General features: G+C 44.8%; 4 protein-coding genes and 2 long non-coding RNA genes across 11 annotated transcripts; 3 read left to right on the forward strand and 3 right to left on the reverse strand.

The window, feature by feature from the left end:
• Positions 1-4,874: 4,874 nt before the first annotated feature.
• On the forward strand, positions 4,875-16,850 carry gtpbp2b (GTP binding protein 2b). The gene is made up of 12 exons (XM_064318074.1): positions 4,875-5,316; positions 6,805-6,831; positions 7,196-7,380; positions 8,024-8,132; positions 8,537-8,734; positions 9,240-9,414; positions 11,509-11,728; positions 12,037-12,172; positions 12,751-12,809; positions 13,334-13,505; positions 13,904-14,068; positions 14,334-16,850. The coding sequence occupies exons 1-12, from the start codon at positions 5,215-5,217 to the stop codon at positions 14,496-14,498; spliced, it is 1,713 nt and encodes a 570-aa protein (XP_064174144.1). The 5' UTR covers positions 4,875-5,214; the 3' UTR covers positions 14,499-16,850.
• Positions 16,851-17,488: 638 nt separating this feature from the next.
• LOC135245149 (apoptosis-stimulating of p53 protein 2-like) lies at positions 17,489-48,909 on the reverse strand. Of its 5 annotated transcripts, none has more exons than XM_064318034.1 (19): positions 48,353-48,909; positions 37,572-37,719; positions 36,064-36,177; positions 34,538-34,614; positions 34,106-34,207; positions 32,613-32,796; positions 31,757-31,938; positions 31,122-31,286; positions 29,320-29,364; positions 28,089-28,308; positions 24,832-24,960; positions 24,429-24,559; positions 23,680-24,103; positions 21,896-22,698; positions 21,448-21,585; positions 21,023-21,156; positions 20,222-20,388; positions 19,658-19,857; positions 17,489-19,070 (listed from the first exon to the last, which is right to left on the reverse strand). In XM_064318034.1, the coding sequence occupies exons 1-19, from the start codon at positions 48,377-48,379 to the stop codon at positions 19,029-19,031; spliced, it is 3,432 nt and encodes a 1,143-aa protein (XP_064174104.1). In that variant the 5' UTR covers positions 48,380-48,909; the 3' UTR covers positions 17,489-19,028. The 5 variants fall into 5 exon arrangements, with proteins under 5 accessions (XP_064174104.1, XP_064174120.1, XP_064174113.1 ...); XM_064318050.1 differs by lacking the exon at positions 48,353-48,909 and adding an exon at positions 45,304-45,437; XM_064318043.1 differs by lacking the exon at positions 48,353-48,909 and adding an exon at positions 44,326-44,562 and having other exon boundaries at positions 23,707-24,103.
• Positions 44,565-76,305, forward strand: LOC135245198 (uncharacterized). Of its 2 annotated transcripts, XR_010327176.1 has the most exons (3): positions 44,565-45,052; positions 50,336-50,447; positions 73,803-76,305. It is a non-coding gene; the product is annotated as an uncharacterized LOC135245198 (long non-coding RNA). The 2 variants fall into 2 exon arrangements; XR_010327175.1 differs by lacking the exons at positions 44,565-45,052; positions 50,336-50,447 and adding an exon at positions 69,028-69,392.
• A 46-nt stretch (positions 76,306-76,351) lies between these two features.
• LOC135245209 (uncharacterized) lies at positions 76,352-87,835 on the forward strand. Its single transcript, XR_010327177.1, has 4 exons — positions 76,352-76,745; positions 76,976-77,199; positions 79,298-79,546; positions 87,634-87,835. It is a non-coding gene; the product is annotated as an uncharacterized LOC135245209 (long non-coding RNA).
• On the reverse strand, positions 82,225-99,297 carry si:ch73-173h19.3 (uncharacterized protein LOC563864 homolog). The gene is made up of 9 exons (XM_064318087.1): positions 99,062-99,297; positions 98,080-98,170; positions 96,809-96,854; positions 96,013-96,330; positions 87,105-87,224; positions 86,690-86,809; positions 85,426-85,549; positions 85,063-85,255; positions 82,225-84,914 (listed from the first exon to the last, which is right to left on the reverse strand). Exons 1-9 carry the CDS (start codon positions 99,085-99,087, stop codon positions 84,753-84,755), a joined length of 1,200 nt encoding a protein of 399 aa, XP_064174157.1. The 5' UTR covers positions 99,088-99,297; the 3' UTR covers positions 82,225-84,752.
• A 2,984-nt stretch (positions 99,298-102,281) lies between these two features.
• LOC135245222 (deubiquitinase DESI2-like) lies at positions 102,282-120,830 on the reverse strand. Its single transcript, XM_064318143.1, has 5 exons — positions 120,227-120,830; positions 108,144-108,216; positions 106,692-106,785; positions 105,583-105,724; positions 102,282-103,588 (listed from the first exon to the last, which is right to left on the reverse strand). Exons 1-5 carry the CDS (start codon positions 120,266-120,268, stop codon positions 103,322-103,324), a joined length of 618 nt encoding a protein of 205 aa, XP_064174213.1. The 5' UTR covers positions 120,269-120,830; the 3' UTR covers positions 102,282-103,321.
• Between the last annotated feature and the right edge of the window lie 722 nt (positions 120,831-121,552).

Genomic DNA, 121,552 nt, shown 5'->3' on the forward strand with positions numbered 1-121,552 from the left:
TGCAGCAAAATTGGAACACTGTCAGAGTGAAAATATGTCTTCACTGGCCTTAATCAGATCAACTGTCTCAACCTGGAATGACATGTCACAGCAGCCATATCTTAAATATTACAGGGTCTCGCCTGTTTAAATGCCTCCGCCCAGTTTATAGTCATGCAGAGCTGTATGGAGGAGGAGGAGCCTCAACTGAACCTATTTTCAGATCTGTCCACCCAGCATTCTTTGGAAGTGCTCTGCTGTAACCCCTCCCTCTCAGCCATAGCAGACGTGTGCAGGTGTCTAGGTGTGCCTATAACTCAATCATTTGGGAAAACCTGAACGACAACTGCAGGGTGAGCCGGGTTGCATCCTTACTCTCCAGTCCAGGCACTCAGCTTTATCCTGTACAATAAAATGTATTATACATCAAATAGAATTTATGTCAGTTGCCAAACTAATAAATAATAATTATATCATATCACATCACCTGTAAGTATGCCATATTCTGTACTGAGCACATACATGTTCTGTTAAAGAAAACCAAACAATAGTATTGAATGTCGTTCATGGAAATAAAACCAAACGGAGCAGAAGCACAGTCACTTCAAAAAGGTGTGGATTTTACACACTGTACATAGCACCACACTAACCACTGCACTTTGGCGGACTAAAGAGGACTGTAACACACTGGAGCAAGGTGCTAACTAACCACACGAGCGGCGTCTTAAAGGGTATGTTACACACGTATAGCAAATGCTAACCACTGCACTTTGGCGGACTAAAGAGGACTGTAACACACTGGAGCAAGGTGCTAACTCTTGCACACTTTTGCGGTCTAAAGGGTACTGGTACACACTAGAGCAAGGTGCTAACTCTTGCATACTTTGGCGGTCTTAAGGGTACTGTTACACACTAGAGCAAGGTGCTAACTCTTGCATACTTTGGCAGTCTAAAGGGTACTGTTACACACTATAGCAAGGTGCTAACTCTTGCACACTTTGGCGGTCTAAAGGGTACTGTTACACACTATAGCAAGGTGCTAACTCTTGCACACTTTGGCGGTATTAAGGGTACTGTTACACACTATAGCAAGGTGCTAACTCTTGCACACTTTGGCGGTCTAAAGGGGACTTAACACACTGTAGCACTGTGCTCTTGGACACTTTGGTGGACTAAAGGGGACTGTTTAAAAATGTGGCCTGTTTTATACGATGTATTCTGCTGACAGCTGTGTGCAATGATGACACGTTTCTGGAGCCCCGCCACTGGCACCCATGTGGGACTCCGGAGGCGTGACAACTCCGGCAAACTCTTTGCCCTCTGCGCCAGTGCCACTGTGACCCCGAAAGCACCCGGATGGGACACTACCAGCACAACTCGGTCACAACATGTACACAAACACGGGAGTGTGCTCTAAATACAGAGCCACACGCCCGCTCTGCCCTCTGTCTGCTCACACCCCGGCAAGGCGCGGCCGCCAAAGCTTGCACGTCCACCTGTCCCGGGCGCTGCGGTTTCCATAGCAATTTTGAAAGGAAATTCAAAAGGGCAAGGGCGTCACAAAGAAGTGAACCAAATTCTACTATAAATTAGACTCCCAGGTCAGGAAGAAAATAGTTGATCCTCAGGAATGTGTGCTCATTCAACAGATAAGACAGAATTCAGGCACTGTACAAAATGAACCAAAGTATGTTTATTAAAGCGTATACCCCTTCTCGTGTTGGGCAACGTTTGTAAACTAAGTTATGAAACTATCGAAATAAACTGAGCTTCAGACCTCCTCTGTATTCATGAGTTCAAGGGTAATACAAAGCCCTGCACAAGATTCAGCACTCAGTATTTGATATGTGATGAACAAGTAGATATTATATCTATAAGAAAAGTGCAGAATTTGGAGCAATTCATGACTGAAATACAGGACAGTGCTACACTCATGAGACACATGAGACACACCCTCTGGTGGCTGAAGATGACATTACAGGTCTTCACCGAACCAAAGAAGAGAGAACAGGAAATGCACATAGCACTCTGCGTGGTAAAACCCCTATAATAAATAGTACAGTCGGTTTATGTAATTTGCCACAAGTCTCATAAACAAGTAACTTCCATATTTTGCAGTTGTTAGGAGAATGACGTGTGTACAAAATTGTTATGTCACATTAAATTGCATTTTCATGTGGTTTTGTTTATCCCTAATGAGTAGGGGAGAAACATATTGATGTGAAAACTACATGATATGTGAATCAGAAATGTGAGAAGCATTAGATTCAATAAATAATTTCAATATGAAGCAGTCAATTCGATTAATGCAAGCTCACTACTTATAAATTACAAAACAGAAGACATTATACAAAACATTAAACAATTAATTTGCAAATACCAGAAAAGAGAGAGAGAGAGACGGATAAGCCAGACCATGTCAAAGTGTTACCCACTTCCAGTTTAAGCGCCACAGGATGAAAGGAAACTAGCCAAAAACACACAACCAAGGAACCACCAGCAAAATAAAAAGAGAAAAACTCCTATTCTCCAATGCTCCGAAACCAACTGCAACACAACACAGCTTTTTCCTGTGGCCATCTTAAATACCTTACCCAGCATGGCTTGAGGATGTTTGCCCTGATTGGGTGATGCCAAGGTGCAGGAGGGAAGGGAAAAGGGTCAGACTCATTTAAGAAAAGGACTGGCCTACCTAATAGCTGACCGTGAACCGTGAATGTTGTTGGATGCAGGCCAAAGCACTATGCTATTATTATCAAAAGATTCCTGAATGAATTATCTTTCTAACAAGGTCCTGTGTCTTCTTTTTTTCTCTTTTGAGACCCATAGATCACCCGCCTAGATTAGGGTGTCAGGAGATTTTTAATTGCCCCAAGCACATTTGCTGTGATACTTGTGGAGGGGGGTGGGGCACATTCTTAGAAACAATATGATTATTGTATACAACTCACTGTTTCCCTCTCTAAGGCCATAAACTAAACACTAGATATCTGACATTATGGAAACAGACATTTTGTGCGTCAACCCTCATTCTAATAAGAAACGTAAGTCTGGGCATTAATATTCAAGTAACATTCTAAACTGTTTAACTCTCCAGTGTTGCGTCTTCTCATCTGCAGTCGCAGTTCTGATCTTAAGTAAGCTGTGGATTTTCCCATGGTTCTGTAGTACCAGGGTCATTGTGATCTTGGGCTGGTCATGTACATAGAAAGATGCCCAGGAGTGGATGTTTGCATCACACTTAAAGCAGTGCTCTCAAAACAACAAAAAGACGCACTGGTCCCAGGCAGCAACATTTCTTCAGTGAAACTTCCACAGGATTGGCATTCCTTACATTTGCAGACTACGTCTGCAGCCACACAAGCCAAATGGAGAGAGAACCGAGGAAAAACACAGCAGAGAAGATCTGTTTGGAAAGAGCCGGTCTGTCACATACCAGTCAACGCTTTTCCACAAATGAACAGCACGATTGCTTTCCAGGAAACTGCATGAGACACCCATGTCGTGTTTATCAAGTCTGTCCTGTAACCACTGGAAAATTGTTCCACAAAAATAGGTGCAACAGATAAGTGAAGTTGTGTCTCACCATGTTTCTCAGAAAGCCAACTTGTTCTGGTCCATCAGGAACTGAAATACCTGGTTTGAACAAAGAAGGAAATCAAACCCCTGTGCTTTTCTTCCCTTCTCTTACAGGAACCCAGCATAAAATATTTTCACACAGATGACTTGTCGCAGTCAACATTTAAAATATTTCACACAGCCGTTGTGTTGTAATACCTGAGCATGATGCTAAGTCACTTGTGCACTCCAGTTTTTCCTTACAATCGTACATGCCTGGATTTCTGTGGGTGCTATTAACACCAGCCACTCCACATCCAACCAAACAATACCAAAAAAGATGTTATTACATAGGCCTATTTTCAATTGTCCGATATCTAGAACAAGCAGTCAATGAAATGAAAGTCAATGGAAACACACAAGCCTGATGTTCGTTCCTCTTCTCAGTTCCATTTAAATAAATAAAAACCCACACACTTTCTCACAAGTTTTTCTTTGTTCACTCATCGGGTATGAAATGGTTGACTTAAAACATCAGGAAGATAAATCCAAGGCTGTTCACTCTTCCTCAAATAGATTCTGTTGTTCATTGTTGACTGTGGTACAGTAAAAATACATTTTTTAAAATCTGCGTGGCAATTAGTTGACCCAAGTCTGTTTCTATAAAAACATGGAGAGAAGCAATGGATTGCGAGGCTTGTTTCCTACAATCTCATTGTTTCAAGCAAATTTTGCAACAATATTTGCAACAAAACTCTAATATAATAGCACAGGATCTGCAGGACTGTTTTCAGACTTTACCAGCATCTGACAAAAAGCTTATGAACCTGACCAGCAAGTCTAGGACAGGTATATCAGTATTGCCCCAGAGTAGTATAGGTGCAACACCTCCACTTTCCCAGTGACTATCTGAGGCACAGAAACAATGCCATACTCCTATATACCCAGACGGAGGGCCCAATGCAACATGTTTTCACGTAGTTTATTAATCGGCATTATATTTTTCATCCAAACTGTTTCTGATCATTTTATAACTAAATATTTCTAGCAAATGCTAAGTTGTGGTATTTTCACCTTTTCTTTTTTACGGTTTTCTCGTTTAGCCACAATAGGCAGACAGTTCTGCATAACTACATACAGTATAGCTATATCGGCTACGCAAAATACTGTAAATCCCAAAATGCGAGTCAATATTACAAACGCCGCATTGAAATGGACGTGTCGGTTCGTGTTGTTTTTGTTATTGCTTATAGCTCAAAGTTGTCTATGATTGGCCTGATTACATCACATGAGGCACATTCACCAATCATATGAATGTGCGCACTGGGATGAGAAAACCAATACTCAGCGGGAATGTTTTACTATGTTACAGTGTGTAATGTCTTCATTGAGTCAATAGCAGTATGCGGCGATGGATAATTTTACATCAACATCCCCTACAATTCGCCTTTATATTATTTTCACTGTGTCTAGTTTTTTACCGAATTAATCCTACCGTTTGAATGCATTGGTGAAGCCAGCTGGCTGGTAGTTGGGACATTCATTCTTTCAGTACTGGCACTGGGTTTGTTCTCTAAATGGATTCACGGGTACTGGAGTTTTTCAGTTAACGTTACCGGCTCCGGATTAAAATCAAAACCGCTTGGATTACAATCTGGTTCGGGCCACGGGTTCGAGATGAGGTCCAAAAAAACATGTTCGAAAAACAGCAAAAAGTCAAAAAATCGAGCGACCAGGAATACGAAATCCTGCAAAAACCCGCCGTATTTGCCTCCCGAGGTGAGATGAATGAAATCCCAAACCGCAGGGAGAAACGAAAAAATATTCACCTCGCTAGCTAAATCTACTTAGCTAGCTAGCAAGCTAACGGTAATTGGTTTCGTACGCTAGCCAACAATATTCGCACTGAGGTTTAATGACAGCTGTGTGATCACAGTCAAGGTTTACTACCAAACGTTAGCTTGTATTAGATGGGGAAGCGTCGCCGACACTAGCTGCTAGCTGTATTTAGCAGCGGACGTGTATTTTTCAATGCCATTGTAGCTGAAATTAGCTAGCTGTACTGCAAGCTAGTCAGCTCGCTGCGTAATCAAACGTTAGTATTCTGCTCACCCGCTACTTAACAGTCAGTACCGTCTACTGTCATTTGTATTTTTTGTAGATGGATAGCCAACTACAGCTAATATAATTCACTAATTAAGCAGCTAGCTGACGTTTGCAAGGTCAAGGCAGCTATCAGTGATTAGTAACATACAGCTATGCCAAGTAACGGTAGCCAGCTAATGTTAGCTAGCGAGATTTGGATTTGCATGGCAAATAAAACATTAGCTACATTGGCTGGACTAACTTCAAATGGGGACAGTTGGCTGCTTTGTTGAAAATATGATTTGAGCAATTTTCATCCATCAGAGGCAGTGGGTTACTGCAGTTAATTCTTTGCACCGGATCGTGTTGAAATAGCCTAATGTTTGTAAACACAAATGTCACTGAGACATGGGGGATAACCCATAGTCAGTGGCAATCAGACACTTCACTTGCCTTGGAATAACGACACATATTTTAGAAATATCTGTCCTGTAATGTCGCCAGTTGCGAGCTGTCCATGTACTGCAGTGCTGAATGTGTCACCAAATCACCGTTTTCTGTCCGTTGGAAATTTCCATTCATTCTTAGAATGTGCTAGAGTAAGAAATAATAGCCTTTTCAACGCATCTTTGTTGAGGTTTCTTTACATTTTTAACTGTTGTAAGCATGATCAGTTCGTGAAAAACACTTGCGAGTATCTCCGAGTTAACCTTAACACTAGTGTGTTTTATTTGCAATGAATAATTAAACTGAGCCGTCCAAATATGTAGAGTCGCTAGGCTGTACAATACAGGCCCACATTCGACCTCCACTGTGTCCCCATCACCGCACTGGTGCACTGATTTCTGATTGGCCCAGACACAAGATAATCCCTAATGTGACCAATATCAGTCATAATGGCATTCATGCTTTTAAATGACAGCTATAGGAATGGAATGTGCCTGTACTGAGTTATTGGATAAACTGATGTTACATGTCTTCAAATGAATGGTTTAAAAAAAATACCATACCGATGATCTTTATTTTTATTGCACCTATTATGCATTACAGCCTAAAGCAAGGATGTTCCCATCTGGAAAGATCTGAGTATGCCTGAATGAAAGTGTTTAATAATGTTTTCTGAGTACATCTGTCAATGGTGGTCTATTAAAGAGAAACATATTTTTTTGTCATATGTTTTAGGCTGAAGAAGGCAACATAGAATACAAGGTAAGAACTTCTGAATTTTACACGCTCACATTCTGTGTTTCACACACCCCCATGGCCCCCGCTTTGCCTCGTCCTTTCAGGTTACCTCAGAGCTGCAAGTTTTATAATTTTTTTAAGTGTTATAAGTGTGTCTGGTTTTAATTGGCTCTTGTGGATGGTCCTATTTTGTGCGTGCGGTACACAGTAACAGGAAGTGAGTATCCAGGACTAGGACTAGGGCGCAGTCAGTCAGGAAATTAATTTAAATGTATTAAGTGAATTAAGTGTCCATAATGGTCAGTGGTGATTGCTGTTCAGTGGGCCCTTGGTTGGCATGCAGTCTACCTTTGACCTCTGAACTCTGACCTCTGACCTGTCTCTGCAGCTGAAGCTGGTGAACCCCACCCAGTCCCGCTTCGAGCACCTGGTGACGCAGATGAAATGGAGGCTCCAGGAGGGTCGGGGCGAGGCGGTGTACCAGATCGGCGTCGAGGACAACGGGCTGCTGGTGGGCCTATCAGAGGAGGACATGAAGGCGTCACTCAAGACCCTACGCAGGATGGCAGAGAAGTACAACACTATGCTCCTGCTGTAGAACAGTGTGAACAGCTGTACCTCTACACTCCTGGTGGAGAACAGTGTGAACAGTTAATAATAAACAGTCAGACACTTAAGTTGGTAGGCAGGCTTAAACATCACCAAACTAGGCACTTTCTGTAGTTAAACGCCACACAAGTGTTGGAAAATTCAATTCACAAAAAGGAGAAATGGCAGTAAAGTACCCCAAGGATTTTTCAGTTTAGAACACAAGAACATAAGAACACATAATGAGGAGAATAGGCCACTCAGCCCATCTAGAACACAAGAACGTGAGAACATATAACGTAAAGAGCTGGCCAGTAATCTCATCTATAAAAAAACAATACATAATGAGGAGAACAGGCCATTCAGTGCATCGTGGCTTATCATTTACCTAAAGAGTACAGAGTACCCAGCATTGCATCACACCTGGACTTAAACACCCTGAGGGTCTCTGCCTCTACTGCATTACCTATTAATAATTAATGGTGAAATTAATTACAAGTCCATTGATTAAATTGACCACTAGCTCTGTATACATTGGCAGTGGTCAGACTCTCACAATCTCATCACACACACCAGCACCCAGCTCTCATGTCTGTTTGTCTGTCTGTCTGTCTGTCTGTCTGTCCAGGGTTGGTGCTGACATCACGATTATCAGAGAGAGGGAGGTGGACTACGACTCGGACACCCCCAGGAAAATCGCTGAGGTTTTAGTCCGGAAGGTTCCGGACGACCAGCAGGTCCGTGAGCTTGTACACACTCACATCCTAAAGAGAGGTCCAATGACATCTCCATTATGAACACTCCAACAGATTTTCCACACTCACCAGACACTCAACTCCAAATTCTCAACATTCAACATTCAATCACTTTACCTTTGAAGGACAACATTTCAGCAGCAGTGGAGATTTTGTTCTGTAACAGGAAAAGAACTGAAACTAGCTAATAAACTTATGAGTATGGAATTAACACATGAGTTCAGTATCTTGTGAGTCTATATAAACATAACATTGACTAATACTGCAGTATGAACTCCTGTTACCAACAGGTAGTAAAGAAGCAGAGTGGACAGAAAGAACACAGGAGCTGGTGAGTTCTATAGGATCTGTGGCTCTAATGGCCTCCTGTGTCTGTGTGCATGTAGTTCCTTGACCTGCGGGTGGCGGTGTTGGGTAATGTAGACTCGGGGAAGTCCACCCTGTTGGGCGTGCTGACTCAGGGAGAGCTGGATAACGGGCGTGGTCGAGCACGTCTCAACCTCTTCAGACACCTCCACGAGATCCAGACAGGCAGGACCTCCAGCATCAGCTTCGAGATCCTGGGCTTCAACAGTAAAGGCGAGGTGAGCCAATATCCATGTGCGTTCCACAAGGGTCTGTTAGGGGGATCCTTCAAAATATCCGCATCCTAGAAAAGTCGTGGAAAAATCATGGAAAACTCATGGAAAATTTTTTGGAAAAGTCATGAAAATATTATGAAAGTCATGGAAAGCAGTCAAATGTCCCACTGGGCAAGACAGGGGAAATATAAAAATAATTTAAAAAAGTAAAAATAAATAAATAAAAATTAATATTGACTACAGGCGAGTGAAGTCTGTGCCTTTGTTGACACAAAATATGTTACAAATTTATTTCCACCTTGAAAAAGTTAGGTCAAATTAGCACTGACTCTTATGTAATAAACCTTGAAAATGCTCCATTTAACCTTAAAATTTCATTGAAAATGCAATTCTGATTTGAGTGGTAATCCCATTTATGAGGTTACGGCAAGAAGAAACACAGAATAGTTTCATATAGTTTTTTTTTTTTTTTAAATCACTGACCCCTGACATCTGACCCCTGCTGCAGGTGGTGAATTACAGTGGGTCTCGCACTGCCGAGCAGATCTGTGAGAGCAGCTCCAAGATGATCACCTTCATCGACCTGGCCGGGCATCACAAGTACCTGAAGACCACCATCTTTGGCCTGACCAGCTACTGCCCCGACTTTGCCATGTTGGTGGTGGGGGCCAACACAGGCATCGGTGAGTCATGGACAGACCCTCCTCTGCTGTCTCTGGCCCACGTTTTAGCACAGAGGCTGGCTAACTGTGCCAAACGATTCCCAGAGGGCCAATGCGTATGCCAGGTTTTATATGTAAATGTGGACAATGCGCTGAGTTGCTTGATAGAAGTAAATTATGAACAAAACAGCTTTCGAGGTTAAAAGTTCACAGGTGACGTATCTTATCCTCTGTGCAATGTTAAAAAAACCCATGTTTTGCGTAGTAATTCTGTGTCTAGATTGTACTTCTCAAGGAAATTTATTTTTGAAAAAAAAGGCTTCAGCCATGGAATAAGACTTGTGGTCACTATTTTGAGACAAAAACAGTATGTTTCTGGATTTCATCATTTGTTTACATAAATGGATGATCACTGTCCTTCACATGAAGGCACTGAATGTTGTGGTAAAAAACCTGCACATGATTTTCGAGCTGAACGCACAAGTCGATGCTGCTAGGGTAGGAGAACGCAGTCGGCTTCCTGGCTCTGTTGCCTCGGCAACGTTACTACATCAGAGCATACAGAATGCACATTTTGCCATGTCACACTTGCAGTGTGGGCGGGCTCAGCGTGAATTGCGTCGCCTGTGACTCGATTGGAGTCTTTATTGGCTCCGTATCAGATCGTCTCACAAGACGATGCACGTCAATGTTTTCGATGGAGACACAAAGTGCAGTCGTGCAGCAAAGTAAAGGAAGAATAAACATTGCACCTGCCCAAGGTAAATACAGGTGTTAGTTACAACGTTCTGAGCCTGTTTATCAGGGTGTCACAACCTGATGGGCAAAGAGAAGCCCCGCCCACTGCAGGGATAAGGAGAGTCTCTTATTCGCTCCAAAGTCAGTACCCAAATCAGCTTCTTCCTTTCAACTTTAACCCTTTAGGTGGCGGCTGTACTGCAGATTACTGACTGTATCAAAGGAAATTAGTATTTTCACCAATATTCAGGAGAAAATTATTATTTTGTACAATTGTACGAAGTAATTTGTTTGTTGAAAATTCTCATAGATCTACTGGAATTTTTTCAAATTTTACCATGATTTAATGAGTTACAGTAAACTATTTTTGATATACATCCCAGGTCTGCTGTGAACCCAGTCATAGAACACATGCATAGGAACCGACCATATTTGCATGCAGTAGTTTAACCTTGTAGTGTACTCTACTTGACCAGCGGATAAACAGATTGGTGTCATCTAAAGTGATGTGTCTTGAGGCAGTTAAACTCCATTAAGCTCTGTGGAGTTGATTTACATGTAACTCCTGCGCTGTAAGAAGGCTTCTGGCTTTGTCTTTGCTCATAAATAATGTTTTTAATTATGGATGAATTTAGTGAGAGGGAGCCACAGGTGGATTGTGGCACGGGTGTAGAGGGGGGGGGCATTCTCGCGTTTCACTGCGATATCGGCTTACTGTCACGGCTCTGTGCGCGTCCCCCCACACAGTCAGTTAACGTAAATCTTCTGCATTACTGTCAGTCAGGTCTGATTGTTCCTTCCTGTAAAGCGTCTTAGTGACAGTCTTTCCGTGAAAGGCGCTATGAGAACTAAACAAAACAGAATCGGCATGGGTCACGGTCCGTCTCCTCACCTCCTAATTAGCAAGGGGGGGGGGGGGGTTCTGTTTGGTCTACATCATTTTTTTTTTTTTTTTAAGGTGGTGGGGACACATGAAGCTGACATTACATGCTCCATAGTTGCTGTGTGTGGATCTCTTCCTGCTGTAAATGGGTTAAAAATAAAAAAAATTTTTAAAAAAACCATCTGTCCAGTAATGGGGATATTTAAAATGGGAAAGCTTGAAAATGGGTGCAATGAGCATAGAGCTCATCATTAATGGCACTCAGCCACAAGAGAGCCATGAGACAGAGCAGCTCACAGCTTGCTTCTCGGTCAGGCTGTGGTTTAAGGACCCATTCCATAGTCGTGGCTGAAATGCTATGCAAGGGCAAACATGCACTGATTTGCTGTTTGAGCAAATTGCGTTTTTGATTTTGGTTTAATGGCTGTAAATATGGAGGGCAGCAGAAATGGGAAGGTTTATAAATGAGGCCTGTGTCGATTTCCCCCCCCCAGCGGGTACGACGCGGGAGCACCTGGGCCTGGCCATGGCCCTGAAGGTGCCCATCTTCATCGTGGTGACGAAGGTGGACCTGTGCTCGCGCGGGACGGTGGAGCGGACCGTGCGCCAGCTGGAGCGGGTCCTAAAACAGCCCGGCTGCAACAAGGTGCCCATGCTGGTCGCCAACGGCGACGACGCCGTCACCGCCGCCCAGCGATTCGCCCAGTCGCCCAGGTGAGAGTCCACCCAGGTACCCACAGCTCAGCCTGGCATCAGTGCCCAGGGGAACACCACAGGGGGGAAGTCACACATTAAATCCCCTAACTGGTATAAGGATGATATTATGATAAGTACTAATAGCACACCGGCTGTGCTGTCTACCATTCTCTTTGAAGGGGTGTATCTCTTAGAGATCCATGTGCAAGTAAACCGCAATGCGAAAGTGTTATACACTATATTGGGGTATCGCTGTGCTGCTGTGATTCATGGTTTGGGCAGGGTGCTCATGTTCTTTCCCTTACCCTCCCCCCTTGCCCCGGCAGTGTCACCCCCATCTTCACCCTGTCCAGCGTGTCGGGGGAGAGTCTGGACCTGCTCAAGGTCTTCTTCAACATCCTGCCCCCACTCAGCAACAGCAAGGAGCAGGAGGAGCTAATGCAGCAGCTGACCGAGTTCCAGGTACAGCATACTCACGTGCACACACACACACGCCCGCCCACACACTCACACACACACACACACACACACACACAGACAGCACACACACACACTCACACACGCCCACCCACACACTCACACACACACACACACACACACACGCCCGCCCACACACTCACACACAGACATGCACACACACACACACACACACGCCCGCCCACACACACACACACACACAGACATGCACACACACACACACACACACACCACCCGCCCGCCCACACACTCACACACAGACATGCACACACACACACACACACACACACACGCCCGCCCACACACTCGCACACAGACATGCACACACACACGCCCGCCCGCCCACACACTCACACACATACATGCACACACACACACACACACACACACGCGCCCGCCCACACACTCACACACAGACATGCACACACACACACACACACACACACGCCCGCCCACACACTCACACACAGACATGCACACACACACACACACACACACACACGTGCCCGCCCACACACACACACACACCATTCAGGTCACTGACTGTGCACTCCTTCCTGCAGGTGGATGAGATTTACACAGTGCCAGAGGTGGGGACGGTGGTGGGAGGAACCCTGTACAGGTATATACCTGAGCCCCACACACCCCTGAGCTCACACACACCTGATGACTCACTTACCCGTAGCCTTTAAGAGAGGAATGTTTCTGTATGAAAATCAGAATCAAGTCACAATGTTTTTTATCAGCTGTCTGTGTGCACTCTCCCCCTCAGCTGTGGGATCTGTCGGGAGGGGTAGATTTAGGGTTAGGGTGTTAGAGTTAGGGTAATGGGTTCGTATTAGGGGTGTATGAGTGTACTCTCTCTCTCCCCCGCAGTGGGATCTGCAGGGAGGGGGACAGGCTGGTTGGGTTAGGGTTAGGGTTCGTATTAGGGGTGTATGAGTGTACTCTCTCTCCCCCGCAGCGGGATCTGCAGGGAGGGGGACAGGCTGGTTGGGTTAGGGTTAGGGTTCGTATTAGGGGTGTATGAGTGTACTCTCTCTCCCCCGCAGCGGGATCTGCAGGGAGGGGGACAGGCTGGTTGGGTTAGGGTTAGGGTTAGGGTTCGTATTAGGGGTGTATGAGTGTACTCTCTCTCCCCCGCAGTGGGATCTGCAGGGAGGGGGACAGGCTGGTTGTGGGCCCCACAGATGAGGGCCAGTTCCTGGGGCTGAAGGTGAGCAGCATGCAGAGGAACCGCTCGGCCTGCAGGGTGCTGAGGGCCGGCCAGGCCGCCACGCTGGCGCTGGGGAACTTCGACCGCTCGCTGCTGCGCAAGGTCAGAGTCACACACGCGCGCGCGCGCACACACACACACACACACACATACACACACACCGCAGAGTCAGACACACACACACACACACTGCAGGGTCAGACACACACGCACATACCGCGGAGTCAGACACACACACACACACTGCAGGGTCAGACTTGCCTGTACCTCTAGCACTTATAACTCAACACAACACTGGAGATCCCCTGAGAAACAACAAAACATGTCACTGACCAAAATGTTCACATGAAAGATTTTATTCATTAAATCAGCTCCTACTCAGGGCCCTGTATGTTCAGGGCATTGCCTGTTGGGGGTGTGTTGAGTTCTAGGTTGGTGAGATATGTGCCCATTGTGCTGGTGTGTTCAGGGTGTGTTGAGTTGTGCGGTGCTGTGTTCAGGGCATGGTGATGGTGAGCCCGGAGATGAACCCCACCATCTGCTGGCTGTTCGAGGCCGAGATCGTGCTGCTCTTCCACGCCAGAACCTTCCGGAAGGGCTTCCAGGTGACGGTGCACGTGGGCAACGTCCGGCAGACGGCCATCGTGGAACGGCTGCACGGAAAGGTGAGTGGCACCTGCGTCTCACCTGGGAAAGGACGCAGTTTGGTGACAGGGCACCTTTAATACGCACACACAGCACACAACAGCAAAAAGCACATACACTGAGTTACGGGCCTCAAAAGCAGGCCTAAATCCTGGGAAAAATAACACATTTATCCTGAAATTGCCAAGAAACATTGGGGAGGATATGAAGCTGATTTTAGTGTGACCCTTTGGGCAGTTTTAAGCCATACCTCTTTCTGTGCCCCCCCCCCTCTCCGCCCCCCAGGAGGAGCTGCGCACGGGCGAGAAGGCGGTGGTGCGGTTCAGGTTCATCAAGCACCCCGAGTACCTGAAGGTGGGGGCCAAGCTGCTGTTCCGCGAGGGCGTGACCAAGGGCATCGGCCATGTCACTCACCTACAGCCCGCCTCCCTGCATCAGCACCGCCCCTGAAGGCTGGGGTGATGAGTGGGGGCAGGGGGGGGGTCGCCAGAGAAACGCCCAGAACCCGCCCCCACCCCAGCAGGGCATGAGGGGCAGCTTTCACCACCACTACCCCCCCCCCCCTCCTTTTTACGTCCATCTCAAAAAGCCTTTCTCTTCTAAAAACCTTTTTTCCTGTAACTTTATTTGCAGCGGTCCGTAGAAAACTATAGCCTTGTTTTAAGAAACAAACCTAAGTGTTAGGTAATTCCTTAATTCCCATTGGCCAAGGCTTCCAGTCTTACCTCACCATTTTAAAACGAGAATAGTAATAATCCTGCCATTTGTTCGTAATCTATTGGGAGGATACAGAATTAACCTGTATTCAATCAACATGTGTCCTTAACTTTGACTTGTACAAGTAAACGCTAGTATTACTCTGGTTAGCTAACTGGTTAGGAGCAGTGTTAACAATATGGTCTGATATCTATTGCTTTTTCAAACTGACTAGAATATAGTTGCTTTGCCCATGGTGCAACAGTACCCTCTACAGTTCAAGGTGTGTAACAGTTCCCGATTTTATAAACTAATAGCGCAAAATTCAGAGCCATTCTCATCTATAGAAATAATTGACGTTGTTATGATGCAAATGGGTGGGTGCCTCTTGTACACAAGTGCATGTTATCTTGCTTGCTGACAGTCCCCAAATGTGCATGTCTGTGATGTGTATTATAGCTGTCAGGCTCAGACACTGAGTACTGGGGCTATGGGACTGTCTGCACTTATAGCCTTCAAACACACCCCATCCCTGACAAACAACATTTACCCAAAATGATCATAATGTATCCATTTTAAACAGACAAGGAGGATAAATCACTAAACCATTACAAATAATACGTGTGTGTAACCCCTCAAAAAATACTGGATTTCTTAAAACTTGAAACAGTCGGCATGCATTAGAAAATTATCTGTAAAAAATGTAACTGGATGCAACAGCGCACATGAATAGATGCTTGGGGAGCAGGAACACTTTCTGCCCCAGGTAGGACACATCAGCAGGTTTTATAGCTTAATGGTTTTCTCCTGAGAGCAGAATCTCTCTCGGGCTTTCTCTGAAAACTTTCGAAGTGTTTTCTGCAGTAAAAGTACGGTGCAGCCCTGAGACAGGTACTGCATGCAGATTTAATTAACTCTCTCAAAGCAGCTCAGAGGCCAGTAAGCCTGTTATGAAATTCTGAAGGGATTTACTTATTTTTCCTGCTAGCTAGTTACAGCCCTGCATGGTCCAGACCACTTTCATACTACAAGATCGGCATACAGATTCTTTTGCTTTCAATTATCACATTTAAACAAGGATTCTGTTCTTTCTGTTTCTTACATAACGATTGTCAGTATAATCAATGCTCACTGAACTCATAATGCATCAAAGAAAATCAAAATATTTAATTTTTAAAAGTTATTTTTCCTAGTTCAGATCAATGCCTTTTTTTGATTAAATAACGGTCTGAAGTTTCCCATGGTCCCTGTCACTGTTGTAAAGTTGTAAAATCCTATAACCAATGCAACATTCTGACAGTTTTCAAGCTGTTATTGAAATCACTGGCAAGCAGGATTATGGCCCTGTCATCCAAACATGGCAGAGAACCCATAAACAGTATTAAATCTTGCCTTTTAAAATGCTTAAGTTTCTCAGAACATCTCAGATTATTTTATATTTACTATGCATTTAGCCTACCGTATAATGTTCCATTTTAATGAATACGATTCGCTCTCTAGTTCTGACAGCTTCCTGTTTCACTCTCGGCCTTCAGCAAGTCCATGAATTGTGGGATGGCTGTCGAGAACAGAGGCTAACGATCGACGCAAACTTTTGTACATTTGCGAACCTTCTCTGAAATGCGTAGGTTTTATGTCGTCTGTGGTCCCATCGGTTGTGCCTAGAAGTAGTCCCGTTTCCCTCCGGTAACTGCTATGATTGGTCCGGCAGCTTTGCAGCTGTCAGACAGGGCCTACACAGAGAGGAGGGGATGGAGGTACATCTCTCCTCATAGTGACTGCAAGATTTTAGAGCTTCTGTTATTTTTTAAATTGATTCAGTGCAAAAAAACCTTTGATGTTTAGGTGGTATATTGGGCCCCTTAATATTCTAGGCCAGTGTCTGTACCGGAAGCCAAATCTAGGTTAATCTAGTGCATGTTTAGCAGTGTCCCTCCCTGGGTAGGGGAGTGGCAAAAGATGATATTTAATTAGTTCTGTGTGCTCACTGTTTTTGTCTCCTGTATCTCCCTGTATGCGGCTCTTGTGCAATTATAGAAGAAAAGCAGTGAATGTATATGAACCAAAAGAGTTTTGTACAGAAGATTAATAAATATTTAACCGTGAGATCTGTTGTTCAAGTTGCATCTATCGGATACTATTTTGCGTATGCATTTCATTTACAGGAATGCATTAATGTCTGGTGTCTGTATTTCTGTTTCAGTACTGATACAGTTATAAGCATGCTCAAATCTCACATCCTGCAAAAATAACTGAAACTATTTTCTGCTAATACCACTTGCGATGCTAAAATACTTGGTCTCCACAGTGAAACTGCAATATTTAGCTTTTTGAGAGAACTTGCAGAAATATATGCACAAATGTAGTTTAAGTATGGTGTACATAAATTAACTGATTTACTACATATCGGCGTCGTCTTTTTGAATTGATTGATTTAACCGAAAAGGCAGACGACCAATAAGCTGAGCTGCTTTTTTAATATGGCGGAGGCTTCCAATCTTTTCCGAAAATATACAGAGAAAATGAAAAATAAACTGCCAAACATCACAACAAAAAAAAAAGCTAACAAATATATCAGCCACAACACATAAACCAGTTCCACCATGAAATCTGACTCCATGCAGGTAACCGTGGTAACCAAGACTGAAAGCCTGAAGAGGGGACTAGTAGACATTTGGCCGGATGCCCCGTCCCACAGCGCCACCAGCAGTAATGGAGGAGGAAGGAAAGACGTGCACGACCACAACGGTTTATTAAATATTTTATTGCAAATTCTTGAAATTCTACAAGTGACATTATACTTTTTTTATTATCAATTAAACAGACAAAAAATAGACTGACAAAAAAATAGGAAATTACAAATACGTTTGTGAAAAAGGTGACAGGTGCACATTTTTGAATCTGCCTCCAAATCCAACATTAGCTTAAAAGGTCCCCTTAACTCACTCTTAACTGGCCTGGGAAACAGAAACCACTCATAGGGGGCGACGAAGGCTAATCTGAAGTGGAACAGTACAACTTTAGTGAAGAGTGCAGATAAAACGAGGTGCCTGAGGTGTGAATTTCTCACACACGTTCAGGTCAGTGATAACGTCGCACAAATTTAGCGTTAATCTGTATCGTCCAACAGCGTGAGATTGAATGCCCTTGTGTTAGATCGTAGCTCGCGCTGAAAGCTCACCGCTACAGAAGCTCCGCTGAACGACCTTTACAGACAGGTATCACACTCCTAATAGGAGTCTACGACTCATTGTCTTCTCAGTGCGGCACGTTACTTCTTGAGGTTGATTCTCCGCACATTGGAAACATCTTGCGTGATTCCACAGAACTGTAGCCGAGCACGGAACAGCTGCGCTTAAGCTAACCAGCTGAAAAAAACAGACCACTTTTGGAGATCAAAAAATAAAATTACGATCAACTGGCCATTCGTGGTAGCCGAAGTGGCTCATTTGCTGGTAATATTCGCCCCTGTGTGCACATACAGAACAGATGAAGATAAGCATTGTAACAGTGGTTTTGATGCTTAGTGTCAAATGCTTTTTCAGTCGACATATAGCTTTAGGTTTACTTTTTTTACTCCATTAGGCACGTGGCATTCACACACACACACACGCACGTATACACACACACACACACACACACAGTGGAATAGCCCATTGAAATGAAATGTGACAATAACACACACGGATTTGAAGGAAAGCCCCACAGTGATTGTCCACTTAGGTGGGTTTGGTACCCAAAATGTATGAATTATTTGGGACACTGTAAAAAAGGTGATTGAAATGATTAACAGCTTTTTTACGTGTGCTCAAAAGCCTCACCGCTCACTTGTAAGTACAAAAAACAAACAACCTCAGTCACTTCTGCTCTTACGAGAACCCTAATGCAAATCTGCGCTAACAAAGAAGTCTGAGAAACATTCTATGCCAAAATACTGCTTTGTACGTTTTCCCCAGTAAAAACTGCGGTAAAGGGGAATGTAAATGTAAAATCTCTGTACAGAAAAAGCCACGTGATCAACAGCACCAGCCTTGGGAAGCAGACAGACGGCATTCCTTTACACTGGTGAGAAATGTATGCCCATCAGAAAAACCCCACCAAGCCCGCAGGGGGCAGGAGCGGGGGGGAGGGGGGAGGGATATCCTTCATGTGATTCTTAAAGAGTCCTTAAAATCTAATCCTTCTCTTTCTATTGTCGACTAAAAAAAAAAAAAAAGCCAAAAGTGGAATGGAATCGTCGACGTATAAAATTCCGAAGAGACAGAGAGACCAAATCCTCAGGATTTAAGCAAGACTCCTCTGCCTCTGTTTGATCCTTGGATACAGCTGAAAAGAAGAAGAAATATTTTTTAATTTCAAGTGGGCCAACTTGTCCGAGACGAACTGTGTAAAAAAAATGGCTGAAACACCTTGACGTTTCGGGCAGGATAGCCTTTTTCAGGATTCATTAAATAACAATAAAATGATTTGACTCCTATAAAAGGTAAACTCAACCAAAATATTGATTTGCGTTGCTGCATAGCTCACTCAAAACTGACCTGATTTGACACAGCCAAATCAGTCACATCTGAACAAAATTAGTTGGCTATGAAAGTTTCACTTTGCTTGAACGCACATTCAATACAGATTTGACCGCTGCTCTGACTGTACAGCAGTAGTTGTGGCCCAGGGCTGCCCAACCCTGTTCCTGGAGATCCCACTTTCCTGTAAGTTTTCACTTAAACCCTAATTTGGGACTTTGGGACTTGATTCTGCTAATTAGCAGCTCAATGAGATCTCTAGCTGTTGATTGAGGTATGCTTTGTTAGGGTTGGAGTGAAAACCTACAGGACAGTGGTTCTCCAGAAACAGGGTTGGGCAGTCCTGCTGTATCTGTTCCGTTATCTGGTTGGCATGGCGACCCCAGTACTCACCCCCAGCAGGTTTCGGGGGATGTAGCCTTCCTCCTCGCCCATGCGAGCCCACCACCACTCCACCTCGTCCTCATCCTCTCTCCGCACCACCGTCATGCAGTCGCCCTCCCTGAAGGCCAGCTCGTCCTCGCTCTCCCTGGGGTAGTTCCACAGGGCATAGACCACGCCCCTGTTCATGATTCCCATCTTCTCCTGGACGCCTGAACACCCAGACAAGACACATGTTCAGGCATGTTCAGTAGGGACTGTAGATAACAGTAACACCAACAACTAACAGTTTCCCCAGCACACAAACACAGGCACATTTAGTGTGGACTCCAGATAACACTGATCCTTCTAATTAGGGTAATAAATCTCCAATATAATATACAGGCTTCACCAATTCACCAGACCAGCCTCCGACTAAGCCATTGTAAAAATCCACCTGTCGTAATCCTTTACACTTGCTCTTTCGCTACAAATGAATGACACTTTTGGCCACTTTGATATACAAAGGTTGCTTCCTCTCCCAGGAGTGGGGGGCGTGGTCCAAGCAACCTTTGACCTTTGCCGTGTGACACTCACCGTACAGGAACTGGGAGCACTGGGCGTAGCCCTCCTCCATCTCCTCGCACTTGTCGGCGGCGGTCTGCATGTCGCTGTAGGTGGTGGCGAACACGGCCGCGCCCGACTCCACCAGGAACTTACACACCTGCACGTTATTACAGGAGGCTGCGCAGTGCAGGGGGGTCCTGGGAGGGGGGGGGGGGCATTTAGGATATCAGTCCTTCATACATACATAGATAAATACATACAGACAGACAGACATACACATACACACACACACACACACACAGAAACACATATACATACATACATACATACACACACACACAGAAACACATATACATATATACATACATACACACACACACAGAAACACATATACATATATACATACATACATACACACACTGTAGAACCGCAGAGATATGAACACTTTCGGAATGGAGGTTGTTCAGAATGTCGACACTTTAACACGCACATTGATTCAGAATCTGAATCCTTCATTCTGTGAAATTGCACATTTGCTGCAGCCTTATTATTTAAAACAGGCTCCTCTCATTCCGCAGCTGTACACCTACGTATAAATTAACCAGCAATGACAGCAGCTGTAATCTGGATCTCATTCCTTCATGAGCAATTACAGCATTTATCCCAAAAAAAAGTTATTAAAAAAACTAGATCAAGAATGAGATCATGATGCACAGAAACAAGATGGCGGAAAGGTCATTTTGATGGTGAAGGTGGTGTAAAGGTCATTTTGACGGTGAAGACGGTGGGTCATTTTGGGGAATGTTGGCATGACGGGTTCCAGGAGCTCACCAGCCGTCGCTGTCAGCAGCATTGACGTTGACGCCGAACTGCACCAGGAACTTGACGATCTCGGTGTGCCCGGCGCAGACGGCGTTGTGCAGCGCGGTGATGCCCTCGTCGTTAGGGAGACTGGGGTCTTCCACCTGGGGCCGGGAACGAGATCCAGGTGAAATGGTGAACGGCAGTGTGCACTGTGTGCATAACAGTGTGTAGTGTGTGCATAGGGGTGTGTGCATAATGGTGTGAAGCATGTACGCAGTTGTGTGTAGAGTGTGCAGAAGGGTGTGTAGCAAGTGCATTAGCCGTGAATAGTGTAGGCACTGCAGTACATAGCATGTGCACAGTGGTGCGTATTGTGTGCATGGCAGTGCGTAGCGTGCGCACAGCGGTGCGTAGGCAGTGCGTAGTCTGAGCGTAGCAGGCAGGACGCTCACCTCGTAGATGATCCTCTGCACGAGGTCGTACTCCCCCTCCAGGGAGGAGTCCAGCAGCAGGGCCAGGGGGTTGAACTTCACCCGCATGCCGTGGTCGATGCGCTCCGAGCCCAGCTTGCGCAGGTTGGTCCTCTTACCCTGGGTCGGGAGGGGGTCAAAGGTCAGCAATGTGGGTGTTTGAGGTTGGAATGTTAAGTGTTGAGGAGTGGTGATAGTTTGTTGAAAGGAAGTTTTGGAGGTAAGGTATGGTTTAGTGTTTGGAAAAGGAAGAGATTTTGGGAAGTGGTGGTGGTTTGTTGAAAAGGAAAGTTTTGGGATGGTATAGTTTGTTGAAAAGGAAAGTTTTGGGATGGTATAGTTTGTTGAAAAGGAAAGTTTTGGGATGGTATAGTTTGTTGAAAAGGAAAGTTTTGGGATGGTGTGGTTTGTTGCGTGTGGGGGTACGTACCGGGGGGAGGGTGACCTGTCCCGTGACTTCGGGGACCTGCATGCTGGACGTGTCCCCCCCCAGGCCCTCCTGCTCTCCTGCGATGGGGTACGGGGGTGGCGGGTAGGGGGGGTACTCCTCCACAAAAGCCTCCTGGGGGGCGGGGAGCCCCGACTCCTCCTGCTGCTCCTCCTCCCACCTCTCCTCCTCTTTCTCAGTCAGAGGGACGCTGGGCGGGGCCTCCGGCATAGGGGCGGGGCGAGAGGGCGTGGCCATCGGGACGATGTCACCGCCTCCAGCCTCAAAAGAGGCGGGCAGATCGGGGGCGCCCGCGGGGGGGGACTCGGATCTGTCGGCCGGGCAGGGGGCGGGGGCGGGGCCCGGTTCGGCGGCCTGCGGGGCCCCGCCCTCCTGCGGCTCCGCCCCCCTGGGGGTAGGCTGGAAGAAGGGAGCGGCGACCGTGGTCTCCATGGCGGCCAGCGTGGTCTTCTGGTAGAGCAGCTTCTGGATGTTGGGCCCCGCGGGGCCCTCGGGCTCGGTGATGGAGCTGCGCTTCTTCAGGGGCCGCGGCGCGTGGTACAGCTTCTTCCGCAGCGCCTCCAGGTCCACGTCGCTCTGGTGCCGGTACGGGTTCGAGATGAAGGGCAGCAGCTTGGTGGGGCTCAGCGGCCGCGGGATACGCTCCGTCTCCTGGCCCTCGCCGGGGGGGGCGCTGCTGCCCCCGTGGTCCACCTCCGTTTCGGGGCCCCCTGGACGCTCCAGGTAGGGGTTGTCGGGGTGTGGGGGTTGCTGGGGTCCCCCTGGGATCACTGGCTTCCCGTACACTGTAGAGGGACAAGAGCATTAGAATGAGAAGACAAAAAATTTACCCCAAAAATTCTGTAAATAATTTTGGGATTACATTTCAGTAAATCATTTTGGGCTTACAGTTCAGTAAATCATTTTGGTTAGTCACATGTTTAGTTTTTAATTCTCAGAGATCTGTCCGCATGATTTCTGGTTTTTTTTAACCTTATAAAAAGTATTTCAAAAACATGTTTGCTCCCAGGTCTGGCCTCCTATTTCTATTCAAAGCCCACTGAAGCGAGACTTTGACCGTTTGAGGCTGACAGTGATAAAAGACCAAAGTTAGAAATCTTTAATCAAAGGGGACACCTGATTGGCCAATTATGGAGTAGGCGCTTTAAGGGAATCCGAATGAAGAGCAGGTATTACAGGGAAACTGAGGAAATGGAACATAACCCTGCTTTAAATATGACAGCGCTACACAAGGCTTTAATCTGCGGTGCAGCAGCCTTGGCAGAGATAATGACCAGGTTTCATAATGAGCCTCTTTCCAGGCTGTTCAGATTCAGGGCCCTGATTTAAGCTAATTATAAAGCCGGTGCGACAGCATCAAGAATATCTGAATAAGAATAGTGTGCGACTCTGAAGGTTTCTTTAATGTTCGTTGCTCTGCACCGGTAAGTGAAGAGAGAAAAAAAATCACATGCAAGTCCAGTGCCATTTTCCTGCCACAATTTACTTAACCGTTATTTAACCTCACATATCCACTGAAATAAAAATAGCTTTTAACAAGATATCTCTTAGCCATGGGAAGGGTACAGGGTGGTATGGCTGCTTAGCTTCAGCAATTAGCCATAAGAAGGGTACAGGGTGGTATGCCTGCTTAGCTTCAGCAGTTAGCCATGAAAAGGATACACTGTGGTGTGACTGCTTAGCTTCAGTAGTCAGTCGTGTTGTTAGCACTGAATAAGTGATTTTAATTTAATTTGGTTAAAAGATAGATAAATGGGTAAACTCACGGCGGGGCTGCGTGCGGGTGAGCGTACCCGGCAGCGCTGGTGGGAAGCTCTTGGTGGGCGCGGCCTGCTGGGTGTACATGGAGTAGATGGAGCTGGCGGCCACCGTCTGGGGCTTGTGGAGCGCCGGGTCCTTGGCAGCGGGGAGCTCCGGGGTGAAAGGTCGCACCTTGGCCGCGGGCGGGGCCTCCTGCTTGGCCGGCAGCGGCAGGGTGTGACTGTGGGAGGCGGGCCCGGGGGTGGGGCCCCGGTGGTGGACCGGTGGCGGGTGCTGATTGGCTGGCCGGGCCTTGCCCGGGAAGGTGCCGGTGTTGAGGGCGGGTTTGCCGTAGGTGTACTGCCCCGGCAGTCCAGCAGGGGGCAGGGTTACCTGTTTGGGTTTGCTCGGCACCGGCGGCGGAACCTTGACCGGGCCCTTCCCAGAAATCTGTTCAGGAGGAGAAAAAAGAGGGATTCCTTAAACCAGACGGAAATTAAAAGTGAACCCTTTCAGAAACACATTCATTCGGCAACCTCTTGGGTTACAGACCAGAGTCTGGGGTACAAATCAACTTCAGTTCAGGAAATTTAATTTAAATAAATAAATGAATGTATGAATGAAAAGTGCCTAAGATATCCTCTAATTAGGATTTGTCACGTGCTACACCTGTCAGACTGAGTACCATGGTAACAAGCAGGATCGTAAGTAAAGGGTTGGTAGTAAAGGTGTGCTGTAGCTGTGGTTTTGGATCAGTAGTGAAGGTGCACTGTACCTGGGCTTCTCTAAGCAGGTCCTCGCTGCTCTGGTTCTTGCGCAAGGAGGCTGTAGAGGGTTCGGAGGCGTCCAGCATGGACGAGGGGCGCGCCTTCTTGTCTCTGTCCCTCTTCAGGACGTCCGCGTCGTCTGCAGCTGCGAGAGAAACAGGATGGTCACAAACCAGCATCGTTCACTCAAAAAGAATACAGCTAAAAAACAGCTCAGCATTCCCGGAATGCTAACACAATGTTAGCACAGTGTAGACGCAACATCAACGCAACACCAAAACGGAAGGTTGTCAAATGTAATTGCTCAGGACTTCACACTGCTTGTCTGCCATTCGACAGTCGCCATTCTCTGTGGTGAGGCTGAGAAGGTTCCGAACTGACAAGGCAGGCCTCGGAGTGGGCGGGGCTTACCCAGCTCAGCGTGGGAGTGGCTGCCCATGCGGGGGAGGGTGGAGGAGTAGCCGTGGCTGATGCCGGACTCTGTGCTGGAGCTGCTCCATTCCGAGAACTTGGACACCTTGGCCATCTGCTGCCCCGCCCCTGTGGTTTAAAACAACCAATCGTTAATGCCTGCCAATAAACTCCACCAGCCTATCATGATACAGAAGCCTCGTTCCTCAAGACACTGCAAATCACACAGACAGGACGTCTCCTAAAGAGCTGAAATAAGAATGAAATCCATTTTTATTTAAAGTGAACTTGCTGTCCAAAGTACTTGTTAATAGCCTGGGTATATAACACTCTTGTCAGCATACAGCACCATCTTATGGAAGCAGAACATACTGCAACTGAATAAAAAATATTATAAAAATCAGAAAAGATGTTGCATATATTTACATTTCACTGACAAAGGTCATATACAGACACGTTTGAACCTTTCTGCCTCATCTTAACTAAGCTCTACCATAAAACAAAAAAATGAATTTAGGTTAACCTCCCTACCACAGAAACGAGCTACACAGGCAGTGCCAGAGGTCTCCCCAGTGCACCAGACAGCACGCTCGGTCACACCCACACAAACACACGGCAAACCAGAGGCCGGTACCTCTCCTCTTAGCCCGTAGCTCTTTCAGTGGGTTTAGCAAGAACATGGCTTCTAAAAACGAGGGAAGGGAAGGGGGGAGGGGGGAGGTTTTAATATTCGGTTGGTGAAGCAGAAAATGAAATATGGAAGTGAGCATGCACGGTGCAGTGTGTCCTAAAAGCCATTATATAGCCCCAGGAAACAGAGCTCGCTGGGGATGCACTGAAATCTCTTCAAAGTTATGAAGCACAGCAGCTCAAAAAAACGGGTTGGAGCCCCCTCCGCAAACTCACTATGCCGTAGCTACAGACCCCAACTCCACATTATTACCTGCGCTGGAAATATGATGCTTTTTCACATTAAAAACACTGCAGTGAAATGAAATCAATGACAAACACATGCAAATGTTTTTTCATGTTTTTAGAAAACATCAACAAAAGAAAAATCAAATGTCCACATATATGGGGTCAACTCAATTTAAATCTTGTCAAATAAAGAAATTAATAAAAACTCAATTGATTAATTGTTAAAATAGCCATCATCTTCTAGAAGGATCGAAATAATTAACTGAGGTTCCATTAATTTCCTAAATTGGCTGAATTTCAGTGGAACTGACTGAACTCCGGGCTCAGCAGCAAGCGCCCCATCATTGGTTAATATCAGCAAGAGGAAACCTGGAAGCCCCGCCCATTTTCGGGAGTTCATGACCTCTTTCTCTCTGATCACTAGAACTGGACACACCTGTTCCAGCCTCCACCCTTTCCCCATCACCCTGAAACACACCTAGACAGATGGGCTGAGAATCAAGAAATCTGTTTTTTTAACTTCTCCCGGTAGAATCACACGTTTTGCATGCGTTCATTCATTTTTAATCATAATCATCACTTTCCTGTCCTTAGGGAGAGCTATTTATAAAGAAATCTTGTTGAGTCATCACTTTAAAAAAACTAAAAAAAAATTTGCCTGGTTTAAATCAGATGTTTTGAGTGAGTCTCGAACTTTTCCAGGTCCACTCATTTTTAACGTATGGCTCAGCATTTTCCAGAAAATGCAACATACACATAACCTTTACTCCAAAATAAAGTTTTCAGTTTTATTATTATTTATTTAAAGACCAAGGCCAAAGGCACTGTATTATTAGCCTGCGGAGGCCTAGTTCTTGACATCAAACCTGAGAAGATTCAGAAAGAGTTTATGTAACATTTAAAATTCGGCATCAACGTTTCCCTGCACAGTGGATTACAAGGGCAGCTAGCTGTTCAGCCGAATGTAATTAATCAGTTAGATAATATCTCCAGAGCCTCTTAATAACATATCATGGCAACTGGACAGTCTGGTTCAATGGAGAACTACAGCCAGTTAGTATACATGCACAACAAGCTAAGTCTCCTACCCACACAAGCATAGTCTCACTGCCGGAATTCAATAGGTGGCGTATGCAAGAACAGGGAGACAACCTGCCACAGGTGGGCGCTCTATCACTGCATCACTGCAAGCACTGCACCACTGCATCACTGCAAACCCCCACCCCCAGGCAGTAGAATACCTTCTGAGCTGAGAGTGACATCATTGCTGGGCTCTACCCTGGACATAGGAACTGACCCAGAGCACTGTACTCCTGCTAGAGGACCACACAAACACACACACACACACACACACACATACACGCACACACCCACACACATACGCACACACACGCACACGCCCACACACATACGCACACACACGCACACGCCACAACACACAGCGCGCAGACGAGCAGCTAGCAGAACACAGGGAGAACTGAGCACTGCAGTACGGAACGGTCCGCTGTGGATTTAGGCCAGGTAAACACAACCCTCACTGTCTGAGCGGTACTGAGCACACCAGCACACCGAGGGAGGGAGGGAATGAAAGAGCGAGGGAAAGAGAGACAGAGAGGAGGGAGGGTAACAGAGGGAGAGGCACTGAGAGGTGGAGAGAGAATGACAGAGTTGGAAAGAATGGGGAGAGAGAGGGAGAGAGGAAATGAAAGAGTGAGGGAAAGAGAGACACAGAGAGGAGGGAGGGTAACAGAGGGAGAGGCACTGAGAGGTGGAGAGAGAATGACAGAGTTGGAAAGAATGGGGAGAGAGAGGAGGAGAGAGAGGGAGAGAGGAAATGAAAGAGTGAGGGAAAGAGACACGGAAGAGGGGGTAACAGAGGGAGAGGCACTGAGAGGTGGAGAGAGAATGACAGAGTTGGAAAGAATGGGAGAGAGGGGAGAGAGGGAGAGAGGAAATGAAAGAGTGAGGGAAAGAGACACGGAAGAGGGAGGGTAACAGAGGGAGAGGCACTGAGAGGTGGAGAGAGAATGACAGAGTTGGAAAGTTTGGGGAGAGAGGGAATGAAAGAGCGAGGGAAAGAGAGATACCGAGAGGAAGAAGGGTAACAGAGAGGCAGAGAGAGAATGACAGAGTTGAAAAGAGTGGGGAGAGAAAGGGGGAGAGGGAACGAAAGAGCACGGGAAAGAGACACAGAGGAGGGAGGGTAACAGAAAGGTAGAGAGAGAATGACAGAGTTTGAAAGAGTGGGGAGAGAGAGAGGGGAGAGAGGGAGCGAGGCAGAGAAAGAGCGAGGGAGAGAAAGAGAGAGGGATAGAGGTGTATACAGGTGCGAGCGGTACCTGAGGGCAGTTTCCCCGCGGGCCCCGCCCCGCTCCTGGCCTGGGCTTTGAGGGGGCCGTCCTGGGGGGGCAGGGTTGCCGTGCCGTCGGGGTAGGCGGGCTTAACCAGCAGCTCGTGCCGGGCCGGCCCCCGGGGCATGGTGGAGGACGGGATATAGGGCCCCACAGCCGCCACTCGAGAGGCCCCTCCCTGCTGGGGGGCGTGTCCATCTGAGGGGACCTGAGGGGGGCAGGACATGAAAGACCCGTCACATCACTGTTTAAATGTCTGGGGAGGGGGAGTGGGGGGGGTTGGCAGATCAACCCAGCAGAACCCACTCCTGGTGATTTATGTGCCTACAGTTTCCCAAACTCTCAGCTTGGGACCCGCTTAATGAGCCACCTGCTCTTAAAATACATCCTAAAAATATCTTCGATTGTCAAACGCGAACGATCGCACGCGCTCTATAATCACTGCCATGCTCAGCCCTGACTGGGGTGAATAACACAGCGTAATGTATCATTACAAGTGTATAATGTACCGCAAGTCACCTTATCAGAACAATCCAAGGGCATAGGAGCGAGTTCGACACTAAGGGGGCGGGGGGGGCACAATGTGCTAGGGGGGTGCAGGGGGTGTAAGGAGTGCCCCATCCACCCCCACACTGACACCCCCCCCCCGGGATGAAATTATCTGAGAAGCAGTTTTCAAGGCCCACGGCAAAGTAACCATATTACTGAGGGAAACAATTTTGGGAAGAACACATCCCCCCCTCCTATGCCCTTGCATCTGTCACCAGGGAGTCCGGACAGTTTTGGACCCACTGAGAAAGAGCAGGTTTATGGCACGCTTCTGACAGAAATCTCATAGGTCCTCAACCACAACATCAGAGTGCCTGAAGTTATAGATAAGATCACTAAGACGTGATTTCATAAATTCTCTCCAGTGCAATTATAAATCCTTCCTAACAATCTAAGCACAGAATGAGACCTTAAATTATTAAATAAGAGTGAAATTGCGCTAACAAGTACAGGAAAACATCACAATCCATTTCATGCACTAAATATAAAACTAAGGTGCCAACCAAAGGCTATTGTGTGAATGGGATTCAATGTGATTAACTCCAGTTGCCACTTCTAATCAAAGGTTAAATATTTCAGGTGGACTGGACTGTGTGAAATGCAGTTATGTTCAGGAAATGAAGCACATAGGACACCTGCCCAAGTACAGCCAGGTGATCAGTTCTTTTACCTGTTGAGTGCCCTTTGAAGACTTTTCTTTAACAGGGAAGCCGTTCTTTAGAAAACAAAAACACAAATTTAAAATCAGCCTGACGTTTAGAAGCCCCCCTCCCCTCCCCCCAAATAAAACGGCCTTCAAAACAACTTTTCAAGCACAGATAAATGATAAGCCAATCAGGCGATTTTAAAACCCCTAACCCTAGAGTGTAGAAAACCATTGGAGAATCCTCAGAGGATTCCAGAACTGGAACTACAAAAATGCCAAATCCCCAGAATATGCTCTTGTACTCAATGCTTGTATGTGGGACAGTAACATTTGTTTTTAACTGGGAACTGGTGGTATGCATGTGTGTGTGTGTGTGTGTGTGCATGTATATAAAATACATGTTTGTATTTATGTACATTCCCTCAGAAAACAGACTTACAGGTGGTGTTTTCAGTATTACAGTATAGTATTTTTCAATATTTTTAAACTTGTACTAATGCTGTGCTCATATTCAAGCCACAGTAATGAGCAGCAGTTAGAGAACTGGATTGGATGAAAGTTCAAAAACTGAATATACTGAGTATATACTGTACACTGTAACATGACATGCAGACAGGATACTCAAACACACTTCAATGAAAATGTCCAGCTACATAAACAGAAGTAGAAAAAAACAAGCTCTACATAACAGTCGGAGCACAACAAATCCTGTCAAAGCAAATCAATAACAGCTATGGACAACAACAAAAAAAAGAAAAGAAAAAATATATATAGATTATCCATAACTTCATGCACTCTTGATTTTTATTTAATCACCTACATTTTTGCCTTAATGCCCCAATTTCAAATGTCTCCATTCATCATCACAGCAGATATACTAAAACAAATATTGAATGGAAGTGAAAAACATTTGGAAGAAACCGCCATTTTTGTTTCAGAAAAACCAGAGGTTTAAAACCAAACACTGAGCTGCTACATGCCATTTTTTTTTGTTGATTCAACAGGCTGGCTTTGTGGGTGCCATATTTTTTCACTCCAGTCGTTCCACCTCAGATTAAAGGTTACCATGGCAACTGATCAAGATAGGCCAGGCAGGACACCCAACTGGGAAAAAACTACACCGTTCGATTGGGAGATAGCGGGAAGATTACGATCCGCCAAACAACATTCCTGTGGGTCTACCTTTCCACTCATCCACAAAGCCAGGGGTGTACTCAGCAGACAAAAATGTTTTAGAAGTAGAAATCCAAAACAGACATCCAATAAAAGTAAAGTGGAAACCCACATGCTGCCGTTTCCTACCATCTTAGGTTGGTATCTGCAGAGAAAGCCCACTTCTATCTCAGTTTATTTGATTTTCATTCAGGTATTGAGCTAAACCAGACCATTACCCAAACACCTCTTATCAGTTGGAGTCCACCACCAAATCGCAATTCAGTCACAACTAGAGGGATATCAGGTAACAGATGTGCTTTAAAAGGCTGGCGAATTTGACTTGATTCCAGTGCCTTTCCAAACCATGGCCAGACCAGGACCATGTGTCCAGCCCTGGAGGGCCGCAGTGTTTGCAGGTTTAACTCCAGTCCTGTAGGTATAACAGTCCTGGCCTGCTGGTTTTCATTGTCACTCAGCACCTGCTTTGATTAATTAAAGCAGCTGAGTTAACTGAAGTCACCTGGATCCTTGGATGTGAACTAGTTGCTGATTTCAAGGTGACAAGCAAGTACCAGTAGACCCTGTGGCCCCTCAGGACAAGGGTTTGCCACCCCTGACTTATATAATCTGTGGCACTGCCGAGCAGGCCCAGCAGGGGGAGCTGTACTTACAGGCACGTTCTCTTTCTGCTGCAGAGCGGCCTTCTTCTTCCACAGGCGGTCTCGCAGCTCGCTCACCCGCCGGTCCATTGACGCCACCTCCAAGTTCCGCTTGTTCAGGTTCTCCCTCTGCTGCTGGAGCTTAGAATTCTGCTCCTGATTTAGCTTATTCCTCAGCTGAGCGAGAGCGAGAGAGAGAGAGAGAGAGAGAGAGAGACCCTGTTATTGGGGTGCACATGATTCTCATGGCTACTTCAATAACATGACACCGAATGTCTGCCCTTTAGCTGTTGGCACGTTATATTAGCACATTATTCATTAACTTCCATTGACCATGGAAGTTTCACTGGGTTTCGGAGACTGAACTAGTTGTTGATTTTAAGGTGAAAAGAAAGACAGCCACACAATGAACAGCACTGCGGTGCACCATTGTGGAGAAGTGCACTGACAATCCCCGGAAGATAATATTTGTGGGGTTCCCCAAGGATCAGTTTAGGGCCTATACTGTTCTCTATTTACATGTCACCTCTCGGACAAGCCGATTATCCATGCAAGAACAACACTACATAGATAATAATAATAATAATACTTGTTTTGTTGTTTTTATTATTATATTGTTCAGGGAGCAGATCATTTTCCCAAGCTACCTGCAGCTCCTTGTAGAGCCGGTCGAGCTCAGCCGCAGAGCTCTGGTTGTCGTGAAAGGAGTCCATCTTGCCGTTCTTCAGCATCTCCAGCTGTCGGCTCAGATCCTCCACCTTGGAAACGGCCAAGACCAGCTCCCTCTGCTTCTGCTGGAACAGGCTGTTCATCTGCTCAATCTCCTCCACTGTGGGGAGAGAGAGAGAGGGCCTCAGCACTGACAGCCATTCAAAGCAGCAGGTTTGCATAGAGCTGTGGGAGGAGGAGACACTGAGTTAAAGGAAGGAGCTTGAGGGGCATGCTAAGGGATTCGGCTCCTGTGCGTTAGGCACTGCCCCGAAGTTACATGTTAGCGGCAACAGCCAAAACTGGATTAAATCAAATTTGAGAAATCACTCCCCTTAAGAGTCCCCTTAAGAGCCCCAGTGAATGAGTCAATGTGACTTTGTGTGTGTGTGTGTATGTGTTGCACTACTGTGATAGAGCCAATTCAGTTTTCTCAAAGAACAGCTTCATTGGTGGCTCAGTGTGACTGCCAGCAAACAGAATGTTTCTGGAACATCGGTAGTGGCGACAGCGTACAAGTCCCCCCAGCTAACTTCGCTTTCTCAAAAAAGTTTCTGGAAATGTCACCTGCAAAGTTGCGAGTCTCAGCTAAATCCACTGCCTCAAAAACATTTCTGGAAACATTTTTGGAGATTTTCTTCCCAGCTACAAACGTTTCTTAAAAAAAACGTTTCCCGTAAATCAACAACTGTGAGACTCCCGAGCTGAACCCGCTTCTGCAAAGCGTTATGACCCCCCAGATAACTCCGCATCTTCCAAACGCTTCTGGAAGCGCCGTCGGCGCAGCCCGCTGACCTAGCTTCCCGTTGCTGAGGCGCTTCTGCTCCACCTGGCCCCTGAGGGCCCGCACTTTCTTCAGCTTGGCCTCCTGGCTCTCGGCGTTCTCCCGCAGCCTCTGCAGCTTCTCCTGCTCCGAGGGCCGCTGGTCCTGCTGCTGCAGCCGCTGATCCTGCTGCTTCAGGTACCGCAGACGCTGCTCCTGAACGGAGGGAAGGGGAGGGGGGAGATCAAAAAAAAAGGGAGCGAGGAAGAAGAACAGGAGGAGACAGAGAACACCTGTCGTTACATCATACCCTTCATCTCAGTGCCAGAGAGACATGCAGAATGCCTGCTTCCAGTGGAAATAAGCCATCGCTAAAAATGGAATTTTCTAGAGCAGCAAAAATAACTGCTGCCGCTCCCGTCAAGCAGAAGAGGGAACACCTGCTGTTGAGACCACTTTCAAACCTGGGCCAGGCCTGGGCTAGACCCGGGCTAGACCAGGGTAAAGTACATATCTGGATAACAAATTGTTATCCACATAGACTGGGGACTTCCCAACAAACGTTTTACGAACCAGAGCCTACAATCACATTAATTACTATTATTGGTGAAAACAGATGCTAATTTTAAAAGTAATCTGTTATTAGGGTCTCTAATAGGGCTGTCAAGGTATTTTTTTCAAAAAATATCTGACTGAGGTTTGGTTTGTTCAACCGTGGTTGCACCAAAATCTGTGCCTCCCAAAACCGAACTATCTAGAGCATCAACATTTTTTCAACATTGTGGTTTGGTCACATGGGGATTGGAAACTACTTTATTAGTCACTAATCTAATTTGCACAAAAGCAGACAGACAAAATAGAACAGGAAATGCATCCATGCCAGGGCATAACACTTGCAGTGTTGTCAAAACATGTTCCTGTTCTGACCTAATGTTTAAAGAACAATGTGTGCTAGCTTGATTTATTGTGCCTTCAGTTTGTTGACAACACATTATGAAATATCCGCTCCGCGCAGTCATTTTTATTACACTGTATAACATGGAGTGCTACACACAACGCTACCATTAAAAGTCCATTAACTAAGCGCAAAAAAAGAAATTCACTATAAATAAATTTCACTCAAATAATCCATTGCATTACAATCACTTAGCAAACGCTCTTATGCAGAAAATTCCTTTGAGCATTTATCCTCCATCGATATGCTGGGTTAGATAAGGCTTAAAGCCCGTCTTATCCCTGGAAGAGTCACACTGGCTCTGTTTCACAGAGCTGACTATGGATCGGATCAACAGAACTCTGAATTCCAGGGAGACTGGCCTCTATATAACGCTCGTTTAGTGGATAATTCGCTAGAGGGAAAAAAGAGACGAGTGCTATCCTCCAAAAATCGTTAAGTTCCCAGCCGCTGTGTGAGAAACCGCTGCATCGCCACTCCTATGAAGCCTCTGTGATGCGTTTAAGAGAGGGCGGAGTTTCACTGAGCCAGAATAATAATCGGTCGGAACAAAAATCCCCCTGGCTCTACCTTAGAGGCCAGGAGCTGTTGCTGGGCGTCGATCTGCTGCTGTTGCCGTGACGCCATCTCCTGCAGTTCAGCCAGGGTCATGTCCATGCGGGGCGGAACCACCTGGAAAGGACAACAACGTCGGACGCTCAACATCTCCGCATCCTCTCCGTCTCCGTGTCAGTGTCACGAGATACAGCCACACAGCCAGATCTGGCCCCGCCCCCACGCCCCTCCCACAAACCCGCCGCTGAGTCATCGCCTGCGTCCACGTCCCACGTGAGCGCCTGACACAGGGCAAACACTGTCAGTGCAAACAAATGGCGATGGGATGTCCCCGCTGGATCTCCGGATGGCTTGCGTTCAACCACAAGCACAGCTGATCAAGTCTCTGCACCCAGTGGTTCAATTTTAAAGGTTAATGTGGGGTTGGGGTTAAGGTGTGGTACTCACCCCGTTCTCTACGTGTCGGTCTGTGGACCCCTTTACCCCATTTCTTTTGGCCAGGTGTTCTGGACCTCTGGACACACCTGTGAGAAACAATCAGTGCATTACTTTAGGAAACATCAGTAAAACACGCACACACACACACACATACAGCGCAAAAACACAAATACACACACACGCAAATACAGTCGCACACACACACTGTTGCCGAAAAACAGCATCCATCATGGAGGAATGGCACCACTGGACAGCCAATGGCAATGAGTTTGGGCTTAAAATGCAAAACATAGTACCCGCAGGAGAGAAGCCTGTCCAAAATGGCTGCCCTGCCATTAAAGGACCTTTCGGCTCATTTTCAGACCACAGTTAATTACCGCTGAGACCAGCCGCCATTAACCACAGCTTCAGCCACTTAAACATGCACCTGACCCAGGACCCCAGCAGTGCACTCTCCCTGGTCACGTTTTTGGGATTTACGGGGAAGAGGGAAAGTCTTGTGACTGCTCGGGAGGGTCAGGGTATTTGGGTTGTTACGCAAGGCCCACCAGAGCCAGGCCAGAAGCGCTCGGCCTTCGTCCGACAAGCTCACTCCCCCACACGGCCAAATGTATCGGTTATGCAACTCTTTCCAGGCAACTTTTGAGGACGCCTAATACGGGTTTCCAGATTAACCAGTCAAAAGGGAAAAACGTAGGCCCCAAATCCCTGCATAACTGCTCTTAGAGGGGCAAGAACAGAGGCTTAGGAGCTATAAAAGAGGCACTTCAGCACCGAAAATGGAACAAAAATAATAACAAACAAGAGTGTGGCCCAGCCTAGCACCGACTGGAACTGGAGCTCAAGCCGAAAATAAGGAGGCCTTTGTGCGGCCCCCCAGCGCACGGACTGCGGCCGCTCTCTCCGAGCTGTTGCGTAACCATGGCGCTCCTCTGGCGAGCTCGTTTCCATGCCAAGTAATTAAATCCATACTTGAGTTCATCAAAGCCCTGGAACGTGGAGCTGAAAGGAGAAAACACCGCAGCAGTTCTCCCTTCTTTTTTGTACTGCGGATTTGATTCAAATAAGCAAGGCAACATGTGCATCGCATTTTCATAAATTACAATCGACTCGTATTCCGCTTACAAGACAAAACTCCCAATTTTCCCTTGCTATGACGACCTGGACTTTTATCTCTAAATCTGCTTCCATTCTCTCACATGGAGAATATGCAAGAGCAGCATGTCTGTTTCTGTGGTATCCATTAAAATGGTAACGAATCGGAGCCAAAATAAGTCTCCCCCGCACCCATATCAAGGCTGCGCTGCACTGTGCTGACGCAGGGAGGAGCGTAACGTCAGCTACAGTGCCAGGCACAGTGTAGGAGCGCAGCTGGCATAGGGCTGGGGGAAGGTTAACGCAGGGTTGACACAGAGTCAGCACAGGGTGGTAAATTCCAGGTGTCAGTGTTTCACCAATTCATAACCCAGCGACGCGATTCGTCGATGTTACTCAGTCCCAGCCCCTGACGAGGAGGGGCCAGAGAGAAGGCTCACCTGATTCGCGGCTGGGCGCCCGCTCGTGGCGCAGGAAGAAGCGCACTTCCGTCCTCTGCTGGCCCCAGCGCTGCAGCACGTCCAGCATCCGCTCGGCCTCGCTCACCACGCGCTCTGCAGGGGGCACCAGAGAGGTGTTAGCATCTGATAGCATTACACACAGTCTTAACACAGCCACACACTATACACTACATTAGCATATGTTACACCAGTAAATGCTCCATTAACATATCATACACCATTACACACTACATAGCATAGCATACACCATTACACACTACATAGCATATCATACACCATTACACACTACATAGCATATCATACACTATTACAAAATTCATTAGCATATTTGGCACCATTAAATACTGCATTAGCATATTTTACACCATTACTGCACAGCTTAGCATCTTGCACTCTTAGCAAGCACATCGCACAACATTATACTTCTGCTTGGTGTTTCATAGAATCTTAAACTCTGCATTTGCAAATTAATTTGTGCACACGTTACACAACATTGCATGAAAAAGCCCTGAGGACATTACACAGGTTTGGAATTTAAAAGGTAACACAAATAAAAGTGTTTCATAAGGTAATAAATGTGATAATAATATTTTATGGCATGCCATTGTGGCCAGGCTGACTGACTGACAAACCTGACACACAGCTCACACCTGTTCCCTCCTGATTCATGAGCTCCCACTATGGTCTTTACTAAACTGAATCTCACAGACAGGGAAGTGAAGCTGGATGGTCCTGGCTGTGCTGACTCCCTGTCCTTAGCAGTGAGGCACATTATTTCCAGAGGATGAAACCTCCATTCTCCATTCTGTAATGCCACTGGCCCGGGGGCTGGGAAGGGGGGGTGTTGTTTGGCAGCCCGACTAATGCTGGCTTTGCTGTTGTTGTCTGGGTAACCATGGCAACTCTCACCCCTCCTCCCCCGCCTGTGGTGAAACTACAGGTACTTGAGATGAGAGGAGAGAACACTTCCTGGCTGTGGGGCTTTGTGAAAAATGGTAACACGATCTCTTCTGAGTGCGTGCGTGTGGACCAGTTCCAGCAGTGAAAGTGATTTTTTTTTTTCTCTGATCGTTTGACTGATCGTTTTAACAATAATAAAACTTCCCTTCTCTATTCATACAGATTTGTCTCACATTCATTTTTTTTAAGCCCAGCATACACACTTTATCAAAAGCCCTATCAAACTGGCAGGGAGGTAATTCCATGCCAATAGAGTTCATTCACGAAACAAACTGCAATTCAATTTATGACTTTAAAAATAGCCATAATGCTCCATGATGATTGTCCGATTCATGGAATTAATTCAATTTCCTAAACTGACTGAACTGCAATGGAATTAAACCCCAGCCCTGCAAGCTGCTTTGTGATGTCGTCACACATTGTGATGTCACTCAGTCATGTTGCTCAGTTGGGATTCAGGATTCATTCATCAGGCTGAACCTAGACTGATCGACCTGATCCGATTGATTGATGATGTCTGGACCCACCTGACCCCCGCCACAACTCGGCCAGGTAACAGTCCACCTCTCCCGGCTCCTTGCACAGCTCCACCACATCTCGACAGAGGGTTTCCGGGGTAATGGGGACCTCGGTAAAATGCTGGTCATTGTTACTGAGGTACACGGTCAGGAACATCTGCAGAAACACAAGGCAAGAAAAACACACACGCAGACACACACAATCATCAGTATAATGCCTATTGCATGTTCAGGTCTATCAGATTTACCAGGAAACACGCTTCTAATTTAATGACATTCAGAGCTAACGCTCAGTCAACATTCTGCCGATGCTCAGCAAATGTTCCTAGCCCTCTTCCCACATGCAGATGTGCTAACTCTCACGCAGCGGACTCTCTGAAGACCAAACTGCACCCCCACCGACGCTCACGGCAAACACACGGTCTCCTAAAGCCACCAAAAGCAGATGGTCTCTGGTGCCTCCGTGTCTATTTTTTGGGAAATGACAATTTTAGCAGCAGTTGAAGGACCTCACTTATCCCCGTCCCACAGGAGCATATGAATGTGACCGAGCATCTCCATTTTTAGGAGAGCAGGACACTGGGGGGGTCCCGACCCATCGGTGCTCCGTCCTCTGAGCACCCCTCTACCAAACCGGGGGTGCAGAGGTTGTGCACCGGGGGGGGATGCGGGGGAGGGGGGGACGGATCGCAGCCTGAATGTCTGCTTACTGCCAGGAGAACAGATGGGCCTGCATGCAGCGGACTGATCTACTCACTGTGTGTGTGTGTGTGTGTGACAGAGAAAGAGAGAGAGTGCATGTGTATGCATGTGCGTGCGTTTGTGTGTGTGTGTGTGCGTGTGCATACATGCATGCTTGTGAATGTTTGTGTGTGTGTGTGTGTGAGAAAGAGAGATGTGTACGCAAGTGTGTGCGTGTGTGTGTATGCTTGTGTGTGTGTGTTTCTGTGAATATGAAAGAACCTCTCTTACTCTAAAACAGGCTTAAGATATTGCTGTGAAAAGCACAAATATCAGTTTAAAAACACACACATCTGACAGTGAACTGAACCGCATTTCAAACACGCTTCCTAACTCCTTTCCAAAACACATAATCTTTCAGCTGCTCTTAGTAAAGAAAACAATATTATTGGAAAGGCTCAAGTCATTTCGTTAAGTAAATACTGCAAAGAAACAAATCCAGCTAAAACTAAAGGAAAAAGCCCAAGGAGGTAGGCTAATCCCTCTGCTAAAGCTGCAACGTTCACACAGCTAACCCACGTCCGAACGCTCTTCAGCTCCTGAGATCCGCGACAAGTTTTATTAATGAGCCTGCCAAAAGTTTGGGGGGAGGACTCGGGTCACAGCCAGCAGACAACTTTTTCTCATTTTTATTCTTCTGACGTCTCTCTAATAAAGAGATTTTGTTCCTGCTCCCATTCTGTCACGCGTTGCAGTAAAAAAAAAAAAAAGCTCCAGTCGAGGAGAACAGTCGCGGCGTTTCAGGAGCGTAGTTCCTACAGTCCTGTAACTCCTAAAAACTTACAGACCGAGCTGAACGGCAGATGCTCGCGGTGTTTCCATAACCCCGACAAACTGAACGGCTTTTGCCCGCCAGTCAGGTTCCGCGACCTCATGTCACACAAATGGTCGCTGTGAACAGCTGGGTGGCTGCCATGCTCCGTGGAGACAGGACATGGAAGCGCTCGCGTCTGGTTCACACCTACAGAAACTGCCCCCAGGGAAGCCTTACCCAGAGGATAGGCTCTTTTGAATAAGGAAATCAGCGGGTATGAATAAACCCGGACCCACCCACTATCTCTGAAAGGAGAGCGACGCTCTCTCTCTCTGTACTGGGTCCGCCATTTCTCGGTCACCGAAGCCAACGGGATTACAGAGTCTGTCGCGCATTACGTAACGATGATAATGTAATCTTTTCAAAATGACCACGCTCACACAGCACCCAGCCTCGGAGGTTCATTTGAATAGATTTATCTGAAAAGGGAAAACGGTGGAAAACAGTCTGTGTTCAAAAATGGAGAAAGAAATTTGCTGGTGAGACTGGCACGGCAAAGCCCTTAGCATATTCAGGAGTGTTATAAGCTAGTCATACTTATTTCGCATACAAATAAGCCTGTAGTTTGTTAGATATCATCTTTAATTTTGACATGCTGGCATATCTAATTAGCTACCTGACTGTGTGTGTACTAACTGAGCTGAACTGTCAAAGGCTAGGCTAACCCCCACCTTGCACACTTCAGGCCTTCCGTCTTGAACACATTCATGATCCTTTCAGCCTCACTTGCAGTTCTGCATTTTTAATAAGATCATCAGTGATCATCAGTGCCCTGTGCACCCAATTAAGAGCCACCAGCCTGAAGGAGCGAGTGTAGATTAAGGGGCTAAGACTCAGCTGCTTGTGCAATCAATGCATGCGCTTATCTTTGATGTCTAGCAGGAGAAGCCACACAATCAAACCCCAAAGAGTCATCCTGAGAAGATCATGAATTATTCAAACCCGACCACACGTCAGACCTGTCTACATGCACACACATCTCCAACAACATTCCTGAACACTGCGCTGTGACACATCGCAAAGTGACATCACATTGTATGGTGATGTCACAATCCAGTTTCCAGTCAGGGCTCAGTTCAATTTCAGGCCAGCCAAAACATTCGCACAGAACATCATCAATGGGCTGAAATGTTCACTTCCTGAAGTGATTGACTTAAAATAGAATTGACCCCCCCCCCCTCCCATTTTGCTGAAACCACAATCTGTTGTGACATCACAATTGGCCTAGGCTGCATTTGGTTCTGGAAGACCTTAATTGTGCTTGGGCAGTGTTCCTCCAAGGTTCACTCAGACACATGAAGGTATCAGCAGCACAAAATACAAAAGACTGCTCAGGTGCGGTCCTGTCAGTTTTGAGCTGTCTTCGCTCTGGTGTGGCCCTAAGAGTTTTTGGGCTCTAGTTGCTCTGGTTATGGTCCTGGGGGTGTTCTGGCACTTGACCACTGTTCTGGCGTGGTCCTGTGACTTTTTCGACGCTCGTTGCTCTGGTGTGACCCTTTGTGCTCTTTGTGACTGTTTGGGCGATTCGTGAGGTGGGCCATATGGCCGTGCTGCACGCCTCCAGGTCAACCGTGACCCCGAGTGACCTGGACGGCCCACGTGATGCTCTGATTGGATCAGCAGTGCCTGACCCACCATGCCTCCCCCCACCCCACCCCCCACCAATTCCACAGGAGCCGGAGGTGACAGCTGCTCTCTATCTTCACTGTAGTCAGGCGAGGACTATACCCTCATTCACCCTTACAAAAGTACACACATATAGGTTCACGGCAATAAACTTTCCATTTAGCAGCCACTCTTATACAGAGCTACTTAAAACATAGCAGAAACATGAGTGCATTCACCTAATAAGTGATAGCACCAAACCTGGCTAACAACACAGAGACCAGCGAGAGCAAATGCAACATCACTAAAGCACTAGCGCAAGTTAACTACACTAAACAAGGACCGAGCACAAACTCCAAATACAGAGCACACCTGTGCAACAAGCCCAAAGAAGAAAAACATATCAGCTAAACCCATAATAAATACCCTAACCTGAAGTGCACACATCAAGTTCTAGGCAAAGAGCAGAGGCAACACCAAGTCATTCAGTGACACAATAGTACAAGAGTCACCCAACAGCAGGACTCAAAGCTACAGCACCATGTTAAGTGCCACAGTGCACACAGACAGCACTAAAAGTAGCAATAGAGCCCAAGAGGGGAAAGAGTTTTTGGAGAGGCAGCCCACAGGAGCGATGCTGAGCGCAGGATTAATGGCCTGTTCTGAGGGCAGGGGGGTCAACTGCAGGCACGTCCGCATAAACCCTCAGAGAGCCAGACGGAGAGGAGGTGGGTTTCTCTGGAGTCTGAGGCAGAAATTTTCAAATTCGGAAGATTCCAAATTTACAGGCAGAAAGGGGAGATGTTCCCTGTTGTTTCTGTTACAGAACAGCATCTGTAACAAAAACTCTGGAAACGAAACAAGAGGAAATGAGGAGATGTGTTGCTGAAGGCAGCAGCTGCTATTGACAGCCTGAGCCGATTAAACAGTGGTTTCTTACTAACTCTATTACTGACTCACCCTTTCCAGTCGAACCCCCTAACTCTATTACTGAATCACCCTTTCCAGGCTAACCCCTTAACTCTATTACTGAATCACCCTTTCTAGTGTAACCTCCTAACTCTATTACAGAACCACTCTCTCCAGTTTCATCAGGGTGACTGTTGACCCCTGGGAATTTACTTCTCCTCAGTTACCCGAACTGGCTAATATAATGAGCCACAAAATGCTTGTCCAGTCTGGCCTAGTCTGGTTTAATCTGGCCTAGTCTGGTCTAGTTTGTGTACAGTGTCGTGGTGCAGGTGGATCCAGGCACCACAAGCAAGCAACCCCACCCTAAAGTCATGACAGAGACCGGGCAGGTCACAGAGCCCTGAGGGAACGTCCCTCTGCAGGGGACAGTGGAAGGGCGGGGTTGACCGCTGCCGTGCTGGTCGCCACGCAACCGGGCCCCACCCCCTCCTGCTAAACCAGAATTCTCAAAACTCCAAGTACCAAGGACAGGAAGTGACTGCGTGACCCATGCGATAAACATCTTTGTATGAGCCCAGGGGCGGACAAAGGCTGTGACACTGTGAGAACAGCATCGGCCTTCTGTAGGCCTTCACACACTGTATAAAGCAGTCAGTGCTGTGGGGTTTTGATTGGTTCTCACGGATGAAAGAAATGAAAGTCGCAGATTGTGACTGGTACGGAGGAACAGAGCACATTCTAGAATTCAGTTCCGTGTGTGGCTTTACTTTTGTTCTGAAAGTCTTAAGGCTTTCACAAACAGAGCTGTTCCACAGGTGCACAAAAAAAACATTTTACAGAGTGAATGAAAACCTTCACATTCTCTATCTCACTCACTCTATCCCTCTCTCTTTGTCTTCTCATACACTTTATCCCTCTCCCCTCTCTGCTCACTTTCTCTCCACACTGCTCACTCACTCTCTATTTCCCCTCTCTCTCACTCACTCATTCACTCACTATCAATCCCTCTATCTCTCTCTCTCTGCTCACTCTCTCCACTCACTCACTCACTCAATCACTCCCCCTCCCTTTTTCCATCCTGTCACAGCTCGCTCACATTCTCCCTCTCAACACATCAGACAGCAGCAGCAGCAGCACCAGCAGCAGCCACAGGACCCTTGGATGAGATTCCACGCCTTGTTCCCACAGACGTGAGGTACAGCAGCACATCCACTCAGACCCATGAATTAATAAGCGCATGACTTGTGACCAACAGCGGTACACCAACCCCAGGGGAGGCGTGGGTTAAGCTTCCCCTGCGCTGGCCGCGCTCCACGCCTCTCCCATTGTGCTCTCCTCCTCCCTCCGCCCACGTATTCTCTGGTCAACAGATCCAATTCCCGCACAGTAATACCACACGGTCAAAGCGTCTCTCTTTACAGGCCGAACTCTGCTCGCACAAAATGGCTCCCGTACAAGAGAGAGAGGAAACTATAACCGGCCCTGCCTGAGCTTCACGCTCACTTCTAAAACTCTGTACAGCAGTACTCTTCTTCCTTACTTTCCTTAAAGGGACATGAACAACATTCAATCTGAGGCAAGAGAACATGTTTAATAACTATACACACTTAAAGCTACACAACTTACTTATCTGCAGCAGGAACAACAAGGCAACAGTGCTGTAGTTATCTGCTGTAGATTACGTTACAGATGAACTTCACTTCTTTGTGGGAAATGAGATCTAAAAATACAGCTCTTTTCGAAGCTCTAAGATGAATAATTTTGGTTAATGTTTTGATAATTTTACTGTTTTGTTTTAAATTGAATCGCATACTGGTTTCTTTGCCTTCATTTCACTTTTATAGATGCTACAGTCATAGCAAAACAGCTCATAAAAGCTCTCATACACAAACACAAACACACCACACGTACACACATGCACAAGCACCACACTTACACACACCACCCACACAGACGCATAGACAGACACGCACACACACACAGAAAGGGCTTCCACATAAATTTCCCCTGGCTTCTGTTCCCTTAAAAAAATAAACATTAAAGGTCTCGCACCCCAGAGATTTCCTGTACTAACCATCTCCATGTTTACACCAAATTGCATGCTATCGTTTACACGTGTAAGGGAGCGCCATCTTAAAAAACGATTTTGTTTCTTGATGGGGCATTTTTCGCATCCCATAATTAAAAGGACAATTACTGAGATTCCAGGGGACATAATTCCCTGTGAGAGGATGTGCTGGCAGCGATGGTGTCCACTCTGAGTAAACATAGGAGGGCACAGAGACTAGAGCCATGTAAACACAGACAAGCGCACCCACCCCCCAACAGAACAGGGAAGTGACATCTGTTGCTGTGGCAACCTGCAGGAGACTTCATCACACACAGAAGGCCCTTTTGTTGACAGACAGACAGACTTAATTTTCCCTCAAGCAACTTCAGTTCAGAAATACAGCATTAAGCATATGTGGTGCGAAAAAATAAATGCCAGGAAGTACCGACTTTTGCCACAGTGCCAGAACTCCCTCCCCCACAGACATGCACGTGGATACCATTATATACCGCTGCAAACTAACCACACGCCTCTGGACAGTGAAACAGTTTTGGAACAGAACTGATAGTTTGCTTTTATGCGTGTTATTTCTAGACTACAAAACAGTGCAATGTGCGACACAAACACACGTCTTTTCATACTAGCGGGAAAAATGAATCAATCTGGAACACAGTGGGTCGCATTCATCCATATTTTCGAAAAACCGCGTGTAAATATACGTGTAATCGGAAACAAACTAACAAATTCTGCCGGATTTGTTAAGTATGCATGAAACAGCTTTTTTCCGTATCCACGTGCGTACGCTGATAAATACCAATCAACCGTAAATTAAAAGCACGTTCACAGTGATTAGCATAAAACGACGCCACTAAAGTACCACATAAGGAGCACAGAATTCCGTCGCATGCCGTTTAAAGAGATAGCCGAGAAAAGACAAAAGAAAATAAAACATACTTTTCATCCCAATTATTTCCACTTACGCACACATTATGAACAGTTTATAGCGCCCCTGAAATCTGTTCGGACCCAACAAACAAACTGACATACTAAAACTTTGACAAATCACACATTGTCTGCGTAAATGCATTCGCAAACGATCTACGATCAAATTCGAACATCTCTCGATTGATAAATGAGGCCCCAACAAGTACACATTTTAACAAGGGTTTCTTTTTTTATTTTTCCCCCTCATCGTACCAAGGAAATAGCTAAACAAAACCGCAACGCAGGTCTGTGGTTCTTTCCACAATCTGACGAAAGGAAAATGCCTTATCAGTCTTCTCCAGCGGCTTTCTCCACAAAGTACTGCCCCGCAACATCATGGCACCTCAGTGCTTTCAGCCGTTCTACAGACAGCCGAGGAGTGAGGTTAGTTTGCCGTGCTGTAAAAACGTTATCGCCACGAATACCGGGCTTTTAACAGAGGGCAGCAGTCTGGACAATAGGCTACGCTGTCAACGCTGTAAAGATAATTTATGGTGTATTCCTGGCATGATATTTTTAAGGAGAGCTCTCCTACCCCACCCCCCAACAGGTCCACTCTTGAGGGAGTAGGAGGGAGGACACAAACACAAACCCCCCCCCCATATTCAGAAACAATACCAGAGAAACTTACTCACGTGGGCTGAGTTTCCCTCCTAGATTTACTCAAGGACCTAGGAGCTAATTATAGAAAAGACCGACGTTTGAGGAAACTCTCCACCCAAAAATCCCTGTTAGAGGTGAAAGGCTTTGGGGCTCACTGTGCTTAACCTACACCAGCTCTCAAACCTGCACCTTTATAAATCAGATAAATAATCAGAACTGATCAAAGTAGCACTGAAGGTGAGATGTGTGGTGCAGTGCGTAGGGGTTCTGACTAATTGGCAATATATTCCCCCCACATTCTCACTGTTAAAGAAATAAATAAAAAAGGAAGGCGACCTTGTCTGCTCTCCTATGCAAATATGAAAACATTAACACTGAAAACAAAAACTCTCCTATATTATTCAGGTAGCTAGGCAGCTCAGGCATCTCCTGAAAGCTCATTAGTCAAAACCCATCATTCCCAAATGTAAGAATTTAGGAATGCCCAAATTCCAAAGGGGCAATTTTCACATTTTTACAGACTTTGTGTATTTGTGATTTTTTCAGCACACTTCCTTGCTGGCAAAGAGCAATGGTGTCTTCCACAACAACTCCCCTGATTTCCCCCTAATTCTCGGATCGCCCAGCTTGGTGTGATTTCTGTGACGTTGCCTGGCAACTCGCATCCTACCCGGGCAGGAATCTGTCCTCGCAGAGAACCCCAGGGCCCTGTCCCCAAAGCCACGTTTTTGCCATGAAAGGGGCGATGAAACCACCGCAGCGATCGCATACGACTGTGACAGGTGAACTCTGATTGAGGACACGCAAAAGCCTATAAGCCTAGAGCAGCAGCTATATCCAAAGGAATACACCACCACTTATCTCTTCAGAAATCCAGCTTTCTTCCCACAGGCAGAGGCCATTTTACCTTCCTACACATTTTCAAACAATTCCTTGGAAGATTCTGACAAAATAATTTACACATGCACATAGCTTACTGCTTGACTAGTATGTATTATAGACCAATAAGTATACATATAGTCTATTAAAAAGCATCTATTGTTGGATGTGTTGGCAGTGTATAGCCTGTAGAGCCTGTCCACATTGCAATCTGCAATGTCTGTAGTTCAAATCTGTCCGTGCAACCTTTTTCGCTTGTCTGTCCCTCACTCTCGCTCCCATTCTTCATGTCTTTCGACACTGCTATGCAATAAAGCTGAAAAGTCCTAAAAAAATATATGTCTTAAAAACTCATCTATTGTGTGAATTTGGACCCAACAGCTTGAATATGCAGTCGATAAAGATGTTCTTGTTACTCATTTCCAAAGCTCTCATTATACCAGTGATACATAATTCATATCACTGGAACAGTTCATGTGCAGAGATAGATTAACCTCTGCATATGAAACTACCTGGGACACACAGAGTCAGGGTTCCAAAGCCTTGAGACCACAACCCTCTTCATGGCCAAACATCTCTCCCTGCTAACCCAAATGCAGCCTGGTGTACGTTCACATATTTAATTAGAATGCTTTTAAACTGTCAAATCAACTGCATGTACAGTGCATGTAGCCAATGCAGTTTTTTCACACGGTTGGTGTAGAAATTTAATTTTTTCATATTTATACTAAGCCCTCTCAACTTGTCAGTGGGTGCATACCTAGAGAGGGAGGAACAACTACATTGCAGACTTTACTCTTACTTTAACCACAAACTATGGTATATTTATATGGGCTACTAAAATGTGAGTTGCACAGCTATTATCACTTGGATATAGATTCAGAGTAGCATGTTGCAACTTTCATTACGTAGGCTACATGCGTGAAAGGACCCAAGTTCGGAAAAGTAACTAAGGTCCTGCCCTTCAAGAGTGCGTGATCCCCTGACGTAAGGAGCACTGTGTTCACAGTGATCAGCGTGTTATGTCAACATTGGTGACGTTATCTTTGTTGAGTAAACCACATCACCTGTCATTCTGGTGGCAGAGACGACAAAAAGTTTCAATGCCAAATTGAGAAAGGTATCTCAAATTTATCTTACTGTAGATCTCTTCCGAGTGTCTTTAATTTGTATATCATTGATGTATAGGCTATTAAAAGCGTGATCTCCGCCATAAGAAAGGCGCAAGTGTGCTAACCTACGGCCTTGGCCGTCTTCATCACACCTGGCCTTGAAAGCTGTCAGTGCGGAAACAGGACGTCAATTCGCCATCCGCGTTTCTTGTACAACCTGTATGTACCGAGAACATTGTGCCTGTCGTAGCTAGTAATTTAACACATGAAAATCAGCACATAATCCAAAATCTTAATCTTACGGATATCGTCCAGCATCACTTCACAATAGCGCTCAATTTAGTCTACGCGTTGTTATAATTGTATGCATACTGTACATAACTGTTATTGATAGCGCCCCTGACAGGAACTCATTTTGACTAGAAGAAAACGTCTTTTTCATCTACGGAACGGAATCAGATTAATATTTATGAGTCGGGTCTTTTTTTCCCAAAATGTAGCCTAAATATAAAAATATAAAAGCAATACGTAGCTTATTACACATGAACCGGCTACTTTATAATCATTATTATTACTGTGGTTAATAATAATAATTATACTATAATACACATCGTTTCGCTCGGGATAAAGGCTCTAGTCATATGTTCCTGACACGATAGCTTACAGTAACAGCACACTTCCCGTATCTGTTAGTAGCCTTGGTAACACAGACTAAAATAGTCGTCATCAGCATAAACAGACCGTGCCGATGTGGTCTGATTTTTGTACGGAAACAGGCCTATTTCAAAAGTAAATTAAGAAGTTATCTTAACTCACAGTTAAATAGGATATCATAGGATATATATGCAACTGTATTGTAAGACATAATAGGCTACCTGATGTTGCAACAACAACTGAGCTACAGTCTATCACTAAGGCAATTAGAGTAGACTGATCTCCTGAACCATGTCATGTTTGCCTCATCCTGGACAATCTCGGACATTTCAAAACCGATATCTAAATAATAGAGTTATCCTGATTTGTCGGTGCCAGTACCCAATTGCGGGTGCTTAGCTAATTACTAAGATAGTTTTTTAAAAACAAAACTTACCGGCATCATTTTAGCTCCGTACCGCATTTAAACGCAGCCCGTTCCTTTGAGAGTACACAGAGCAGGCGTATCAGATAATCCCCAAAATGAGATCCTCCAGACCGCAATGGTGATGCCACCGAGTCGGGTTTCCTTTGTTGGCCCCTCTTTCCGACTTCACACTTCGGGTCTCGGTTACGTTTGGACCCTGTTATTCCGCGGTTTTGCGCTGGATGAACCGAGGTTAAAAATCCGGTTATTGTTTCTGGTAGAAACCTGTTGCGGTGGCACGATGAGGCCCTCTTGCAGTGAGGAAACTTTTTTCGCGGCGACTGCCTCACTAAAGATATGAAAATCAGTCCATAATCTGATTCTAACTGTCACTGGCACACGCAGCGTTGCGGTTTGACGTTCATATGTATTCGCAACAGGGTGGTGAGTGCGAATGCACGCGTTTACTTATCGTTTAATTCCCAATATGTGCGCTACGCGCTGGTCAGCGGCGTCCGTCTACTCCCGATCTTCGGAGTAGAAACTAGTGGGATTCTCCGTTGGATCAACAAATTGTGGCCCTGCCCGGAGTGACGTCGCGCGACGAAACTAATCCCACTGGAATTCCGACTCCTCCCCGTCCTGTCCTCCGTTCCCATTGGTCTCAGTTCGAGACAATGGGACGCTGTGCACTCCGGGCACCGGTTTAATGACAGATCGGTCGTTTGACTAGGATAAAGTCCAGGTTAAAACCAACTTAAAAAATGCATCTCCTTAGTAACTCCTTTTAAAGTGGAGCGAGTGTGCACTGTGATCACTGAAATTAAGACTGGAAGTGGACGAATTTTATTCTACATTTTAAAAGCAATCTGACATGAACAGTTAATATAAAATAAACTACTCCCGCAGCTTTTGAAAAAGCAATGTACTTCTACACGTAGACTGCGCTTCAGTAATATTTCGTTACTTCTTGAAACTCCAGTCCAGTGTATTATGAATCTTGTGGTATTTTCTGTCATATTATCTACTGAATTAAAATTGATCTAAACGCGCATTTAGCGGCAGTGTTTTTATTTATGTATTATTATTTTATTTTATTTTAATTTTAATTTTAAGAAGTTACTTGCAGTTTACATTCTGATTGACAAATTCCACAGAATTTTAGGTAGTAGCCCACCTTCAAAACCAAATATTTTATTTTATTTATTTTATTTGTTTGTTTGTTTGGCGTAATAGCACCATGCAGTAAACACCAATAGCCGATACATACTTCCCTGTTCTACAAAGTTTTCAGGAACTTGAAGGACAATAACGAGTGATGTGTCCGTATCTGCATTGTCTAATTATAGCATAGGAGATTTATGGCGTACGAAGACTTACGTTGCTCTGTGATTCTCACTCTGAGCGCTAGGATAGATTGCCTCTGTTTGTGTGGCGTGTTCTTGAACTCACTGGCAGGTTACTGCTGCGGCTTATCTCTATTCCTATTGGTGAAAATCGCCGATGACAGCTGCCATCTGCTGGAAGTGTTTTGTTTGTTCTTGCCAATGCAGCTGAGGAGCTCCTTCAAGGAAAGGCTTTTATGCGTTGCTCTGTTATTCTCTGTACTGGAAATATCCCGTTTCCTTTTCCAATTTTCAATCAGAAAGAACTAGGTAGAGGGTAGCTACTTCCTTAGTCAGACTCAAAACGGTACGTTACGTACTACAAGCCTGACCAGGTTGCTCATGACTTTATGGCCTGGTTGATAACGAGTGTTATAATGTTAAATGAGTTTACACAACTTCCTGCTGTGTTTTTTGCTAATAAACCAGTTACTTCTGACCAATCACAATGTCGTGTGGGTGGGGCTTCAATAACTCCTGATTCACAACCTATTTTTTACAGTCTCTGTCCACAACAGAGCCCTGGACATAAACTTCCTAGAACCAATCAAATTGCAGGAAATCAATCTCACACTCTGTAACTGCCTTTTTCAGATGTTCGAATGATACTGCTCTGTTTTATCTCCAGCATGTACCAGTGATCTGCACACCCGCACCACCTGGCACCCTAACGGGTGCAACCTTTACAGGAGTGTCCATCTCCCTGTCGGACGGCCCACCTGCCACAGGTGCCCCTCAAGGTGACCTTGCCCTTCTAATCAATGCCTCACACTGCCTCTGCTGTAATCCTGGATTTAGAACGTGTTTCCATATGAAAATGTGTTTGTATGACGACGTGCTGGACTGAGGTGTCCAAAGCAATATACAAAAAGGTCACTGGAACAACTATCAAACATTTTGCTGTGTGGAGAAGTGGTCCTCGACCCCGGTCCCGGAGAGTCACAGAGCCTGCTGGATTTTGTTGTTACTCAGCACTTATTTGGCTCATTGGAGCAGTCGATTGCACAGCGAACTCACCTCCCTTGATTCCTTGAGTCTGAATTGCGTGCTGATTTTACAGTGAAAACAGAAGCCAGCAGACCCTGTGGCTGTCTGGGACCAGGGTTGGGAATGTCAACACAAGACTGCATGTATATTATGAGAGTAAATGGGCTGAATTCCATGCTCTCCAACAGATATTATTACATTCTTAAGTTCAGACAGGGGCACTGTATGAGGGGGCGGGGGTGAGACAGGACAGTTCCAAGGGCCCTGACTGACAGGGGCCCTCAAAAAATATTAGAACTTAGGGTTTTCTGGGGTTGTGGGGGACCAATGTGAGATCTTTTCTTGGGGAAAAAAATTCAGGTGGTGCCCCTGAGTTCAGTTATGGATGGGAAAATGTCTATATCTGGGGGGGCTTATATTCACAGTAACATGTGCAGTGTTAATTCAACTCTAACAGCGGACATTTGAGCCCAATAGGGACCAGAGTAGGGTCATATATACTCTGAAAGAGTTGATTGAATGCTGAACATTTCACTAGTGCAGAGCACCTACTTTTGCATAGTTGAAATAAAGTGTTAAGGTAGAAACATCCCTCTGTCTTTTCTATATTTTTTTATCTATTTATTTATTTATTCTTTTTAAGCACTCAAGAAGACGAGGTACGCAAGCGTCACTGTTCCTATTGACACTCCGGAGCATAGATATAGGGGTGGAGTACCGGGGGACCAAACTTCTGAGCCTTATCATATCGGCGTTTGTGTCATACAGCATTAATTCCGGTTATGCGCGGCAGCCGTGCGCGTATCTCTCCCGGGACTGGGAGAATGCGAGCGCGCATTCGGAGAGCTCTCCGTATCTAAACCCCCAGGGCGTGTTCCTTTTTTTTTCTCACTGCGGAATTAGCGAGGAATCTAAAGGGCACCTTGGGCCGCTTGCTTGAAAGTTATAGGTTATGTTTTCCTGACACGTGCTCGCGTCCGTGTCTATTTGACTTTAGCTGAGTGCGTTTCTACAGTAAATCACTTTAATTTGGACAGGGAGGAGTGGTATGCAGATACCTGAAGTCCCTTGGCAATTCTTCAAGAACATTAATACTGCACAGCTCTCATATTTATTCCATTATAAAAGCATGCTGTGAATTTTAAGATTTCTTTGTGCTCAGGGATGACTGTTCATAGACAAATATGTATCATACATTCGAGAGAAGGGCAAGGAAGACCACATTATATTTGGATTTCATGCCAACTTCTGTTCTCTTTTTATCATTAGCCTAATCATATTTTGGATAAAAATAATGATAAGCTCATAAATCACGGTTCATAATGCTTTTGCATCCCTATAGGACAGTGGTTCCCAACCCCGTTCCTGGAGATCAACCATTTTCACTCCCAACCCTAACAAAGCACACCTCATTGCTAGAGATGTCGTTCAGCTGCTAATTAGAGAAAACAGGTGTGCAAAATTAGGGCTGTAATGAAAACCTACAGAACAGTAGATGTCCAGGGACAGGGTCCACCACTGCAATAGGAAGTCTATTCTTCAGTGAATCAGCGCTGAAGTATATAGGTAATTAGTTATTTGAGCATGTATAATTTGTAGAAACAAACACCTGCATATTTTCAAACTGTCTAGGAATGGAATTGCCCACGCTTTGTTACATAGTAACTCATGGAAGTGTGCTTATGTGTGTGTTTGTGTGTGTGTGTGTGTGTGTGTGTGTGTGTGTGCAATGTGCGTGTCCAGCAGGAAGTTAACATCGTAGATAGCTATTCTCATATATCCACACTTGCAGTTGTTTTGTCGGACAGAAGACAGAACAGAGAGGGGGTGAATGGAGGATACTGGGGATACTGTTGTGTGAGAGATAATGGAGAGAATTGTACAGTGGAATCTTAATTTCACTCATTATGAGTGTATGAAATTCACACAAGAGAGGCTTGTGCAAGAGAGACTTCCAGTCACAATCAATACAATTAATTCTTTGTGGCCGACTGGTCACTTACAGAAACAGGCTACAGTGGCGCTGTACCTCCATTTTGTGAAATGATATTGTTTCGCTGAAGAGAGAAGCTGATGAACTTGCACTCGGAAAGCCACGCTGTGTTTTTGAAATTTATTTTTTTATGCTTTTCTGCACGTGGACTATAATGGTATGCAGCATATCTGTAACCGGCTGGTCATGTGACAAATCATGCGCTGCATACATTGTGTGAAACGTCTCTTTGCTGCTTTTTCTGAAGAAGGAAGTTGATGCTAAAGCTGGACTGAATTTATGTGTACATTTGACAAGAACTGCAGTTGGACATACCTGTACACAGGGCATAGCATATCTTCAGTATCTCTATAGACAGTAACATTAGCAAGTAACAGTGTTCCCTGAAATCATTTTATGAAAAAACTTCAGAATTTAAATTTAAATTTAGCAGGCAGTTCTTTCTTGTGTAGAAATGACACTTCCCCTTTTTTCAGTTTTCTACTTCCTGTTTGTTCATGGTCCCATGCTTCTATGGGACAGATTTGAAGATGGTTTTTAGTTTACACTTTTGAAGTGCTTATTTGATCTAAGTTAGTTAGTGGGCCTACATTTTAGGTGCAGCCAGAACTGTTGCGGAAGACCAGGAGAGGGCAGCAGAGAACACCGAGCCGAAGTTGCTCTCTCTGCGCAGCATGATTAACCTTTGTGCTTATGTTATGGTGATCTGCTGAAGTGTTTGTGCTTTACGGTTTTGTTTTATCATAAAGACGTCATTTATAAATTCCTTTTCAGACTGTATTAACAGCACTTTCCAAAAAAGAGGGATAAGACCTGGGTAAACTGAGTAATAAAACTAATAAAATAAAACTCATAAAGTGTGGCCTTCACGTTTAAATACCATCCAACTTAGACAATAATATTCCTAATTCAAATAACACTGATTCAATTCAATCAATTTATTAACACAGAGGTCGTAAAACGCGGTTTGTAAGTCTGCGAGGGTTTGCTCCTCAAATCTGTATTTGTGGCAACCGAGTAACTTAGCTGCAACAATGGTTCCCCCTAGCGGAAGACCATAGTAAATCAACTTTCGGATTTAGTTTGGTGCCATTTTCTTTCCTCTGGCCAGCCCAGACGGGGAAGCCTAGAAAAAGACGGAGGAGTATTTCACGAAACAGGGTTACTGTTAGATGGATAACTGTACTGAGTAAAACCCGGAACCTTTCCAAATCTGTTGTCCAGTTAATTCAGTAATCTTGCTACGTGAAATACCCCCCAGGGCCTGGATTCAAAGCGTCGTACAGTAGGAGTGCTGATCTTGGATCTTCTTTGTATTTGGCGCTGTTTGACCAGTAGAGGGAACCGTTTCCTCGGAATGAAGGACGGACAAATGCCTTACGCTTATAATGCGGATATTAGGCTGCAGGTGGCGCCATTTTTAAGAAAAATCCTAAAAGTACAGATTTTGAATACAGTTTGTTGAGACGATCAGTGCTGCTGCTATGACAAGAATACTTACCACACCTGACTTACCACACCTGGGCCAAATCTATAGATTTGCAAAGATCCTTTACAATTTCCACAAAGCATACTAACCAAAACTTACAATCATAAAAAATAAGAATTTTGCTTTTAAATACTGGGGAAAAAGAACGTTTCTTTATAAATTGTCAGTAATTGTCAGTAACAGGGCATTTCAAAGTACTAGTACAAATAAAGTATTTAAAAAATAAATACAATACAATTAAAGCCTATTTATTTTGTCAGCACTGGACATATTACTTGCAGTTCATTTTCTGTAAAATTGTATCTAGTCTTCGCACCCCCTTCCCCCTTCCCGCTCTCCTTACGACACATTTTTGGGGTGTTTTCCAAAGCGTCCAGTACAAATGAAGCCACAAAGGCCGAACAGTATGGAGCCAGTTCTCTGCAAAACAGAGGTTTTTGTCCCACAAAGAAATAGTTTCCGCATCATGTGTTCTCTGGCGAAAATGAGCTGCCGTCAGTGAAATTGGGCTTGACAGGAGAGACAGCGTCTCTAACGTTTCGGTAGCTGCTACGCTGCCTTGGCTTGCCTGTCCTCTTCTGTATCTACGGTTACAGTGCTGTGAAGAAAAAAAAGAGTTTTTACCCCCTTCCTGATTTCCTCTATTATTGCATATTTATCACACTGATTGGTTTCAGATCTTTAGACAAAATGTAATATCAGACAAAGAGAACCTGGGTGAAAACAGAACTCATTTTTTAAATTATCATTCTTTATTTCATTTATTTGATGTTAAAAGTTATCAAACACCCATATTACCTTTGTAAAAGAGCAATGGCCCCCTTAAACTTAATAACTGGTGGCACAATTTTTAGCAATAACTGCAACCAAGTGCTTCCTATAATTTCACATCATTGTGGAGGAATTTAAGCACTTCAAAGGAAAGTAACAAATAAAGTTTGTCTGTGTTCAATCAGCTGAATCTAACTATCAGTTAAATTTAGTTAAGTAATTACTTTTTCACATGGGTGATATGGGTGTTTCATTGAGTAACTGAAATCATTTAAAAAAAAATGTTTTTTTGTGTTTACTCGGTTTCCCTTTTTCTAATATTTAATTTTGTCTAAAGATCTGAAACCATTTAGTGTCACAAATATGCAACGATAGAGGAAATCAGGAAGGGGGAAAAAAAAACGTTTTCATGGCACAAACAGATTTTCTGCATGTTTTTTTAGTTTCTGTCACATGCTCTGCTAACATTTAGAAAATTTCCTGCAGCTCACACACACACCGAAAGCCAAATAACAGAACACACACAAACACACACACACACACACACACTCGAAAGTAATTCTCCAGATATACATAAATCAGCTTCAAGCAGATAGATGTGAGCGAAAGTATGGATCAGTTTGCCTTTTCAATTATGGAATCCCGTCCTTCTGCCCCCACCCACCCCCCCCCCATCACTCAGCTCTGTGGCGCAGGAACACTTGGCCTTTGGCCCGAGCCGCTCACCTTCAGATTGTAAATTTCGCAAGGAGCACTGCCTCTGAATGTGCTCTCTGCGCGGGTCGCAGACGTATTTGGGAGCCTTTTCTCAGTGTGATCATCAGAGATGCATGTAGGTGGGGGGGGCGGGGGTTAGCACATCAGTTAGCGCCCTGGTAATGACAGGTTTACATAGCCCAAGGTTTGATATTAAAGGTTTTTGCAAAGCACTCATATTCTCAGCAGTGGGGATCAGATGGCCCCTCAGATTTCTTTCGCTACCACGCGGGATTATTGCATTTGCAGGTTATGTGCTTCTTATGAAGGCTGTGTCTGTTTGTGATGCCCTTTTTCTCTCTCATTAGACATCTCCAACTGAGAAACGATTGAATGCACCCTCCCACACGCATGAACTGTCGTAAATTATGTGTTCCAAAATTATTGACCATAAGTATTTAATTGCAATTTAATCCAAGCCATAGAAGTCTATCAATTCTCCCCTAGCTTCTCTGTTCAACAATAGAATAAATAAAATAGAAGGTTCTGGTTGGTTAAAGGAGTTTCCAGTGTCATGTAATTACTGTATATAATGTCCATCAGTCACTGCATTGTAAGTGGCCACACCCCTTAATGACGTTTCTTCAGATTGGAATGTTTTGGCTTCAACGGCTGGAAGACGGAACTCTCAATGTAAGGAACACAGAGCTCAGGATCTGGTTTTTGTACAGAGTCTGTGGTACGCTGGTGGATTCGACTCCTGCAGGCCAGGGGGTGGACACACCACAATACTGCACAGAGACTCTTTAGACATACCAGATATACCATTTGTACAAATCAAACATATATACGTCTGATATATTTGCTTGTCTTTTTACGCTCGATTTGTAAGGTGCTAAATGTTCAGTTCTGTGCTTTAAGACCCAAATTTCATTTTTCCTAGCTTGTGTTAAGTTCTTCCATTTGACATGAGGACCAGTTCTACCATAGAGTATCTTGCTGCTCTCACAAACTTATTTTGGGAGGTAATTAGACACCTGCTGGGATGTACCCATTTAGATTTGTATTTGACCCCACCTACAGCGCCCCCCCCCATTCATCCACGTCTGGTTATGACACATTTTCAGGGGGCAGTTCTATTGTTCCTGTCTCAGAGGGAGGTTTTGCCCCCCCCCCCCAAGGGGTACAGTGTTTTACAGTGACATAATCCCATAATGCCTTTCTGTTTTGATTTGGGAGGGGGGCTTTCATGTTATGTCCTTAATCTTACTCAGGGGTTTAAAAGGTAGGGATTATGAATCCTAAAACAAGGCCTGTTTACGTCTGCAGGCAGGACCACGCAGCTTCACAGGATTCATATTTAACAGAGAACGTCCTCCTGCTCGCAGTGATGTTTTGAATGGGAAAGCTTTATCGCTCACTGACCTCCCTGAACCGCCCGCACAGTCATTTCAGTCGAAGAAAAAAAAGAAGCACTTAAAAAAAACATTTCTTAATTGAACGCGACGCGTGCATTTTGTGGCACAGTGACGGGCGAACAGCGAATAACAGCGGAGCGCGAGGGATGATAATGTGAGGGGGCGGGGCTCTCAACCGGCGTTCTGAGCGGCGAGTCTTTTAATTAGCGCAAACGAAGCCTCGGGGATAAGCTCCCGCGACGGGGAGGAAGGTGCATATGCCGCGTAATCGCCCGCAGACAGCCATTTCTCTAATTACCGCATCGCTAATCAAACGGGAGAGTGAGGTGGAATGGGCCGGCTAAGAGGGAAGGGGAGTGGGTGGGGTGGGGTGGGGTGGGGTGGGGGGGCATCCCTAATTTTGGTGACTCACATCCCTACCGTAAAGCACATGGTGGACCTTGAACCGCGCCCCCCCCCCCACCCCCTCACCCCTCCCTCCTGCCTGTGCAGCAGATGGTGGGGTGAGTTTGGGGCCCCCCCCCCTTCTTTTGTACTCTGCACTGATCTGCGCTCTGACCACAACAGCAACCCCCCCTCCCTGCCTGCCCCTCTTAGTTTCCACAGGGCAGGAGGGAGTGGTGGGCAGAGAGGAGGGGGGGGGGGAGTGTTTGGGAACACTGAAAGGGTGCAGTCAGGTGTCCTAATGCGCCTTTCAGGGCGGGAAAGCCGTTGGGTCGCTCCGTCGCGTGTCACGGGCTCCGGCGTCCCCCTGCTGTCCCCCCACCCCTGTCCTGTTTTCACTTTTTTACTAAAAAGTTTCAGCCGTGCGGGGGAGGTCGGGGGTGGGGGGGCGGGGGATTGGGGTAGCAGTGGCGATTGTAGGAAACTCTCAAATCCTTGATCTGTAGTCCTAGCTGGTCCACAGGTAAGGATGGACTCACTGTTAAACAGGTCAGATTCAGACTCTCAGATTCCAGTCCCGGAGGGCCGCAGTATCTGCAGGTTTAACTCCAGTCCTGGAGGGCCGCAGTATCTGCAGGTTTAACTCCAGTCCTGGAGGTCCGCAGCGTCTGCAGGTTTAACTCCAGTCCTGGAGGTCCGCAGCGTCTGCAGGTTTAACTCCAGTCCCGGAGGGCCGCAGTATCTGCAGGTTTAACTCCAGTCCTGGAGGGCCACTGCGTCTGCTGGTTTAAATCCAGTCCTGGAGGGCCACTGCGTCTGCAGGTTTAAATCCAGTCCTGGAGGTCTGCAGGTTTAACTCCAGTCCTGGAGGTCCGCAGCGTCTGCAGGTTTAACTCCAGTCCTGGAGGGCCACTGCGTCTGCTGGTTTAAATCCAGTCCTGGAGGTCTGCAGGTTTAACTCCAGTCCTGGAGGTCCGCAGCGTCTGCAGGTTTAACTCCAGTCCTGGAGGGTCGCAGTGTCTGCAGGTTTAACTCTAGTGTGTTGTGTACTCTTTATCCAATTAATGATTTAAGTTAAGTACTTAACACTGAAGCAAACAAACAAATACCAGCTGACACTCTAGCATCTCTAGGGATGGGAGTTCTGCACTTCTGTGTTCAGTGTTTGGTTTTTATCACTGAGACAGATCCTCCTCAGATCCTCCACCTAAAATATTTTCAGTATCTGAGGGAAATGACATGCTTTTTCCTGTCTTAGAAATTACCCTGTAAACTTGCAATATAAAATGAATATGTAACTTGTAAATATGAGAATAGTACACAGAAAATACATACACAACCCTTTAAGCACATGTACAGACCATCATAGTCCACAGTCCTTTGAAATGTATTTGTGTGCAATACTGCTGCCTGAATATTAGGGGGCCAAGCGTTGTGGTGCATTGTCTATTGTTTTTTTAGGGACGATAATTAAGACTATTGAATTCATTTGGCAAATGTATAACTGTGCAATTTGGTGTCCTTGCTACTATTTTCTATTCCACTGTGACCTCATCATCATTCTTCCATTGTGATGTCATCAACATTTCACTGTAACTGAAATTAACATATCCATTGTGATGTCACTTAATCAGTCACAGTGCATTCTAACAGTCCATGCAACCCTGAACACAAAATGGACAGTTATATTTAATCACCAAGTCATTACCAAAAATAATATTTCAGAATGTTCTCCACATCATTTTCAAGGTAGCATATTTGTTCGCTGAGTATTTCCTTCTGTTGTGGCCAGTTAGCCATTTTGCCAGCTATAAAAAGATAAAAACAGATCCAAATGATGGGACAATTAAGACTGTATTTCAAAACCCAAAGAGCAGTAGCTAGTTGACTGACAAACGGTTTTATTTTTTTGTATTTGTACTTATATAAAAAAAGCTCCAGTATTTGCGCAGCTGTCCTAGGTGCTCAGTGGCTTCTGTGGCAAATAATATTGTGGGTGCATTTTGAAGATCTATTGATGTGCCTGAAAAAGGTGTGGAAGCACATCCTGCTGTGTGCAGGGCAGGCCTTAGATGTCAGTGATAAGGGAGAAATTGGGTGAAAGGGTTTTGCATGGTTGATCGGGGGGTGTTATGTAACCGGGAGAGGTGTTACGTCCCTGGGCTGATTACCATATGACCCGACCCCGATACGGGGGTCGGGGGGGGATTTGGGGCAGGTCTCCAGGGACCTGCCCTCGCCCCCCTCTCCCTGCACAGGGTCCTGGGGGGTCACTGGACAATTTACAGGCTTCGGACACTCCGGGGGTAGAGGTGCGACCCAGAGGGCGAGGGGGTCATTCCGAAAGCGCATTCAATTTGCATCCCATTACGCCGAAGGTCACCGGCCCCGGGCCCTGGTCAGCTGACCCATGCCGCTGGTCACCGATAGGTCGGCTGGAAAGGACCCATGTGCCGGCCGTTGTGGGGACGTGACAGAGATATACACTTCAGGTAAATCTAACCCTAACCGGACGGGACGCGGTTACGATCGAAAGCCTTAAAAAAAAACCCATCGGGCCTCGGTGCTGCTGCACCACCCCAAACCGAACTGGCCCCAGAGCCGACCGACGAAGCTTCTCGCTGCACGCGTGTCATCCGCACGGGGAAAAACGATCAGCATAAATAAAATCGCCTCTGGCCGAGCGGACTGTGCTGTGACGGCGAGCGCGTTCGGGCCCCGCTGGGGCTCTGCTGTCGTTAAACGCACAGCGAGCAGGGAGCCGCGCGGACGATGAGACCGGACACCGTATCCCTCCGCAGCCTGGCCGAGGGCGCACCCGCTCGCGCTCTCGCTCTCCGGTGGCCGAGCCGCGGCCCGAAAGCCCGCCCGCCCGGTGGCGGCTCCGACGGGGCGGGACTCCCCGGGACACCCCGAACGCGCCGAAGGTTGCGCCGTCCTTCCCCGGCCGAAAAACAAGGATCGCTCCGCAACCTTCCCCTTTTCTTCTCCGCGTTTTCGCGTTTTCCCCGTCTCTCCCCGGCTCCGCGGGTCTCCCTGGCGGTACAGAGCAGGGCTGGAGGGAGGGAATCGATACTCGCCGCGCAGCCAATGGGATAACGGAGTGATTTATGGACGGAGGGATGCGGACCGAATCAGCTGGGCCTTCCCGCAGTGATGAAGGGAACGAACCGGAGATGAAGAGAGATAGAGACAAGAGCAGCAGAACGAAGAGGAAGGAAGAAACAGAGAGAGGGGGAGAGAAAGAGGGGAAAAAGGAAAAGAGAAAAATTGTCAGGAGTAAGGGGCTGGACAGTGATTATTCCAATGACAAGATTTTTTTTCTTTTTTCATCGCTCTCTCTTTTTCTCCCTCTCTCTCTCTCTTTCTCTCTCCTTTTGCTCCAGCTGTGTAATCCCTGACTGGGTATTATAAGACCGTGAGAAACACGCAAACACACATGCACTTGCTCAAACGAACACGCACACACACACACGCGCACTTGCTCACACGCACTTGCTCACACGCACGCACACACACACGCACACACAAATTCACACACACAAACTCATTCACACACATACAAATACACTCTCGCAGACACTTCTCTCGCACACACACAGACACACACACACTTACACACCACACACACACACACTCCACTCCAGGAGCCAAGTGGGTAGTAGACCAGGATCAACATATGTCTGTCTCACCCAGAGTAATGAGACTGTATTAATATTAACATACAGTACTGCACAGGCGAGAGAGCAGGGGATGTGGGGTGGGGGGTGGGCAGAGAGAGAGGGAGGGGGGCAAAGAGAGAGAGAGGGGGCAGAGAGAGAGAGAGAGATTGAGAGATGGAGAGAGACAGGGGCAGAGAGAGGGAGAGGGGACAGAGAGAGAGAGATGAAGAAAGAGCGGGGTAGAAACAGAGACAGAGAGAGAGAGAGTGGGGTGGACCAGAGAAAGAGAGATATAGAGGGAGAGAAAGAGAAGGAGAGAGAGAGAGAGATAACGGAAAACAGAAAGGGGGAGAGCTTGATATACGGTTCTGTGGTCACTCCGCCTCCCTCCTCTGCCATCCCTGTCCCAGTTAGGGCTGCACCGGGGGGACCCCAGAGGAGGCGGGGGGATGGGGGGGGGGGCACCCCTCTTTTGCGCCAGACAGCTCTCGGCAGGACGCCCCTGCCTCTCTCTCGCGCTCACAGTTTCTCCACGGACTACCAGACTGCTGCACTCTCCCACGGGCTCCGCGCTTCCAGCAAGTCCCTCCGCTTCCACCAGGTACTCTCCCTCGCTCCCTCTCTCTCTCTCTCTCTTTCCCTCTCTTCCCTCTCTTTCTCTCCCTCTCTCGTTCAGCAGGGCTCCGTGCTCCTTCGCGCTGCTCTCGTGGGGTCTGTGATGCCGTGCCTCCGACAACTTTGCCTAAGAGTGGGCGTGTGAGCGCTCCCGTTTGTTCCCGTTGCTGAGTGCTGCCGGCCGGTCGGGGGGTTCAGGCGCTGGGGGTGTTTACAGATGCTGTCCCCGTGTGTGACTAAAACCGGACCGTGCAGGTCTTCCGTCGTCAGTGCGATTCAGACTTTAGAACCTGCTCCTCTTACACCTGCGCTCGAAACGAATGCAAATATACCAAATGCTGTATTCCTGGTCTTGCAGCGCTTGAAGCAGTGCATTTGTATTTCATTTACTAGAAAGCGGTTGGGGTGATTTTTGAGTTGCGGTGCAAAGCAAGTTTTTGTTTTTTGGTGAAATGTTCTTCACTTGCGATGGGACATGTGATTATCTACGGGCCGGAATTCTATGGTGGGGTTACGGAACCTTTTCTTTCACGCAGGGTTTATTGCTTCCTCTGTGACATCAGGAACATGATCTCAATTTTAACCAATCGGTACGTGCTTTTTAATTTCATGTAAAAGGCACTGAAAGAAGCTGCACCTTTGTTGTGCTTTATGCTTTACAAAAATATATTTTTGCATTTTACAGTTGAGATGTAGTTCATCAAAATCCGGCTAAAATGTGAGAACTGTGAACAATATATTGGTTCATGCGTATCATGCATAACCGTGATGATGGGGAGAAATTATTACAAGAATTAATAACAATTTGTTAATAACGGTGGGGTAATTACAATGTGAAAGAGGTACACCACAAGCACCTTAATTCCTAAATCAGTTATCGGTGTTAGTGTTTCAATAAGGTGCGATGGCACTTAACGTTGTGTTGTAGGTTTGTGTAAAGACGGTTGATTGTGACGCTAATAACTTATCATCTGAGTGCTCCTTGCCTAATCCATTCCATGTGCCCATTTGTAAGGTTCTCTGCAGAAGACCAAACAACTAAATGTAAAATGTAACTGACGTGTGATAGCGTTAGTGGCAGAGTTGAGGGGAGATGTTTATCTCAGCTGTCGGTTGACAGAATCAGCAGCCTTGGTAGCGAGATTTCCTGCGTTCTGACAGAGGCGGAGAGATCTGAATGTGGCACGGGGTCCCCCCAGATTCACCTGCTTTGCTTATTTTCTGAGAGAAATTACCAGAACCTCCAGCACCCTGCCCAAGAGGTCCCAAATTGGACAACAGGAAGTGATTGAGGGGTCTGAGAAAAAATGGACAGAGAAATGTAATGGCACACATGCAACATATTAAAATGGAAACATCAGAATATTTTTATTTTCATAATTTCTTTGTGAGAACTTGATTAATTGTTAGCCATTTAACTTCCATGCCACTTGAAGTGTAACAGTATATGATAGACAAATGAAAGAAAGGGACGCTGTTTGAATAGTGAGGCAGGATTCCAGCTTTTAGTCCGGGGGGGCCAACACGTGCAACAGAATGATAAACCACGAGGCCTGTTTGTGGAGAACCTTTCGGAATAAAAAAGGATTACATTTAGTGTTTGTCAGCGTATGTTTACGTGGCATCTCTGCTTTTGTGGCGAATGCTTTTGAGCTGGCATTGTCGCGGTTGGCGCACGGTTTTATTGCAGGAGGAAGGGAGAGAGCGGCATATGCCCGCCCCCCTAACCGATTTAACACTGGGGTAATCCTGTGTAGGGTGAGGTTCCTGTCCAGCTCGTGGACACGTGCCAGGAAGGCCAGGGTTCGAGCGTGCCGTGCCCCGCTGCCTTTCTGAACAATGGCGGCACACTTGTCCATCCATTCACGTGAAATACAAATGACACTAAATCCAACCTTTCAGGCCAGTTCCCCCACCCCTGCGCCCTGCCTCCCTTCCCCCCCGAAATGCCCCCTTTCACTGCCGGCATTGACATGTTAATGGAATTATCCATGGAGTGTGTGGTTAAGTTCTGGTTATCACCGCGTCCTCCTTTATGGAAAGCCCCTTTCTGCTCGGGGGGGAGGGGCAGGGGGAGGGGGCAGTCCATTTGGTCAGCAGAAGGGCCTGAGGGGCGCAGGGCATGTGGTCATCTTTCAATTTCGTCCCTTTCACGGCAGAGGTCGGAGGTCAGTAGGGGTCACACAGAGGCAGAGGCTAATTAGCTTAGCCCAGCAGAGGGCAAGGTCACTCAGGGATGCTATTGGAAGAGGGGCCCCAATCAATCACCTCTGCACCCCATTATTCCACATCACACAAACGGCACGTGCCCCTCCCCTCCCCCCCTCCATTTTCATATTCATCCTAAAAGGCACGGGTTTTCCACCTGAACTTCATAACTGTTTTGGTTCTTCATTTGGTGAAATTTCAGTTTGAAAAGCAGTTTACCACAATGAGCTGAAACAACTGGACTTCACTATGAACACCAACGACAATAACCTAATATCTCTCATACATTCATAGCATTGTTTTGTGTTTGGTGAATAAGACATTTATAATATATGCAGTTGGTGCAAAATTTGTTCTAAAGCAGTGATCCTCAATCCTGACCCTGGAGACCCACAGAGTCTGCAGGTTTTTGTGCTCAGATTAAGAACAAATCAGCAACCAATTCAGACCCAAGAAACCAGGTAACCTGAGTTGTGTAATCAACTAATCAATTTCTGTGCTACTCAAGTGCTGAGTAATAATAAAAGCCAGGAAATCCTGTGGCTGTCCAGGATCAGGATTGAGGATCACTTTTCTAAAGAAAGGGTTGTGTTCAGCCTTTTGAACAGTAAGTTTTTTAGAATGATTTTTTCAAAATTTTGAGACTGTGTTCTAGAACTCCATTGTTTTCATTTACCAGTAGTGACTGCTACATCAGCATTAGAATGTTCAGCATTTAATACAGAACTGAAAAGGGAAATGAATATATTATTATAAAAGAGAACAGAAGAATGGATTCAAATTACTTTAAAATGATTGCATAAACATAAATGAGAACCTTCAACTTCCGTGAAAGCCCAGCATTCCTTTCCCAAGCAGTTAGAGAGATGTGGCTGAATGGAACACACCTTTGGTTTTACGCTTAATTATTATCATATCATTGAAATACTGCTATCTGGCCTGCATCATCCATACGATATTCACACTGTATGTGGGTTTCATTATGGGATGTGTAGTGCTGGTTTGGTTTACATCATCACTGGTAGTAAGACCAGTTACACTGGCAAAATCCGAAATACTATCTGCCACCCTAACTCTCGAAACTCCTTTAACACTTTCCCCTCCCCTAACATTGTGCTGAGGAATGAAATAATGGAACATGAACTGGAAAGCCACAGAGTCTTCTGGGATTTGTAGTTACTCAGCACTTAATTGATCAGTCAAATGAACTGGTTACACAGGTAATTCACATCACCTGCCTTCTTGGTTATGAAGTAAATTTTAAGGTGAAAACAAAAACCAGCTACGCCCTGCGGCTCCCCAGGACCCAGGCCACAGACCCGAAATTGAAAAGCCAGAGCATTTTAAGATTCAATATGCTCGTTTAAAATGACCCATCTTGTTAACAGACTGGGCTTGCAATTGCCCAAACTATACGGAAAGCTGAACAACCTTACATGAAGATATTCACACAGGCATACAAACATACACTAATAAAACCCTACCAGGACAGACCATGATAGAATAAGAAACAGTGGAATTTGAAACACTTTTTTTCTGAGGGACATTACTAACATTGTGTTGCTACAACCCACGACTTAGGACTTAAGGACTGAGTTAGGTTTATAATGGCTGTCAAGCATGGATAAAGCCATTGGCCTGTATTCAATCAACATTTGCCCTTTGACTTATACAAGAAAACAAAAGTGCTAAACTTTTTCCTTCACAAACTCACTTTGGCGCATTAATACTTGTCACTGAACTCACAAAACTGTGTTTGTGAAGGGGAAAAAATATTGTTTTAATTGTTAGTTTAGGAGAAATATGAATAATATATCATGTATGTTATGTAACTGGACTGTTGTCCTTTGCCATGCTGACACAGTTCACAGTTTAACTGCTACCATGGTTACCTCACGTTTCCTTGGTGATGGATGAATTGTGATAGGCTCAATATAAAGCCTCACATAACTACAATGAACTGTTAACTGTGCAGAAAGCTATGATTTCCCCTTTCTTTTATTCTTTAACACAGGTATAGCAATGGAGATTATCGCCTTGGATCAGACCTGTGTCATGTTAGCACAGTTAAGAACCTTTTGAATCAGGTAATGTGCTAGCATAGCTAATAACCTTCAGAATCTGATCACGTGCTAGCAAGGCTAAGTACTTCCTGGAGCTGGTAATATGTTAGCATAGCAACAAACCATAGTGGGTACTCCATCGTTAACATAGCTGAATACCTACTGGAACTGGTAATGTCTAAGCATAGCTATGCACCTGCTGGGTCAGGTCCTTTTGTACAGCTGGATATTAACTGAAGCAATTCCAGTATCTTTCTCAAGGATGCACAGTGCCTCACTTGGGCATTGAACCTGCAACCTCCAAGTTATAAGAGTTACAACCTCAGTATGCTTAACAGAACATTGTGTGGGAAACTTAAACTTTCTTTGACATTTTAATTTACATGTTGTAATTCTTGACGTTGGGGGGGAGGGGGGGGTTAGAATGTACTTGATAGGTGAGGGAGAGAGATGCAGGGAATGAGAAAGAGAAAAGTGTTAAACAGAGAGGAAAGCTAAATAGACAGGTAGGGTGGAGAAAGGGATGTCATTCTTGCCTATTATGCTAATAACAGAGACACCTGCCATTAACCATGTGAGCTTGGCTCAAATCATCACATGACTGCTTCACCACGTGACACTGCCAGGTTTTTTGGCTCCACACCCATCATGTGACCACCCCGCTGACATTTCACAGGAAGTTAAAAAGACATACGTGTTCTGCTAAATAGTGTGCTAAGCTGACATTGAGTGGGTGGACAACTGAAAAACATCAAAAGTATAATTTGTAAATGTTCAGTCAGTGATTGATATATTGTAATTTGTAATAGCCTGGTGACCACATCATCCATGTTTGCTCTTGGGGCAACATAGCTCAGGAGTTAAGAGCGGTTGTCTAGCAGTCGGAGGGTTGCCGGTTCGATCCCCGCCCTGGGCATGTCGAAGTGTCCCTGAGCAAGACACCTAACCCCTAACTGCTCTGGTGAATGAGAGGCATCAATTGTAAAGCGCTTTGAATAAAAGCGCTATATAAATGCAGTCCATTTATTCATGTTTGCTCACAAAAGTTTAATAGCTTCAGCTGTTTCTGCAGTAATATGCTTGCGCACTGAGTTTTCTCTTTGCATTTTGGCCATTCCAGTCCAAAAGGGATGAGTAGAGTGCGGCTAAACTAACGCCACCTAGCTAAGAAGGTTTACGGGGCTGTGCGTTGTGATAGAAGCTTCCGGAATCGAGGCTCTGTGGATGCATTGGCCTCTCTGCCCCCCTCCGCAGGGCAATGGGGCGCGGTGCTGAATATCCTTAAAAAATGGATTTTAAAAACCTGCATGCGAAAGAGAAGAGTGGGAAAAACAGCAGCTGTGATGGAGAGAGAGAGGGATGCATAGAGAGGGAGGGAGGGAGGGAGGGAGAGAGCCTTGAGAGGGAGCAAGGCCAGCGGAGGGTCGGAGAGAGTAAAGGGTTGTGTGTGTGAAGGACAGCAGCCGGTCCAGGCCCAGCGATAAGGGTCTGTATGTGTACTGGACCAGGGCAAAGTTCTCTTCTACACCACCTCTGTAACGGCAGCACTGACCAGAACTGGATCAAGACGTTCCTACACTTAGATCATAACAGACTCTATTGTCCAACTTCCGCAGCTTTCATTCTGTTCATTTATGCAGCAGTACATTTTGCTGAAGCAATTTAGGTTAAGTACCTTTCTCAAGGGTACAACAGCAGTGGCCCAACCTGGGGGGTCAAACCTGCAACCTCTGAGTTACACAACAAGCCCGCTTCCCTAACACAAGAGATTGGAACAAAATATGGGGGAGGACTTTCATTTCAGAACCTGGATTTTCCACCTCTGGCACCTCATTTTACCTTCCTGAGAAACACAAGAAAAATTTTAATCTCAGCCTTAATATGGCAGCAATCTTACACTGTTCCTGAGAACTGTCTTCTAATGCTAGAGAGGGTCTCTCACCTGCTCTTTCTCTGCTTCAGAAAGTGACCAATTCTGACTCGATGGGCAGAATTGCTTGTTCATAATGATGCGTTCTGTGGAGAATTTCTTATGCCTCAGACTGTAGTGGGAAGGTGCAGAAGGTTAATCAGTCTGTTTTTGGAATTTCTGTAACTGAACGGACATGCATCCAACAGGCTTACTCCATTCTTCTGATCTGGCCACTGTTTGGTTCCTTCGTTACAGTGGAGAATAATATTTAAGCATGCCCACTCACTGAGTTTCATTTTAATATTTTTATTCAACTGGTCAGAACATTTGCTGAAGACTGTGCTAAGAGACTACGTAACAATGGTAAAATACAGAAATTATGTTTGTCAAGTTTTGAAATGATTATTTGGAAATTATTATTAATATCCCAGATGTTATATTTTCAGGATGTTCAAAATTAACATTTTTACACCTGTATCAGAATTATGGAAATAAAATGATAGTTGTCAATCACCAGAATATAAAAAGATAAAGGAATACAGTTTTTTAAATCAATTTGCAAAAATAATTATGGCTGCTGTAGCAATTGCTTATTGTCTGTATTTTTGATAAGAGGAGATTGCGGGTGCAGGGACCTTTATTCCTTTGTTTACAAAAAAAAACTGTAGTGGCTGATTTGTACGAAACAACTGGTGCTGGGAATAACTGCAACCATTGAACTAATTAAAAGGGATGATATCCAACTAAAAAATATGATACATTGTGTAAAGTGTGTATTTAATTATATAAATGTCAAGTTGAAACCAAACATTTGAAGAAATCCCTTTTCTGATCACTCGTTTGTCCACATGGAATTCTCTTTACGATTTAGGCAATAACGCTATGCCATAACTAGGCGCTCATATGATATAGTTTACACTTGAGTAAATTCATTTATGCTTTCCCTCGGAGCGCCACGAACCAAAGTGTTTGGTTTCGGGAAACAAATATTTGCCTTAACGTTGCATATCGCATGTTGTAGCCTATAAGGGCGTTACGATAACGTTTTGTGTACGCTGACCCCTTCTGCACCTGACCATATTCACTTTCTTACCCATCGACAGTTACAGTCCACATTTTTGTAATCCCGGACCTATAGAGAGAAGGACAGTGGTGTATGTACACGCGACCGGGTAACGCTGTGGCAGCCGTTAAATACATTCTAAAAGGTCACGCGCAGCGTTCTGACCACACTTCCCATCAGATAATTGGCTCGGTGAAACTTCGGTCGGCCAGATGGGGAAACAGCTGCCTGATTAGGTTGTGAATGAGATCAATATAGGGCAGCTGGAAGAGAAACGCGGGGGATGAAAGCACCGACCACTTTTGGGCGGGCGGAAATTCGCAGCCGAACCACACTCGCCCCGAGACGAACAGGAGAAAATTCAAATGTGCAAATACGGTGTGAGCATGAAAAGGGATTCTAGAAACCCGCCGCCAAAGGAAAGGTGAGGGAGCCTTTGTTGTTGTAATCCACTGACATGTGCACATGTGGGCCTACCATATTTATGCGCAGCATCTATATAGTGTTGCATTACACACGGAGGCAGAAAGCCGTTGCGTTTAGGGAAGACGTGATTGGTTCTCGCAGCAGCTCTATGGAAAGGCTTTAAGTATTTATACTATGTTAAAGCGTCCTCAACTTTAGTGCTGGTGTAACTGTTCCTATTTGTGTCCTCTGAATGGGCACGATAATTAAGACAGACGCCATGGACCGACAGCTGATGCGTTATTTTGTTAATACATAAGAGGCCATGGATAGAATCAGAGGGACGTATTTCGCGGACGTAAGAGCGAAAATACCACGAGTGGCTCCAGTGTGCTAGTTGACTTGCGCTGTGATGCTTGTTGATTGCCTGGTCTGCACGTAGTTTCATGCAAACTGTGGGCATTATCCGAAAGGTCAGAGGCTCCTTCACGCGCCAAATTACTGGCTCCTCGTTTGCGCACGGTATAAATAAAGATTTAGGCCTACGTTTCCTCAAATTGCCATGTTGATATATGCTGGTCTGTGTAATTATAATCGCACACCAACCTCATCGGCTCTCACTGTCAGCCGATCCAGTGGATGCTGGGAAATTATGCGTCCAATAAAGCTAAGGGGGGAGAAATATGGATGACGGGCCGGGTATCGGCGCCCACTCGCAGGCCTGCCTCCAATTCGTTGGCCATTGTCGGTGACAAGTGGCAATGAGCGAGACAGATTGGCAATTTGAAAAGGTCCTCACAGCCACCAGAGGGTTGCGTTAATTGGAAATTAAGTGGGCGGTTAAAAGAGCGTCACCATTTATTGCCGAGTAAAGTCAGCTATATGTAATTAACAATTAACTTTAAAAAGATTTGTGTTTGTTAAACGTGTGTTACTTTTGTTTACACACACGCACGCGCGTGCACACACACACACCATTTAGCAGAGTAAATCTTATCCAGTGTAACTTACAAAAGTGCCTACATAAAAGTGCATCATTTATCTAGTCATATAAATATGTCACAAACTTTTACAAATCACAATTACATAAATAATCTAAACAGTTATTGGTTTAACATTAATATTTATTGTGAAACTGTACTTGTTTGAGGATACAGTCGTACAGTATTTTAAAAATAAATTCACATATGTCACAATTAATTTGGTAGATTTGCTGACCAGGATGGATGCTGGGTGGATACTTCTTAATGGAAGAATGGGCTGTTCTATAGGACTGCAAGAGAATTCTGTGGGAGAATAAATTCATTGGAAGAGTAAATATTGTAAATGTATACATATCATGCTGGATGTCAGTGGATGCAGTATAGTAATCTTCACTTCTTCCACTATTACAAACTTAAATATGAGGACATGGTCATCCAACATGTGTGGATATACATGTACCTATTAAACAATAAATAATATACATATATCATTTTTCCGCAACACAGTGGCTCTGGAGGGGTTGAACAGGAAGTGATGCCAGATGCATTTACTCCGTTGTGATAGTCGCCCTCTTGCACCACCTCATAGCTTCTTCCAGCGAGCACCTATTCTGAACTGGTGAGGACAGAACAAAATAATAATGTCAGTCCTGCTCATGTAGGCTTCAATTTTTTGGAGCCAGGGCTAGATGCTGGTGGTCTTAGAATTCTGCCTCCCGAAAGGTTCCGAGGCTGTTCCCTCATCTGAAGCCCCCTCCCTCTTCTCCCTCCTGTTTGAATTCCTCGTCCACCAGAGGCTTCGCCAAAGAATACAATTAACCTCAACAGGAGGCTTGCCGCTCAAAGCATTTCATAATTCAGATGGCAGGAGTATTATGCAGTGGGTCTTTGAAAACTGCATCCAACCAACAAACAACTACTTATTTTAAATGGAGAGGACAGCGTTAAACCAGGGGAAAACACACCTTGGTAGTGTGCACTGGGACAGAAATTATGCTCTGACGGTAAACTTATATAAGATACTGTGTGAAGCAGACGTGATTTCTTTTTTTACTAGCAGATCTTTTCGGGAAATGATCGTTTTTCGTGTTTACGTAAGGAATTACGCGTGCACATTGCAAACTTCATAAATGCATGGCCTACGAAAAAAACGATCATGCATTCTGATCAAAGTTGGGCCAGAAATGCATTATGTGTTGATGAATGAGGCACACAAAAAAAGGATTAGTGTGCTGGGTGTATGCAAATCCCGGCTGTAGTGTAGTGGCGTTAAGCTTAACAATAAACTCGTGCACTACGGATCATCGCCATGGAACATCTGCACGCGGCTGCGCTTCCAGGCCGCTCGCGGGTGACCCTCCCAGTTGCTCGCAACAGCAGCCTGGAACAAGAGGAAATCAGTGGGGAGCAGTTGGGGAGCAGGTGCACCAACGCCGCACCTCGCCGGAGACTTGGGGCAGGTCCTCCAAACTGTGCGGGTTTGGGCTGGAGATGAAAGAATGGAGCTGGGATCGTAATCTACGATGCTGTTTCTTTATAAGCGAAAATGTCATTAATTAAAATGTTTTCATTCGAATGTTCACCGCGATGCTCAATCACGTGAAGTAAAAACATAAAAAACGGAAAACACATCGAGCAATTAATTTATAGTTAGTTATTTTTTGGAACAGGACTGTAAAATAATTGGTGCAGATACTTTAAATTGGTATTGCTACGATCGCGTGTTATGCAATATGCGCACACGGTGCTAATGATATATTCTGTATTGCTACAACCTCCTGTAATTGTTTGATACGTTTCCAGTAAGAAAATCCCAATCAACGTGTGTTAACTACGACTGCACTGACGGTTAGTGACTAATATAACAACGTGTTAACAGCGATTCAGACGGCAACATGCAATCTTCAAAGCAAAATTAATGCACGTGTTGAATATACTGCTATACAGAAAGCTCATTCAACTTTTTAGAACTAAAAAGCAGTTATTTTCGAACGAACTTTCCATCTGGTGTTTGTTAAACCGTCTATCTGTTGTTTTAAGTTTTTTTAAATTTGAGAGAAACAGTAAGGCTAGGCTACTCTTGAGACAGATGGCATTCAGCGTTTGAGTCCCGCTGCGCTCAGCGGGACCCGCTGTTTTGGAGGTTAGGACTGTCAAAAAGACTGTCCATCCAGTGAGTAACCAAGTCCTGAATCATGCCAGACTGCCCCCATGTAATAAATTCAAGACGTTTCTTTTGTCATTTTCAAAATACTGTTTGATAACTGTTGTGTTTGTGTCCTGGGAAACGGTTTTGGTCAAGAGACGTGTGGCTAACAAGAATGACAAATTATCCCCACAGATCAGAGAAAAGGGCTGGCTTAACGACAAAGGCTTTTGTTTTGTTTTAGCAACATTATCCAGTTACTGGTAATGTGCAAAGAAAAAAATTCACCAGTAGGCAGTAAACTGTCCAGGGGTAATTTAAGTATATGAGTCCAATAGGGACCAGATGTACTCTGAAGAATTTATTTAACACTGAACATTTTAGGATTAGACTACATTTATAATCACTGAAAGAAACACACCTGATGAAAGATTTTACTAGACTTTCCTTCTCATGTTTATGTCGGTTTTCTGCTCATTAACTAATAATCTGTTGTTCATGTAAAGATGTGCAGCCATGCAACCATATGATTTTCCAGACAAGGGGAAAAGATGCACTCTATACTTCTCCATGTGTTAGATATATGGTGCCCAGTACTGTTCCTTGTGGAGTTTAAAAGTTAGAATTTTCAAAATATGTTATACTGAGTTGAATGTGTTGGCGTAGTACAAAATTATTTGGCTATTTTTTTTTACGCTTCATATACAAAATTGTTTAAACCAGTAAATTCTATTTTTATGGAATCTGTCTTTCTCTTTCTCTCAAGCAATATTAGCGATCACAATGAAAATATTAAATATATTGGCAGATAGTTTGAACATAATGCAACCAATATCTTATGTCTTATTATATTTAGACCGGTAATGATTTCAACCTATCCTTATTTTACTTGCTAGTTATGCAGAAACGATGCAAGGCAATGTCAAAAGATAACCGTTAAAGTCACTGTGATTCAACTAATGACAGTAGCATTATTGTGCAGTGCCTTTTGACTCAGAGAGCAGGCATGTAGGGCGATGCGGTAGTGTGACCCTTAGGGAACTGGGCTTGTGACTCAGAGGTTGCAGGTTCAAATAACAGGTGGGCCACTGCCGTTGTAGCCTTGAGCAAGGTGCTTAAACCGCCGCTTCAGTAAAAAATGCCCAGCTGTGTGTTTGGATAGAATGTAAGCTGTGTTAGAGGGTAAGAGCATCTGCTAATGAAACAGTTAATGTTATTCTTTTTTCATCTACACATTTCAAATGCAGCTTTTTTTCTTCTTTTCTGTTCTCTCCCCCCCCCCCCCCCGAATTTGTTGCAGTGTCTGGGGGTGACTCTAAAATCCCAAACTTCTGCTTTGAAGGCAGCGTACACCCCCCCCCCCCCTTCCCCAGCCTCGACGGTTCACCTCCACGGACAGTCCAACAATGGGACACGTGCCCCTGCACCATCACCATGGTAACCAACAGGGCTTAGACACCCCCCCACCCCCCAAAAAAAGGAGGGATTTGGCCGCCTAGAAGGGGGTCTTTATAAGGACAGAACATGTAACAGCTGCTTTTGGGAGACCCCTGTTGGAGACCAGCTGGAGTTTTCTGTCCCTCTCGCCCCTGTTCCGGCTGCACCGGTGAGCAGATTAAACCTCGGCTTGTTTGTGGCACACTTCCTTTGTGACGGGGCCGGCATGCACACCACTGCACACCAGAGGAGAAAGCACCACTCACAGGGATCCTCCCATCTGATTTCTATAAGTAGAGGAGTACACAGCATTTCAGAAGGCAAAACAAACAACAAATATATGGCTAGCAAGCAATGGCACAAACGTGGGACACTTAAGTGTATTTAGAGTCTCTTGCACTTATGAGGGAAATTTGTCCTGCCTGGCATACATCCAAATGCACTGAAACACGTCTGTGATTTGGACTATTCTCAGCTAATTGGCCTGTTTATTAGAACGTTTCATCACTTCAGATGCGCACGATGTAGACACAGTATTTTGAAAACACAGATGTGTAATTGTGCATGAGCATCATAGCCACAAGTATGAAAAAACCATTTAGTGGGGGGAAAAAACAAGCTAGTTAATTGACTAAATCTTTTATAAAAATTAAGCCATAAATAGCATAACCAAACATTGACCATGTTTTTGATGTTACATTTGTGTGTGTGTGTGTGTGTGTGTGTGTGTGTGTGTGTGTGTGTGTGGTGTGTGTGTGTGGTGTGTGTGTGTGTGTGTGTGTGTGTGTGTGTGTGTGTGTGTGTGTGTGTGTGTGTGTGTGTGTGTGTGTGTGTGTGTGTGTGTGTGTGTGTGTGTGTGTGCGCGCGCGTGTGTAATGTAGGTACATGTGATATTGGGTGCCAAGGACAGACTGGGTAATCTCTGCAGGCAACTGTGACGTGTTTTATTTCCTCACATTAACCTGAAGAGATTCTGCAGTCTGTCTGCTCTGTGCTCCATTGTGTGCCCTGGCTGCCCGATAGTCTGCTGTGTGTCCGTTATGTAGCCTGTGCCCTATGCAGTCTGCTCTGTGCCTGTTATGTAGTCTGTGTATCCTGTGCCCTATGTAGTCTGTCTCCTCTGTGCCCTATGTAGTCTGCTCTGTGCCTGTTACATAGTCTGTGTGCCCTGTGTCCTATGTATTCTGCTCTGTGTCCTCTAGCCGCACTGTGCCATCATTCCTAAAATCGATACACCTGGCTGTAAATAAACCAGTGTAATTTTCATTCTTAGGAAAAGAAAACACAGTTTGCCTTAAATAATGAAAACATCAAGACACCTGTAACGCCGGTAATATGTTAAGTGGACCGTTATTCCCTGATCAGTGTTGTGTTGCAGATATGAGACATTTTTGGGGTAATGAAAAATACACAATACTAAACCACGTAGTGTTTATTATATTAAGGAATCGCAAAGACACTGCTTGTGGTTACTTTTGCACGTACTGTTCGATGGGGTTGATTTGGCTGTTGAGCATGCCACGGTATGACATATTGGCAGTGTTGCATCAGTCACTGACACGCTTTTCGAGCTCGTGGCTTTCTCGCCTGCGTGAACGTGTGTCGTTGTCTTTGCAGAAGACCCCCCGAGTCCGACACGCCTTTTTGTCAACGGCTGCGATTTCGCATAATCTCAGCTGGCAACTGTGAGCTGTGCCGTCGCCCCCCTCACGGTGGCTGCTGGGATTATGTTAAACGCAGCGATTTCCTCGCGCTGCCCGATCGATCGGCACGAGCTGTCACCCAAGCCTCGGAGATCCGCCTTTTGAATGAAGATGTCGCTGCAATTACGGAAGCGTGTCTTAATGAGGTTAACTTCACCGGCCAAAAAAAAGTTATTCTGAGGCCACATACCCTTTCTTTTCTTTCTTTTTGGTCTTTTAATTCGTTCACCCATCCATTCTTCCTTTTTTACTTTAAAGGCCTAGCTATTTATTGTGGACTTTTTGCTTTGCTGCGTCTAATCTCCTTCCAGAATATGCTACGTTTTGTTTTGCTGCGGAAGGAACAGATGGCACGGGTGAGCACGGAGCTTTCTGGTGTCGATGATACTGCATCAGGAACTGATTGGATAATGTACTGAGACCATCAGTTCTTCATGCATTGCCTTCAGCATCGAAAGAAACGCCACTGTTTTTTCAGACGTTTTCAAAGGTGTAACGAGTGAGAAATGGGGAAACGTACGCATTTTCCACTGAATAATGAAACCGGGTTATATTAACAATCAGCGATCTTGCTTCGTGTACTGTATACGAATGTGGCTTACTGGTCCTAATAAAATGCTTTTTATCCAATGTGGGCTCAAATAAAAAGTTGAATACTTCCAAGATTGTACTATGTGATCATTTTATGTCAATATGCCGGTTTTTTGTTTGTTTTTTGGTTGTTGTTTTTTTTACACATTTAAAAACATATTATTTACTTAATGAAGAAAGGTATCAAGCACCCATATCACATGTGAAAATGTAATTGCTCCATTTGTTAATCAACCAATTAAAATGTATTTGATGATTGGACTCAGCTGATTGAACACAGCCAGGCCTGATTGCAGCCAGCCCTGTTAAATCTAAACCTCACTCACATTGACCCTTACCATCTGGGTGAAATAGTCACCACAAAGTTTCTACAAGCGCCAATTGAGATGCAGAGGCAGGACCTCAAACAAGCAGTACATGTTCAAAAACCTACCAAGTTGTCTGGATTCAAGTAGTTTTGTAAAGAAAAGTGGGCTAAAATTCCTCCACAGCAATGTGAAAGTACACACCTAGTAAGTACAGTCTATCTTCTTCTGCTTTTGTTTAAATAAACAATGTAAGCTGCCCCTTTTCTTATACTGAAAAAATGTTTAACAATTTATTTTAATCCTAAAAGCAAAAACTAGAATGTGTGTGTATGTGTGTGGTTCTGTTGTGAGTGAATCCTGTGTGCTCTGCTCTCTGAGGGTGAGAGGACCACCCATCTATCCTTCCATTTTATAAACCTCTTATTCCTGGTCAGGATCACAGGGGAATTGGAGCCTATCCCAGCATGCAGTGGGCGAGAGGCAGGGAATTGCAATTGCACCCATGGACAATTTAGGGTCTCCAATTAGCCTACTGCATGTCTTTACAGTGTGGAAGGAAACCAGAGAACCAGGCAGAAACCCACATGGACATGGAGACCATGCAAACTGCACACACAAAGGCCCTCAGTCAGGATTCAAACCCGCTCCCTTCTTGCAGGTAGGGGACAGTGCTATTCAGTGCACCACCATGTGCTACGGCTCTATATTCTTTGTCCGAAGGAATGGTGCCATCTACTGGCCAGAGGACACCTTTGCTGCTGGTGTTTAATGACTGTGTGCTTCCAACCAGCTTGGATTGGTAAATCTACCCTAATGCCCAACTTCACAATTATGGGACTGAGTTTAAACTGACCTAGGGTCAGTGCTGAGTGCTAGGCCCTCTTGTGTCTTGCCTTCCTGGATTGGCATTCCATAAACCAGCTTGCAGGCTTGCTTGTGTGCTCAGTCAAGTTTATTTTTTGAGCTCTCAAGCATGTTGCTTCCCACTACTTTTGCCAATAAGCAGATAGTTCATACAAATCTCCTCTAGTGTCCTGCCTCAACTGCTACCTTGCTTCTTGCATCATAAAAACAAAAATGTAACAAAAGAAGATGGTTGCAAGCCAGTTCTCAACCAAAAATGTACTACAGGTATGCGTCATAAGATAGAGAGGTGAGAACACAGCGGATCAACTGCAGTGTGCTTACCTGGAGTTTAAACCTCGGGTAGGCTGACATTTCCGCTAGTGAGTTCATGTTTAAAGCCAACCAAATATTTCCAGAATCCAATGTTTCACTGCTTCCATAACGTATACAAATGGACGATGACGGGGGTCTGTTAGTGCCAAGACCCCCATGCAGACCTGACGGGGCCAAGCTGCTGAAACGCTTCAACTGTAAAGGCACACGATACGGTGCCAAGCTCAGCAGGTGCTCAAAAATATACGATTAATCTTTCAAAACGCCGTGAAACGCGCCGATTTCATGCGGTCCCTCGCAGAGCTGCTTGAATGCTGATTAATTGGAAGTCAAGCAGCGAACTTGGTAACGGTCGCTCAATATTTCTAGTCAGATCTAATTGGTTAAATGGCGACTAATTGCAAGCGGCATTCAGCTACGCTTGGATTACCCGCTGTTTTACAACCGAGCAGCGAACACCACCAGCTGTAATAGCTGCTCACTGCCACCAGATGTCACCAATACACACACAATGTGCATATTCTATTTGAACCTAGCCATAGTGCATCACACTACATGGATTATTGACAAACTGAAAAATGGAATGAACTGACGACCAGGTTGAAATGGTAAAACATGGAATTTTGTAAGTAGAGAATACCGTCATGTTCGTTCGTTGATTAGTTGGTTAAGAAATTGAATACGTTCATTTTATTTATCATGCAGATAACGTTTTGCATTAAAATCCAAATGAACAATCAAACCTGCGTTCAATGTTAATAATTCAATAACGGACATTATTTCCAGGTCGGTGTCGCTGTTTTCGTCGAAAGTTGTATCTCTTATGGGGGGACGGGGACCACAGGTACGCATCTTCCATGAAACAGTTCGTATGTGCAGCATTTTTGGTCGTTTTTGTAGGCCTGGCTCGCACGGCAGAGCCTGATGTTTTGTTTGCACCGACAAGTTCAATAATGTGGCTGGAATGTTGATTTTTTTTTTTTGAGACGCACCATAAAAACAAGAATGTAATTTAATAAGGGAGGGGTAAAGATGTGGATTACAGAGCTGTATCCAACATGTCTCTACTTACATAATTAATGCGCAAAAATACTTCATGTGAACTGGACTGGATGGAAGCACCGTTACACAGAGTCGGAATTCGAAAAGTAGGCCTAATGTATCCATTCCAAAATCTAAGATTCCTGGAACTTGCTGCACATACAAAATACCCGATGCTGTAGGGTTCCTTGTGTGATCTGGGAGAGCAATACGGGAACTATTACCTGTTGTGTGTTTTCCTTATTGTGCCACAATATAAGCCTCCTTAATGATAGGCCTGATATGAGTTTCTTTTTTATTGTCCACCTATTCACACCCCATAATTTTTTTTGAAGCTACAGGCATTTAGCAGACGATGTGTGTAGTTGCTTATTATGCTGATCTTACCAACAGCCTCTAAAATCTGATTTGTTTCCATTGTATTCAGCCTCACCATCTGAAGTTCGGGTCAATTTTTTTTTTTTACAATAAAAAAAACAAGACCTGAATTTTCAAGCTCCTTATGTATTTAACTTTTTTTTTTTCCCTTTATTCAGACTGGTAGAAAGCGGAGAGGGTAGCACACATTGAGAAGGGGTCACAGCTCAGAAGGTGTCATGGCAGGGGGGTTTGACCCCCAACCATGAAGGGGGACTCGTATAATGCTTGAGAGTCGGTCGCGCTACACAGCCCACCGTGGTCACGACCTTCGCGCAGTCGGAACTCCTCCTCGTTCTGTTCTTCTGCCCGGTCTTGCGGAAAACGGCCCTGGGTGAGACGATGCGAGCTGGGCTCATGCCCAGAAGGTTTGTTTCATGTTAGAGTCCCAGGCACTGAATGCACTCGTGCACTAGTCACTTAATCAGAGTTTCCTCTTTGAATATGCAGTTTTACAGACAGCGCAATCAAATTTGCTATAATTTACACTGTACTTTGAAATGGCTACTCCCCATTCAGTGGTATTTGTCAGAAAAAGTGCTGATTGGTTTATGGGTGATATCAGACAACTGTCTGGAGTACTGCACAGCAAAATGTCCAGTGTTAATTCAACTGTAGCAGAGTACACAAGTCTAGCAGGAACTGTATGTCCTGTGAAATAGTTAATATAACACTGAACCAATATAACAAAGACCAAGCAGATGGCAGAAAGACGATGACTTGAACTGCTGGTTCTGCTGGGCCACCGCTGTTGCATTCTGGGATTGCATGCCATGATTTAAAAAAAAAAAAAAAAACCTCACGCTGGTCTTCAGCTATCCCTGAAGGAGTTTCCCTTCCACCTCAAGGACCTTTTGGGTTCATCATTTGGTCCATCTCAAACACCCACTAATTTTGCCCTTCCCAGAATGCACTGCTCAGCCAGGCACGACTTTCTTCTTACAACTGCCAGCTTGCCGTCAGCAAAAATGCAAACATGCAAATCCATTTATTTTTTCTCAGAGAGACCCTGCTGAGCTTTCCCCCAAAACTCTTGTCATAAAAGTGTCAGTGTGTGGCATTTCATGACCGCTTGGGTCGCTACACACTGGCCCATAAGCATTAGTGCACTGTACCTTTAACACATTTACCTTCTTACTTTGGTTTTCATTTTCCATGCTCTGGAACAGTGCCTTAACAGAACGAGCCACCCAGCAGCCCTGAATACCTTCGTTTTAAATAACTTCCCCCACCTTCCTCTCGCATGTAGGACCTATTTATAAGTTTGAACTGAAAGATATATGGCGCGAATGTTATGTTAACCCAAGTTTATTTGGTGACAAGAAAGATAAATAACCAAGTTCACATTCTGAGCTGTTCCTACCACCTACTGCTGCTGAGATGGGGTTTGCACAGCAGCACGCTGTACATTCTGCTCTAAATTAAATAAATTCTGCTCGCACACTCACTCACCCATAAAATAATCAGACTTATCTGCATTAACTGCAAAGCAGGAACACAATTTATATGTAGGCAGATACGCAGTAAAATGCCCCGCGTTAAATTCTCTGAGTACATTTTACTCTGAAAGAATACCTTTGATTTTGACACTGACAGAGCTGACAGAGTTGTATTACCATCAGTTATACGGTGCACATCAGGCTTGTGCACAGATAGACAGCAACATATGCTGAAGCATATTCCCCCTGCCCTGAGATGGCAAAAGTGCTCTTTTTTTGGCTGCGGTGTTATTTTTTTAAAACCACAAGAGACCTTTGCAATAGCCATCCACCCCCAAATCCCCCTGTGCCTGAACTTTAGCATATGCCCTCTAAAAACAAAGTAGTGAATGAGCACTCCAGAACAGCCACAGAGTCAACTGGTTTCCATTGTTACTCTGTGCTTAACTGATTAATTAAAGCAGGTTGATTACACAGGTATCATGCCTCACTTGGTTTCATGGATCTGAACTGGTTGCTGATTTTTAGTCGAAAACAAAAACCAGCCCATGTTGCAGCTCTCCAAGACCAGGGTTACAGACCCTTGTTAGAGAGGAGTAAGTTATAAATCGGGATGATCGTGACAGTAAAAATGACAAATGCGCAGGAAGGAGGGAGAGCGATACAAATTCAGTAGGGAGAGGACTGAGAGAGACTGGTTTCATGACAAATTTGTCTTGACTTATGTAGATGAAAGGCTATGATGGATACATGTGTACATGTTCTAACAGCCGTTACGTGACGCTTGTATTCATGTAGTCATGTTTTTATTTGTAATGTACATGATTTTATTTGTGCTGCCTGCTGGCCAGGTGTCCCTGGCAAAAAAAAAAAGGATTTACCTCCAAATGACGTTTCTGGTAATATAAAATAGTCCGCTAACAAGTTGCAGGTGACTTTGTGACACATCGCGTGTGGCTTTTTGCTTCACTGCGATCTTCTCCCGGTACTTTCACGCCAGCAGGACTGGAAAATTGCGCAACAGCTGGTCCTTTCCCAAGTCCCCGATTCTCTTCCCAGCAGCGCTCTCCACCTCGCACCCGGCTCCCCGCAAATCCCCCAGGCACGTGTCCTAACACAGGACCAGGCTTTCATCTGGCCCGCATCCAACAGTGCGGGGGGGGGGGGCGGAAACTTCCAGAAAACAAAAGTTCACCTTCCCCGTCACGGTCGCTGCGCTCCGTTTTCCACTGAGTCATTGAAGAGCGATCGTTGGCGAACGTGAGCCAGAAGTGGCGTGTTCAACGCCGGTCGGATTTCCAGAGCCTTCTGTATTGTTTTAGCATTTGGATTAATCCCCTGCCTCCCCCGTGCACTCTTAGCCTTTGTAAACAAGTCAGGGAACTCTATAAATCTTTCCTGTAAGATGGCTGTCTTTTTTTACTGGGCGCTCCGCGTGTGTGCACGAATCAGCAGGTCAGACCCCACTGGAACCTGGTAATTTGGCTCGGTTACACCTGATACGGTTGTCTCCACTCAGTTAAATCATTTCCAAACAAGAATATTGCCAATATCTGACATATTTTTCCGTGGTCTTGTTACAGCCGGAAAAAAGTAATGCGCGCACAGAGAGAAGTATAAATGTATTTATTCCATCGTAAAACAATTTTTTGCACATCAGAGTAAGATTTTTTTTCAGAGGTTAAAAAAGACATTTTTGAAAAAGGACGTACATTTTTAAATAGAAACATATAATAAAAGTGTATTTATGTATAAAATTGAAACTATGGATATAAAAATCAGCTGAAGGCACTTTTATACAAGGGCTATTCTCAGTTTTCTACAGGTTAAACATAAAAATGAGCACGAGTTGACTCACTAACTGATAGTTATTATAAGACTCTACAGATAAACATATTCAAAGTAAAGATTAAAAAATTGTAAGCAAGAAACGTTTAATACATTTATACTTGAAGGCAAGTAGGATTTTATCTTGTGGCCAAGCATAAAGACGCAATCATACATCTTACTGGTACAGTTACACACAGGCTAACGAAATGCCTTTATGTAGCCTACATCCAATCGGGAAAATGGGTGGTCATTTCATCATATCAGTTCATGATATAATCTATTAGTACCTTAAAGGTGTTGTCCTTAAGTAGCACACAAACTGATGAGCAACGCTATGAAAGTGCATTCGTTACCGTTGGTATCACCCAGCCTAATTGTTGGCGATCGACTACTCAAAATCCCTCGCAATTTGTTTCGCTCATTCAGTACATTCACTCGAATGACTTGAGAATCCGCATTTTATTCCTAACGTGGCCTCCACCAGGTCATCGCGTTTTATTAACTTCGGACTTAAGGCTACTGATGGGCATCGGTGGACTATCAGGGAGCGTATCGTTTCTACTTTGATGACGCAGTCCTTATATAGCATGTTGGAGGACATCATTAGTTATAATTATGGTGTTATTATGCCTGTATCTGACATGGAAATGGCCTAGTTAAGTGCCACCGTGTCTGAAGTTGCGCCACTCTTTTTCAGCACAGGCGCCAGCTGTGAACTTCCAGAGCTCCGTAGTCGGTAATGGAAAAAAGTGCGTGCAATCAAACTGCAACCTGGCAGCCACGCCAATATATTAAGTAAGGGTTATGCGGGAAGATTACCCAGAGACTGCTGTGACTCACGTTGCCAATTTTTCCCCCAAAATATTGGCTCTTGTGTTCAACAGAGAGAAGGAGGGAAAAAAACAAAAGAGTCGTACATTAATATTTGTTAAATAAAACATTTCAGCTTAGCCACTTCCTTATGGAAAACTAATATACGTCTATATATTAAATCCAAAATTGTGTAATGTGTCAGAATATAAAGCATATACGAGTACCACTTGCAGGCTTACATATGTATGCATATATGTTAAACTGCACAAGCTGACAATTCTCTAAATATATGTATAAAGTGTGTGTGTGAAAATATGAAATCTTTGATTTTGTAATATATAGGCAGAAGTTTGATATAGATGATGATGGTAAATGTATTCAGTTATAGATTTGAAAATATCTGTGTAACTGTCAGTGGTGTCTCCTTTGTAGTGAACTTCCTTGGACACAGGCAAATTCATTTTCTTTAGTCAATCATTACAACCTCATTTAAAATGATAATTTATTCTTTATGAGATCTGGGGTACGTAATGTTTCAAATGCACATACTTAAAGTATGTACTTCCATGACTGTAATATGCAGGTTTTTTTGAAGGGGGAGGGGGGAGGTTGCAGTGTAGTACATTGGTTAGGAAACTTGATTAGTAAGACAGCTTGCAGGTTTGTTGTACCCTTGAGTAAAAGTGCCTAACCTTTATTGTTTCAGTGAACATCCAGCTGTATATGTAGCTTGTATGCATAAATGTAAGCTGTTTAAGTTTTTTTTTTTTTTGTTGGTCTCACTGCATGTACCATCAGATGATAAGCTTATGGTGTGGTTCGGTGCAGAATGGATTAGGAATGCATGTGTATTTCACAAAGCAAACTGGAGATTGGTGGCAGAGTCTTGCCTGTAGCTGTCATTGCGTTGCTTGTGAAGTGTAAAAATATCCCTATAAAGACAGGGGAATAAGACTGTCGTGTCCTGCTGGGGAAACACCTCCATCTGGGAGGCAAAGCAAGGGGCTGGCGGCTCCATCAACTGCCTGTAACGATGGCGTTCGCTCTTGCCCTTGGGTGGGCCGCAGTATTCTATGATTGCCAGGCACTTAATTGATTAATGAAAGCAGTTGATTATACAGTTAACTTAGCTCACCGGGTCTCTCGGTTCTGACCCGATTGCCAATTTTAAGGTGGCTCTCCAAGGGCAAAGTGAATAGTGCTGGCCTATAGCGTATTGCTGGGGTGTCAAACTCAAGAACTGGGGAGCAACAATATGAGCAGGTTTTTTTTGTTGTTGTTGTTGTGTCCTTTCAGTAAGAAGCCTTGGGAATAAGATGTGTGACCCCTGTAGCCAACCAGTGACTAACACGGAACACGTGAGATGAGACACTCCGAAACCCAGTAAGACACCGTGGCCCTCCAGGACTAGAATCCGACCCCCCCCCCCCCCCTGGCGTAGAGCGTTTGATACCCTTATGTGGTGAAGTGGGGGTCCCCCCCCCCACCACGGTTAGAAAGAGTAAGGCCCCACGATGAGGGTGAGCCTCAGCAGGGAGCTGGAGCGGTAGCTGAGCAAGGAGTTGTGGGTGACCATCTCCAGGTCCACGATGTGCTCCCGCGGGCCCGTCAGCGGCTTGGTCAGCGCTAGCATGGCGCTAAGGTTGCTGGAGCGCTGGGGGAACAAAAGATGCGTTTTTCAGCCGCGAGAAAGCCCACCGCAAAGTCACAGAAACACATATAAAGCAATCAATGGCGGTAGATGTCAACTGACGTAAGGACATTGAACTGTGCCGGGTTTTTTTGGGACATGCCAGACTCACCCTCAGGAAGAACTCCCCTCCCTCGTTGCCAGCCTTGATCCGGAAAGTGTTGTGGGTGTTGGGGTAGATGTTCGTGGCCTGGATCTGGAAGATGTCGGACGGGACGGAGCGGTCCGACGGGATGCTCATGTACTTGTACACGATGGATGGCGCCACTCCGTGGCACAGGGTTGGGGAGGAGCAGGTACATCGGCTAGAAAAAAACAAATTAACTCCGGAGATAAGACAATATAATGGGCCCATGAGTGGAGCAGCTTACCAGATGATAACATTATACCATCTTTACTTTTAGTTAGTTCCATGTTTTTTTTTTTTCCATTTGACAGCTTCACGTTCTGTGCAGCCTCCGGCAACCTGACTTACTTCTCTCCCGTCCGCACATACGGCTCGTGGCAGGGGTTTCTGGGATAGCAACGGAATCCGCCGTGGTAATTCCAGCACATCTCGTCTTCGCGACAGTTGTGTCCCGTTTCACACTCGTTTATGTCTGCCCACAAGGAGGAAACACAGGGAGTTCATCTGTAAACTGGACTTGCAGCACCTCTTGGTAACTGGGTAACTTGAGTCAAAATGGCGAACTAGGCGGCTTGTGTGGCTCGACCAAAGGTCCACAAAAGCTGGCCACCCATAGCTGGACTAAAAGCCTGTTGCAGCTGTCACCACCAGTACAGCAAGCCCACTGGATTACCAACCAAATTCTGGTGGTAAATCTGTTCATCTTAGACGAATCTTCCCCCTGAACACTGTGTACACATACATCAATTCCCTCTGAAAATGATACTAGCGATTTATTTTTAAAATGGTTTATACAGTACATGTTTAGCATAGCTATTACATAAATATACACGTAACTGATACTAGAGATAATTCTTTGTTATCTGGGAACACCCAGGGGGTAATTTAAAATGGACCTCAACTGAATTGTTTCAATATAAATAAATGGTTTTAGCAGGGTAAATTTACTGTAAAAAATGCTTGGTATGTCCAAGTCCAACCAAATACTTTATTTGATTTATTTTCCCACCGTAGGTGTCTGCTAATGACATGTAGAACTTGGCAGAGAACAGTGAATGCACAGCTAATAGATCTCAAGAAAAACAACTATGGATGTAACTGAACTGGGTTGAAAATATGGAGCTGCTTTTTATTTTTTTACTAGACCCCCCCGCCCCCCCATGTCCAGCATTTCTTTCTCTGGACAGGAGACAGGGTTAGAAAGAGATCCCAACAGAGCCCATTGCTTTGGAGGTTTTATTTTTTGCTGAGTTACTCACAAGGATTGTGCACACAAATCGAAAGGCTTCTTGGGGTATGCACACATGGATAGGTTTTTTTGGGGTACACACAAATGGATAGGTTTTTTTGGGGTACGCACAAATGGATAGGTTTTTTTGGGGTACACACAAATTCATAGGTTTTTGAGAGTGCACACGAGTAGCTAGTTTTTTTTAGGGTATATATGAATGGATAGTTTTTTTAGGGTACATATGAATGGATAGTTTTTTAGGGTATATATGAATGGATAGTTTTTTTAGGGTACATATGAATGGATAGTTTTTTAGGGTATATATGAATGGATAGTTTTTTTTTTAGAGCTCCAGTGGTAACACCAGTGATGGCACAGTACCTTGACACAAACTTCTTCCCTGGAGCTGGTACCCGTCAGGGCACATGCAGGTGTACTGCCCAGGCTGGTTCACACACTGATACTGGCACATGTAGCTGGAGAAACTGCACTCGTCAATATCTGGACGAAACACAAAGCAGGGACACAATGGTAGAACAATGCAACATACAACCAAAGGGAAACCACAAGGAAATGCTTAAGGAACTCTGACAATAAGCTTACATCGCACCAGGAGTCAAATAATTATATGAAATATTCTGCACCCAAGTAAAACTCCTACAAAATACAGACAATTAAAAAAAAAAAAATTGTCACCAGTATTCCAAACAGAATTATTGGTTCCAAGAAGACAGTGATTGACAGCTCACGGTAGCCCCGCCCATTATTGGGTTGAACCCCATGGTAGAAGCCGTACCTTGGCAGGAGATGGAGTCGGGGGCCAGCTCGAAGCCTTGTTTACACTGGCAGATGTAGGAGCCCATGATGTTGAAGCACATGTGTTCGCACGGGTTACTTGTCTCACACTCGTTTATGTCTACAACACAAAGGGCAAAGGTCAAACACGTAAGGTTGTGTAGTACAGTGGTTAGGGACCTGGACTCAGAGGTTGCATGCTCCAATCCTCCGTATTGCACTGCCGTTGTACCCCTGAACAAGGTAAGTCACCTGAACTACTTCAGTTTCTTTCTTTTGCCATGCACCATGGGTAGTTTTATTTAGAGTGCTCTCTCTGTTCCTCTTTGAAGTCTCTCCTCATAAGCCGCTCGTCAGGAGCCACCTGTGTGCAGTGCATTGTGGGCGTGTTAAGACTCTTTTTTTTGAAGACGTAAAGTCTGTAATCCGAGGCGAACGCAGGTGCGTTCCCTGTGTGTTACTGATTCACTTTTGGGATCTTTGATGGCATCTCTCCTTATTTATTTATTTTTTCGTCTTCCCCCTGAGAGAAGGGCAAGTTTGGACAGGCGGATTCAGAATGACACGCTTTAATGAGCAGCAACAAAGAGATGCAACACGGCAGTGCATCCATTTACGCCACGTTCTAACGCCTCTGAGATGCCTGGTGGATGCATGCAGGCCAGAAAAAAAACGATCCAAGGTCTCCCCCCCCACCCCGCCCCTGGTTTCTCAGGACTTTATACAGAACAAACTGCTTGCCCCACAGACTCCCATCCTCTGGTTTTGGAGTTCCCCCTCGTTTATAATGATTTTAGTTGCCACTGCAACCTATTGATTAATTAAGGGTGTTGAAAATGTATTGAAAGCTGCATCTTTGATAAAAAAACTACTGTAAATTGTTTTGCTGGGCACCTTCAACTTCATGGAGGCAACTGGAAAATGCAGATAGACATTTGCAGAAAACCCCAAGACTTAGTATCATACAAATGGCGTGTGCATTACCAAGAGTATGTGTTGTTGTTCTTTAATAAATGGCATATGGGGGGGGAATTAAACAGTGTGACTCTTTTCTATCCTACAACATATCAGATATTAAACACGTTCTCTATTTGTGGATCCAAGCTCAACAAACAACTTTCAGCTGAACGGTGCATGTTTTAGGCACGCTCTCTTGGCCCCACATATGGAGAGTGTCACGTTCGAGGGGGGGCAACCATGGGTGGTCTTCTGCTCCTGGCCAGGACCAGCAAACAGACTTCATACAAATACTTTGCACTTTGGCTATTAATAGACCTCACCGAGATGAACATGCATTAGATTTGCCAGCTGCTCTGCTGGTGGTATTGGCTGGAAAAATAGAGTTTACACGAAGCGAGGCACTCAGCTGAAGGACTTTGTGCAGATGAACAGGCTGTTCCTGTTTTTATAAAACTGGTTCTTTCACTGCCACCCCCAACTCCTCTGGCCATCAGCGTCCATACGTGTGTAGAGCAGGCCATTGGCGGCCTGGCACCGGCGCAGCCAGTGGTCCGCTGGCCTTCTGTAAATCAACCCTGCAGCGGCACTGGTAACGTCTAGGCGAGGTGAAGATCAGGAGTTAATAGGAAGAGTCGGTGAATGGTCCTGCCACTAGCACCAGTGCTGGTTTGCAAAACACCAGTGTGCCAACAGCAGGCACCGGCGGCGGGCCAACAGATATGTTTACGGGTGAGATGATTTGGCCTGAACAAGTTTTCACCTTATTTATTTATTTTTGGACACCACATTAATGTGTTACACTGGGCTGGAGTTCAGAGGCATGTGTTGAACATCATCAGCCGGTAGCTCATTGACTGTCCACAGCAGTTAGCATGTTGACCATCTGCAGCGGTTAGCACGTTGACTGTTTGCAGCAGTTAGCACGTTGACCGTGTGCAGCGGTTAGCACGTTGACTGTTTGCAGCAGTTAGCAGGTTGGCCATCTGCAGCGGTTAGCACGTTGACTGTTTGCAGCAGTTAGCAGGTTGACCATCTGCAGCGGTTAGCACGTTGACTGTTTGCAGCAGTTAGCACGTTGACCGTGTGCAGCAGTTAGCACGTTGACTGTTTGCAGCAGTTAGCAGGTTGGCCATCTGCAGCGGTTAGCACGTTGACTGTTTGCAGCAGTTAGCACGTTGACCGTGTGCAGCAGTTAGCACGTTGGCCGTCTGCAGCAGAATGTGACCGTACCTCTTGCTGTTCAGGGTGACTATAGTTTAAAATCTGCAGTGGGACCAACATTACATCAGCCCGGCTCCACTCGAACAGGAACAACCTGGGGGGGTGGGAGTACGTCATATTGGCGCGACGCCTGAGCTGGAGCCTGCGGTCTGTGTAAACAAATCCCCTTTTTCTATGGCCCCACTTCCAGTGTATAAACCTGGGCTGACCTCGCAGTGCATCCATGTGGGGTGTGGGGGTGTGGGGGTGGGGGCTGTGCTTGCGGCCACAGCTGGCCCTGACACGCGTGTGGAAAAACTGATGGAGAAACGATGAAGTGGAGCCAAAATGGAGTCAAAGCGGGTTTTTTTCCCTCCCCTTTTATATCCTTGCATGTCCTCATTCCCAGTGTAATAATAACCTAATCACTCTCAAATACAGCGGCACACTCCTTTCACACACAAACCAGCGCTAGAATAGCAACGTTTGCGCAATTCCTTCCAGGCCCCAAGAAGTGATACTGGCCAAAACACGACAACCCCTCTGGAATATTCCTTACAGAAAAAGCATATACTGCAATATACTGCAAATACATACAATTATTTAAAGTACATAATAATACACTTGTTTCACAGAAGTGTATATTTTAGAAAGATAAACCATTAACTGAAACTGGATTTAAGCCTGATAGTATATTTTATTTTAATATCAAGGGGATGTTTAATATCTCGCTATGAGGGGTAAAGTGTTAACAGCAGACAGCGGTGTGGCAAAGACTGGCTAGAACTAGAAAGATGTAACCTTTGACCTTTGTCATAGGTTTATGGGGATTCCTGGGGTCACCAAGTGGCAGCGTATTAGCAGGGCTCTCTGACACCCCAAAGTGACAGACTCTGTGGAAGCCTTGAAATGGCTGGGGAAACAAAGATCATCTCAGCGATCCGTTTTACGCAATGTTCTGCTGTTTATGCAACCATTCACTCAGGAGAACTGAAATTAGACAGCTGTTATGATCTCCAGGCACAGAGCCGAGGTGCCATAGGAAGGTCATGTTTTACTTTTTGGTCTCCAAAGTTTAATCAGAACTCTGACGAAATTGTAACAAAGACCAGTGGGTCAAAACATTAACTGCCGTACAGTGAAATGAAATTATCGTAATTCAGTTTCCATTCTATTTTTGACTCCAGTCTTTTTGCATGGAGCCAGTGCTAGATTGAGCAGAAGTGATGTAAGTTCCTAAACGTGGGCCTAACGAACCCAAGCCAACGCGTGGACGTTGAGAGCCGGGCCATAGGGTGACTCAGAGGAGATTCTAAATTAGTTACTGGACGTGTGCGCCCCCAAAGGACTGCAGTTCGGGAACACGTCTTACAGCAGCCAGGACTGTTAATCTGTTATGAGACATTACTGTAGTGTAGACCATGTTCCAGTACACAGCTCAGACTTCATGTTCCAGTACACAGCTCAGACTCCATGTTCCAGTACACAGCTCACACTCCGGGTCCTCTGCTGATAGGGGTGGTTTATTCATTTTACTCTATTTAAAAAGAGGTAGGTCAACCGGGATTCTTATTTGCAGTGACAATCTTGGAAATCAAAGCAGGTTGGGAATCCAATGGATTGTATTCGCCCCATGGGATTTCTGCAAATCAGCCCAACAGTGGTTAGCTAGTTGACACCGGAGGCAGCATATTTGAAATGCACTGTTAAAATGGGTTTAAAGGTCATCCTGACAGCTGTGACACTTAGCAAAACTGGAGGAGCAACAGCTGGAATGAACAGGGGTCTGGCAGGTACCAAATTATACACAGAATTACCAAGACCAGAAGAGATGCTGCATTTCTTCACACTATATGGCAAAATATACTATTTGTTTCAGATTTTGAAGAAAATCCTGCTGTGAAACATCCGTCATTATATTCTCCAAAGAATTTCACATATTTACAATATATTGCATATACATTCCATTTCTTTAAGAGAAGGCATGACCTGTCAGTTGGAAACTAAGCCACTGTTTCACAGTGGTAGCCCACCCATCCATTCCCAACTCACGGCCAAGGCCCAACCCAAGGCCCTTTTCCAATTAAACATCATTATAGCGGAAATATGTAAGAAATGTCATTAAGCAGCACCAAAAAGGCAAGAAAACAAGTGCCCGGAGACATGAGAACTTATTTTAAGCTTCCTGTAAAAACTATGGCATGTTTTATGACATTAGAAATCTGCAAATGTTTATCTAGACGTAATAAGTCAGCAGGGCAGAATGATCGGTGGTTAGGGGTGTCCAAACAAAAAATTTGCCCAATATTTATTTTATTTCCTAGAAATAACACCTGATGTCCAGTGGCTGGGCAAATTACAGTCATGCTTCCATTACTAGGGAAAGATAAACTGGACTGTGGGCCTACACTACAGCGTATCCTCTGGGGTTTAACAATGTGAGCTGAAATCAAATTAACCCCCACAGAAATCAGAAAACCTGAAAAGCATTAACGGGAATCAAAGAGAACCTGCGCGTCACACTTGAAAGGCTTTACAGGGAGAGAGAGACGCTCGCAGGTGTGCGACCGCGTCAGACCGCATCGGCTGCACCGCGAGGTCTGCCTCGACACGGAAAGAAATGGGTAAACGGAGATCAAAGACGCCCTGTAAAGAACATTTGCTAACAGACCGAGGATCCAGTGCTTTCATGCTGCCGGTTGTTATGATTAGCAACGGCGGCGCCTAATCAGTGGTCTGCCGGTACAGTAAGTGACTTGGCCAATTGGAACGCTGAGGTCAGCGGGAACGTTAGCGCATACAGTCGGTTGTTTGTCAGCCCCTTTGAAAGACCAGCATTGAACCTGCGCCGAGCCCAAAAGCCCGAACTTTAATTGCGCCAAATTAAATTGCGGCACCCCAACAGAGGCGCCCTTAGATATTTTTAGCATGTCCTAAGTATTTCGGGTTTGCGCACGTACACGCGCCAAAGGATATATTGTCTAAATTAAGCCGTATCCAAGGATTTCCCACAAATCCCCCCGTTCCTAGAGTAGCTTCTTTTTGTTCAACTCAATTTCTAACTGCCCCTACTATCCAAAACATTGATTCCACCACCTACAGCTCAAGCACAGCGGACAGCCAGGTAATATTGTGACCCGTAATGTTCTGACTCGTAATTTTTCATTCACCGATTTATTTTAAAGAAAATGGTGATGGCGTTAGCTCTGTAAGAGTTTTATCTCTGAACGACTAAGGCTTTGTTATGGTCCTGCATGCAGATATTTGACAGATATATCCCCTTATGTCGATCTTAAACTTCCGTTGCCTTCCCTGTGGTCAGTGTTGATCTCACCTTTTGTCATCCTACAATAACTTAATCATCACCAAGACACAAATACACAAGGCCAAAACATATTCTTGCAAAAGCACTGCCCCCACAAGGATAAATAGAATTTATTCACAAAGATTCTGTCAATGGAGTATACACCCTTTTGCCATAAGAAAGGTTTAGCCTTTTAAATTCCAGGTAAGCATTTCTATTACACCCTGTTACAACATACCTGGAGTTATTTTGCTTGCATCAGACATTTGCGTGGAGTGTCTGGACATTTTGAATAGTTCAAGATTTTGGAGTGATACATGATCGTGTCCTGACGTGTATGTGTATGTGTTAAGCTAATTGACGAACGTAGGCCTAATTAAAAATGACTCCATGGAATGTAACCACTTTATTATACGCCTATTCACCCCAAACACACATCATCCAAAAATCTCCAACATATCATGAGTGAATTAGGTCAAACGAATCACAAACTCATCTTTCATTACATATCGTCTTCTACCTTTCCCAGTCTTAGGTATTCCAGTTCACTCACAGCACTGTGAAATGTTCAGTGTTAAATCAACTCTGACAGAGTACATTTTACACTGGCAGAGTACAGCTGTTGGAGTGAAAGGGTTTCACCTTGTGTTAATGTAGAGTGACAACATACTTTATTAAAGTCCACAGAGTTCTGCATTTTTCATTCTCCCTCTAGAAGCGACCTGAGTTCCTGAAACATGTCAATCAATATGTCAGTAAAACCTATTTGACATCTGTAAGACAACACCTCCTACAGCACAGTGTCTCCAGGTCCCCAAATTCTATTCACATGTGAGAAATCAGCATATCTCAGCAAACTTGAAGCATAACTATATTAGCTTTAATCAGACTTCAGGTTTTCCAAAGCATACTACAGTGTACTTCAAGCATACAACGTTTTTTGTACTGGGTTTGAAAGCATAAAAAATTGCATGAAACTTTTAAAACAGAAATGGGCCTGAAATGCAAGTCTGGTTGCAGAACATGGGGGACAGACAGAGTGTATCCTTATATTTGCAACCTGGTTGCCATTTAAATAATTTTAATAATTGCACACACTTGTTATAACTCTCCAGTCAGCCTTAATTTTCTCATTTCCACAGGAAGCTGGATGCCCGTCTGAGATGTCTTTATGGAACCAGGCCTGAGGTAACATGTAAGACCGAAGTAAACCTGCTCATTCCTCACCACCTTTTGCAGTAAGTTTTACTGGATGAGCAAGGTCTGGACAGTGCCATCTGCTGGTCCACCAGCACATTGCAGATCAGCACTACAGAGTTCCACTTGCAGCAGGACCAGCTATACATTCCATCAGCAGCTGATCTTAATCTTGACTATCTGCCAGCCGATGCATTTCCAAACCCAGTGGTTAATTAGCTATGCTAATGAATTTCCTAACCCAGTAGGTAATTCGCAATGCTAGCTACCAAACCCAGTAGGTGCTTAGCTATTTGAATGCTTGTACAAACCCAGCAGACTACACAGCATACAAGGAGCTGTTAATCTGCCTCAGAACACTTGCCTTTTTAAGGGGCTTGGGGGGGGGGGTATCTTAAATAGTTTTTACAGTCTCTAGCAAAGGAGGAAAGACATTTTCTTTCTTTAATAACATTTGGTTCTTAAGCTAGGCTAAAGTACAAGCACACATTTGAGGTTGATCCTGAATAGCAGAAACGTTATTTCCACGCTGAAATATAATTCTGAATTATCTTCCTCACCCTTCCAGTTAGCATGATTAAAAGCGAACTGTAACATATGCACTCACTGAACGCACAAAGCGGAAGTGATGTAGCCTTACTTAGGTCTGGTTCAGCATCAAAGCGTGGCTGTGTCACCAGTCACAGTCGCTCTTAATCCCGTTTTAATAACCGTGATCACCACCGACCGCTGCAGACCTTTGCAAATGCATTCAGCTGCTCTGAAATGCTCGTCTCTGTGCCAGACTTTGCACATAAAAAAAGCCCAATAACAAGAAGGAGAAGCAGGGCTCAACAACAACTTTGAGAAGCAGGAGAAAGACAAAGTGGGGGGTGGGTAGGTGGGAGGGGGAGTGGCAGTTACAGGCCCGTTTCCTAAGAAGTGACTCACGGTTCGAGCCTGGAGCTCTTACAGAAAGGAGTCATCCTCTGGCCCCTACAATAACAACAATTCTGTTTGCTGCACTGAGACAGAAAAGGCGGATCATGGACTCGCAACTCGTCATCCTATCGTGGCATCAGATAATCCAGGAAGGCTCATTTCTTTTGAGTAGAAGACAATTGTGCATGTTGGAAGAGGCAAATTAGAATTATGGGTGTTTCAATGCAAGGCACAGACTTACCTCATACTATCACAAGGATATGAGCAGCATGGTCAAGCTCATAGTTCTGTAAGGCTATGAGCAGCCTGCTCAGGCTCATATTACTGTAAGGATATGAGTCTGAAAAATGCAAGACTTCACTCCTTTTTATTCGCAGAACCAATCTATACTGACACAACCAAGGACTTGTGTTAGCCTTGACCATTTAACTCCAAACTGGCAAAAGCCTTTAAAATGACTCTGCTCAATGTACAGCCTCAACCCACAGCAAGCTTTACAGTGAGGAGGGTTTGGCTGAGAAATCAAGAGTGCTGTGTATGAGCTTTGTGGTAAATTATATTACTCGGTTGTTTGTGGTTGTTGACTATGTTCCACACTTGGTGGAAAATGTTATTGTAGTATGGTCACATTTAACACAACCCCTACTGCTCAAGCACCGGTTCTCCAATGAAAGACTCCATTTCTATTGAGAAAGTACAACTACAGTAAAGTGTCTCAGGACTGGTTGAAGCTTCGGTCAAAAAAGACACCAGACTGAAACAAATAGTGTAATTGTGTGGTCGTGGTTGAAGCTGGCAAATCACTCAGCAAACGTTTAGACAATCAAAATTCAAAATACACATTATTATAAAAGACACATAATGGGACAAAGGCTTCTTTGCCAGGGAACATGCGCGAGAAGATGAATGTAGTGAAAAAGGAACAGCCAAGATGTGTAAAAACAGCACTGTCAGGACAGCATTCTCCAAGGAGCCTAAAAAAAGGACTTCAACCAAAGCTTTGCACCACCAATGTTATAAAACCATGATATTCTCATTGGGACAGCTGGTAGCACATGCCAAACCGGCAAGCCTGTACAGTAAAATCAAAATTAAATCACCCCTTAAAGAGCATATTTTCCAGTGAGTGCATGTGATCACTGATGGACTCCTTGTAAACTCTGTTACTGATGGTGACCAAGGAGCCCCTTGCAAGATGCTACACAAATCTGGGTTTTTCCAGTACAGAGATGATGATCTAGCAGTTATTAGTAACAGCGTGGTCTATTTTTTATTAGCGTGCCATGTGTTTGGACTGGGGGAAAAGGAGCCTTCCGGCCCAGCTCACCTCTGCACTGGTTCTGCCCGTCCACCAAGAACCCCGTGCGACACTGGACCGTCCCACGCTGGTTCCCACGGTAACCGGGCCAAACGGCGAGGGGATTCCGGGGGACGGGCTGCGGTGCAGGCGCAGGGGTGGGGTCGGGGACGGGAGCTGGGACGGGGGCGGGACCAGAGCTGGGGGCGGAGCCAGGGGCGGGGTCAGACTCATCCCTGCTGAAGATGACCTGGGCGTTGGGGGGCAAGCAGAAGTACCCGCCATAATAGTTGATGCACCTCATGCCCCCCTTGCAGGCGTCCGGCAGGGTGTCGCACTCGTTGATGTCTGAAAAGAGCACAAAGCAAATCACCTGTGACTCCTTGAAAGCGAGAGGTGCTCTTGTGTCGCTACTGTTATTTTCCGACACTCTCATATTGCAACACTTCACAAAATATAATCAGACATATAAATTATCACTACTTTCAGATATTTCAATATATTACTCAAATTTAAATATATATCTAATATGTTTTGTTATAATCAGTCTCCTTAAGGGTACACAAAGTGCTTACCATAAAATTTTTCATATAACTACAATATAACTACAATAGTCACCCAAATCAAAAACATTTTTAGTTGAAATACAGAAATGACAGTGCTTTCACACTATTAATGCCCCCAAAATTATTTTTAGCACATAAGACTGATGTGTGTATGTATTAATAAGCCAAGATAATTGAAACACAAACTCATATAAACAAGCATTATCCTTAAATGAATATAAAGTTTCAAGAATGAAAGGCATTGAGTACAGGTACGTTACCTTTGCAATTGTGGGTTGCGGCATCATATTCATAGCCATCTGTGCACTGTTGACAGGAAGGCAAGGAGTTATAGTTCAAATACATTACATTTATACAGCATGCCATCTTTACATTCCACCACTGAAAAAAAAAACATCCAGGTCAATTTCTTCATTTTATTTATTAGTTTATTTGTTAGGGTAAGTACAATAAGACACTGATGCAATGCTGAAGCAGAGCCTAACGCATCGTACATGTGTCTACAGCCAGACTTAATTTCCACAATAGCGAAGGATTAGTTAAACGCTGGCAATGCATAGCTTTAAATGAATTGTGGAATTACACTTGGTTATTCCTTTAAAATGTTTTATTTAAAAAAAATGCAGACAGTAAGTCACTGTGGTCTTTTCTACAGATTTGAAACCAGAGGCAGAAATCTCTGCTGATTGCTGTTCCCACACAGTGCTTTTGGTCTCCCTGCACTGAATCATCAGAGGTGTTCTCCAAGGGTCCCTGTTAGGACCTGTTTGTCTCCATTACTCCCAATGACTCAGAGTCTCAGTATCTGTAGCTTCCATTGACCCACTGAACACAGACCTCAGGCCCTGTTGTTACTAAGCCCCTCCCCCCTGCACCTACACAAAAGAGTCAGAACAGCAAAAGTGGAGCCCAGGTGGTCCTGTCTGTAAGGTGGAGAAGCCCCCCCCCCCCCCCCCCCCCCCCCGCCTCCCTTATATCTTATATCAATACCCCCCACCCCACAGTTTTTTCTGCACTGTGATCCTCATGTCCATCTGTAACCCCCTGCTTTTATATGACCATATTCCTATTGCTAACATGGCTGATTTAGCCCACAAATATATAGTTACAGTCTCCTTCCTTAACCAAAGTCCTGCCATTCTGCTGCGTTTCATCTTTTTCTTTCAACTTCTTTAACAGAAACAGTAATTATCTTTCAAAGTACAGCTGAAAACTGGAAATATGGACTCAGCTGCACTCAATCGCCAGTATAACGTTGCATTTTAATGCCGGCCATGTTGTAATATGCATACAAACACCTGAATATGTGGTCTCCCTCGCTGTGCAGTAATGAAATAAAATAGTAAAATGGTGTTGCTCTGCTTTTTCATTTCACAAGTATACATATTTATCAATGAATCTAAATTATGAATCCTGGTTTTTTTTGTTTTCAATTAATTTGGTTGCTTTCACAATCAAAGGATCACCACAATGAGTTCAGGTGATTGATTGCCCCGTGTGAATTAATTTTGGCTTCTAAAGGAACACCTACCGAGTAGGACACCGGTTCCTCGGCTTCTTGGGAAACAACACCAGAGATGAACAGACCGAAACACAAGCAGGTCCTGAACATCGTGAAGTTTCTAAAATAGAAAATGTGGAGAGAGAAGAAAAACGTTGTTAGTATTTACGCTGGGGTTTCATTACGACCAGCACAGTTTAATACCCGTTATTACATCGGTAGTCGAATTATTGAGCAAGTGCGAACATCTCCCCACAGAGTGCGCGTGCACTGTTGTTACTGGCACGGATCCAGATTACACAGTTTGGAGCACCCTGTTTTTCTTTTGCGTCTTCCCCTCGAACCACAAATGTTTAGTGTTATCCGATGGGAAAAGCATGCGTCCTTTTCATGTAGCACGTCTATCAAGTGTAATATTTCAACCGATCTCAGTTATTGTTATTTGCATTACTCATGAGTGAATCAGCAGCAGACCTTTTACGCCACGAAACATTGGTTTCTTTTTCGCTGTGTCAGGTTAAATGCCTATACGTACCATATACTTCAATAGATTAAATGAATGCGTTGACTTCTGTGCAGCTACATAAGTGTATACTTCATGAAACCGTCAATTGATGTAACAGCTTCATTGTTTTTTTTTTTTTTTTCTCTCTGTTTTTGGTCACCAAATATTTTTTTTGCACCAGTCCACGCAATTATACACATTTCCGATGATGCACATCATACAAAAACAAACAGTTGTTTTTAAAGTTAAGAACATAAAAACACAGAAACATCTTTTAAAAACACAAAACCCAGTTCACCTATATATATGTTAAAATACCACGTATAAATGCGACTTTTTTTAAAGTTACACAATTAAGCCAAATGACGGGAGGAATGCCAAACGTGTTGACATTCCGTTCTATTAAAAATTATTTTGTTGATGATGCTTTTGCAGCACACCTGTTCAGGTCACCTGAAGAAAAACACTCGACAAAATCAAATAGCACGCATGCTTGAAAACAGCTACCTGCTAAATATCCTTTTTGGTTGCATAAAGCGGCTTCAGGTCTTGGAACTGCGATCCTCCTTGATGCTTCGTACAGCTCCCGGACCTTACGTTTACTTCTCAGTGGATGGTATGGCAACTTCTTACTGTACGAATAACTGTAAATTGAATGGTTTTAATACTGTCAGCGTTTTCTGTGAACATGCGGCGCGCATGCAATGCTGGGGGGCGGGCCTCTCTGCAGGTTGCGAACCGCAGCAGTATGATAGGAGTTTATCGGATGCCAATCTGAGTTTTCAACCTGTCCAAGCCACTTCGTTGCTCCCTCTACAGGTTATGACAAATGCGCTTTGATTATATGAAAGAATGTTGGATTTTCGTATCCAACACGTGCTGTCCAGGAACGGGTTGTCATCGCACAGCATTATAAACAACATACCACGCATAGTTTCATTTGATTTTAATTCGTGTTCAAATAACAGTTAGTCCACGAGCTCCATGGAATATTTTTCAACCGTAGTTTGCGTTGTGTGCGCGTGCAAATCATTTCACGACTTTATGCTGACTAAGTTTAATAGTGAAAATAATTTTTTACAAATATAATTTCTTTAATACTTCTAATCCAGAACCATGTATACAGTGTTTGCAATTTAGGCTATATTTTGATGCAGACATATTTAAAGAACACATATAAGTGGAATTAGTTGTTGCGTCGCGGCACTGATAACCAGTTCCAAACGTGGCCATTACGAAGATGGGTTGAAAATGATATTTGGATTCAGTCTTACGGTGTATCACTATGCTGTGCAATGCCAAATTTAATTTTTATTTACAATGATTCCCATCGTCCCTTTAAAAAAAGTATAATTCTTAATTCCTCTCAATTTGCTTCTATGTTCTGTGATGCGTCAAATACATCAGAGTAGTTTTTTATACGATCAGCGATTGAAGCACCCATTATAAGAAAACCGTTCAAGTAAATGCGTAAGAGCACAGAGAAATATTATTCAGGCACATGAAAATGGCATGTGATTTAATGCAATAACATTTCCACAACCGTGTTTTTTATAATAAGTGAGTACTTCAAACCTGCATAGCACCATTATGTATATGTCAGTATGAGCAAACTCAAATTAGGGCAGACAAACACTACAATGAAAGGCACGTATGTGATTTTATTAGAACAGTTCGATCTCTGCACTGACCACAACTGTTCTTCTGCTATGTGGATTGCGTAATTTCCATCAATAAAATCATCAAAACACCCCCCCCCCCCCCTTTTATGAATGTGATGAGGTACTGCCAGTGCAGAACTACACCTCTCTAAGCCTGGTCAACACAGCATGGCCTGGGTGCTGCAGCCAGCTCCTCTTCAGTACACAACTCCCACAATGCCCATCCCCTTCTCAAAATCCCAATGTTTTTTCACTTCATTCTGCCAAGGTTTCCTCTACTTCCTGTTTTTCTACTTAACCGAGAGGGGCTTTGATGCCTAATCCTGACTAATGAGTCACCAAAAAGAAAAAAAAGAAAGAAAACTAAAAGCTGTTTTTTCTTCTAAACTTAAACTGGAACAATAGGACTCAATTTGCTTCATCTTTCCTGTCAGGTCCTTGTCAGAGTGAATTTTCATCATGCATTGTTTAGTGAATTTGCCCTGCCAAGCTCATTGTTTTGGACACTGCAGTGAGCATCAAACAAGCAAACTTTAAAGAAAGAGCTGCTTCTCCATTCCCCTCCAGCCTGAAAAATACAGTAGAAACATTATGCTGGCACAACAAATCCCCCAAAATAATATCTGTTTCATTAGAGGTATGACTTGACGTCAATATTACATTTTTAAAAGTTACATCTGATTGCCACTCATAATTTTTTAACATTAACTGTAACTGAGACTTTCAATATCTTAAAAAGAAGTTCACAGTAGGCATGGAGGTTTTTAATAGAAAGATATGCATATGTATATACAATGTATAACTGATTAAATAACATTTTGGAATGGTAGGACCTACAGCAATGATCTTGAAAGACATATCTGCAGCGTCTATGTTCGTGGTGAAGCGTGTAGAACCATAAAAACTCATAATGATAACAAGTTATTCATCCCATCTAGGCGTATCATTTACCGAAAGAGTGCAGAGCACCCAGCTCTACGCCACACCTGGACTCGAACACCCTGTGGGTCTCTGCCTCTACTGCATGACCTGGCTGAGCTGTTCCGCACACTGGCTACTCTTTACGAATGCATTTTTTCTTGATCTGTGCTGGATTCATCTTTAGCTAATTTCCACCAGCGTCACCTTACACCAAATGACTTGCTTTCACACACATTTTAGCTGACTGTGAATCTTGCAAAATCTTCCAGCTTCAGTTCCTCATGCCTCGTAAAACATAGAGATCTGGCATAATAACTATTTACATTTAACAATGTAAACGTGCGGACAAATCTCCTCCGAGTAAGTGCCTGATGTGCCTGTATGCCCGCTGCTTTCAGACTTGGTGCCTGTAGATAAATTGCCTATGGATCATCGTACAAAAGATGATGCTGCCATCTAGTGCACAACCATATACTTGCGTACTATCATCTCAGGCTTTTTTCATAATAGTGTACAGTAGTTCTTTTCAGATATTGCTTCCTCTCATTAAACCCCAGTCATGCGTCTTTATTTTACATAGCTCCTATTTTATTCTATTACTCTATTTTACTTCTACTACAACTACAAATGATTTCATTTTCTATTTACTGCTCACTGATCTCATTTTCCGACTATCATTGTTTGACTTGGGAAATGGGGGAAATGCAATTGATACAACGCACCCCTGCCTTACCAAATACAGTGCTGGGGTTCGGACACACCTCTTTTACTAATTCAGTGTTAACGTCATCTTAAAAACGTCGGAAATGCCTCTCGTCTCCCCAGCTGTTCAGCGTAGCGTTTCTATATTATCAGCCAGGAGAGGGCAGTGTTGTCACACAATAACGGTACATCTTTTGAAACTGGTGAAGAGTTTACAATGTATTTACCTAGATAGTGCATCAGCAATATTCACGTGTAGATTGTACAATTTGTAGTCTACAACATGCTTATAATAAGAACACACCTGTATAAAAGGGACCTGTATGATTTTGGGATAATAAGCAAATACAATTATACAATACTCCATTGTTTTTCTACAGATATAGCTAAAGATGTGGCTCAAATGATTCCTTGTGCACAAATGTAAAAAGACAAAATCATCATGATGGTCAGAAATTGCATGTCATGTGTTTCATTTAATTGTTCTATGAAACAAACCATAGTTGTATCCCAGTGGAGTAAAAACCTGGTCAGGTGAACAGTCCAAAAACAGTACAGAGCTGGCACAACAACCTTGGTACCCCTTTAGAAAGCAATGATTTGTCATTTATTGCCAAATGTAAAATTGAAGTTTATGGATGATGTGCCTTAACATGGCAAAATTTACTATATATATTCTAAAACAAAAAGCCACATGATGCATGCAGTTCTATGTATTTTTGCAAAATATATTGTATTTTAAAACATTATTAAAATTCCATCTGGCAAAGACAAGTAAATGTTATGTTTTTAATACATACAGTACATTTTGACACATAAAAATGTTCTTTTTCAAATTTCAGATTTTATATTTCAACATATGTTGCTTTTTCCTAAGGGAAATGGACTCAGATATACACACACACGCACGCACACACACGCACACATGCACGCACACACGCACGCACACAGACACACAGGGTGTAAACAATAGCTTGCCTTAATTTAAAAAGGTTCAAAAATAGATACTTCAGGTTCTAAAAAGCCTAGAGAGTGGCCAACACGTTAAACACAAACAGAAGAAGGTCAGCATAAAAACAACAGAAACACTTTTTTAAGACAAAATAACATCAATCATAATCAGGCCTCGTCTCCAGGAGAACTCCAAGAATATAAAATAAATGCAAATAGCAGTTGGAGATTTCCCTGGTAAAAAAAAAAAAAAAACAGGAGGAATGTTCATTCTCTGTCCTCCAAGCCCTCGGCCCTAATGCTCAGTCTTCTGGCAGACTGCGCTTTCAGTCAATCGCGGAAGGGCCTAATTGTCCACTCTTGGAACGTGGCAGCCCATTGGCCGAGCCGTTTGGCCAATCACAGTGGAGGTGGGGGGAGGCTGTGTTCCAAGAGCATAGCTGAGGAACGTGGTCCCAGTTAACGTGGAGGGGCGGGGAGGGGGCATGTGCAGTTGCCACGGGTGATGTGAGGAGGGGGGAGGGGGCGGGGCCTATCGTCGGGGCTGGTAGCGGTCGCGCGGGGGCAGGGGGGACACGGAGGACCGGGGCAGGGGGGCGACGGACGAGCGGGGCAGGGGGGCGGAAGCGGCCTCGTCCTCGGCCTGCCCCAGCTCGCCCTGGAGCCCCTGGCTGACGCTGGACTGCAGGGCAGCCGGGGTGAGCCACTCCTTGGGCAGGCAGCTCTGGAGGAAGGGGATGCAGGAGCTGACGTAGGCCAGGCGGTTCACCCAGCGTGGGATCGACCTCCCACACAGGATCTGCAGAGACAGCGCAGGCACAGCCAATCAGCTGGAGGGCAGTAAATCAGCCAGTGGATAGCCAATCAGCTGGAAGAGGACTGTAAACACACAAACTAAAACCACATACTTCTAATAAGGAACAATCTTTGGCTATATTCATTGAATTAGCATTCTTTGACCTAGACTCCTGTCATGGACAGCGACAGTATCTGCTGGTTCTTGTTGTTTTCATTTAAATCAAAAGCTAATTTAGGCTTTGGAGACATGGTATGTGGACCCCTTAATGCAATCGGTGACATAGATTGATCAATTAAGCACTGAAACACTTTGCTCTGATCACACGTGCTCTGATCAGAACATGAAAACACCTTACTGTTAAGGAGGCTGTATCCATAAAAAGTATGGCCAATATTGAAAGGAAAAGATTAGCAACGCTTGGTATTTGTGTGTGTGTCTGTGTGTGTGTGTTAATGTGAGTGCATGTGAGTGAGCGTGTGCGCGCGCGCGCACGTGTGTGTGTGTGTGTGGTGTGTGTGTAGAAGACTGAAACAGCACATGCATTAGAATGGGTTGGCATTTTTACATGCACATTTTGCCCCTCTTCCCAGAGGCGATTCATATGGGTTGTAACTGTCTGTCTGGCTGATAATGGGATTAACCCAGTTTGGGAGATGTCCCGGGATGGCAGAGGCCTTGCGGCTCCGCTCGGAATGCCGCTGTGCCTGATAACTGAGCCGAGTCAGAGACAGCGGGCCTGCAAGCGCTCGGGGGAGCAGCCTGTGTCTGGGTTAATCACAACCAACGAGGAAGACCACAGCAGCTGAGGTGGAAGTGTTGGAAGTGTTGGCATCATCTTAGCAACTTTCAGTTATCTTTGCAGCAAGGATGAAGTGTTATTGTCCTCTCTGAAACTTCCAGTTGTCTTTATAGCAAGGTGGAAGTGTTAGTGTCATCTCTGCAACTTTCAGTTATCTTTATAGCAAGGAGGAAGTGTTATTGTCATATCTGCAACTTTCAGTTATCTTTGGTGGAAGTGTTAGCTTGGGACACCCTGCATGGAGTGGTCACCTGACTTCTGCACAGAACCCTTTAAGGGACGCACTGTTTAATCAAAGGCTTGCAATCAGCAGCGTGTGATGCAAGCATTCACACTCCAATGCTGTAAGCCACAGGAACAAACAGGTAATGCGATCCTTGTGACACGGCCTCCCGTCCCAGGACGTGAACGCATCAGGGAACCCTCTGAAAGGTGTGGTTACAGGGTTAAGCTGCTTTAAGAAATCTCCTGCCTCATTATCTAGACCAGGGGGTTATTAACTGAACTGTATAATACAGATGGGGGTGGGGTGGGGGGGTGCAGTACTGCTGTGAGCTGGGCAGAACGGACGTCACATGGTGTCCGTGCATTCAGCCTAAAACCTGGAAAGAGTCAGGTGCTGATCAGCAGTTAGTACCCCCGCACTCATACAGGACACACAGAGGAGTCCTGAAGTTATGTGCTGTGTTTCAGAAGTTATATAAACAAAACTGTATCTGTGTTCAGGGCCTTAGCAATGCCAGGATGTTTGGCAAGCTGAGGATTTTAGGAAACTGGGAACACAGATTTATGAAAAATTTCCATTAAACCAAATGTATCACTTTTCCATAACAGGCCTGTTTAATTTAGCAATTACAATAGATGCTGCCCTAGACATAAAAGTACTCAAACTTAAAACAGTCATAGTAAACCTGCAGGTACTGGAAGCGGACACATCATTCTGAGCTTTTGGAAATGTGCAATAGACCTCTGTGCCCCTGAGTGTAATCGCACCATATTGCATAGAATGCTTGATTACTCCTGTGACAAAGGAGGGAACACAGACTACCTAGAAGTGTTCCCTTACCTCAGAGAGTGCAGAGAAGTGTACACTTACCTCAGACAGTGCAGAGGGGAAGTGTACACTTACCTCAGACAGTGCAGAGGGGAAGTGTACACTTACCTCAGACAGGGGACAGGAGAAGTGTACACTTACCTCGGAAAGTGCAGAGGAGAAGTGGTTGCAGTTTTTGTGCATGAGGTGGTAGGCGTTCCCCTTGTACTGTTTCCCCATCTCCTCTACAATACGCTCCACATCCTCCTCCAAGAAATCTGTGCTGCCCAGGACAATGGACTCTCTGAGAAAGTGAGAGAGAGAGAGAGAGAGAGAGAGACAGGCAGAGGCAGAGAGAGAGAGAGAGAGAGAGCAAGACGGACAGAGAGACATAGAGAGACGGGCAGAGAGAGGTCAGGTATCACCGTTCTGGCTGTGCTTAACGACCGTGAAAACACTGCACATAGCCCCAGAGTCACATGACCAGGGTAATACCTGGGCCTCACAGTCAAAGTAGAAGCTTTCCGATCAGAAAAACCCGCCAAGCGAAATGACAGGAAGTAAGAGAGTTGGGTCTAATCTGTACGAGTGAGGGGGATCCATCCAGGGGCCTCGGTGGCTGTCTCCGTGGAAACGTGGGGCCCTGCTACCAGCATTCTGTGATGATGTCACCATACCCTGAACCCTGTGGCTCAGACCCAGGTTTTCCCTTTTTTTTTTTTCTTGCTTACTGTCTGGTCTATTTTTGACGGTTGGACGCTGCGGTCCAAGCTGCACGGTTCGGTGCTCTCATTCTAGCAATACAGGGCAGTCAGCCAGACAGGCACGCAAGCACACACACACACACACACACACACATATAACACAGGCACAGAAGCTTAGTAAAAATGGACAGGTGTGTCACCATGTGCTAACCCATACTGGGTCACATAAAGTTTCATGCATATTAAAATATTTAAAACACAGGAAGAAAGTAATAACAGAGCCATGACTGTCAGTTAAAAATACACATTTTATGTATTTATGTAAATATAAGCAGCAATTTAGCACACTTTATCACAGGATCATTTTGACTCAGTGGAAGCCCCACTCGTGCAGCGTGACTGAATTATTTTCCCGCCGTCGGGGAGAACGTGACCGCGAGCAGAACGGCAGAGATGACGGCGACGCGTCTGCCGCTTGCTGTAAACCTGCAGCGAGCGCCGTTCCTCCGTTTTACCATCGAACCGTTCGGGGAACGCGCGCTGCACCTTGGGGTCTGTGACACTCACTTGAATTTGAAAGTTTCTCCGAGTTCCATGGCTTCGCCGGGTGAGATCTCGAAAACGCCGGAAAATGGATACGGGTGTCCTCCGTACGCAAACTCTGTCAGGGCAGAAACGAGTGAAATCGCACCACCGCTGATAAGAAACATGATATCCTCTTAAGACCCGGAAATTCATTTTTTTGTGCCTGGGTCTTGAGTCTATGGTCTTAAATTCAAGAACCATACATTCTGCTATGCTCAAACCTACACTACAAAGGACAGCATAAATAAAAAACATTTAAAAATATTTTCATTGCAATATTTCACTTTTTGTCATCCAAGACACTTGTTTTTTGTCAAGAAATGTAAATACTTAAAACTTCTCAGGAGGTTTATATGGTAAAGGGAACACTGCAAAAGAGCAAATCTATTAAGGGAATCATGTTACATGTAGGCCTATACCATGTATGTTACAAAAATATCTGAAAGGTACCAGTAATTTAACACTTAACAAATCTAATACACCTTTTCGTTCTAAACCACAGGAGGTCTGTACCAAACTTCTCATGAAAGACTTCTGAAACCATGCTGTTAAAAAAACATTTTTAATAGACGTCCGGCAATGAACACACAGACGTCATCACCTGTTCATAATCGTACGCAAACTCGGCGATACCTGCTGCTGTAACTGACAGCTCGGGTCATTATTAAACTGAAGTTTAATGGAGATATAATCCTCGCCATCTGTTATTGAGCTTCTCAGTTTCTCTCGCTATAGCTCATTAGCAACAAGGGTAGCATGCGAGCACTCTCCATTCTACTGGATTATACACAATTTTACCCTTATGGGCACCTCAACAATGGAGGCAGAATTTTCTGCTGAAAAGCGGAATATTATTCTATTTTCTCTCAGATTGCAAGGGCCCAATTTGTGCCTGTTTGTGCTCATTTCTGCACACATGGGCACCTGAATTACCAGCGGGTGTCGCTTGTGTGTCAGGAGACACATCACCCGGCACTAAGATCAGCCCTATGCCTAGCCATCAACAGTCTGATCAGCCCTATGCTATGTGATTAGCACTATGATCAGCCCTACGCTATGTCATAAGCACTATGATCAGCCTTACACTATGTCATTAGCACTATGATCAGCCCTACACTATGTCATTAGCACTATGATCAGCCCTACACTATGTCATTAGCACTATGATCAGCCCTACGCTATGTCATAAGCACTATGATCAGCCCTACGCAATGTCATTAGCACTATTATCAGCCCAATACCATGTAATGAGCACTATGATTAGCCACATTAGTATTATGATCAGCCCTATGCTATGCTATTAGCATCTTAAAAACTCTTTGTATGTCTTATTCAGGCAGGTGACACTATAACCAAGCGCCTGAAAGTGACTTAATGTCATCTGGGTGAGTCACAGTTTTCACAGAGCGCTCTAATCGGAGCAGCGGGCGCTACCTCTGCCGTAGACCTCGACCCCCGAGTGGAAGACTCCGATGCCCAGCGAGGTGGTGAACTCGTTGATCCAGTACTGAAAACAAGCAGAGCGCAGAATCTCCCGTTAGTCTTTAACCTTCCACTCACCGTGCGAGAGAACAGAGCGCGGCAAGACCGCAAATCCCTCAGCATCCCGAAATGTCAAACGGTCGAGATTTAATAAATATTTACAACACACAGCTCTCTCTTTAAGCTCCCACAAAGGAAAGGAGCGCAGAAAAAACCCATGCAAGGTCTGTTTGGTTTTGACTAACGTTCTGAGTGCCATCAGTATTGTATGAAACATAAAATCCAGGATGCGAGCAGTGTTCAATTTGTGCTTCATTTTTTAAAAGTTGGTATGTCTGGCAGTCTCTACCACTTCATAAGCTTTTAATTTAGATCATGATATTTAAATCTAAATGCTTCAGAACAGCGCCATGACAGATACCAGACCATGGGGCCCATCCACACACTGGAACTGTGCCTTAACAGATACCAGACCATGGGGCCCATCCACGCACTGGAACTGTGCCCAGATACCAAACCATGGGGCCCATCCACACACTGGATCTGTGCCTTAACAGACACCAGCAGAACTCTTGGTGGTAACCCCTCCAATATGGAGCTCTACTTGGGGGTGGGGGGGTGAGCGAGGTCAGGGTGACCTCCTACCCCCCAGGTTACCATGGAAACAGCACTCCTGTTTCAAAAGAAATTACTTCATAATCCTCCCCCTTCACACAAATGCACGTGCGCACACAAACACACACACACACACACACACACACAGACACACACACTTGCACACGCATAAACATACAGGAATACATGCTGCACATTATCTTTTTTGTCCCCAGGACATTAAAAGATGGGAGTGTTAACTGTTCATATGACAGGGCTGAACATTAATCAAGAAAGGATTACTAAACCCATTCATGTGAGGTTTGTGACAATTAGGTCTACCCTGGCAGGATTTAAAGGGGAATGGCCAAGGAAGAACACTCCCCCCATACACCCACACACACGCACGCACACACACACACACACACACACACAAAACACCGGTCCAGCAGCTTGGTAAATAAGTTTTTTTTTTTTTTCTATTTTTTCCCCTCAGAAATATACCAGGTGCCGTATTTCAACCCCAGGTCCTAAATCAATGGAATTACTTGAGATGCATTTTTCCCCCTCAAACACACACGAAGGATCAATAAATGCTATTTCTGCCTGGGTCTCAAGCCTTGTCCATTCCAGAGCCCTATAACCCTGTGAAGGGAACCGAGGGTAGGGCTGAGAGGAAAATGAATTGCAGGAAAAATGGGACCGGCTGCAGGAAACAGCATCCATAAAACATTCCAGCACAGGCCTGTAAGCGCAAGGACTGCGCGTCCAGAATGTTCCGGTCAGTACCTGGGGTTAATGCTCAAAGCCTTCTCTTCTCGGTCGGCTTTCTCAATATCACGGAGCCTCGACACGATACCAGAATGCGTTTCTATACAGGATGCCACACACGCTGTTAAATTATTCAAAGAGAATAATGCATATATATATAGGATATCTTGTATGATAAAGCTGTCGATCGCGCACTGTAAAGGCAGTGGCTTGATCATGTGAGGATGCTGCGAGTGTCGAGGCAGGGCCCGGCGATGCGGAATGACTCTCGCTGGGAGTCAGCCAATCACGTCTCTGCCCTTCGCACGGTGTGCGTGACCTGCTACATGGACCTGCTGGCACACAGACCCGACGGTATGCGGACCAGCCGGTACGCGGTACCACCGCTACACAGACCTGCTGTTACAGAAAGGAGTTAGCAAACGGGGTCGCATAATTGGTAAGGAGCTTGTCTTATAACCTAAAGGTCACAGGTTCGATGCCCAGGTAGGACAACTGCCGTTGCACCCTTGAGCAAGGTACTTAACCTGCTTTGCTTCAGTATACTGTATATCCAGCTGTATAAACGGAAACCAATGTAAATGCTATGTAAAACGTTGTGTAAGTCGCTCTGGATAAGAGCGTCTGCTAAATAAGACTAAAATGTAATGTCTTAGAGGTCCACCACAGCAGCACCGCTGAAAGACCCCAGGGGCTCACTACGCTCCTCAGACTAGGAGCTTCGCACACCAGGAGCTTCTCAGACTAGGACCACTGTTCTGGGCTTTACTTCAGTTTTCCCTTTGAGTTCATAATGGAAACAGGTTCAGATTAAGGAACCATAGAAACCTGACCCTAGATCAGCACTCCTACCCAGAGATGCTATATGAACATTTACCTGGATCAGTTTAGCCTTTCAGCTCATTGGCTGTCTGCCTCCACAGCGTCCCATTGGCTGTACATTAAGGCTTTAGCCCACTCGCTTCCTTACTTCAGATCCAATTAAAGCCAACCTTCATCCTTCAGTGCTGACAGCACGGGCATCAGAGTAATGGACAGGGGATTGCACTCAAGGTCCGTCCGGTGAGAGAGGCCATCGGAGGCTGCAGCTCTACACAGAGGCCAGCCAGATGGAGCTGGAGCCTCCAGTGAGTTTGTGCCTGAAGCCTCAGGCCAAAGCCCATTTACTGACAGGCCTCGGACTCCGTCCCACACAACAGCCGCTCGATGCTAACGTCAGTCTCCGGCTCAGAGACCAGCGCTAGCTTCCATATTTCAACCGCAGCCTACCTGTGAGAGCCCTTATCTTTCACAAACAGAGCAGAAACTTCCAGTCAAGTTCAACTTGAGGCCAGAGCGCCAGGAAAGGAAAATCTATATGCAAAACAGGAACTGGATACAGGCACAGTCACCTGAAACACAGGTACACGGGCAGTGTGACCGCTCCCTCATCCCTGCGGTCAGCGATACGGGGGTTACACCATCCTGGGCTCATTAGATCCACAGCAGCCTGGCCAGCGATGGACAGAAGATAATAGAGAAAATTCTCTTCACAGGTGTGCTTAAGGTGTGCTTCCCAAACGCCACTTATAGGCAGAATTATGCCACTTATGCAGATCCTTCAAAAAAAGGTCACAGGTCTTAGATTTCCAACAGTTTTGGCAAATGATTGTACCTGATGAACTGAAATAAAGGTGTCTACCCGGACAAAAAAAGAAACACAAATGCCTGACTGAACATGTTGAAGATAAATGTCATCATCCATGAATAACAACGCAGTCATTTTTTTTAAGGTTAGTAGTGATTTCTGTGATTTCCACAGGCCTACACATTTCTTCTTGGCACGTATAGCAGAAAAAAAAACCCTGCAGCATAACCTCCTATGTAGTTGGCACTTTTGTTACAGGGAATGATACCTTGGGCTAAACTGGATTAATTACTCATTTTATGGGATCAGAACTTCTTAATTTCCCATCCAGGACCTGCCCTGTTCAGTCTACTGGGAAAAATAAGTTGCTGCAGAGAGAGGTGTTGGTGGGCCAGTAGGGGGAACTATTCTATTTGGCCATCTGGACCCAGCAGAAAACCAGTGCCCCAGTATCCTGCTGTGGGAGCTTCTGTGTAACAGGTCACCATAGCAACAAGGATCCACTATTCAGAGGGCGGAGCAATAGCTTAATTCATCTCAGGCACATCAGCCCCAAACCACTCTAAAGGCCTCAGCCAATCACAGAGATGGACACAATGACCGGAGCCAATTCAAACAGCATCTCAACCACAATGCTGCATGTTACTTTTATTTTATTACAGTTTCTTTGTTAGGGTTCAGGCATTCACTGAAGCATGGGTAAACATTAACTCCGCATTAAAGGGCCACATTAGATAAGGCAACACCAGTGTCAATATCAATTTCCCCAACCAGCATAATACATTCAAATGCCATTCAAATTCAAGCGATAAAGCCTATAAACCCTTTGTTGCGCAACATCTGTCAACTGTAAAGATCACAGATTGGGCATTCATCTCTAGAAGCCCAGCATTTTAATGGAAAATGTTCATCAGTGCAACCTGTCTGATCTTTGCTACAGGCTCTACAGACATGCCAGAGCCCAGGGTGGTTTCCACGACTAAAAACACAAACACCGACTGACGTAACGAGGCCGCTGATACGATCGACTGCTGACGGGATCCAGTGGGTGTGGCCCCACAGACTCATGGCTTCCCGAAACCCGTGAAAAAGACGACGCTCACATACCCCCGGATTTTGTCTCAATCAGGAAACCGTGTAAATTCAGAGCTCTAACCTCAGGAAGGACATACTGTAAAAGCTTTGCTTCTCTGGATCTCTGAGCTCAACACTACTGAGGAAAAAGTGGGGTAATCCCATTGCGGTTTCAATCTTGCACAATGGGACCAATGTCCAGACAACGAGGAATTTAGAAACTTCACTTGAGCAACAGTCTAAGGCGAACAAGTTACAACAAGATGTGAATGAGTGTTATTCAGAGTTAACTCTTGATGCTCAGACACAAAGGTAGTTAAATAAACTTCAGGTGCCAAAGCTCTCAGCTAGTCAGTGATGCAACAGGAGCATGCAGCCATGTTATTTGCGACTTTGATTTATCTATCTATCAAAGTCCCTAGTAACCCTAGACTTCTTTTCAAGTTACTGTGTGGTTGGAAGAGTCCTACAGTATAAAATCCATTGTGTCCAATTCACCTTATAACCAGTTGACCTGTAGACCTGTAGGTCCTGGTACACACCTGTGCCTTTGGACAAAAAAACGCCATTATCAGGTTCTTTCTGCTCTCCTATAGAGGGACTCAGCCTCTATATGTGGTGTGTGACTTCACTGTGATGTGTGAAAAGAGGCGATTAAAATTGAATGTGATTTCATTTTAAGAGAACTTTAGGAGCACCAGAAAACCCTGGGGAGAAACGCAGGTGCTGAGAATCGCACGCAGGGCGGGACTTTCCCTCACATTTGCGTTAAGCGCCACGGGTTTCGGGCTAACGCGGCTTTAAAAAGGCATGTAAATGAGCAGGCTCTGAAGGAGGGCGAGCCAAGCACCCACGTTACACACTAAAGACGCGCGTTTAAAATTCAGACAAACAATCCGCGCACACACACACACAATTTCACACTGGCATTTCACTGTTTTAACGAGACCGCACCATCTGAAAATGTTCCGAGGTTCTTTGAGCGAGTGTGATTTTAACGTCAGGAATTAATATACGAATTCCAAAATGCTGCAAACTCGCAGGGGCTAAAAAAAAGTGGTATGAAACTGGCACAATTCAGATCTAGCAGAAAACCACGTTCTGTTTAGACTAACAGTAACAGGCATATTTTGTTCAGAAAAGCATTGTGGGAAAGGCAGATCTCCAGGTAACCTCCCAGGTAACAGGCAGGGGCAACCTTCTGAGCCGCCCGGGTTCTGTGTTCTATTCCGACAGCAGCCAGCTCAGGACAGATCCTCCGCCTCCTCGGAGACACGCATCGCTGGCCTTCAGGCTACGCGTCACTGAGCGCTGCCGCGCTGATCACGTGACCTCAGCCAACCGAGAACAGAAGCGCGTTTCCACTGCGGAGGCGGAGCCGGGGAGGCGTGCGCTGGAAGCCAGCCCGGCTCGCTGTGGTACCGCATCACTTCCTGTGCGTTACCTGCGAAACGCTGCAGCGCCGCAATGCACTTACGACACCGAAACCTCCTTACCTGCCCCAGACCTCCGCTGCGGTCTGAGGCCGAGGGTTTCCTCAGACCTGAGCTCAGCGGAGGAAGGCTGCACCCGCGGGCGGCGGGCACTGTACCGCAGCTACGCCGGGCCAGCATCTGCGCCAACGATGGGGCTCATTCGGCACGGGTCAGTGCCACTGGAGAGATCACCGCCTTTCATTCCTTTCCACTACATCGCTTCCGTACGCCAACTCGTGTCCTTCCACTGGAGAAACCATCAGGCATTTATGAACCGTTTTACCGTTTTGCATTTAAAAACATTTTTTTTATAGTACAGTTTTTTATAAACATCTGAGATACCAAGGAGGTCATGGAGTATTAACTGCAAATGAGGAGCAAGGATAAACACTAATAATTCCAGCGTTTCAAAATCTGGGAAGTAAGACACCCACTTCTAAGAAAATTCCAGCCTGCTTCTAAAAAAACATGACACTCCATGATGTAAACTGAAAGCTACGGCCTTCATTTCAATACTACAGATCTAAAAATAAACACATCCAATTCTCTCTCAAAAACACTCTCCATTCCTTCACAAAAATGCTCTCAATTCCCTCTCAAAAACACTGTAATTCCTTTGCAAAAACTCTCTCAAATCCCTCTCAAAACCACTCTCCTTTCCTGCTTACTTCCCTCTGCTTTCCAGTGCATTCCTCTCTCCATTCCTACCTCATACCCAGCCCTCACATCTGCATTCCGCTCCAGTTGCTGCTTCGGAATTGGAACTGACAATTTAATTCTGGGAGTGAAGGCCAGCAATTAGGCTAATTGTGCGTGTTGCTGGGAGCGTTGTGTGTTCCCTGGTGTTAACTGTGCGACCACATGAATTTCACAATGGATAGGAACACAGCCAATCTTCTTCAGGTGCATTTATCTGCATCGTCATGAGAAAACAGAAATCCTGCCATTGTCTTAGTAAAACAATCTGTCATTATTTCTGTGCACCACTCCACAGAGTGTTGTTGACCATAGTCCTTTACAACTAATGCACAACCAAACTGTATATTAGGCACATTAATTGAGTTCCTTAACATTAAATCTCTTAAATGTGAGAACTGGAATAGTCAGAAGGCTGACAAAGCATAGTCAGCAGAGCTGGAGAAAGATGACTTCCTTTGGAAATAACGCCGACGTAAAAGCGGATCTGTGCATGTTGACCCACCATAGACCCTGTATGGAATCCATACGCGCGACTCTTAAATGCTTTTTACGCTGTGTGCAGAGATTTGGCAGGCTAAGGATGTTTCGTGGTTATAATTGCTTAGCTGGCAGAAAGACGATATTCACGTGGTTCACGAACGGAATGAGATATGAAGCCGGTGCCGGGAAGCCGGCTCGTCTTTCAGCTGCACGGTTCGGGTCCCCGCGCGCGAGCGGCAGTATCTTACACCAGCGTTTCCACCGCACGCGCAGACGCCGTTAAAGCGCGTCACTCAGTCTGCAGCTGAACACATCAGATCGGCCCCTTCGCCTGCACCGTTTCATCCTGTTTAAAAATCAGGTCTTAAGGTCTTTCAGCTGTTTTTATAACCCCATTTTATTTCTATATGCCATTTCGTTTTATTATATTTCATTGCAATTCACTTGAGTTATTCTACTGAATCTCCTTTGTTGTCCCACCTTGTAATTGAAATTTTTATTTACTCTTTATTCATTTTTATTATCCTTATTCATTTTCAATATTACTGTATATCCTAAGGCTTATAGTTTTCCTTATTATATCCTATGATTTATCCTGTACTGTCAGATTACACTGGGGCAGTCACACATTTGCTTGCTGGCGCTATCTTCCTTTTCTATTTTTAATAATTTGGTTGTAAATCACTTTAGGCAACATGTACGCATGAAAGATGCAGCACAAACAAAGGTATTATTGCTGTTATTGTCGTCGCAGTGGCAGCTGTGTACATCAATGGAGCGTCTAATTGCAGCACATTAGCAAATCAAATTGGCTGCTTAGCCTGGGCAGCAGGAGAGGAGCCATGGCAACCATTTGAAGGCGGAGCTTAACCCACCCAGCCCCTGGAGCATATGGGCCTTTCCTGACTGACTATCAGACAGACACACAGACAGCATGGGGACCCAGGTGTTCTCCCTGGGGAAGGCAAAACTTAGATAAAACCAGAGGGCTTCTGATCATAACCGGGGCTCTCTAGAGCACTGGCATTCCGGTGACATTCCGCTGATGTTCCACTGGGGCACACACTATACCCAGCCTTCACCTGGGACATCCCAGTTTAGCCCTTTATCCCTAATGGATGCATGGAACAATTAAAACCGATGGAACCTATTTAAAAACGAAAAAAAGTAGAATGTATGTCAGGAAAAAAACATGTTTAAACCCTTAAGTTTCATTAATAGAGTTATGTAACGAAACAGCCTATTCTTCCATGCCTTATTTTCTGATGGCGTTAATATGTTAACCCCCGGAAGGAAGTCCATTGACAGGAGACTGTCCATGTCTTTCTTCTGTATGCACACATTACATCAGACAAAACAGTTGACAAGAAATGCCAGTCAAATGGAACCAAAAGCCAATCAACAGACAACAACGCAATCAAATGAGCAAGCCTCCCAACAGCCAGTCAAATGGGCAGATCTCACAACAGCCAATCAAACGGGCAGGTTTCACAACAACCAATCAAATGGGCAGATCTCACAACAGTCAATTAAACAAGCAGACCTCACAACAGCCAATATGCCTTTTAAACATGGTCTCAGTGGCACAAGTCCATAGCTTTTTGCAAGAGACTGCACTCCAGCGTGTAATTAAATTCTGAAAAAAAAAATGTGGAGAGATGCATGACAGTCAATCTCTAATCTACCAGTCCAAATTTTGCTGTGGTGTTTTCTGTGTGCTGGGGTGAGAGAATTCTGGGGAGTTATTCTAACTGCAGTTTTATGCCTGGGTAGGTGGAATAAGGACCTGAAGCGATGGCTCTGAGTTGAGTGCGAGAGGGCACTTTGAAAGATAAAGCGTCAGAGCCACTGGCAGTATCTTCACTCGAACCTTAACGCTGTGGGCCCCAAAGCACTTCGGGACTCGCTCGTGGGTCATGGGAGATTTTGAGGTTCAGTTGCACTTGGGACAAACTTAATGGTAGAAAATACAAACAACATTCACAGCAGCATATTCACTGCAGTAGGCACATTGTCCAGCCAGTTTTTTTCCGCACATTCATTTGAAATCCACCGTTCATGATGATAGGGTGCAAAAAAGTCACAAAAATGTATTCACACAACAGTGCGGGTCGTGTGGCTTAGTACAGCTGTAAGCATGGCCACAATGTGGGCGCCCGGCTAACGTTACATCACCGTTGCTTCCCTGGTAACCTCAAACCCGAGAACAGCAACTGAAATATGACAATTCAGCCAACGGTTCAGACCACAGAACCGTATTTAATTCTGAAGCCCAGGCGGACAGAGGAACTCCAGCAAGCACCCGAGTTTTCAGCCGCGGAAGTCACGCTCTGACAAGAAACGACCATTTCAGGCGCGAACGTCACGCTCTTACGGAATTCCAGTACAACGGGAAATCAAGCCCACCGCACGCTTTCCCGTGTACTATCAGTGACTGATCCCGGTATTGCGAGTCCCGCTCACGTCAAACAGCAAGCTACCGCTATACTTCACAACTACACACGCTACACGTAACAGGAAACTTGAGGCAAAAGCAGCACTTGAGTAATTGCATCAAACAGCGTGTTGCGTCAGTAAATAAGGTAATGTGGCTTTCCGTACTGAGCGCGTCAACTCCAAGGTAGTGCGCTACATACAAAGACTCCATTCATGTAAAGTTGGGCACATTAAAGCCATTTACAGTATTAATTTACCCTTTAAGATCCTGGAGTGGTGAATTTAGGCTACGATAGATTTTAGGTATTTTTAAATGGTTACAGAGAGGGTAATACAGATTAGGCTTGAACAGCATGATCCTAGATGGAGATGCTTGCCTAAATGAGGGTCATAATGTAGGCTCATTTGAAAGCATTTATTGGAGGTGCAAGTGTTAACAGGCAAGTAACTCTAAAAATCACCTGAGGAGGCTCATTCACCAATGAATGGTCCCACGAAAATTACAGCAGGACAGCGTAGCCTTGCAATGTACAGCCTGTTCATTACACCTGGCACAGTGTGCTCCTGAGTACCGCAAAGAGCACAAGCGATAGACTCATGAGCGGTGAAAAATGTAATCTGGTCAGTCTTTAGGTGCGTTCTCAACAAACGAACGCGTGAATGTACAGTAGGCTATAGCACGCGCCTAAAGAAGCCCAGAGGCCGGAGTGCCTCCAACAGTGAAGGGTTCGGTTTTCTCGGTAGGGGTGTAATGTCACATTGATCCAGATCGATGTCAGTTCAAAGGGCAGTGATCCAATGCAATCGATACAACACGAAAATCGACCCGTCTCGTTATGAATCGTAGCAAAACGCTTATTTACATGTTCATAATCTTACAGCTGTTTGCTCTAGGGAAACACTGTTTACATGATTTTTAAAAGTCCAGTTTTAGCCGGACTAAAACAATAAATCGACTTTTTAAAACATCATGTAAATCCATTCACTGCCAAAGTCATTCTGTTTCCGACTCGACCCCATCATCACTCGTGTGCCGTTTTTCCTTCTGTTAAGCGCGATGTCAATACGTTTTTGCACACAATCTCATCTTGGTTGTATGATGTAACATGACTATGTAAACTGGATCACACATATTAATAATTTCTCATTACATCGGATTGTTTTGGATCGTATCCTAGTAAAAATGTGTGATGTGTGCCAATTATCAAACCAATGCCCCAAGAATTGAACTCGTATCCCATCGTGGTGAAGCCTGAGCTTTACACGCCCTAGTTCCACAAGTGAAGGGTTCTGGCAGCTCTGGTGTGGGGTGCGTTTTTCTGGCATGGCTTGGGCTCCCTCCACCCCCTTAAAAGGTAAGGCCAGTGCTAATTGCTACTTAATGGTTTTGAGCGATAACATTCATCCTGTGCTGCAGCATTTTCCCCTGCCTCCGTCAAAAAGGCCAGAGTTAACTGCCTTTTCTACTGTGCCACATCCACCCTGCACAATTCCAGACGCCAAGTAGATTCTGCACAGATACAAGCTATATGGCACACAGTGGCCCAAACCCTAACAAGTCACTTCACACTGGGGATTCCATCTTTCTGTAAAGGTTGTTTATTAGTCCAATAAATTACATTCTCAAAAACATCCCTTTTTTCAATAGCATGTCATTCATTCGCTGGTATATCCCCAGGAGGGTGCCAGCATATACATCAGCATTTTGTTAAGACATGGACCACCTTATCTTTTCACATATAACTGATACTAATATCAATTATTTAGTAACCGAGTCAATGATATTTTTTCCCTCAAGACAATTTAGTGTTGATCCTGATAAGAACGAGCACATCAACATCTGCACAGATCTAGTAGCGAAACGGAGAGCGAAGGTTATCACTGGTTATTTGTGCCAACAGAATGTAGACACAAAGGAATGATTTCCATTATGGAAATCATCCAAAATAACATTACAGTTTATACTCACTTGGGTATTAAGTACCAACAATTTATTTATGTTTGTTGTTCAAAATACAGGCCTAAGTAATAAAGCAATCACACAACAATGTCATTTATAGCCCATGTAAATAAATCCAGGACCAAATGTCCGTAAACCTTAAGTGTGAGAGAGAATACTTTGTATGCCTGGTTAACTTTTCATAGCTTTTAATCATATTTCCTGCTAAACATAATCCAGGAGAAATTAAGAAATTAATGCAAGTAAAAGCTTTCCAATATTATTGGCCAGTTGTTTCACCCTTTCCATAGTGCTTTCATGGAATGCGTCGGAAACGACAAGTTCGAATCAACGCAAGTTACCTGATATGAAACTGTTCCCCCGATTGCAAATTAACGAGAAAAATATATATATATACACAATTTTGTTCTTTGGTTTCAATAGAGACAGAAAGTAAAGTTAAAAGCTTTTATCCACAATTTGAAGTATTATTCTGAACTCCAGAACCAGTGCTTGCAACCGCCTACGTATCAAGACATCAAACACAGAAATAAAGAAACAGTGGAGGTACATTTTGTTTCTTTATGCTCTATTTTGGGTACTAATAAGTACCTTTTACAAGCAAAAAGGTGCAAATTAATAATGAATGGCTGTTTAGGGATACAATTTTAAGTAGGCCTACCTATAGAGTTTGCACCTTTTTATGCACTTTTTTCTACCTTTTTCATGATAATTAATTATAAAATCCCCTAATTTGGTTTAATCTATCATACATAACAAGGCGGTAACAGTGCAGCCAACCAGTGTTGCTTTCGTTTTATATAAAGTCCTGCATCGAGACGAAGTAACACATTATAAATAAAATTAGTTAACTTAATATAGGCTAATATATAGTGTCTGAGTTCATAACCGTCTACATGAAAGTTAAAAGTACACTTACCATGTCATAAACGTTCAATATGATCGGCTCGTTTGCCATCATATGTGGCGAGCAATGTTGCGCGCAGGCTGAATTTCTCCGTTATCTCCACAGCGCTCAAGCACACCTACAGCAAATTCTGTTTAGTCGGCAAAATATACTATCCTCGACTCCACACTTGTTTTTTGTTATCCAAGTCTCTCCTCTTCGCCCCAGAGTTGTCCACGAGATTCATACAAGTACATGCAATCCGCCAAATACACATCAGAAGAGCAACTTCAAGGCAACTGTACTTTTTAGCCAGCCGCCAGCTAGCTAGATTGATGGCTGCTACTGTATCTAGTTCCCAGATAAGAGACACGCCAATGTTTCCGGATTATATAAAGGTTTTTTTTCATATAGCTTATGACCTTGCCTATAGAAATTCAACAAGAGAGCGAAGTGTGTAGCGAAAAGATGCAAAAAAACGTCGTCAAACGTCAAACTAGACTTTTCTTCGGCATGTGACCAGAAGCTCTATGCTACGGACCCATGCGCTTTTAACTCATTGAAAGTGGAGAGCCGTCTTCCTTTCGGCTTTTCTTCTTCGGTGCCTGAAATCGGCGGTCGTTTACTCCGCCTGCCAGCAGCCACATCGCATGCTCATTAGATAGTCAATGTACTGTTCCTGTCTGACATTGTACAGACGATAGCTGTTGCCAAATTTCCGGAAAACCTTTAATGAAGGAACTTTTGGTGGAAGGTTTGTAAGGGGAATTACGGTGTTATATATTTTACAGTGATGGATCATTAAGGCATACATTTAAAATGAGAGAGAAACGAATCCTTCCAAAGAAAACACTAAAAAATAAAATTAAAAAATCCATAGTGTGCAGTAGGCTGCTTAAAATACCTTATTCCTGGACTGGACGTGTTGAACTCTCAGATCCAGAAAAGAGATCACATCGCTACAGCGTCCGGCATCCATCCCTTCTCAATTATTTAAATTAAAAGTTTCCCCTGGATATCAGTATTAATTAATCACATGCAATGTTCGCATATTATTCTCTGGCCTTGATATACCGGGCTGAATAAATTAAAATTATGTTTTTTTTCTTCGATGTGACATGCTCGGTTGTGCAATGTACAGTATCTTAACCGATGGATGTCTGGATGTTCAATAGACTAGTTTCATTAATTGTATTGTGTTTCATAGTTTTGGCTCCATCCCCTTCCACTGTTGCATTCAAACCACGCGGGGGCAGCAAATGAACACTGGCAATATTAAATCCAACAAATTACAATGTTCATTTGTCTTTATGCTGCGTGTGTAATAGAAAAGTAAATAAAAAATTGTACCGTGATTAA

Source organism: Anguilla rostrata, chromosome 2 (genome assembly GCF_018555375.3).
Source record: "Anguilla rostrata isolate EN2019 chromosome 2, ASM1855537v3, whole genome shotgun sequence".
Classification (NCBI taxonomy): domain Eukaryota; kingdom Metazoa; phylum Chordata; class Actinopteri; order Anguilliformes; family Anguillidae; genus Anguilla; species Anguilla rostrata.

Coding starts and splice junctions, on each gene's coding strand:
- gtpbp2b (XM_064318074.1), top strand. CDS start 5,215: ATGAGGTCCAAAAAAACATGTTCGAAAAACAGCAAAAAGTCAAAAAAT. Junction 12,810..13,333: donor GTGGGAGGAACCCTGTACAG/GTATATACCTGA, acceptor TCTCCCCCGCAG/TGGGATCTGCAGGGAGGGGG. Junction 13,506..13,903: donor ACCGCTCGCTGCTGCGCAAG/GTCAGAGTCACA, acceptor TGCTGTGTTCAG/GGCATGGTGATGGTGAGCCC.
- LOC135245149 (XM_064318024.1), bottom strand. CDS start 44,367: ATGCGACCCACTGTGTTCCAGATTGATTCATTTTTCCCGCTA. Junction 24,961..28,088: donor CGCGGGGAAACTGCCCTCAG/GTACCGCTCGCA, acceptor TTTAAACCACAG/GGGCGGGGCAGCAGATGGCC. Junction 24,104..24,428: donor ACCTGCTTAGAGAAGCCCAG/GTACAGTGCACC, acceptor CCTCCTGAACAG/ATTTCTGGGAAGGGCCCGGT.
- LOC135245222 (XM_064318143.1), bottom strand. CDS start 120,268: ATGATGGCAAACGAGCCGATCATATTGAACGTTTATGACATG. Junction 108,217..120,226: donor TATTGAACGTTTATGACATG/GTAAGTGTACTT, acceptor GCTTGTTTTCAG/TACTGGATCAACGAGTTCAC. Junction 106,786..108,143: donor GGTCGAGGTCTACGGCAGAG/GTAGCGCCCGCT, acceptor CTGCCCTGACAG/AGTTTGCGTACGGAGGACAC.
- si:ch73-173h19.3 (XM_064318087.1), bottom strand. CDS start 99,087: ATGCAACCAAAAAGGATATTTAGCAG. Junction 98,171..99,061: donor CCAAAAAGGATATTTAGCAG/GTAGCTGTTTTC, acceptor TTTCTATTTTAG/AAACTTCACGATGTTCAGGA. Junction 86,810..87,104: donor CGACTCCATCTCCTGCCAAG/GTACGGCTTCTA, acceptor TGTTTCGTCCAG/ATATTGACGAGTGCAGTTTC.